Here is a 143,659-nt window from a genome sequence, read left to right as displayed (position 1 = left end):
CAATGAGGACTAGAATGCTTGTTTGCTTAAGCCTTGACACTTTGCACTGTGTTTCCAAAAAGTACTGGTCCAGATTGCATAGCTGGCAGACACAACTGCAAGGCATTCTACTGAATCACTAAAATAAGGTAATTTTAAAAAACAACTGTAGGAGGCTTAGTGTGACTCAGGGAGAGAATGTATAGTTGCTGTTATTACCAGTGTTAAGTGTTCATTAGGAATAAAGTTAAGACAAGACTATTTCGTAAAACAAACATACCAAAATGATTTTTTTTCCTGTGCCTTGGGAGGTGTCACAAATCCATGTGGTCTAGACCCATAGGTGATCAGGGGGTGCATGTATTAACAAGTGGATCTTTGTATTTGGCTCCCCTGCATGCTCTTATTAGATTCCGTAAGTCTTTCAGCCAGCTCTATGTCCCAGAGCTCTGTGGGAGATTTGCTGGCTTTATGAAGCACTGCCTAATCTATAGATCTCAGCAGAGCTTTCCTGCTGACAAATGGACAATAATTTCTCACTTAGAGGCTGGTGATGCTGAAATTGTGAGAGGTGTGTGTGTGTGAAGCTTTTGGGCTGCTGGAATAGCTCAATTGGTAGAACACGAGACTCTTAATCTCAGGGTTATGGGTTTACTAAAGACTCTGTTTCACGTTGATGTCAAATAAGCCCCACCAACTCAGTGGACAACAGCAGTCCTTCAGCAACTGAGCTGAGACATAAGGGTTTGGGTGGTCCCTGGGATTCAGGGCATTGTAAATTAACAGAAGGCCCTTGAACCTGGCTCAGGAGTCGATGGGCAGCCAGTGCAGCTGTTTTCATGATGGTGTCCCATGTTCTCAGCTAGATGCCCCCTCCAGCAGTCTGACTGCCACCTTCTGCATCAGCTGGACCTTCCAAACCAGGCCCAAGGGCAGCTCCACATAGAGCCCCTTGCAGTAATCCAGCATCAAGGTTACCAACTCATGGACTGCAATGGTCAGGTTACCCTTGTCCAGGAATGGCCACAGCTTCACTTCTCCACCATTTCCTCAGCAGTTTGCAATTAAACACACACACACACACACACACACACACACACACACACACATTGCAGTTGATTTCTCCTGATAGACCTGTTTGTGCCCCATTTTGCCTTATCCACATTTTTGCAAAGCAATTTCTTCTAATATAATGTAGTACTGTACATGTTATTTTCACTATTTTTTGCGTGCATATTATGCTGGCATCTGTGTTTTTGTACACATGACTTGGCCAGAGAATTGCATTGCAAAATTCGGATAAGGGGTGAATTCTGAAGGGTGGCGTCTGTTTCAGTTTGCAAGCTGTTTCAGAAAGTGTTAATTAGGTAGGTTTGTCTTTGAATGCAAACTGAATCAAATCTTTCTTATCTGATATACAGGGTTCTGGACCAGATGGGCTCTTCTGAGGCTCTTATTAATATCTCCCCCACCCCTACCAGAGATAAATACATCTCTGTAGGCTGCTGGTATCTGAGATGCTCAAAACCACAGCTCAAAGTCTCTGGGTTTCTTCCGAGAAGCTCTTAATTTCAGTCCCAGAGCACCTGACCCAGCTCTTCCCAAGATGGTTAATTAAGCTCTCTGCAACTTTCATTCTTGGCCTGGATCCTTGTAAACAACTGCAACACCCGTTTCAACAGGGGATGTCTCTGAACGCCATCCGTTAGTATAGCTTTTCTGCTGTTCTGTTCTGTTCTGGCTGGAACGGTTTAACATTCGCAACTGTTCTATCTGTCTTTAGAACTGTGATATACCGGTAACTGTGTGACCTGTCCTGGAACCTTAATGGGTGAAGGATGGTGGGAGGAAATCTTACAAATACAACAAATGAAATAAATATCCCGTTGGTACACTGTGCTGTACTGAACATAGTTGTGCTGGAGATACTTCTCCGATTTATTTCCTGCAGACCTAAAATGAGGAGAGGCCAATGGGACAAGGTCATAGTTCATTGGTAGAGCACCTGCTTTGCATGCAGAAGGTCCCAGGTTCAATCCCTAGCATCTTCAGGTAGGGCTGGAAAAAATGCACCCTGAATGAAAGAAACCCTGGAGCTGCCAGTCAGTGTAGACAATACAGGGCTGGATGGACCAAGGGTCTGACTCAGCATGAGGCAGCTTCCGATGTCTTTCTCTTCCTAGATTTACAAACTGCATATCTGAAGCATGTCAATAGATGTAAGTAAACCTTGGCTCTGATTTAAATGGATCAAATCAGGGAGGGGGGAAAGCATTTGGATCATTTTCAGACATGTCTCCTGCCCCTCATTGAAGGAATAGGTATGTAAGGTGGCAGAGAGCAGAGGGTGGGAATATTTGGAGTTACTGCTTTGGTCAGCTTTTCAAAGTTCTCAGATTTTTATTGAAAATTGATGTTTTGCAGCTTTCTGCCCCAAGACAGATTTATCTCTTCTCTCCCCAGCTCCCACTCGAATCTGGAGCTACTGGAATGTAGAAAGTGTCTTCTAAAAAGTTCAATTTCCTTTCTATGAACCACCAAAAACTGTGAAAACTAGTTAAGTGTTTGTGGTGATTGGTGTAAGTGCATGAGTTGTGACCGACTCTGGGGTTGTGGTGCTCATCTCACTTTACTGGCCATGGGAGCCGGCGTACAGCTTCCGGGCCATGTGACCAGCATGACTAAACCGCTTCTGGTGAAACCAGAGCAGCGCACGGAAACGCCGTTTACCTTCCCGCCGGAGCGGTACCTATTTATCTACTTGCACTTTGACGTGCTTTCGAACTGCCAGGTTGGCAGGAGCTGGGACCGAGCAACGGGAGCTCACCCTGTCACGGGGATTCGAATCGCCGACCTTCTGATCAGCAAGCCCAAGAGGCTCAGTGGTTTAACCCATAGCACCACCCGCGTCCCCATGTATGTAGTATGTATGTATATATAAAAAAAAATATTATATGAACCAGTTGACAGTGGAGCAGACTTTGAAGGCAATGAACTCTACTTTATTTGTGGGGGTTGAACTAGATGACTTAGGGTTTCCTTCCGAGTCTCTCTTTCTAAACGTGCATACACAGAAGTGATGTCATCAGTGTGGCATGGGAAAAAAGAGTGCTAAGGCTGCATAGATACTATACACCTAAAGCACACCAGTTCCCCCAAAGAATCCTGGGAGCTGGGATGGTAGGGGTAAACAGCTGTTCCTAGGATCCTATTTCCAGCGGGGCTTATGAATCATCATCAGTCTTCCTTGAGAACCAGGGTCCCTCTGGAGGTATTTGTTGGCTCTCTTCCAAAGACGGTGTGGGTGGAATCTTGGTCATCCTTATATTAAGTGCAGTGCATATTTCATTCCATATTAATTAACATAGTAATTTGATTTCACCCGATTTGGGGGATGGGTGAGAAGAGATGGTCCAAAGCTCTGATACATTCTGGCTTTGTTGAATAGGATTTCGTGTGTGTATGTCCACAGATACCTTTGGGGTTTCAAATTGCTCCTGCATAGGTTTGGGTGACTTCCACGTCAAAAGCATAGAAAAAGAATGTATAAGATGCTGTAATTGGGCAGAGTACTGATTTTAATGTCAAAATGCAGTACTTGCCAACCTGACACCCTCCTGATGCTTTGGGCTACGATTCCCATCAGCCCCAGCCTGCACACCTGGCACTCTTCAGATGTTATGAACTACAGTTCCCAGGCTGGAGATTGATGGGGCAGAGGTTGACAAAGTCTGTTCTAATATTACTGCTGCTGCTTAATTATTTTTATTATTTTAAATTGTGATAGTTTGTATTTAGTTTTTAACTCTGGTATTTGTATGTTGTTACAAATGTGTTTAATTTATAATTGTTGCAACATTGCAAGAAAGTATTTCCCTTCCCTGAAATGTGTTTAAACAAATGGTAAATACGCCCACAAAAATAACTTGCCTGCAATGTATTTATTTACCACTTGCCTGCTGTGAGCTGGAGCAGGAACGGATGGAGAGATACATTTGAATATTGGGTACCAAGGAAGGGGTGATGTGACTCATCCTTCCTCTGCCGGTGTCTTCACTCACTTGCATGTACGTTTCTGGCAGCGGATGGCTACCAGGCCAGTGCTTAAATGCAAGGCTGCTGTTATAGAAAAATAGGCTCCTATGTTCTTGGCATTCAGGGTGCAGCAGGAGAAAGGACAGATGTGTTTAAGCAGGAGAAGAGATGGAGGATAAGGCTGTTCCACCTTCACTGTCAGAGGCAGTATGCTGCTGACTGCCAGTTGCTGGGAATTATGTTTGGGGAGAGTTGCAGTTGTTCTCAGGTGTTGCTTGTGGACTTCCCTTTGAGGCATCAGGTTGGTCATTGTAAGAACAGGATGCAAGGCTAGGTGAGCCTCTTGCCTGATCCAGCAGGCCCTTCTTATATTCTTTTTCTTATATTCTGATTCCTCTGTCCTTCATCTATCCATTCAGATGCAGGGATGAGCACTAACTTTAAAAGGGGATTTGATAAATTCATGAAGAGTAAGGCTATCAGTTGTTAGCAACCCTGATGGCCGTTCTCTCCCTTGGAGGCAGTAACGCTTCTGAATACCAACTGCTGGGAACTGCAGGAGGGGAAAGGGCTCTTGCATTCATCACCTGCTCGAGAACTTTCTGGAGAAACCCAGTTGGCCAGAGTGAGAGCAGGCTGCTGGGTGATGCTGGGCCTTTGGCCTGATTCAACAGGGCTCTTCCTATATTCCCAGGAGAGCTTTGAGGGTGGCAGAGTTGGAGGAGTAAAGGTCACCAGCCAAGGTGTTGGAACAGATCATGGTGGAGAATTCTCCCCTCCCTCCAGTTAGGTTGAATTGGCTAGTAACCCACTCCCCGCAATGCCCACCCTGTGCATTTGCTTCCCTTGCTCTTCTAGCATGCGGCATGGCTCACTTGCTTGAGCCATTGAGAAGGATTTCCTCTCCATGAACTTGCTTCTGAGATGAGCCTGTGGTGTGTTTTATATCCCATCTTGCTTTCAAATTGCTTGTGGTGCTTCTAGAGTGGCTTCTGTGGCCCTCCCTCTCCTTCTCCCATCCCCACAACAAAACTGTGAAGTAGCTTAGGGTCTGGGATGTGGGTTAAACCACTAAGCCTAGGACTTGCAGATCAGAAGGTTGGCAGTTCGAATCCCTGCTCCCGTTGCTCGGTCCCTGCTCCTGCCAACCTAGCAGTTCAAAAGCATGTCAAAGTGCAAGTAGATAAATAGGTACCGCTCTGGCGGGAAGGTAAACGGTGTTTCCGTGCGCTGCTCTGGTTCGGCAGAAGCGGCTTAGTCATGCTGGCCACATGATCCGGAAGCTGTACGCCGGCTCCCTCGACCAGTAAAGCAAGAGGAGCGCCGCAACCCCAGAGTCAGCCACGACTGGACCTAATGGTCAGGGGTCCCTTTACCTTTACCTAGCTTAGGGTCAGATAGACCACAACTGGCCCAAAGGTCCTCTTTCATGACCAAGTGGGGATTTGAATCCTGGTCCTCCAAGTCCTACCCCAACAACTCCACTCTGATTCTCTCCTTGGGCAGTGAGTTCCTTGTGTGAGGATTTCTCAGATGCAGAAGCTTACGTTTTCCTATTTGTTTGCCGCGGTAGTAGCAAACAATTCCTTCTCATGGCTTATTCGCTGGTCTACGGGCAGCATCGGACTCTCACACCCATTTTTTGGCTCCTATATGTTTGGGGTTTTTACTTGCTTGTAACAGGGAATGCCACATGCAGGCAAACTCTGGATTGCAGAAGGTTAACCGCATGTCTGAAATCCACCCCACCCGCGTCATTACATGCCCTCTGTGGCTTCTGGTCTTTGCTTTGAGCTGCTGTGCTTTCAGGCGTGCAGAGCCAGCACTCAGTAACGAACCTGCCTCCCGCTTGCTGCGTTATAACTGCATTGGTTGCATCGGAATCTCGGCTCTTTGGGTGCCTCTTTAGTCGCCTTTTGCACACCTGCTCCATCCAAATTGTTCTTTCCTTAACTTCACTGCCTTAGCCGCTTCCTTAAAGTGCGGCAGTGAGGAATCTCGGAGCTGAAGGGCGGGCGTCGCTTGAGTGTCCCCCCCTCTGCTGCAGAGACGGGGCTGCTGTGTAGTCTTTCTGGAAGTCTGAATAGAGAGATGCTCCGCAAAGCAGAAGCCACTTTTGCCCAAGTCACGGCTCTGGCGTAATCAAGAGCTGGGAAAGAAGCGCTGTCTTCTGCATGATTTCCACCCACATTGCTTTAGAGACGCAACCGCGGTCGGTACTGACACCACCAGCAGCCCCGGAGGTCAATGGGACAAATTGCAAAGGGCGAATAAAGGACACAGAGGTCGAACGGGTGTCAAAAAGGGCTGGGGGCGGGAGAAAAGTGCACAAAATTTAATCAGGCTAATTAATTTAATCGAATTAGCCACATTTGTCACTATTGTTAATTTCTGTGAACAGAAGTTGGATTACCACTCTTGCATCATTGCCTTACTTGCCTGCATTGGAGATGAGTGGCTTACCTGTACACAGCATATGGGAAATAAATAAAAAAGCTGAAAGGAAGCTAAGTGTATGAGCATGTACAGAGTGCACATCCCTTGTCCAATACAGCAGTGTTCTCATATCCTGATGCTTTCTTGCTTTTAAAAAAGTGTGTAGCTGCAGAGCTGTTTTGCTTCCTTGTTTTTTAAAAAAATAATTTAATGCATCCTAGTAATGTGGTTGACAATTAATAAATGCATTTATTTATGTATTGATATATCTGGACTTTATTTCATTTGCATTCCTAAGAATTTCTGGGTTTGGGGTTGATACACAATTTTATAAGCTCTTTAAGAGATCAATTAAAATCAGATGTCATCAAAGTCCTGCTTTAGAATACTTCAATCTATCTACCAAGCTCTGATAGGTTTCTGACTATTCTTAATGTTTCTGGCTGTTTAATTATTTATTATTTTTATTGCATTTACATCCCACCTTTTCCTCCAAGATGTTCAAGGTGGTGTACATGATTTCCCCTACCGAATTCCTACAACAACCCTGTGAGGTAGGTTAGGAAATTCCCAGCCTCCCTGCCATATGACCTTCAGCTTATTCATGTTTTTATTTGATTTATCTTGCTCTCGGAATGGGTTCCAGCACTGGATTTGTGTGTTCTTGTGTTAAAATGTCATACGGGCAACAGCCACTCTCTACACATCCTAGAAACTTTGATGACATATCAAAAATGATCTGGATGGCACTTTTAATTTTTTTATCTGTTTTTTTTAAAAATTGCATTTATATTACACTTTCCCCCCAAGGGAAGGCAGTGCATGTGATTCTCCCCATCCTTTTTAACTTCATAATAATACTGTTAGGCTGAGAGAGACAGTAACAGTCCCAAGTTCATCCATTGATTTGAAACCCTGGGCTGGGTCTAGACACATCATAGAAGCGTTTCAGTTACGCATTGTAAATTTAAACAGGGAAAAACGAGACTCCGCAGCGCCACCTGGTGGCACAGTGTTATATTGCAAATACTGTACAACACATATAAATTGCTTTTTCTTTGCCAATTTAGCCGAGTCCCTGGTTTCCTGGGTTCTAGTCCCTGTGTGCTATCACTGTATAAAAAGGTTTTGTGCAGAGAGCATGTGCCAGTACTTCCAGGTAGAAGTTGAGTGAATCACTGCTGGCTACGTCACAAGTTTTCGTTTTTGTTTTGCAACATGTACGTGATGTTGCCATCCCGCACTTCTAAAAATGTTTTCATCCAGATTTCTCCTTGCTGCAGAAAATCCAATATGCAAAAATAACCAATTATCATGACACAGCTGCTGCGGGTGTGGAAGCACGTTAGTGCATTTTTGCAAGCTGGAAGGGAGTGTTGTCACATGCGTGGTGACATTTCAGTGGTGGTCACGATTGCTTTCATGGTTGCCAGAGAATTCCAACAAAAACAGAAAAGGAAGTGGGAATCACTACAGGTCTACTTGTTCATCTATGGTTAGGAACAGAAGTCAGTTAAACAAATGCAATCAGTAGACACAGATCTCACTATCCGAACACAATTCATGATCAGAAAAATGTTTGTTAGGGGAGCATTCACATAGCAAGTTGAGAATTCTCATTGATTCCTATGGCAAAACTTCTAATGTGTTTCGGGCCATGTTAGCTTGTAACTAACAATTTCTTTATTTCTACTTTGTTTTGCCAATCAGGGCAGTCAGCATTGGTCTAGATGGGCTCTAGTGAACTGAGTCTGCATAAGCAGCTTCACACATTTAAGTCTGGGACTTGCCGATCAGAAGGTCAGTGGTTCGAATCCCCACGATGGGGTGAACTCCCATTGCTTGGTCCCTGCTCCTGCCAACCTAGCAGTTTGAAAGCACCTCAAAGTGCAAGTAGATAAATAGGTACTGCTCTGACGGGAAGGTAAACAGCATTTCAGTGTGCTGCTCTGGTTCGCTCCCTCGGCCAATAAAGCGAGATGAGCACCACAACCCCAGAGTCGGTCATGACTGGACCTAATGGTCAGGGGTCCCTTTACCTAATGCTCTTCTCAGTGCAGTCTGCCAGGGGTCTTCCCTGACATCTTTTCAGCACCACTTGACCTCCCCACCCCTGGCTTTCAATTAGACTGAAATGATTTTGTCATTAGTGTGCTGCCAAAGGTTTCCATGGCTGTTATAGGGGGTTGCTTTGGTTTGTGTGTGGCTGTACAAGCACACATTGACCGTACATTTACCCCCCCCCCCAAAAAAAAGAATACCGGGAACTGTTTTCTACAGTTACAGGGCTACAATTCCCAGAGCCCATAAACTACAGTTCCCAAGATTCTTCTTTTGAGTAAGGGATAATATGCTTTAAACGTGATTTAAATGTACACAGCCTTGGTTTTCAGTTGTGTTGTCAGTCACATGTAGACCTTCGGGGAGCTCACCACTAACAAGTCTAATAAGTAAGAAGAAGGACATAAGAAGACCCTGCAGGATCAGGCCAGTGCCCCATTTAGTCCAGCATCCTATTCTCACTTGCAGTATGTGTGTTCATGTGTGCTAGGTTCCATCCCTTAGCCCTGGCTGAGCCAGTTGTTGTTTAATGTTGCTAGAGAGGGGCATTATCGCTTATGCAAGAAAGATCAGGATGCAACCCTGTGACATGGACAAAGGAGAACCATTTGCATTTTTTATTTTTATTTCTGCAAAGCTCTGGGTTTGCAAAATGCCAGTTAATGTTTTGAAATCACTGTATCTCCAAAGAACGTCACCCAGACAAAAGCCTCTTCTCTGAGCACAGCCTGGTTGGTGATGGTGAAGGACTTTGTTGGGCTGGACGCCAAGTTCTCAGGCTGTCTCTGTTTTTCTCCCTCTCTTGCTTTACTTTGTCTGTTAATGGAGCTGCTGGCCAGTGTGCCTACCTGCAGGGACCAAGCACGTTTAGCAAGGGAGTCAAAACAAATCTGAGCGAGAGCTCGAGAGGACAGGCATATGACTAGAAAGCCGTCTCATCAGTTAGGGTGGACGAACCATCAATTTCACTTTCCGCTTCTCACTTTCCTAATTGTTAGCATCACATTTCAGTATCAACTAGCAATTAATTTTTGTTTTTAATTCTCATGGGACTCTTTCTCTCCCCAGCAACATTATTTGGAGCAAAATTCTAACACAGTGGTACCTTGGTTTTAGAACAGCTTAGTTTATGAACAACTTGGAGTAAGAATGCTGCAAACCCGGAAGTAGGTGTTCTGGTTTGTGAATTTGCCTTGGAATAAGAACATGTTCCACTTCCTGTTGAGTGTGTTCCATTTGTAAATTGAGTCCCCCACTGTTCCCTGTTGAGTCTGCCGGCTGCTGAGTCCCGAGCATCCACACAACACAGAGGTGATATTTGGAGCTTTAGTTTTTGCTATCTTTTTGCATTTTTGTTTGTGTGGCTTTTTCGGTTTTTGACTGTGACTTATTCTTCGTTTTGTGGGACTGATTGTGACTTTGTTATTGTGACTGTGTGGAACCCAGTTCAGCTACTGATTGATTGATTGTGTGACTGCAGAAATGGAGCCCAGCTCTGAAAAACAAACAACAACTATCATCAGTGCACATAAGAAAAATAATAATTTTAATTTTTATCATCTACAATACTGTCTTATTTATTTTATAGTACACTTCACTGATTATTGCTTTCATTTTATGGATCAGTGGTCTCATTAAATAGTAATATTCAAGTTAAATTGATGCTTTAGGGTTTTTTAAAGTCTGGACTGGATTAATCCATTTTGCATTACTTTCTATGGGAAAGCATGCCTTGCTTTTGGAACGATTTGGTTTTGGAATAGACTTCCGGAACAGATTATGTTTGGGAACCAAGGTACCACTGGAGATCTGTACAAAACTAGACCAACAAATGCAAAACTCTTACTATCAAATATGCAATGGTCATTGATGTCCTTAATGATGCTGTCCCCATAGTTTACAAAACAATGTACTAAGAATATGGAGTCAAAATTCTCACTATTTTATTATTCTGTGATATCTGATTATGGCCTTCCAGGTTATTATTTTTAATTTATCAGTTGATAAGTTGTGGAAGGCATATACCCATTTCTATATGCAGTTTTGCCTAATATACCCATTTTTGCACGCATGTCACTAATACAATGCATTTTGGGGTATATTATTTTTGCATACAGAATCCATTTTTATCCATATTCTCACCTAATGTGCCTTTTTGGCTGGAGAACAGTATTCCTAAATTCAGAGAAGTGTTGGTTTGCATATTGTTTTGAGCAGTACAGTATTAGAACAGTTTGCAAATGCAAACCAATTTTCTTTCACCATCCTTGCCTTCTGGTTACCTTAGGGAGAAACCCATTTTGCTGCAACATTATGGAGGAAGTCCATACTTTCGTTGCAAAGCTCCTCAAACCTTCTTGGTTTAAGAAAAACAACAACTGAGGAGCCCAGTTCTGAAAAACAAGGATAGCAGAACTGGGTGTTCTCACACTATTTGCAAAAAAACACAACCTGCCAGGAAAACCACACTCCAGAAAGCTAAATAGAGCCACCAAGCAAATAGGAAGTAGGAGTTAAGTGACCAAGTGAGCCTTCCTTTCATCTCCATAGCAGTTGAAACTGACCATTATCTAGTTCATGTCAACTCCTTAACCGCTTGGCTGCAAAATGTCCCAGGTTCAGTTCCTGGAATCTCCAGATATGGCTGAGGACATGGGTGTAGCCAGGATTTTTGTTAAGGGGGGTAGGCCTTTTGTTTACAGGGACAGAACCTCAGTTTGCTATGTATTTTTATGTATTTTATGATTTTAATCATTGATTTTTAAAATATTGATTTATTCAAATCATCAATTTCAAAAACCATCATTCAAATCCTCGATTTCAAAAAATCATAATCAAAACCATCAATTTCAAAATACAGTGGTACCTCGGGTTACAGACACTTCAGGTGACAGACGCTTCAGGTTACAGACTCCACTAACCCAGAAATAGTACATCAGGTTAAGAACTTTGCTTCAGGGTAAGAACAGAAATTGGGCGGCGGCGGCGGCACAGCAGCAGCGGGAGGCCCCATTATCTAAAATGGTACCTCAGGTTAAGAACAGTTTCAGGTTAAGAACGGACCTCCAGAACGAATTAAGTTCTTAACCCAAGGTACCTCTGTAATCATGTTGGAAACCACTGATTTCAAAACAATCATGATTCAAAAACACTGATTCTAGAATCAGCATGATTTCACTGATTTCAAAATAAGTGATTTAAATAATTGATTTCAAAATAACGATGATTTAAAATGATTGATTTCTTTTTAAAAAAAATTATTAAAAAACCCCTTTGGCTATGCTCACGACTAGGAGAGATTCCCTCACTGAAACCCTAGGGAGCTGCTATCAAGGCATATGGGTCAGTTGTCTTACACAGTAAAAGGCATCCACCTAGGGGCCCTTGAGCCTTCGGCAAACTGCTGTATTGCCATCCTCCCCACCTCACCCCACCCCAAAAATCTGACACAGTTGAGATTGCTTGTACAGGAAGATGCCTCCTCATGGCTGGCCGGGATGCCTGCACTGGTCTCTGCCTGGAAGCTGCTCCAAGGACCACTTTGTTCCCACTCTTGCAGCAGATCTCAGCAGAGTCCTTCCAGGTGTTGTGGGAGGGTGCCAATGCCTGATAGGTGAATTTTGCATGCCTGGTGAACCCCTAGGTACACCTATGCAGCCACCTGTGTTCATGAAAAGCATCTGTAGCTCAGTGGTTAGAACATCTGCCTCACATGTGGAAGGCCCAGGTGCATTGGACGAGTGGTCTGACTCTGTACAGGGAAGCTTCCTGTTGTCCTATCTAATCCATCCCATTATTCAGAACATTGAGGACTAGAATCTTTCTTTGTTTCATAGCTTCCTGGTAGAGCACATGCTTTACAAACAAAAAGTCCTCAGCGTGACTGGGAAAGACGCCTGGGGAGCTGCTGCCAGCCAGTGTAGGCAGTATTGAGCTGGGTGGGCGAATTGTCTGTATGCTGCTTCCTAATGCAACTGCGGAAGGTCCCAGATAAAAATGCGTCACTAGTTTAAAATGTTGTGGGTGAGAGGTAGTGTGAAAAAGCAGCAGCTAGTCAGAGGAGAGACTACAGGGCTACCTGGATGAACGGCCTGACCTGATACAAGGCAGGTTTCTTATTCTTTATCACCAGTTCGGAGCACTAAGTACACAGTCTCTCAGTGGACCAGTCCATCTGATTCATCTACATGTTGTCTGTAGAGACTGTGGAAGCATTTTGAAATCCTAAGTGCTGACATTCACATTGTTTTGTGCACATTACTTGCCTGGAGACCTGCATTGCAAAATGAAGAGAAGGACAAAATTCCGAAGGATGGTTTTGCTTCAGTATGCTTATGGTTTTGGAAAGTGTACTTTAAGTAGGTTCTCCTTCAAATGCAAACTGAATCAGATTTCTCCTTTAAATCTTAGTTCAGCAAGAGCCCTAAATCCGCTTTATTTGCAGCACTTGGGTTTTCCAGTATGTGATTGAATCCCACCTGCAAAATAGTGACACCCTGGATGTGCCCTCCAACTGCCTCAGCTGGATTTCCATCTCTGTCACCGTCCTTTGGGTTATGACTGGAAAAGGTGCAAGCTTTTAGCTGGTGGAATTTTCCAGTGGGAAACGACTCTCTTTTTCTTCCCCTGGGCTGTGAAAGAGCCTCTACATAGTCCTTCGAGAGATGGCGCAGCACACTCCTGCAGTCAAGCATGCTTGAAAAGGACAGAACAAAAGGTGCCCTTGAGCATAGATGGTTCAGCGCAGTGCTGTGGCAAAGAGGCAGCATCTTCTCCTTGATGCGTTCAGTGATGGTGGCAGGGAAGGATCAAGTTGGTTCCCTGGATTGCCCTTACCAAATCTATCTGTTTTGGTTTGAAGCCTGGAAGTGACATCCCTCTGATCCACATCCACACCCTGCACCTAACCTGCCTCACAGGGTTGTTGTGAGGATAAAATCAGGAGGAGGAGAACTATGTAGCCAACTTCAGCTCCTTGAGGTGGGATGTAAATATAATGAATAGCATTTTTGTACCACGCTAAGAGTCATGGAGAATCCTGAAAACTGTACTGGTGACCTCTACAGTTGCAAGCCCAACTTAACAAACCACAGTTCCCAGGACTCTCTGTATGTTAAAGTGATATAAGAATGCTTGACCTCTCTATATCACCAGACTACAACTTGCATCATCCCTGACCATGGACCATTCTGGCTGGGGCCGATAGTATTCATAGCCCAGCAATTTCCAGAGGGCACTCTGTTGGCGTCCCCTGCTTTATATTTTCTCGGTACAGGTTTTGGGGCACTGTCCTGGATGACACAATTGTGATTGTGTGGCAGAGTGGATGACTCATTTTTCTAAGAGGCTGCAGTTTTGGAATAGCTAGGGACTAATCTCTCTCTCAATTTCTCTGTCATTTCCCACTCCCTCTCTCTCACACTTTGGGTGATCTGCAGCTAATTGACAGAGGTGCTTTGCCCATCACATCAACGAACCTCATCTTGCACTTACACCCCCGCCCATTAATGCAGAATGCAAGAATTAAGTCCCCTGATGTTGGACTACAACTCCCACAACCAGGGATGATGGGATGTTGTAGTCCAACAACATCTAGAGACCCAAGGTTGAGAAAGGCTTATTTGAATCCAAATGAAAGCAGGAGAGTCTGATTTCCTGACATTGCTGCTTGTTCATTTTTATCTAAAAGCAGCTGTGGGTTGTGACAGAGAGAGCAGTCTCTAACTGGAACAGAGGTACTGGGAGGAGAATAAATTAACCTTTCTGCCTGTGTGGTTTCCACAGTCCGCCTATCCCCCACCTCTAAGTTGCTTTTTTGCCACCCTCTCACCTCCAGCAGAAAACATACAGGTATATTCCTCCATTGTTAGAATAATGACAGCTTTGAGGTGTGTGAGTCAAAGAGTGAGTGGTTTCTCTTTGTGGGTTGTGGGTGGGGATTTCCCTCATTTTAGTTTGCTTTGCTAACACACTCTCTCTCTCTCTCTCTCTCTCTCTCTCTCTCTCTCTCTCTCTCTCTCTCTCTCTCTCTCATTTTCCCTCTTTCTCTCCACCATTTTGTGCTTCTGCACACCTGACAATTTGAAGAGCGGCGAGGGCTTTTGGAGATTATCTCTCTCAGAACCATCCGGAAGGCCAGAATGGTTCAGGTAGGAGGATGTGTTGATTTTTATGTTATACTCATGTTTAAAATTATTTATAGGTTACTTGAGGCAGATTACGTGGCATAAAAACACATTTTCCAAAAGAGCCCTGTTGAGGTTGTTTGTGTGGGTGTGGTATTGTTCAAAATATTTAATTTAATTTATTTATTTCAATCAATTTATAAGCTGCTTGATTGTAAACAAAAACAAAACCTCAAAGCAATTTACAAAAAGGATAAAACAATAAAATGATCAGTAAATAAATAGTGGTTTTTGTTTTTTGCATGACTTGCTGCGAAACTTTGTGGTGTCTGGTTATGGAAGGATATGCAAAAAGAAACCTGCATTTTTAAAATTTATGCAATGTGATATACAAGGCTGGTGTGTGTGTGTGTGCTGCCATTATGCAGGAGTGCAGAAAAGGTTGGTGTGGTGTTGGATTAAGAATTCAGCTGCCTGAGAATCTTGGCTTTAATTTCATTTATTAAAGGTTTTAGTCCTCGTGAGTTTCTGCACTGCATTCATGAAAAGGAAAATTCCCAAACTAGAAGGAAAATTTCCAAACTAGATTACTAGTGGTGATAATGATCATATGTTTGAAAGTGGGCAGGTAATATGTTCTGAAATTTCAGAAGGAAGATTCAGAAGATGTTTCCATTGTCAGGACATGGGGCTTTACTATCTTATGAACATCAGAAATGCCCTGCTGGAAATGTCTGAACTCAAAGTCAGAACAGCTGTCCATCTTCAGATCCTGGACTCCAAATTTCTTTTCACACTGGAGAAGAAGAAAGCTGGCATCTTTAACTCAGGTTCTCATATGCTCCTTTCCTTCCAGATCACCTGCTTGCTGAATCCTATGTTGGGCAGGAGGACTCCCCAGATATGCACCAGGGAGCCCAGAACAAGCGCCGCCTTTCTCTCATTTCTGACGGCAAATTCGAACGCAGTTTCTCAGAGGAGCGTGGCGAGAAGCTGGCTGGCGAGGGGCCCAAACCACGGGTCTACACTATCTCCGGGGAGAGGCCTATGCTCTCCCAGCACCAGAGTGAGAGCATGGAGCTGGTGGTCATCAAAGGGGCTGAGGCTGAGGAGGAAGAGGAGGAAGACTGCTCCCAGGGCCAGCCTCTCCAGAATGCGGTCAGCTCCCACAACATTGGGAGGCACTGCAAAGGGAGCTGGGCAAGCAGCCGCCAGGTCTCCAAGGAGTGCCCCGGCTGCACCCACCTGGCTGCTCCTTCCCAGCACGCTTTCGACATAGAGCATCCTCACCCCCACCCCCACCACCCCCATCACCACCACCACCACCACCAGGCCGGCGAGACTGGCTGGCGCCGGAAAAAGCTGGAGAGAATGTATAGCATTGACCGTGTGTCAGGTTAGTAACGGAATAAAAGAAACCATTATAGCTCGAATGAAAGGCCTGTGCTCTTGTCTCCAGCAGTGGGTAGCCTGATTTCCCTGGAAAAAATTGTGGGTGGGGTGACACCCAGCTCCTGTAGCCAGTGTGGTGTAGTGGTTAAGAGCAGTGGACTCGTAATCTGGTGAACCGGGTTCGCTTCCCCACTCCTCCACATGCAGCTGCTGGGTGACCTTGGGCCAGTCACACTTCTCTGACGTCTCTCAATCTCACTCACCTCACAGGGTGTTTGTTGTGGGGGAGGAAGGGAAAGGAGAATGTTAGCCGCTTTGAGACTCCTTCGGGTAGTGATAAAGCAGGATATCAAATCCAAACTCTTCTTATTCCTTGCAGCTAGCAATTGGAGGGTGAGGCAGTTTCTGCAAGTGGAGGTTCCACTTATCATTTACACTGCTGCTCCACTTACTTTTGGCTCTTGCTCCACCCACCACAGGCATGTGGCCCCCAGAAGGTTTGCTAGGAAAGGAAATGTGGCCCTCGGTCTGAAAAAGGTTCCCCGGCCCTGCCATCTAGGATTTAGCTCCATGCCCAGTTAGATGTTGTGATCTGCATTATGGTTGGATGGCAGACAACTCTCTGGTTTTGTTTATTAAATGATAAAGTAATGTACAATTCATGAAACTTCTGTGGCGGGTAACTTAGTAAAGGAAGGGTACTGGTGGAACAAATAGCATGTTTGCCCCCTTTCCCCAGGGGTCATTTGAGGTCAAAGTGCCTGTTACAGAGTTTTAATTAATTTTGGATTCTGAAGCTCTGTAGTCAAAGGATAAGAACATAAGGAAAGACTGGCTGCTAGAATAGGTTAGTGGGGCATCTATCATCTTGTTCTCCCAGTATCCAGATGCACATTATGGAAAGCCCCAAACAGGAGCTGAGTCCAATAGCACTCTCCCACTTGTGAACCCAAGGAACTGGTATTCAGAGACATACTGACTCCTTTAGTGGAAGGAGAACATAGTCATTGTGGCTAGTATCAGGTTCATATGGGGAGATCTTTCAGGTATCCTGGGCTCAAGCTATAGAGCCAGCATTGCTGATAACCATTGATAGATCTGTCTTTCTCCATGGAGCTGTCTAATCTGCTTTGAAAGCTTAATGAGGCTGGAGTCCATCACCATCTTTCCGTTTCCCTGCTGTCTGAAGTGTTTTCTTTCGTCTGTCTTACTTAATTTCATCAGATGATCTGCTCTTCCTTTCATCCCATGATAACTCTGGTGAGGGAAAAACATATCTCTTTATGCTTTGTCCACACCATACGTAGCGAACTTCAATCATGTTCCCTCTCTTCCCAGGACTGAATGCTCATTGCTGTGACTGTTTACCTCTCTTGCAGATGATGTCCCCATCAGAACTTGGTTTCCCAAAGAGAACCTCTTCACTTTTCAAACAGCTACAACAACTATGCAAGCGTAAGTTAGAAAACTGGTTGGCTGGGCATGGAGGAGAGCATGTGAAATGTCTGCATGCTCATTCACTTAATCAGCCATTCTTCTGGGTTCACATAGCATTGTTATAACAGAGACATCAAGCTGCCTTATCTGAGCCAAGCCACTGATCCATCACATTCAGTATTGTCTACAATAACCCACAGCGGCTCCCTAGGCTTTCGGAAGCGGAGCCTCTCTCCTAGCCTTACCACGGGATTGAACCTGGGAATCTTCTGCATGCAAAGTATATGCTCTGCTGCTGCAATTCATTTAAGAGAGAGAGCAAGGTTCTAGTCCTCATGTTTCTGAATGCAGGGCTGAATTAAACAGGAACACTGGAAGCCTTCCCTTCATGCTTGCTCAACACAGCTTCTTTTGCATGAAATATATTGCCCTTCTTTCTCTCAGTGGCTTCATCTCCACATACATGTTTATATGTGCACATTTTTGCCCTCTTTGGAAATGGCCACAGCTACAGCTTTAGTAGAGTCCCATGAGCATGACTTTATGCTAAATTCACACATTTAAACTGCCTCATCTTATTAAGTTACGGAGGCAGAGTAGGGACGTGAGCCTTTGCCTCAGTGATGGTGGAGCCACAGTTTTGGAAGGTCACACATCGAAAATGTTTTGGTTTTTTTATTTATAATCATTTGGTGTCAGGTTAAAAACACACGCACACACATGGAGCTGCCGTCTATCTGCAGAGCATGACAATACATTACATTTTTATGTATATAGGAATATATGTATACACCCACCCACCAACCAACCAACCCACACCTTGCTACTGCAGAAAAGTTCAGCTTGTATTTCTTCACTAATATAAATTTTCTCTCACTCTTTCTCTCTGCCTCCCCTCTGCTTTTCGTGGGACCATCAGCATCTCGTAAGTACAGCTGCTACCACCCCACAAATTTGTAGCCCCATTTTGGCCCATGTTTGTTGGCATCTTTGGGTAAAACCCCCACATTTTCCCAGTATCTTGTCCATATTTGGATGCACAAAAAGGTGACAAGGGCCTTCCAGCCTTCCACCTATTTTTCTCTGAATATGATGTCGTTCCCAGGGTCTTGGCAGTGGAAGACTCAATCATCAAAGATTAAACCCAGCCAGCAAGCATCTAGCAGCTTGCATATTCATCCAACCCTCCTCTCTGTTTTCTCCTTTGTTCTTTTTATGATTTTGTTTTTATGCCTGTGATCCGTTCTAGGAGACTGGGGATGGAGAGAATCCCTGGCCATGCATCCTTGTAACCTCTTGGTTAGGGAGATGGGGAACCTTTGGCCCAGTTCCCATCAAGCCACACCTGGAGGGTCACAGGTTCCTCTTCCCTCTTCTAGGTTATTTGTAATGCAGATGGGAAGAATGGGCAGCGGGGGCGCAGGGTGCTGAGGCATGGCAAATGACAAGAGAGAAGTCGCCTTACTTAAAATACTCAGCAAACTGAATTTTTGTGCCCCCCCCTTCCCAAGAAAGGCCTCTGCCTCGGACATTTCATTGTTAAGGTCCAATTTTTCAGTGTCATTTCTGAAGCTTTCTTCTCTTTTTTCCTCTAGGGGTTAGGAGGTAAACATTTAATTAATGCTCGTTCCTTCTCTGAATGCTGTTCTCACAGTAGGCAGTGCAAAACCTTCCTTTACTGATATTATGGGTTACATGGTAGGGGGAACATAACTAGAAGGAGTTAGCCCATGATAGGGGTGTGCAAAATGTTAGCCTGCCACCAATTTATCTGTTCTGGACATAGTCCTTTTTTTCCAGGCTCTTACGATATGCCACCTCCTGATCTATTCTCCTCCCCCCCAAAAAACTCAGTGTGTGACATACACTCAACATTCCTCCTGACCTATTTTGCCCCTCCCAAAAAAACACCAGTGCATGGTATACACTCAACATCTCTTCCTAATCTATCTCCAAGCGCAAAACAGTGTATGATACACTCAACATCCCTATTTGCTCCTTCAGCCTCTCTCCCAACTTGTTTGTAGTTCATTTTGTGGCTTGCGTCTCCTTCCTCTTCCTCAAGAGGTTTGCCTCTTGATTGGGAGTCTGCGCTCTCCCTTGTCCTGTGTTGCTGTCCCCCCTCAATGTCGTCTCCCAGTTTCGAAGCTGTTCTAGTTTGGTTTTAATGCCTTAAAACTGGTTTCCCAGGGCATTCAGGGGCTACGCGGAGAGGAAGAGGCGGAAGCGGGAGAATGATTCTGCGGCTCTGATCCAGAGGTACGAGGGCGACTCCTCCTCGCACGAGTTCAATCCTTGCCTTGTTGCATGGGCCACCTGCAAGGGGCATCGGCATTGCTTTTGTAAAAAATAAATGCTGGCAGCGAGATGTTTCAGATGCTGGTACAGAGAACCGAAGAAGCTGATGGCAGTCAATTGGGCAGGTTCTTTGTTCTTAACAGGGCACAGTCCCTCTGAAAGCAAACTTGGCAAGAGCTTGAAGGCCAAATATTTACTAATGTGGTTCGGTTCCATCGTGCGGGACTCGTCACTGATTTTCTGTCCTCCCAGCAAATAGAGATAACTAAACACAGGGTGGGGACCTTTTTCAGCCCAAGGGCCACATTACCTTTGGGGAAAACCTCCTTAGGATCACATTCCACTGGTGAACAGGTCCAAGGCAAAAGTAGGCAAGACAACAAATGCAAATTTTACTTTGTACAAGAGCCTAGTTTCTACTCACACCACCTCTCTATCATCCACCCAGGCAAGCAAAAAGCAAGATCAGAATTCAAGGCAGGGCCAGCCCACCCATGAGGCAAGATGAGATGACTGCCTCATGTGGCAGGATCCACAGGAGCAGCAGAGCTGGCCTCCAAGGAATCATTGCCTGTTGCCACAATGGTAGCAACAATAACTGTAGCACACTCCTCTGAGGCCAGGTCAGCCTCCTCCTTGGCAGTCTCTCTCACTCCCCCCCATAGCACCCTCTTGGCAAATTGGAGGCCTTGCTAGTCTCCTTCCACCCTTGTTCCTGATGTAGATCTTTCCACCCCTCTAGATCTTCACCCACCTCTTCTTCACTGGCTGTGGGGAGGCACCATGTTGTAGTTCGCCTCAGGTGCCAAAGTGTCTTGGGCCGGCCCTGATTCAAGGACACATTCCAACCACACATAAACATGCAAGGAGGGCACAGAGCAGGGTCAGTGAGGGGTGTTGTCTAGGGAGAGTCCCAAGGCTTGGAAGGCCACGTTTGGCTCTCACTCCTGAGGTTAGAATCAGAACTTTGCACTGAAAGAGGGAAGGCAACCCTTCCCAAATAGGCCCACACAAAGAGGGCTAAATGTTTTGTTTTAGGGTAGAGTTCAAAGTCCTTTGCATACATTAACTCCACAATTGTTACAATAACCTACTAAGGCAGATAGTTGTTATTTTACCCCCCCAGTCCTGCAGACTGGAAGACTGAGGCTGAGTGAGCATGAGACATACTGTGGCTGAGGTAAGATTTGGAGAGGGGGATGTTCCAGTTCACACTTGTGATCTCTAGCCCTTCTCTAAAAGGAGGGGAACCACATATACTCCTAGGCTTTGCCAAGTTTGCTTTTGCTGGGTGAAGTGGAGAAATGGTGAAGAAGGAAAAGTTGGAGGGAATCAACCTTTGCAAGAGATGTCTCGTTAAGAAGGCTGTTGTGTTCTACAGTTCCATCTTGGAAAAGTTGGGACGCCTCCCAGAGAAGTGGTTGTACTCTGGACTTGAGCCAACCTGAGATGCGAATCTCCCTGCTTTGTTTTTCTGGTTGCGGGAGAAGGTGGCTGAGTGCATGTTGCTGCGTGGGGCTTTTTTCCAGCAGGTTCGTCTGCCGTCTGGCACCCTCTCCTGGAGCTTCGCAAGGGCAGACCTTGTAGGCGGTTGAATGTGGTTCCCATCTTGGGTTGATGCCGCCAGCTTCCCAGGCTGGCCTGGTCTTTCCTGCTGCCTCATCTTGGCAAGATCCTGCGCTGCAGTCCTAAGCAACCCCCCTCTCCTCCATCCCTGATCCTTTTGCTTAGAAACTGTTGCACGTTTGAGGGGAATAAATGCTTTTCTCCCACCCCCTTTGGTGCTAGGCTGGCCTGCTCACTCTCCTTGGCTCAGAAGGAGAAGCTTGGTGCCAGCAAATTTTGGTCTCTTGATGTGGTGCCCAGTCTGGCAGGGCGAGGGACTCATTTCAAGCTGCTTTTTTTGGTAATCAAACACTGGCTTTTTGCTGCAGCAAGGTGGGGGGTGGGACTTGCTTGAGGCTGGCTGAGGAACTGGGTGTGGTGGTGACTTATTCTCTTGAGAACTTGTGGGGCAGGGGAGGAAAGCTCTTCATGCTACTAGTCCACAAGAGGACAGGATCCTGTGCCAAAAGACACCATCGTCACAGCAGGAGAAAGGAAGGGAAACAAGCTACTAGTGAAGTGGAGGGGGTGGCTTTCATTTTTTCATTCTTTGGGGCATTTTGAGAGGTGAAGCGTAGTGCTTTGATTGCAGTGATGTCCCCTTGCCCAGTTTCTGTGGTCTCTGGGGCAGTGGCGTAGCGTGGGTTGTCAGCACCCGGGGCAAGGCAAGTAATTTGCACCCCCTAACCTGTGGATTTGCGCCCCCTAACCCTAACCCCCAGAAGTTGCGCCCAGTGCGACCGGCCCCCCCTGCACCCCCCACGCTACGCCACTGCTCTGGGGGCAGAAATGGCTTCCAGTATGGCTGCCTTACACTACAGTGTTAAAGAACACTGGGGGTGGGGGTGGGGGAAGAGATTAAATGTGTGTGGCTCTGTCAATGGAGGGGAGATTTTTAGGGGGAAGGCGCAACACCCTCCTCTCTATGGAGGGTGGATGAGTGGAGAGGAAAAGAGACACAGACAGCCTCCCCCCGCACCATGTTCTCTTGGTCCTTGCGTTGTGCCCTGTTTTTGTCCATGGCGGGACATTGCCTTGCCTTGAGGGTTTTGGCGGCAGCTCATAGCTCCCCATTGGTCTGAGGGCTCCACCCCTGGCCTAATGTGTGTGTTCCGTGCCTCCTGCTGGGTCCAGCAATGGGCCTGTGAGTGTCTCCATGGCAACCAGGCCTAGTGTGGATGGAGTCAGTGGTTGGGCTTTGTGTGATCTTGGAAGATGAGGTTCTGTTCTCTTTCATACAAACACACACGGAATCCTTTCTGTGACTGAAATCCGTTCTTTGTGCTTAGGTTGCTAAATACTCCCACCCACTCACCCCTTGTATATAGTGAAAGAATTTCTGCACTATTATAGAGTGATTAATTGACTGGAGGAACTTTTATCTAACTTCATGGGAGGGCAGAATGGAGCCTGGGCTGTGTTTGTGGCTGGCTGGCTGGTTGACTGGCTAGCTGGGGTGAATTCAATGCCACCCCTACCCCCCTCCTCACTCACTCTGTTCAGTTTGTTTTAGAGCCAAAATGCAGCTTTTTCACATAACTGCACCATTCAACGATTTGCTTTGCCATTTGGCGTTGTAAATACAATCTCTTTTGAAATCTAAATTTGTTTTAAAAACTCCTGTCTCACCCATCTGCCTTAAAGGCCAGGGTGTGGGTTACAGCAATAAATACATTTTTAAAAATAATAATACTAAAGATTATCAAAGAAATAAGAGCAGAATTTGCCAAGGCCAAAGAAGTGCTAGACTAGGTTTCTTTTTACGCTCTTGGTTTTAAAATAAAATTTGCGGGGGAATGGAAAAAGAAATAAGAATATTTAAAATCAACAATACAGCAAAATAGGGCCATCTGTAAGTCTACCGCAATCCATTTTGAAAAACCTGATGGAAAAGGCAGGTTTTCAGCTGGTTCCTAAAAACAATGCTGATATAAATCAGATGTTACACAATGGGGTGGCTGTTACTGAGAAGGCCATGTAGGTCACAGACACTGCTCCCCCCAATTTCTCCTAAGGTTTGAACTACCAGATGTGCCTCCTGAGTAGATCTCAAGTTATGGACTGAATGACATGGGGAAAGACTCTACCTTGTATGGCCATCCCACAAATGAATTAGGGCTTCATGCTTCAGGGCTGAAATGTTGAATTGGGGTCAGTAGTTAATTGGCGATTAATAATAAACCAGTCTTGTAATGGTCCTTAAATGTCAGACCCAGCAACATTCATAGCCACATTCACAGAATACATCTAAAGCACTGTGATATCAATTTAAACTGCCATGGCTTTCCCAGAAGAATCCTGGAACCTGTAGTTTGTTAAGGGGAGTGAGAGTTGCATTCCCCTCTGACAGCTACAGTTCCCAGAGTTCCCTGGGGAGAAGGATTGGTTGTTAAGCCACTCTGAGAATTTTAGCCCTCTGAGGGGAATGGGGGGCAGACTTCTAGGGACATTCAGCTGCATTAACAAACTACAGTCCCCAGAATATTCTCATTCTCTCTCTCTCTCTCTCTCTCTATATATATATATATATATTCTCTTTTTATATATATTTTTTATATATAAAAAGAATTCTCTTTATATATATATATACACACACAATTTTATTGATTTTTAACATATTAGTTCCAACAGTCATACAGCAGTCATACAACATATCTTCACATCTTATACAATATTTTTGACTTCTGTCAACACCTCTGATGATTTTCCGTTCTTTACCACTTTTTCTACATTTCTTAATTTCCTATTACATTTAATTATCCTTAACTAATAATTCTTTTTGTAGTCTTTCTTGTAACATTTCAAATAAACCACGTTACAAAACGTCTTGTAGTCCTACTAGCGTAATCTGTTCATCACAATTACTTTTCAAATAGTTCATATATTTACTCCATCCCCAGAATTCTTTTGGGGGAAGTCATGACTATTTAAATTGGTATCATGCTGGTATAAAATATATGTTGTGAATGTAGTCTTTCATGGCTGCAATTTACATTAGCTACAATTTCTGGACTGTTGCTCTTTCATCTTCCTCATTCAGTTCTATGTACTTTTGAAGGAAGAAAATGCTAACCAGCCCCACTACCACATCACTAAGAGTCCAATTAATATGTGTGTACGACACTCAGAGACTTAGCGGGTGCCAAGAGAAGACATCCAGGGTGCTAAGGGCACCGTATTGTTGGCCTCCTGCATTTTAGATTCTGCATTGAGCAATGGATTTGTATTTGGATTACGTGGCCTTCAAGATGTCCTTCCGAGTTCTATGAAAATGAAAGAAATTCTAAGCATGGTTTGTCCAATAATATTTGCCCACTTTAATTTTAGCTCTAAGCTGTTGGGCCCCTTCTGAGTTTGCAGATCTGTGGTTGTTTGCTAATAGGCAAAGGCAAAATTATTGTTTCTCCTTCCAGAAGGAAAACAAGCTCTTAATTATACATGCCTTGCTGGATCAAACAGAAGGTCCACCTGTCTGCAATGGTGGGGTGTGAAAGCACCAGTTAGCCCCCTGTTGGAGCCCCTGGATCTGGGGCTCAAAGATATGGATGTGCCTCTACTACCTTTGGAGAAATGCCTGTTAATTCTGTTCAGCATTCCGTAGAAAATAACTTCATAGATGTTTCCTATTTTGGATTTTCAGAGGCTCTTTGAAAATAAACTGGCCTTGCATAGATTTATGCCCTTCATTTATACAGATTTACTTGGTAGTGGTGGAGGCTGGTTCATTTGGGCAAAGGGGACACTGCACCACCAACATCAGTCCATCCCCAGCCAACGCCCTCCTGCCTGACTTCTTACTTCCAACCAGTCCTGGTTGTAAGCTCTGCCTCTCAGTGTCCTCCTCTGTAGTCCCAATGTTGACCTTGTAGAAGTAAGCAGGGAGTAAAATGTGGGAGGATTGGGGGGACATCAGAAGTAATGGCTGTGCCTGCCATTGGTCTGGCGCCATCTACTGTTGGACTTCCTGCCTTCCACCCTTCTGGTCCCAATGGGCTCTAGCCTCCTCTGTCTGGTGGAGTTCCACATTTCTAATGCCTGATAACAGGTAACTTCTGTGCCTGATTTATTTTGCTTTTGTTTATTTCATGAACTATTTATATTTATGTGTCTTGTTTTCTGACCATTCTGGTATTCCATGCCCACAGTAGCAATGTGCTATTGGCTACAGCCCAAGGCACCATGGGCGTAGCCAAGGGGGAGTAGGGGGAAGTTGCCCCCACCAAATCAAGCAAATCAATAAAAATACTTAGCTGAGGTTCAGCACCCCCCACACCCCCGCCTCACCATAAATCCTGGCTATGCCCATGCAAACTACTTTGATGTCCAAAGCAGAAAATTCAAAATGGGGCTTTATCCTTAGTGGTTTTAAAAATGCTGTTGGGGGCAAGTGCCTGGCAGTGTGTGACAAACAGGGCTAACTCTGATTGGGGTGCCAAAAATATATTCTCTCTCTCCCTACCCACAATACATAGTGCGTACATTTCAGTCTCAATTACAGTGCAGGCTATGAAAATTCTTCCTTCTCTCCCTGGACTTTGAAGAAGACCCTGCATTTTTGAAGCTGTGGTAAATGCCACAGGAGATGTACTCCCATGACAGACTTCAGATTTATTTTTCTAGGTCATATCCCTTATGGGCATTTTAGTCCCTGAGAGAGAAAATCCAAATCCTCTTCTCTTCCTTCCCAAGGTGGTAACAACCTAATAATAACTCCCTGTAATAGCAAACTTTGTGGTAAGGGCCGGCAGAAATTTGAATCGGGGCCCACTGAGAAACAAGGAGTTACGTATCAGCATTCTCAAGGGAATGCATTTACCCCTCCGCAATTACAAGAAACTTTTTTAAAAAACCTAAGAGGGCAAAAAAAGAGGGGGTTCTTTTGGGAGGAAGGATGAGATATAAATCTAAAAAATAAATTAAGAAACAAAACACATGATTGGCATCTGTTGAAAGTTGTGTGTTGGGAGTGAGGTGGGTGTGCATAAAATGGGGATGGGGTGGGTGGAGAACGACCTTCTTCAGCTGCTTATAGCTGTGTTCCCAAACTTTTCCCCTCACAGACCACTTGAAGATTGCTTAGGGTCTCACCAAATCCATTAGGTTGCATACACACCGTACATTTAAAGCATATGCCTTTCCCCCAAAGAATTCTGGGACCTGGAGTTTGTTAAGGGTGCTGGGGGGCTTGTTGCTCTGTGAGGGTTGAACTACAGCACCCAGGATTCTTTGAGAGAAGCCATGTGCTTTAAGTGCATGGCATGTATGCTATATGATTTTTAAAATTTTATTTTTACAGACATGCCGCTGATCACCTGAATGAAGCCCATGGACCACTCTTGGTCCATAAATCACAGTTTGGAAACTCTGGTTTATAGTATTGGAGAAGGGTATGTCTGACTGGCTGGAACCTAAACAAGAGCACACCTCTGTTTGGCTGCAAGGGTAAACTGCAAGCTTTTTGCTGCAGACCCGACTTGTACATTCAAATAATTTACAGTTGGCTGCCCTTCAGTGGTACTCCCAAATCTCCTGCCTGAGGTGAGCATCCTCTCCCTGCAAGCTAAAATTGCGTCTCTGGGCTTCTTTATGCCATTACTGAGCCAGATTCACAACACTCATTTAAAGTAGTATTGTTATAACACTCATGGCTTCCCCAAATAACCTTGAGAACTGTCATTTGTGAAAAGATGCTGAGACTTGTTAGGAGAGGACTACAATACCCAGAGTTCCCTGGGAAGAGGGATTGAATCATAGATCATAGAACTGTAGTTGGAAGGGACCTCGAAAGTCATCGTCCAACCCACTGCATTGCAGGAATCTCAGCTAAAGCATTCATGACAGATGGCCATCCAACGTCTGCTTAGAAAACTCCAAGGAAGGAGAGTCCACACCACTTTCCAAGGGAGTCTGTTTCACTGTTAAAGTGCGTTCAGTTTTGTGGAAAACGATCCAAAGAGTAACCATGATGGTTTTGGGAGGGCATTTCAGAGCCACATGAAAGGCCACGCACTTTACTTTCTCCAAATGACAAGAGCTCCAAATCCTTCTGCCAGTAAGGCTTAAAGCATCTTACAGGGGATGATTTTCAGTAGAAAAGCCCCACATGGGTTAAGGGCTCAGAAACCCTTCTCTCCTGCATTACTGTTATTCCTTTTCAAATTTCAGCCTTGGCATTTGCATGGAATAAGCATTAAGAACCATCCCAGAAATTATAATTGTGGAACAGTGTTCTGCCAGCAAAGGAATTCAGAGCAGGTTTTCCCTTAGTTAGCAAACACTTCTGCACTGGATTCCTAAAGATAGACGTAGCAATGGCAACCCCCAAGGGGCAACTGTGAATGTAAGCATGCTGGGGCAAGTTGTGGCCAAATGGTGCACTTTCAACTTACCCGCCACTTGACATCCCTGCAAGATACATGCAGATTTTGGTCCCAGGATGTTAGCTCACATGTTCTCATGAACAGTTGCTGCTCCAGATGTGATTTGTTTGTGTTTCGATGAGCATTTGTGCAGGATCCTGAGCAGCTTCAAAAGTATTTTATTTTTAAAATAATGGTTCTGTTTTGCAAATTGCAGCGCCCTAAAAAACAAAACAGCTACTGATTCCTTCTGTGTTACTGCTACAGTGTATACTTGTGGTGATAAATGTTGAAATCAGATAAACAATGAGTAAAACAGCTATCTGATATCACCCCTTCCAAACTCTGCATGGGTCATTGAGAATATGAATTCTCAAGAGAAGTATTTACAAAAGTTAGGAACAGAAACCGTATTGTATCAAATTGATTAGGGCCACATTCACACCACAGATTTAAAAGCTATTATGAATTCTTCCAATGAATTCTGGGAGTTGTAGTTTGCTAAGGGTGCTGAGAGTTCTTAGGAGATCCTTCTTCCCCCCTCATGGAGCTCACTAGGAAGAGGGATTGACTGTTAAACCACTGTGGGAATTGTAGCTCTGGAAGGGAAACTGGGATCTTCTAATAACTCTCAGCACCCTTAACAAAGTACAGCTCCCAGAATTGTTTGGAGGGAAACCATGACTGTTTAAAGTGGTATCATAGTACTTTAGATGTGTGGTGTGAACATGGCCTAGATGTAGTTTGCTCTCTTGCATTCCGTTTATCATGCATCAATTTTTCCATGAGCGCATAACGCCAAACATGCTTCTGCCAATATGCAATTAAAACACTAGAAGATGTATTCCAGCCTCCAGCTATGGTTGATTTAGCTACGTCAATAGGAAGTTAATAAGATATTCGGGGAGCTGTTTAGTGCAAAGATTCCTTGCTTATTTTCCTGTGGCTGATCTCCACTCCACACAAAAAACACACCTCCAAATCTCTTTCTATATACAGCTTGATGTATTTACCACCATGGTACCTTCTGGGAAATGGCCCACATCACGGTCATCTTGGCTCCTCAGTATTGACCACCTTCTCTTTGTTTTGCTTCTTCCAGAAACTTCAGGAAGCATCTGCGGATGGTGGGGAGCCGCCGCATGAAGGCGCAGAGTGAGTGAGGGGATGGAGGTGGTGCAGGGTGTGCTGTGTTGAATCACGTCCTGGAGCCCTAGATCTCCCAGACTGGGGAAGCAGAGGGGAATCTGTGGCCTTCCAGATGCTGTTGGACTCACAACTCCCTGCAAGCCAGCAGGGCCCAACGGTCAAGGGTGTTGGGAGTTGCTAGCTTAGCAAAACCTGGAGGGCCATAGAAGTTCCCTGCCCCTGCCCGAGAGAGATGCTCTTGCCTTGCTTCACTTTCCCTCCCTGTGCCTCGCTTTCTCATCCAGACCGATCCATGAATGTAGCCTTCCTTTTTTTCTTGTTCACCTGATCTAGCTGTTACAGAGTGTGCCTAAAGAGCATGAGATTGTGAGCCAGGGCGGTGTGGTGGTTTTTTCTTTTGGCTGGTCGTATAGAAAGCTGTGATAATTTAGTCCCTTATTGCCATTATTTAATTTTTTTAGCCTTTGCCGAGCGCCGAGAGAGGAGCTTCAGCCGGTCCTGGAGCGACCCCACTCCCATTAAGCCCGAAAACCTCAATGATTCCCGAGAAAGTACGTTCCTTTTTTGTGTCCTCGATGAACCTCCCCTCCCGTTCCTTACCTTCCAAAACCCAAAGTCAAATTGGTTTGGCATGGGCTTAGTCACTGGGTTGTCCATGTGAACAATTCCAACTAACCCTTAGGTTTCCCCAGAGTCCTGTTCTGTCTGATTTGCTGTGGGGATTAAACTGTGATGATGCTGTCTTAGGGTGTTTAAATTTGCTGGTCTGTGCGTGAGTTGCAGAGGGTGGCCTCTCACAACAGCTAGAATGGAGGTGAGAGAGTGTCTGTCTGTCTGAGCTTCCTTGAAAGCAGGTTCTGCTTGGGGACAGGTAAAGGGTCCCAGGTTCAGGCCCCAGCTCCTCCTATTCAGAATCATGAGAACTGAAGAATAATGATTCAGTGACAGTGTGTCTGCATTCAGAAGGTCCGAAGGCCCCCAGCAACTCTAGGTTGGGTTGATACAAACATTCTTCCTCTAATCCTGGATAGCCACTGCCAATCAGTGTAGAGAATATTAAGCTACGTAGGCAGACCAATGGTCTGATGTGTTGTAAGGCAGGCAGCTATGCTCTTATTTGGTAAGGGCTGTAGCTCAGGGGCAGAGGTACCTCGTTCAATCTCTGGCAACTCCAGGTAGGGAACCCGGCAGAGGGTCTTCTCGGTAGTGGCGCCCGCCCTGTGGAATGCCCTCCCATTAGATGTCAAGGAAATAAACATCTATCTGACTTTTAGAAGACATCTGAAGGCAGCCCTGTTTAGGGAAGTTTTTTAATATTTGATGTTTTGTCGTGTTTTTAATATTCTGTTGGAAACTGCCCAGAGTGGCTGGGGGAACGCAGCCAGATGGGCAGGGTATAAATAATAAAATTATTATGATTGTTGTTGTTATTGTTATTAATATTATTAGGGCTTGTAATGTCCCCTGATAGGAAATCCTGGAAAGCAGCTGCCAGTCGGTGTAGACAGTAATGAGCTAGACGGCCCAATAGAACAGACAGTTTCTATGAGGCCAAGGTTACCTGCACAACCTGCTTGCATTTTCTTCCCACCTGAGAGTTGAAAAGAGGCTGGAGCTAGATAGGACACAAAAAACATGCAGCCTTGCCTCTTGTTCTTTGTTCTTTATTTATTAACCCATCCTCCATCTGGGAACCTTTGATTGTACAGTTGTACAGACAATCCACATTTTACGCTGGGGCTACAGAGCTCACATCAACCCATTCTGACACCACTCCACCCCTTTTCATGACATCTTTATGGTGCTTTGGGGCTACTTCCAGGTTTGGTGCCATGATGTGCAATCACACATCATGCAGATGCACCTAAGCTGGGAATTGGCTGTAGTTCATCAGCAACTCCCATCATCCTCCCATTCAGTGATGGCCATGATGACGGGAGCTGATGGCACGCAAAGCCCAACAACCTCTGGAGGACCAAAGGCTCCCCAGCCCTGGTATATAGAGATAGCAAGAGGTATCACACATAATATAAGCAAGCCACACAATAAAATTATAATACCGCAAAACTTTGCATCAGAGTAAATAGAGACAGCTAAGTACAGTATCAATGGCAGCAGAGTAAAACCTTTTTAGATGCTCAAGTGGTTCTTTCACTCCTCAATTAATTTCCACAAGTACAAGGTAGGTGAGCTGGCCCAGGGTCACCTAGTGAGCTTCATGCTTGAGTGTGGGATTTGAACCCTGGTCTCCCAGGTCTTAGTCTGACACTCTAACCACTACATCACACTAGCTCTCATTGTGATGATAGCAGTGCCAGTCAGAGTGACAAGGGGAGACCATTCCACCAATGAACCTCTGTGGTATCACGACTTTATTCATTTATAAGATTTCTTACCTGCCTTTCATCCTATGGTCCTAGAATGGCTTGCAATTTTAATACATAGGTATAAAAACAGATCAAAAGAGTTAATAGTGATTTTAAAGAAGTTTGAAACATTCCAACTGGAACAGAACAGTATAAATTCAACTCAAGATTATGGGTTCCTTAAAGCAAAGGAATCTTAGTTGTCAAAGACCAGAGCAAAGAGGTTCATCTTCAGCAAATGGCGAAAACTCTGTGACAAAGGTTATAATACTTTTATTACTTAATAAATTTATATCCTGCCCAGAAGCCCAGGGCAGCAAACAGGTTTAAAGATGAAAACAAAGCAAAACAAAACACATTCTGATTAAAGCATTCTAAAGACAATTACACCTAAAACATTCTAGAAGCAAATAGAATTAAAAACATACTTCCATCCAGTGATCTTGAAGATACCAGGAACAGTATTCTTCAGCCACCAAACACCTGTGTAGACAGGAATGTTTCAAATCACTCCTGAAAGTTAATAATGCTGGAGACAGATGCCCTTTTCTAAGGGAGGACATTCCACAAAGGGGAAACCACCACTGAAAAGGTCTATTCATGTGTCGGTGTCAACCGGTCAAGTCCAAGATGATGGACACCTCTGTATGGAGAGGGATTTCCACCACAAGGGAGCTTCCACAGAGAAAGCTCTCACCCATGCCGTCATTCCACATGCTTCTGAGGAGCCCCCTCTAAAGATTAACCCTGCTGTAAGCCCCCTAGGAAGTCCTTGGTATTAGGCAATGTGGCAAAGAAGCAAACTAAGTGAGACAGGAAGATAAGCATCCTTGAATTGGGTTCAAAGGGGAATGCTCAGCCAACATAACTCTTTCAGAATCTGCATCCTAAAGGCAGCAACCAGCCTCTGATGTTTTGGTCTCCCCTTTTTTCAGTTTCGACGGCAGGCATCTTCCGGGCTTCATCTTTGATCATCTGTTGGGGCATCTTAATTGCTGGTCTGATCATGTGAGGAAGGAGGCCAATGTGCATGTGGGCCCCTTCTTAACCAGGACACTTTAGAACATTGTATGTGTGTGTTCATGTGCATAAGGACCCCTCTGCAATGCTTCTCCCTCTGTATCTCACAGGCCATGAGCTCCAGGATTCCTGCTGTGCACTTGACAAGGGCGTTGACTTGAACTGGGAGGCAGAGAAAGAGCTTGAGGCTGCAGCCTGCAGCGGGGAAGACTTCATCCCACCCAAGATCATGGTGAGCAATACCCAAAAAGCAGTTCTGCCAAGGGCAGAAGTGGGGAGCGCTCATCAGTACAAGGGCTACATCCCATCACAGGAAAACTTTGGGGGTACACATGCCAGCAGTTCAAGAGGCAAAAGTGGGCAGAGCAATGGAGGAAAAAAATCATTTTTGTACAGTAGGTTGGTTGCTAGACACACTCAGACATGCTCCCCCTCTCTGTCCTCCAGGCAGGCAGGAGGCATGATCTCAGCTAGGGAAAAGCCTTATTCAAGGATACAGCAAAGCAGAGCCAATGAGGGGTATGAACTGGGGAGACAAGTGGTTGTGGGGTTGTCCTGTAGAATAAAGAATTAACCAGTTCAGGCCTCCATATATGGGATGTGGCCCTTGTCCACTTGCCCCTGCCACTCCCCACCTCCCTGCTGTGCCCATTTTAATTGTCTCTCCTTCTTTCTTTCTCCTTCAATTTTTCCAGCTCATTTCCTCCAAGGTGCCCAAAGCTGAGTATGTTCCGACGATCATCCGCCGGGATGACCAGTCCATTATCCCCATCCTCTATGTAAGTCATAGCACAAGACGACAATGGTCCATTTCAACTTAGTAATTTTCTGAAGTGGCATCACTTTGCTAAGTGCCAGAAAGCGTATATTGAGGAATATACTAACCCCAAGGGAGGTTAGTCTGGTCAGAAAGGTCTTTGGAACCTAAGGAGCAGGCAATGCTGATCACTGGGCTGCTGTCAGGGCAAACCATGACAAATTGCTGGTTCCAAATGTGTTCTGATGTATTTTAACCATTGTTTTCAATTAGTTTGGTTGTGTTGCTTTGCATTTTATAATGTTGCATTTAAATGTTGTAAGCTGCGTTGAATTCCAACTTGGGAGAAAGGCGGGTTATAAATCCATCAAGTAATAATAATAATAATAATAATAATAATAATAATAATAATAATAATATCTCTTTTAGGGAGATTCCCAGTAAAGCTAAACCAATCATCTGCACTATATGCTGATTCTATTATTATAACATTTTATCACGCTGTTCTATGTTATTTGAATCTCCATGCTGTTGGCTGTTTCTGAGTTCTATTTTGGGTGGAGAGTGGGATAGAAGTATCTCAAATCCATAAATAAATTGTAGGCAGAAAATTGGTGGAAGATCACATTAAACGTGGGCATTGACTGATAGTTTATGGGAGAACTTGGCCAGTACAGTGGTTGTTTTCCTTCTCTTCCTGGGTTATTCCCATGTGACAGAGGTTGGAAACGTTAGCTGTAAAGAAGAGTCTGTGCTGTTATTAATAAATAAATAATATTCCACCAGTGGCATGTTACAGCATAATAATAATAATAATAATAATAATAATAATAATAATAATAATAATAATAGCAGGGCATGCTCAAAAATCAACTCTTTTTTGGCTCTATACCAGAGGTAGCTTAAATAGTAGTAGTAGTAGTAGTAGTAGTAGTAGTAATTTTATTATTTGTATCCCACTCATCTGACTAGCCACTTGGATGGTTTTAAAAGAGGATTGGATAAATTCATGGAAGAAAATGCCATCAATGGCTGCTAGCTACAAGAGCTTCTGAATACTAGTTGCTGGAAATCAGAGGAAGGGAGAGCGCTGCTGTGCTCAGGTCCTACTTATGGGTTTCTGGTTAGCCACTGTGGGATCAGAATGCTGCACCAGACGGGCCATTGGCCTGATCCAGCAGGCCCCTTCTTATGTTCCAACTCGTTTAAAAAGTTAGTATCACTTTTTTCTGCCTAGCACAATGCGCTTTGTGCCTTTCTGATGGATTAAAATGTGGTGTGTTTTTAAAATAAAAAAGCATTGCCTCTCTGTTTGTTTGCTTCCAGGATCACGAGCATGCCACCTTTGATGATATTTTGGGTACGTGAGTGTTTGGTAATTAAGCTGAATTGAACGGGACTGGGACTGGTGGGTGATATTGTGCCCTGAGACAAATGGCTGGCACCTTGGCTTCACTGTTGGTTCTGAATGCAAGACAAAGGTTTCTTCACACTCCACGGGCTCCAAAGGAAGCTCATCTCTAGAGAAAAGGGGAAGGGCAGGGGTGCCTTTTGCTGGCCTCCTTCTAATCTTCTTAGGCCTGATGGACAGCAATCCCCTTCAGCCCCAGTCAGCACAGAGGGTTTTAAAAGAGGAGTAGACAATCAACCAACTTCTCTGTTGTGGCCAATGACCAATACAGTGGTACCTCTGGTTACGAATGCTTCTGGTTACGAATGCTTCAGGATACGAGCTCCGCTAACCCGGAAGTAGCTGTTCCTGGTTGCGAACTTTGCCCCAGGATGTGAACGGAAATTGCACGCCAGAGGCGCATGCACAACGGGAGGCCCCATTAGCAAAAGCACGCCTCAGGATAAGAATGGTTTCAGCTTAAGAATGGAACGAATTAAGTTTGTAACCAGAGGTACCACTGTATTCAGAAAGAAACTTTTTACATGCATATATAAAGTAATGCAAAGCAAAATAGAAAACCATAGCAGTCAAATTACTAGTAAATGCATTGTGTTATAAAATGCTGGGTGCAAAAAAAATAAAATAAAAATGAAATTATAAGTTTGTTAAAATTAATTCCTGGCAAGTTTTACATGCAGGAAAACATTAGCCTCGAAGAGGTGAATGGATATGTTCTGATCTGGAAGCATAAGATGCATCTGATCATCCTGGCAATTTCTGTAAAAAGAGTTCGGTAAAAAAATCTTAGGTATAGCATGATAAAAAGAACTCCGCATAAGAACTCAAGTTATCAATTTTACCTCTACAGATTTGCAGGGGTATTTATGCTGACATTTCTTTAACCTCCCCTCCAGACCTGCTGACGGAAAAACATTTAAATGCACCACAGAAAATGCTTTACTTCACACAGCACATAGTTAAACTATGGAACTCACTGCCACAGGAAGCAGTGATGTATTTAAAAGAGAACTGGACAGATTCATGGAGAAGAAGGCTATCAGTGGCCATTAGCCATGATGGCTTTGCTTTGCCTCCACTGCCAGAGGCAGCAACTATTCAGAATACCTGTTGCTGGAACTTACAGGAGGGTAGAATGCTGCTCTTGTGCTTACGTCCTGCTTTTGGGCTTTCCAGTGGGGCATCTGGTTGGCCGCTGTGGGAACAGGAAGCTGGACTAGATGGGCCATTGGCCTGATCCAGTAGGACTGCCCTTAAGTTCTTATGGACCAGCCCTTTGATTCCACCATGATGGTGATATCTGCACCTTGGTCAAAGCCTTTCCCCGCATGCTGTACATGTCTCATATACCCTTCTCTTCCCTCCCTGTCACCCCACCTGCCCCCTCCCTTTCTTCCATAGAGGAAATTGAGAAGAAGCTGAACATCTACCGGAAGGGCTGCAAAATCTGGAAGATGCTGATTTTTTGTCAGGTATATAAATGCCCCCTGGTCGTTAATTTCTTTCCCAAATCTTGGATTCACTTACCACTGCCTCCTTCACATCTTTCCCCCAGCCCTTCTCCCTAATGGCTTGTTCTCAAGAAGCTGGACTAAAGAAGTCCTTTCAGCCCGAGGGCCAGATTTCCTTCTGGGCAGCCTTCTGAGGGCCACATGACCGTGGTAGGCTGGGCCAGTAGCAAATGTGGGTGGAGCAATGAATCACAATTTTGCCTTTGTACAGTAGGCTAGTTTTCTACAAAGACTAACACACACACACACACACACACACACACACACACACACCTTTCTGTCCTCCCTCAGGGCAGGCAAAAGGCCTGAACAGAGTTCAAGGACACATTGCAGCCAGGCAAACACACTCAGGGGAGGGGGCAGTGAGGGGTGTGGCCTGGAGAGAGTTCTGAGGGCCAGATGGGGCAGGTGGAGGGCTGCATTCATCCCCCTGGGCTTGAGCTCCCCCATCCCATCATAAACTCCTCTCTCTGCTTCACCCTCCCAATTTTTGAGAGATGCTAAACTGCACAGCACCATCTTCCAGGTCTGTTCCCTCCCCTTGGCAACCACCAACAGCAGATTTTTTTCCTGGAGTCTCCATTTTTGTTGGTGCTGATTCGTGAAGGAGGTTGGAAAGTCTATACTTAACCCCCACCGGGCTGCCACCTCCAAAGGCCTAGAAAATGTGTCATGTTTCTTAAGCACTCTGGCTTAATCAGGACCTGCTATTCTCATTATTATCTTCTAAATGTCAATGCCCTTGTTTGTGTGTTGCCTGGTCCACCTCCTTATCCTTTTTCAATTGTACGTTGTTGAAATTTCCAAAACAAAGCAGAGTACACAAAGGGCCTGGAGTTTTCACATTTCCACCCCATCAGACACACGCCCAATACCTGTGGGCGTTCTCTTGTTCAGCAATACCTTCTTTTCTGGGCATATTTGGAGTTTTATTGGTCCGCATTCACACAGTACATTTAAAGCACAAGGATGCCACTTTGAACAGTCATGGCTTTCCACAAAGGATTCTGGGAGCTAAAGTTAATTAAGTGTGCTGAGTTAGGAGACCCCTTGCTTCCCTCACAGAGCTTCTGTTCCTGAAGTGGTTTTACAATCAGCCCCTCTTCCTGGGGAATGTCAACTTTTCCACTGAATTTTTTTGCAATATAGAGATCAGTTAAAGTGTAATCAGTGAAGGCTGTAACATGAGGTGCGCTTTCAAGTAAGTGAACCCTGCTGAACTCAAGCGGGGCTTATTTCTGCGTAAACATTAGCAGGATTTCAGTGTTAAATCACTGGAAAGCAAGGCTGTTAAGAATGATAGTTGACTAATTGTATGGTTTTTTTAATTGATTAATTTGCATGTTCAAACAAAAGTTCTAAAGCAACAGACACACTTCCTTCGCCTTTTGAGGATGCAAGCAGCAGCTTAGTAGAGGACTCATAGGCGCCGACTCCATGGGGCCTGAGGGGGCCCGAGCCCCCTCAAAAATTTGTTTGGGGGGGCTCTGCCCCCCCAATAATTTAAGAAAATTATTTTTTATTTTCCTTGTTTGACGATAGTTACCTTTTAAAATACATTCAGTAATGAGTTAAAACAAAGCCACTCCCGATCTAGAGAGGGGGTGGGGTTGCGGGCTCTCGACCCATCAACAATCTCGCGGGGCTGGCGCGAGAAGCGGGGATTCCCCCTAGCTCATTAATATTCACCGCCCACGGCGGCAGCCAATTGGCTGCCGCAAAGGGCGGGCCCTCACAGGTTCACTTAAGGTTGGGGCAGCCCGGGGCTCGCCCCTTTCGTTCCCCCAGCAGCAGCGGTTTGGAGGTCTTGGGCCCCCCCAATATTTTTTATAAGTCGGTATGGGCCCCCGCCCCCCCAATATTTTTTATAAGTCGGCGCCCCTGGTAGAGGTGTTTTCTCTTATGTGAGAGAGCAGGGGAAGCCTCTTCTAAGACCGCATTTGCACCATGCCGTTAAAGCTCTTTGATACCACTTCCAACTGTCATCACTCCCCCCCCCCGAAAGAATTTTGGGAGCCCTAGTTTGTCCAGGGTGCTGGGAGTTGTTAGGAAACTCCAATTTCCTTCACAGAGCTACAATTCTCAGAGTGGTTTAACAATCAGTGCTTCCCAGAGACCTCTGGCAATCGCAGCTCTGTGAAGAGAACAGGGGGTCTCCTATTCAGCTTTTAGTAGGGTGGGGGGGTAGGATTTGTCCTTTGTAATCCACTGAAAGATGAACACTTTTAATAATTAATGGTTCTTTTATTTATTTGTTTGATGCATGTTAAGTTTTGCATTACGTATGTTTTTATAATGGTAGCTCACTTTGAGATGTTTTTGTTGTAAGCAGCAAATAAATGTAATGAATAATAAGTGCCTCCCGTTAAGTGAAGCTGGCCAAATAATAAAGGAAAAGCAGTAACTGCAATAGCTCTACTGCAGCACGCACAGGCTCTTTTCTCCAGACTCTGCCTCTTTTCCCCCTGCAGGGCGGTCCAGGCCACTTGTACCTTCTGAAGAATAAAGTTGCCACCTTTGCAAAAGTGGAGAAGGAGGAAGACATGATCTAGTGAGTGAGAGGATGCTGGACTTTTTGCTTGTTTCTCATTTGGGAGCCACAGCTATGTGTATCCTGCATGTATGGAACTTTGGACTAAAGTTTCAACATCTCAGCATTCACTGTGAACTATACTGAGACCAGCTGGTATAGGGCAGTATATAAATTCTAATAATAACAACAATATAGTTTCCAGTTCTTAGGACTGCAGAAAATTGCCTGTCCATTTTGGCTGTCCGAAATCTCTACATGTGCACAGCACTTGTGCAGGGTTTTGTATAGAATTTGGAATCTGGAGAAGCTTCCAGATTGTTGTTGATTGGGAGAAAGCAAGCTTTCATGACCTCCAATAGAACTCTCCCCTCCTGAGTAGCAAAATAGAATTGTAGAGCTGGAAGGGAATCCGAGGATCACCTAGAACAACCTGCTGCAGCGCATGAAACAGCATAAAATAAATAAGCAAATACATTCATGTTTGTGGGATTTATGTATCGATCGCTGCATTCACATCTCTCTGGTGCAAAATCTGGGATGTGTTGCCCCAGAATCAATCAGCCTTGGCTGACTGTCTTACATGGTTTTTGTCCTACCCTTCAAACACATTTATTTATTTAAAATCATTCTACCCCACTCTTCTCCATAGAAGATGATCCCAGAGCGAGCTACAGATTGATTGCCCATAAAATAAAACTCATTGCCAATAAAAATACATAGCCAACAAAAAAAACACCAAGTAACACATCAATACTAAAATCATAACAGCACGGCTGAGCAAACCTCAAAGCAGCAAGCATAGAGGCCAGTGAATCACTCACAGGCCCAAGTGAATAATTAAGCCTTTATTTATTGGTGCTGAAAGAGCAGGCATCAATCAGTTCTGGGAGGGGAGCACTTGGGAGACAACAGTAGCTCAGTGAGCTTTGTAGAGGTTTGAACCCAGGTGGCTTAGCCAGTGGTGGAGCTTCATGCTCCTGCACCAGAGGCAGAGAGCAGGTGGGAGCGTGGTGCGCTGCCCACAGGGGTGTGGTGCGTATCCTGGGGGTGTGGCACCCAGTGGGGGGCAGCCGTGATGGCACCCCACCAGGATCATGATGCCGGGGGCGGTACGCCCCCCCGCTCCCCTCTTCCTCCACCAATGGGCTTAGCTTGACAATCTAATCACTGCACCACACTACCTCTCTGTTATATGCCAAAGCTTGATGTTACCTGGGGGTTGGGGTACGGGAAGGTTAGCATCAATCTCTGCTGCTTGGGGCTGTTGGGAGTTGTAGTCCAAAGTGCCTGGAGGATGCCAGCTGGCCAAAGGCTGGCGCAACTAGTAGCTAAAGACTTCAGCAGACCAGGCACCAGTGAATGATCTGCAAAAGTGGACATGGGAGGGAAACAACTGTTTGCATTCAGAGGTGAAACAGTGGGTTAAAACAGGGTTCCCAAATTCCACTGGGTGGGCAGTGGAATTACTAAGAGGCAAGGGGTTGGAAGGGCAATGCTGATGGTGAAAATGACAATCAAAGTTTGAAAAGCTGGTGTCACTGGATCAAGTTCATCAATTTTGTTGAATTAATTAAACTAGATAGTTTTCATTGGATTTTGAATAAACGTGCAATTAATTGCTGCTTTTTAGGATTTTGTTGTTGTTGTTGTTATTATCTTCCTGAGTGGGTTGTGAATCACTGGGATAAGGCATGGGTGGGGAAACGTTTTTGATCCAGTGAGCCAGATATTGATATCCTGCCACCCCAGCAGACCAGCTTTGACCACTCAGCTGTTGATCATCTGACATCACTCTGGTGCCAGGTGGGTGGTCCTTGGCACCTGTCAATAGAGTTGACCCACTGGGGGAGGCAGGGGAAATACCACACATAGTGGGACTGACCTCCCCACCATTCCTGCTTTGCATGAACATTATTGAAAGAGGGACCACATATAACTGTCCCAAACCAACATAAGTACAAATCATTGTGAAAACACCATAAAAAAGGAGGGCTCCCAAAACAGACTGCCCACACATGTTTTTGGTCAGAGAATTGTCCAGTCCTCTGCAATGCAGGAATCTCAGCTAAACCTCCAAGGAAGGAAAGTCCACAACCTCCCAAGGAAGGTTTCAGTCTGTTTTGTGTTGGTGGTGGGTGTCTCTGAGCCCGGGCATGGTGGGGGCCTGCACTTCACGCATTAGGCAACCAGCCAGCCAGGAAAGGTCATGTGGCAATTGACAGGACCCCTCTGTGATTAACGGGTTCTTCCATCTTCTCCCCCCCAGTTTCTGGAAGCGGCTGGGCCACCTGATGAGCAAGCTGAACCCGGAGCCAAATGTCATTCACATAATGGGGTGCTACGTGCTTGGGAACCACAACGGAGAGAAGGTGAGGCCTGCTGCCTTGTTCCCCAGAGCGGCTCCAGGTGGCTCCAGCGCAGCGTTGGGGAACCTGTTTCAACCTCTGAGGGCCATGTTTCACTGTGATAAACCCACAAGCCAGTGGTGGGCGGGACCCAAGGAAAAAGTGGGTGGGGCAATGGATGTGATTTGTACCTCTGCACAGTAAGCCACATCCCAGCTATGCAAATCAGTTACTACATGTGCACACACATGCACAGCCCCTATTCCATCCTCCCTTCAAAGCAAGCAAGAAGCATGATGATAAGTAAACAACAGTTTACATCCCAGATAGGCAAAAGTTTCCATGGAGCGTGCAGGCCAGTGGGGAGTGGGCATGTCCAGGGAGAGTTCCAAGAGCCAGATAGAGAGCCCTAGAGGGCCGCTCTAGCAGTTCTGGTCCAGCTCTGTCCTCTGTGCTGTTCTTTTCTGGAGATAACTTCTCAAAGTCTTCCTGTCTCTGATATCACAGTAGTGAAACATACTGGGTAGTGGGGAAGAGCCATGACTCAATTGCAGAGCATCTGCTTTGCATGCAGAAGGTCCTAGGTTCAATCTCCAATGGCATCTTTTGGTAGTGCTAGGAAACGCCTTAAACCCTGCTGACAGTCAGTGTAGACCATTCTGGGCTAGATGGGCTGGTGGCCTGGCTTAGTATAAGGCAGATTCCTGTGCTCCACCAGCCATGGGCCCTGGCAAGAAGCTGTGCAATTGGCAGCTGCCCAAGGCTGCCAACTGCAAAGTGACCCTCGCCAGAAATCAGTGATTGTGAAGCTCCTTTGCCTTTCAGCTGTTCCAAAATCTGAAGAATCTGATGAACCCCTGTCGGGTTACTTTTGAATCTCCTCTCGAACTCTCTGCTCAAGGTAGGTTGCTCTGTTGCTTGGTGTGGGGGCTGATTCCAGAGTCCTCTGGGAAGGGGGGCTTATCGTTGAACTTTTCTGGGAATTGTAGCTCATTGAAGACAAATAGGGAATCTCCCTAACAGTTCTCAGCACCTTTAACAAACTACAGTTCCCAGGATTCTTTGGGGGAAAACCATAACTGTTTAAAGTGGCATAGCAGAACTACAAATGTTTAGTTTGCAGATAGGGCCATTAAATGTGGACTCCAAGGGGTTACACCAACATAGTTTCCATAGACGTTGACCTAACCTTGCTACGTAGTGTTGACTCGGCCCTCTCTGTGTTGTGTTTCCAGGGAAGCAAATGATCGAGACTTACTTCGATTTCCGCCTTTACCGCCTCTGGAAGACCCGCCAGCACTCCAAGCTTTTGGATTACGATGACATCTTGTGAGCCAAGCGAGCGGTGGCTGAGAGTGGGTTGGTTTTATTGGAGTCCCAAGTGTCGTGCAGAGGGAAAGAGAGAGACCTTTTCGCAGGCACAGGGGAGGCCTTAGACACCCCGTCTGGGGTGGTAGTTTGTGCTGCAGAGCAAAACAGGAGTGTTGTCGGAACGTCAGGAGACTTGGAGCGTGCAGCCTGCTTACCTGGAGTGCAGTGTCTGATGGAGGGAGCGCTGTTGGAACAGGACAGGATAGGAATATCCTCGTGGAACTGAGCTGATTTTTTGATCACGAAGGGCCAAACTCCATTGCAGGTCCTTTTTAAACAGACATTCCAAGCTCAGGTTTTCTTAACTACAAAAACTCAACTGATCATCTTTTATTCCCCCGCCCCCTTCTTCTTGTGCTACCAGAATGGGGGAAGCATCGCCTGTGTGCAATGCCTTGTGGTTTCATGTGCGGATGTTGCCTCTTCTTTCACAGGCAAAGGAACACCATGCTCAACCCTGCGTGCTTTTGAGATGTGAGGTCCGAAATGGTCCAAAATGGATTAAAGGAAGTTCAGGCTTTAAAATCTTGTCCATTTTAATAGGATATATATACATATATATGTATATGTGTTTGTGTGTGTGTGTATACACACACATGCACGCACACACTTTTTTATATGAATAGAGGGAATATTTAATTAGCTAATGCTGTAAACACACATCAGTAACTAATAGATGAGATATTTTTGGTCTGCTTGAAAATATATTTGAAATAGGAATATATCTTCTGTAGACATATATATATATATGTAATCACCAGCAGGATGGTTTTCTCACATGCTTTTTTCCTGCAGACCTGCATGTCTGCTGTTACTTGGTTTCCAGGTTAGCTGTGGAGGGACACTTTTCAACTGTGGGCTCTCTTAAGAGGGTCAAGGTGTCCTTTCAAGCAAATTTCTGATTTGCAGCTTGGCAAAATGTTCTTTTGCCAGCCGTTTTTTTTTTTTCCTTTAGATATACAACAACATGGCCAAGAAGGATCTTGGTCTGTTTCCGCAAGTAGATATATTGCAAACTAGAAATGAATAGCCATCTTTCGAAAGACTCTCTCTTGCTGCACTTAACCTAGTTGTTTGGGTTTTTTCTCTCTCTGAAAGATGGCTGCTGTATAAGGAATCGGGGAAATGTCTGCTAGAACAGCTTAGTTACAGAGCGAATGTCATCTGCTTGTGTATGGTTCAGAATTTCAACATAGGGATATGGTGTCCCTTTCTCTCCCCCCCCCTTCTTTTGCACAGAGAAGGGAATTTGCTGGTAGCAAACTGGCTCTTACCACATACTGGGCTTGTCTATTATCTGTGATTGATCGTAGTTTGGATGATCCAGACCTGTGCTTATTTACCTTTTGGAAGAAGTGCTGTGACATAGCTACGTTTTAGGTTTTTTGTGGTCCTCCTACCTGTTCAGGTGATATGAATACCTGAGGAACCTGCACTTTGTGACAAAGGTGTAGTCTCCCTGGTTATTTTGGGTGGAATTTCCTGGTCTTTCTTCTTCCCATGAAGCGAAGTACTTTGGAAGCACTCAGCTGACCTCCCCTGTTTTTCTTAGTTTCTAAGAAGATTGTGAAGTGAAAACAAGTATATATGCACTATAAATCTTTCTTGTGGTAAAATGAAAACCCCACTTTAACAAGTCCACCACCCCATGTTCTCCATTGTTGTGATGGTCTCCATGCACCCTTGCTATCTGTACCATTGCCAGGGCAGATGACAGAACCGCAACCCTCATTGTCTGCCCATATTAATGCTACAAAAGCTGTTCTGAGAAGCGGCGTTAACGAGAGCATCCCAGGTAGCAAGAGAGTGATGCTGTAAAATCCACACTGTTCAAATGGCAATGGGTGTTTTAGATTTTGGGATTTTCCTGTTTCAATCATAAAGAAATTTTTTAATATGTTTCTTTAAAAAAAAACACCTGAAGGTTTTTTTTTGTTTTTGTTTTTGTAAATCTGTACAGCAACTGTATTCTACAACCTGTCATTTTATCTGTCAATGGCAATCCTTCGTTGAGAACCACACACAGGAGAACATAAATTTCAATACTGCGCTGGGGGGGAAAGATCCAAGTGGGGGAATTTGTGGATATGTGTGTGTGTGTGTGTGTGTGTGCGCCCCCCCCCAAAACCTAATCATGAAAAGATCTGAAGCTGAAGCGGAAAAGTAGTTGGAAATAACTATTCAAGAACAAAAGTTAGACAGTTTAGGAAAAACATTAACTCAAGACTGTTTAACCCACCCAGTTGGCTCATTGCTGTTTGTTATGCAAAGCAGGGGACAAGGCTTTGATTCTATTTTTTGCTTTTCACAGACACTGTTGAGCAAATACTTAATTAAGCAAAGGACTATTTTTTCTTTAAAAGGGGTGAGGGGGTGGGGAGTGGGAAAGTTTGACCATCTTAGCTGTGCCACTAGGGGGCAACCAAACACTTCTTCCCTAGCACAAAGCCTCTGCGTAGAGGTGAGGGTAGTGACAGCAGTTTGGTGGGATGGGGACCGCTTCATACATGATGCTTTTCACACACAGGAAATCTCAGCGTGAGAGAAAGCTGAGTGCAGAACCTGCATTGTGCTGTATGTTGCAGATCAGGCAGCCAGCATGGCATCTGCCTGGTCCATAAACTTTTTTTTGGCACAAGGAAATCACACTGCATCACAGGGGAACAGAATAAAGGTCTGTCAGATCCAGTAGTCAGTCTCCCAGCAACCACCCCTTGAATGACCCTGTAGAGAAGCTCGTAAGCAGGGTGTACAATGGAGGTGGCAGCCACTGCAACTTCACCTCTAGTATCCAAATATCTATGGTAGACTGCTTGCAAACATGGAGGCTCTCTTTTTAGTCCTCGTGGCTGATAACCACTGATAGGCTTGGCCTCCATAAATCTGTCTAGGGCAGGGTGGTCCATGTGGGCTGCAAGGGCACTTTGACACAGAACTCACAGGCCACACACACTGCCCTTGTCATACAGAGCGGCGAGGAAGCCAAAATTTGACACACAACACCCTTAGCATTTTCACTGCCTTCCCAAAGATGGCTAACTGGGGGTCCTAGAGCTGGGAAAGCACTTACTAGGCTTTGGGAAGGAGGCAGGAGAACTCTAGTACCCTGTCAGAGTAGTCATACTTCCTACCCAAAGCCAGGTGGGCTTTGGGAAGGCAGCAGAGGACTGGCGGGGGGGGGGGCATCGAATGTTGCCATTTGCCACCCAGAAAGGCAGACCACACATTGGATCCTGGTCCAGCAGCGGAACAAGTCAATCAGGGGCGGGACGAGCTGGGGCAGGACACTCCATGGGGCCTCAGAGAAGTCGGGGGGTGGGGAGGCAGCGGGCAGACCGTTTGGGGCAGAGTGGAGCCTGCAGGCACCCAAGCCACTGCATCACTCCCAGGAGAGATGTGTGGCTTGGGCGCGCTGCAGACCCCACGGTGAGTGCTGCCCAGTATTTTGTCACCCCCCTCTGGTGATACCCAGGGCAGCCTGCCCCCACTGCAGCCCCGTTCCTTTGCCCCTGCCCTGGTCTAGTTCCTTTAAAAAAAATTAAGCCCTGCCTTCTAGCTGTTTCCAGTTTCATGTGACAGTTGTATGTTCTGATTTCCCAGATCTTAATGTAGGGGAGAGTTGTGAGCGTGTAACAGTCCTTAGAGATGCCTGCTCTCTCTCTCTCTCTCTCTCTCTCTCTCTCTCTCTCTCTCTCTCTGTGTGTGTGTGTGTGTTGTAGAGTTATGCCATTGGAAGGGTCTCGTCAGAACCAATGCTTTTCTTTGAGAACCACCCAGGAGAGGGATGCATTGATATCCCTCCCTGAGTACCTTGTTCTATCCATGAACCTCTACTCTTATTTGCGGTAAGAAAGTGTTTCCTTATGTTGTAACCAGATCTACCTCCCTGTAGTTCAAAGCCATCGGCTCATCATTTTCTTGGAGGATGTGGTGAACAGACACTCCTCATTTCCGCCAGTCTCTTACATAGCCCTACTTTTAACACTTTGTCCCTTCAAACGTGCTCACCAACTTCAAGCTTTCCTTGATCCAGTTTGCCTTCTACAAAAGATCCTCTTGCAATCTTTCGGTCAGCATATCCTTCCTGAAGTCTATGAATTTGGGGCCAAATTCAGTATTCCTCTCCCCAGAAATTCTTCCTACTGGCACTCTTTTTTTAGCCCTCCTTTTGGCCACTGCACACTGGAAGCCTTTTGTTAAAAAGGATGGGAGCAGGGTTCTAGCCCTCGAGGATGGGATGGTGAGGCTGCAACTTCTCAGGCAGTGGTAGAGGTGGTAGAGGTGGTTTTTCAGGCCGTGTGGCCTCATTGCATAGCTTTTGTTCCCCTTTGTGTGCAGTGAAAACAGGATGCTGTAAAATACAAACACTGAGAAACAGTACATCATCCACATGGTTTTCAAAATTCAGCTTTCCTTGAGCAGAATACAATGTCACCTCTTTGCAGAACTGATTTTTATTTAATGAATGTAAAGTTCAAAAACAAGTCTATTGATTGATGGTGTGAGAAGCCACAACAGCACCATTTAAACACTCCCATGTTTACAGGACTATTTGCCATGAACCCTGAATTGAAAATAGCAAACAGCCTTATGCTGTGTCAGACCATAGATCCATCCAGCTCAGTATTGTCTATGCCAGTCTTTCTCAACCTTGGGTCCCCAGAGGCTGTTGGACTACAACTTCCATCTACACTGGCCCTGTTAACTAGGGATGGTGGGAGTTGTAGTCCAACAACTTCTGGGGACCTCAGGTTGAAAAAAGCTATACTGACTGGCAGTGGCTCTCTAGGGTTTCAGACAGAGTCTTTCCCAGCTCTGTCTTGGAGAAGCTGGGGATTGAATTTGGAACCTTTTGCATGCAAGGCAGATAGTCTAGGACTGAGCTACCACCCTTTCCCAAAAGCATGGTCCTGCCCATGCATCTTTTTCAGATGCACCACTGCCTGATCTAAGATCCCTTTCAGTACTTGTTACTCATTTAAATATAATCTTTACAGAACGTAAAATGCCTGCAAATCTTCAATCATTTGATGCAAAGAACTAATTCTTTTTGCTTTAGAATAAATACTTAGTGCCCCACACTATGCATTTGAATATTTCATGAAAGACATTCCCTTTAGTGAAAAGAGAAGCAAGGCAAATCAGACGGTCTCTGAGAAGTCAGGTCTTTATCTGCCTCCTTCCACTTTGCACAATAAAGTGGCATTGGTGGACTTCCTTGTGCAGGGAATGCTATGGAAATATGAGAGCTCATATAAGGAGAAGCTGTTACTAGGTAGGGTATTTTCCTATTTTAAAAGTCATGCTTTCTCTTGTGATGCAGTTTCAGCACCACCACCCCGCATGACATGAATCTGGTACAGCCACCATAATTCTTGTGGGTTTTTAGTACCAGCAGTAGTCAGTTTGGAGCACCATGTGGACATAGGGCTGATGGGGATACCTCCTGTCATCTTCTGGGAGGACTTTGGTAAATCTACAGTAGCCCCATTCACTGCAGTGCTCCTGGGCACTCTCTGAAATTCCCTCTTAGCAAGGCAAAACAAAATTTTATCTTGCACAACTGCCTCTTAATGCAAACCAAGCAAAATCAGAATGTTCTGGGAAACAGATTGGTGTCCAACCATTGCTTCCCACTTCTTTGCTCCTGCAAAATATATATATATAAGTAACACCCCAGCCTAAGTCAGACCACTGGTCTGCCTAATTCTGAATGCCCTCAGTTTCCCAAGTTTCTCAAGCAGTTTCCTAGTTCTACTTCTGAAAATGCCAGGAACTGAATTTGGGATCTTCGGCATGGGAAGGTGTTTTCCTCACTGAGCTATAACAAATTACCATTCAATACAGTCAACTGCATTCTTCCCAATGCCCCATTGTGTTTCTGCGCTTCAGTTCTGGAAGTCCCCAAGCAGAAGGTGGCCTCAATGTGGACACAATTCTGTTTGGACACCATGTACCTCAGTTTTTGAGCTTCTGGCATGGAAAAATTGTGTATGGCAAGCAGTGCACTGCATTCTAAAGCCATGAACCTCTGAATTTTGTCCCAAACCTAATCCTTTTTTTAAAAAAATAATCAAATGAAATAACTGATTAGCTGACATGGTGGCATTTTATCCTCACTTCATTGCTCATTACAATTGGCAATTTGTACTGTTCACTGAAGACCAGGACTGTACTGGGGTTGCATTAGAACTTACCTATTCCAGTATACAGCAATAACACATCAGGTGGGTCTCCTGTGACAATAACCCCATTCTTTCTGGCCCTTGGTCTTCTCCAAGGAAGTCCATTTTGTGAGCTCCATGCCATGTCTTACCATCTTGATCTCCAGGATCATTCTCTCTGTTGAGCATAAATAGCATCCTGGCTCCAATGTAGCTATGAGCCTCAAGCATTGGACAGGGGAAATATTATATTTGGCCAGATTCCTAGACTTTTGGATGGGCATGTACCAAATTCTGTGGTTACTGTTAGCTTGTTTTGCAGCCTTGCCATTTTTTTGGTGCAAAAAGGGATGATTGCGTTGGTCTGAGCATCTATAGTGCTCTCCACAGTGGGCTTTAGAATGGACCTGGGATAGAAAAAAGATGCTATATGTCAAGGGCATTTCACCAATATGACAGTTAGCTAAATGTCTTCACAATGTCCCGATTTGGAGGGTAACTAGAAAGTTGGATTGATGCAAACTAGTAGCACTGATAGACATGGTCTTATCACGAAGGACACTGTGTGGTGAATAGATTCCGTTTTTGTTTTTGTTTTTCACAAACAAGTGGATAGTATTACCTGTCCTGCATAATCTGAAGGAGATATTTGTTGACTGGGGGAGGCATACAGAAGACATTCAGTGTGGTGTAGTGCTCAACACTGCAGGTAATGACCAGGGAGTCCCTCATTCAAATTCTCACTTGGCTATGAAACTTATTGAATAACCTTGGGCCAGTCACTATATCTCAGCCTAACCTACCTCACAGGGTTGTTGTGAGGATAAAATTTTGTGTTTAAGGGCAGAAGAACCTTGGGTGCTGCTCTGAGTTTTGTTTTTAGAAAGGGCCATATAAAAATGTAACATAAATACAGAAGAGGAAAGCAAGCTCTAGCTTCTTGTCTCTAATTCCCCCAGTGAGAGAGATATTTGGAACATCACAGATGAAGCTCCTGAAACTGGAAAGCTTTTGAGTGTTGGAACTGGGCTGCTTTTTAGTTTTCTGTTATGCTTTTGGTAAAAGACACAGGCTGTGATACATTTAAAGGACAGAGAACGAACTCTGCATTTAGGAATTGCTATTTTCAACACATCTGCTTCCATTGCAGAAGAAACTTGCCTCCTCTGCAGTGGGAGATGCTAAAACAGAAGTGCAAGGGTAGACAACAGGGTGCCCTCCTTTTCTTGTTTGACCACAACACCCATCAGTCCCTCCCATCATGGCCTGTGGTCAGGATGGTGAGAGCTGCCTCCCATAGCATTATGTGCAGTTCTCTCTGTAGCAGCCGCCGACCTCAGGAGTATAGGGTGAGGTATGTGAGCATAAGAATTATCTTGTTGGTTCCCACCAAGGCCAATGGGTTGTATCCAATGTAGCGCTGAATTAAAATCACTTAGCAGTATACTTGTCTCTGCTACTGAAATGTTTTGCACCAATGTAACATAGTTGTGCAAGAGGCGTAAGTAGGTTGCTCACCTCTCCACTACAGCCTTGGCGCTAGCAGGCAGCGAATGTTGGATACAACTGGAGCTTTGCTTTCAGTCCCTGGCTCCATCTGATTTATCACTGTTGGAAAGAAGAGGCTGGGACCCTGGTGTGATCCAGCAACACAGTTCTTAGTTCCTAAACCTCCTTCATTGTCCTTAAGTAGTTTTAAGGCTGGCCTTGTTGGTTCATCACCGTGCAGGTGGTCTTTCGCCTCCCGCCTCTTCAAGCTGGGCTTCTCATCTCCTGTCTCACTCACCTGTATTCAATTATCATTTCCGAAATAAATGAAAGTTTATAGGTTTTCAGATGTGATTTAATAAAAAGAACCTTTGGGGATGACTGACATTTGGTGTCCTTTGTTCTTTTCACTACACACACCTTGTTTGCTATGCACCTTGCTTATCAAACACCCTCTGCATTGTCCCCATTATACAGGAATTTAGGAGACTCATGTTTTCATTATACGGAACACAATTTACTTATTTGGAACATACAGAGTCAGTGTAGTGGTAAGAATGTTAGACTGGGACCTGGAAGACCAGGGTTCAGATTCCCCACTGGGTGACCATGAGCCAATCCCTGTCTCTCAGCCTAACCTACCCCACAGGGTTGTTGTGAGGATAAAATGGGAAGGAGGAGAACCCTAGGTAACAACTTGAGCCCTTTGAAGAAAAAGTGGGCTATAAGCATTAGATTTTAATGAAAAAGCTATGTTGGTCAACTTTTCAATCTGTTAAAGCAACTCACAGGAGGATAGTATGATGATATAATTTGCAAGTGCGGACCTATGTTTTGGTTTTGTTGAGAGCAAAGCATCTTCAAGTCCATGTTGAAGCATCTTTCTGGGCATTATGTGTTTCCAGGATCCAAACTGGTTCTGCCTACCTGAGCATGCTATTGGGTGTTTCTAGACAGGAGGGCTTCCTGTTTGGCCTGGGACTTTGCAGGCACAGCAATAGTCTTCCTGGCAAGGGTTACCAACACGGTCCCTCTGAAATTGTTGGACTCCAGCTGCCATCAGTCCCAGCTGACCAATGGTGAGGAATGATGAGTCATCCAGCAACAGCAGGAGGCCATCATATTAGCGACCCCTTCTCTAGTGTATTTGTTTGCTTCTGACTTCATTGTTCCTGCCTTCTAGCATCCCTCAGTTGCCTACAGCTTAGCCCTCGTAGACATGCATCCATTCACATGGCAGCCATTTATATATCAGTCTTAAACACACCATTCACGTGCACCTTTTTTCTGTGGCTTTCTCTCTCCTCACCCTAGGAAGACCCCACTGCCTTAGGACTTGTAGAGTATCTCTAAAAACAGCAACACAGGTGCAGCCGCAATGTTAGCGGATATTCCATTGTATTCCAATGTTCGAGTCAGTGACCCTGGAGCCCTAGAACTAGCAAGGCTCCAAACATGACCGCTTGTGTTTACTTCCACCCCACCCCCTTTATTTTATCAAGCTTCTCTTATCAGGAAGGGACTGTAAATTGGCAGAACTTCTCGTTTCCTGTAAAGTGACACATTTACATGTCTTTAAGCCAACATGCCTTAATCTGATACTTCATTTATTGTTATACTTTGTGCCTAAAATAGAATCCAAAGTTGGCTTTGCCTTAGTGATCTAGATACAGACTAGATTCCAGCCTGTTGACAATGCTGAAAAGCTTACATGTGGCTTACTGAAACTGGGTTGACCTTAGCAAAGGCGTGGCTTCACCGACCCAGTGGTTGCTTCCATCTGTGAGCTTGGTTTCAGAGGGCCAAGCAGAAGAGGATGAAGGGAATCCCTTTTGCTGACCTGAATCTGGAATGTTAAGTGGCTTCGAGTTGAAGTGGACCTCCTGCTCTTCACCCTACAGTAGGCTTAGCTGCCAGATGTTGTCTTCCAGTGGTGTCTCTTGACGAAGCATAAAGAACCATTGGAACACAACAACACAATAGTAATTTGCAGATTTATCAAAGAAAGTGAAAGCAGGGGTTATTAAAGAAATAAAATTGAACGTTATAAAATAGAGAAATTTTAAAAAAGTGAATAATACTAATACTGTAGTATCAAAACACACACCATCAATTCACACTATGGATGCAGTAACCATTAGTACATTCAGTTTAAGAGAAACAGACACGTTAATATAAGCCCACATTCATACCACAATCATACCGTGATGCCGCTTTAAATAGTCCCAACAAATTCAGGAAGCTGCAGCTTGCTAGGTGTGCTGAGAGTTATTACCACACACACACACACACACACACACACACCCTGTTCACCTCACAGAGCTGCATTTCCCAGAATTCCCTGTGAGGAGGGATTGATTGTTAAACCACTCTGAGAATTGTAGCTCTGGAAGGGAAACTGGAGTCTTCTCACAACTCTCAGCACCCTTAACACAGTACAGCTCCCAGGATGCCTTGTGGGAAGCCATGAATGCTTAAAGTAGTATCATAGTGCTCAGTTTGAGCAGTGTAAATATGGCCCCGATGTCCAAATAGGTGTCCACATGAAACTCAAGTTGATAAGAGATAAGTTCAAATGTGGCCAGGGCTGTGACAATTCTGACAATTCTGTAGCAGATGCTGGTTATTTATTTTTCCAGGCTCACAAGTGTGTATGAGTTTCTTAGCAACCATAAGGGCTAACAAAGTCCTCTTTTTTTGCCCTGCCATTTAATCTCCATAGTACTGGGATATAATTTTTAATGTACATATGTGAGGATTAATAATTTTGCCAATAGCTACATAATGGATGTGGATAACTACATTGTCTGCCTCAACACATCAGCTGCTTCAGCGAGGCATTACAGCATAAAGAATCCAAGTTTATGCAGTGGTAGAGAGTTGGTGGCCACACCAGATACTGTGAATTAAAACAGAAGTGCTCCCCGCCCCGCCACCCCAAATACTGCTCAGGGTGGAGTCCCACAGGAGGTAGATGATGTGAAATTGTCTCATTTGGGGGGGGGTGGAGTTGATAGAGGATTCAATGGACAGTAGATATTGGACACAATATCAAAATCTCAGCCTTGCAGAAGCTATGAAACAGAACGATATTTTTTTTTGCTTGCTACCAGATGAAGGAGAATATATTAAAGATGGTGTATAAGTGGTACCCGACACTAACAAAAGAGTGATGGTTAGATAAACTGACCAGAGTTCGCAGAATTAGTGAACATGACCGCTAAAATAAGGGATTGTGATGAAGGGAGGACAAGGGCTGAGTGGGAATATTTAAAAAGAAATGATATTACAACTGATCTGCAAGTAGGAGTAACCTTTTGAACAACAGTAAGATAAAACTGAGGAATTGGTAGAATTAAAATAAGGTGAAGAAAATAATGGAAATGCAACAAACCAAGACTTTCTTAGAATGCCACTGAAGATTAGGTTGGGAAGTCTGAAAAAAATAGTGTAAGATAAAATGAGTAAGGCACACTGTAAAAACCAAAAATGCATAAATAAAAATAAAAAATACACAGTGGGGGGAAAATGAAAGGATACTCTGAGTTAGGGATGGAAGGACAAATTGGTTTCTGTTAAATTCAAACTGACCTAATTTGCACTTCCTGAAACTAAATGCTGACTGAAAGGCAGCTATCCTTGAAATTTCTCACTTTGCCAGATTCTACAATGTGGCTATCCAGCCCCAAAATGTGCACAGTAACACACATTAGGGGCAGTGGGGCATATGAATGCATAGGTGGGTGAGAATCACATGCAAAAATGTGTTATACCAGGAAAAGTCACTTGGAAAAATGCATATATATTAGGAGATAGGGTCATTAAGATGCCGATGAATTTTCATGAGGATTTGAAAAAGGCAGTGTGTGTGATGCAGAATTGTGGCAAACAAGACATATTCATCCACCTGAGGGTATTCTGAGGGTGCTCCATGAGGGGATAATGGTGCTTCCCCATGGGGCATCTGGTTGGCCACAGTAAGAACAAGATACTAGACCAGATGAGCCACTGGCTCCTCTTACATTGTTAGCAAGCACAGGTGAAATGTGGAAGGGTCATAGCCCAGCGGTGGAGGATATGCACCTTGCCTGCAGAAGGTCCTGTGTTGAATCCCCAGCATCTCCTGGTAGGGGTGGGAGAGACTCCCTGCCTGAAACTCTGGAGAGCTGCTGCCGGTCAGTGAAGACAACACTGTGCTAGATGGTCTTATTCAGTATAAAGCCGTTCTTAAATTGTCAGTTCATAATCGCAGGACATGTGTTAATCACCCTCCACAAGCCAATGTTACATGCACTCTTAAAAACAAATGCGTAACACAGACACCTTTTGAAGGCAAAAGCAGGAAGAGGAAACTGGTAAAAAAAATGCACAGAATGAATAGGAAGTATCAGGGAGGGGGAGTGCATTGGTTTCTGCTCCCTACCCTCTTATCATACATCTTTCAGCGTCTTTATGTAAATCCAGTGGAGCGATTTGAATTGCCAGGTGGCCAAGTTGAAAAAGAGGCATCCCAGAATGCTGTTGGCTGGGCCTACGTGTCATTGCTACCGTCTCAAGCTAAGCTCGCCTTACAGAAAAGGCTTTTGTGCCTGCTTAGAGGCATTGTTGTCCGGCCACACTCCAGACACTCCCAACTAAGAATTTATTATCATGCCACCTCACTGTACCTACAAATCTTGGTCTTTTGAAAAGGGTTGTCTTGTGGCTCAGATGATGAGTCTTGGACCTAGGCCATGGGATGAGTCTTCTGAGAGCTGCCATATTTTATCAGGTTACAACCCACACAGAAACTAATTTTTGCTGAAAGCAGACCCACTGAAATTTGACCCATTGTAGCAGTTTTTGTTCTTTTAGTAAAAACAAAATGAAGCGCTGGTACTCATCTACTGAAAAAAGTGCTGTGGGTGCCAGCACAAAATGGCTGCCATGGGCTGCATAGAAAGAGGTGGCAGTGAGTAGTGTCACAAAAAAAGCTCTGCATCCAAGTTAGTCACATCAATTCCAGTGGGTTTACTCTAAGTAGGACTAACACTGGATACAGCCCTCCAAGTTGCCACCAGCTAAATTCTACTCAGAGTGAACCACAGACTTGTTTAATTTAATGGACCTAGTCCTCTTATTACAATTATTAGGGTTGTCTCCAGCTAAATTGTACTTAGAATTGATCTTGTTGAATTTAATAGATGTAGTCATAGTAATAATAATAAAAATAATAATATAATTTAAATATTTTGTGTAAACTGCTTAGAGTTTTTGTCACAATCAAATAGCAAAAAAATGTTAACTACATAATTGTTGTTGTTGTTATATAACACAGGGTAGCCACTTGACAGTGGAAAACATCAAAGCTTGCAGGACATCAGTTGAATTGACATGAAAGTACATACTTGGGGCTGGTGGATAATAAAACCAGCTTGCTGATATATCCTTGAAGAACATGGGTGCCTTTTGCTAAAAAAAACAAAACACCAAGCATCTTTTCTGTTTTAAGACAAAATATATTTTTAAACTATTTTATTTTCTTCATCCGCCAGACTAAGAAGGGTTGCTACAGTCCCTAACTAAAAAGGAAATGTGCCAAGCAATAGTTTGCTCACACCCCTGTGTGTTATGGTTAATTAAGGGGTTAATTAATGTTGCCTCAGTGACTGTAAAGGCAGGAACTCTGCCTCCATGAGCTAACGAGTGATAAATGAGGACACCTTGAACTAGTCTGGACCTTAATTACCTATGAGATGTCCTTCCCATGAGACCATCATATTATTGAAGCTCTGTGGAGTGTGCCTTCTCAAGGATGCTACTTTGCACTTTAAGTCTGAACAGGAGTAACAAAACCCCTGGTGTCCTTTGTAGTTCCCCTCCAAGTCTGACCAAGAATGGGCACTCCTGCTAGTAACTCACTTATTTAAAACACGGTCTTGAAGTCCTCCAAAGTGTGAGCCTTTTCCTCCATCAGAGATTGGGTACATGTTGTTTTACCTGTGCTAACTGCTCACATTTTCCCTTTCATCTGATTCCTGTAGTGTAAAGGCTTGAACCCTCAATAGAACTAGGTTGTTCCAAAGGACAGATCGGGGCCATAAAATACATGCTGGCATGGATGAATGGGCACTAGATTTCCCTATTTAAGAAAACATTCTTTGTGGGGGCTGGCTTTTTCTACTGCGTTGGTCAATATAACAGATGGGCAATTCTATAATCGCTTGCATTATACAATCTTTGTATACAGCGGTGATAGCATGCTGGTTTCTGGACCTTAACTGACCCAACCTACTTCCAGTACTGGGTAGAGTGAGATGGCACTTAGGTATGGGGTGAATAACAAAGCCCCCAGATAAAACAAGTTGTGTTTTTCTTAATAATCTAGTAAGGCAATGTTTAGCAATTTTTGAGAAATGTATATTAGAAATAATATAATTTTACCAGAACAGCAAATATTTTTTAAAAAACCCATCAGAGATAAATTCATCCAGTTACATCAGTTTTCAGTGTTCCAGCTCTCATACAGTTTGAACTATTTTTTTTATTTATTACAGTTCTTCAGTTCCAGCTATGCAAGTTTTCATCTTTCTGACTTTATGACTTGCATAATAATAATTTATTATTTATACCTCACCCATCCGGCTGGGTTTCCCCATACTAACTACCCTGTATTCTATCTTTTATCTTCACATATAAAATATTTTCATCCCCTCTAACCTTTTAGTCAAACAGGACAAACGTAGACTTCTGGTTAAATTTCTGTTTCTCCTTGATTGCCAGGTTGCTAAGATGGACTTTTGACCCTCCTGTGTAAAACTTCCTGAGCAAGGTATCCTCTTAAACTTTAACCTTCCTGTGAATTTTTGACCGTCATATGCCCAAGAATATTTTAAGCAAAAAGGAACCATTTTATAAGCCACGTTTTACAAACAAAAACCTAACAGAAAATGGTCTATACCTTCACAACACCCACAAACCTTCTCCCCCTCATCCATCTCTCTATTTTTGTGCAGGCACATTTTCACACACTTGTTTGGGAATTGTAGTGAAGGCGCAACGAAAGTCAGCATGTTGCCTAAGCAACCCTGGGATGCTCCTTTTCATTCTGTGTATGTAATGCCAAGAAGATTGGAACAGAAGTAACGAAGTCATGCATCTGGGGCTTGGATGCTCAACTTGGCCAGGAGGATCCAATCAACAAGAACCAGAGTATACCTAAACAAGTTCTAAACACAAACACAAAACAAAGAATCCACTCAATGAACAAGGAGAGTCTGAAGTGGCTTAGTAAGCAATCCCTTTTATTAGGGAACTCTGAGAATTGTAGCTATGGGAGGGGAATAGAATATATCTCTTAACAACTCTCAGCTCACATCACAAATTACAGCTCCCCGAATTCTTTGGAAGAAATCATAACTCGGCATGGAAATATCTGCCAATTTAAATTCTCTGTTTTTCGTTTTTCCATTCTTCAGTTCTCTGGATTCAACAACATTTTAGTGTGATTTTCTCACAATAAACACGTTTTTATATGCAGATTTGATGAATATACACATTATTTGCAACACAATGTTCACTAACAGTACATTTTTGTATGTTATTTTCTGTGCTTTTTTCTAGTAAAATAGCACTAAACCAACACCATGTTGTTACAGTAAGTGACACACTTTTAACAACAACAAAAAGAGGTGCCAGTACTGCGTATCCTTGAGTAGCACTGGTTTAGGGAAGTTTTTAATGTTTGAGGTTCTATTGTGTTTTTAATATTCTGTTGAGAGCTGCCCAGAGTGGCTAGGGGCCCAGCCAGATTAGTGGGGTATAAAGAATTATTATTATTATTATTAATAATAATAATAATAATATAATAATAATAATAATAATATAATAATAATAATAATAATAATAATAATAATAATAATAATAATAATAATAATGTTATTTCTCTAACACCTTCATTTTTATGCACACTTACCACTAATGTATGCATTTCTGTGAACATTAGTTGGAGAATTTCACTGCAAAGCTCAGGTAACTATGAAGTTTGAAGGATAGCTGTGTTTCAGAAGGTATGAATGTGATAGATTTGGCTTTAAGTGAGCACTGGATCAAATTTCTCATCCATGCCTAGCCATGACTGTCAAAGCAGAGTAAGAGTGCTTTAAATGTCTGATACAGAAGTGGCCATAGAGGGATGAGTTGGCTCAAGCAGCCTGGTGGTGATTGAGTGGTATATGATGGGGGTGGCAGCCCCTCCTCTAAATGCCCCCTGAGCCCTCACCTGTTGATTTCAAGTGTGGTGAGGATACATTCAGATTTGGGGAATATTGGGCTAGTTTCCCTGAATATAATACTGGTGCTTCTGTCCTATTTTCTAACATTCCTTTCACGCTGTAGCACATTTTGTCTTACAGAACCATGGCTTTTCGACTGATATGCTGGCATTTTAAGCTATATTTCATCCACACCTTTGTGACACATCAATGAGCATCACTGGAGAATGCTGCAACGCCCCACACATTTTCTGCACAGAGGTGCTTCCATTCCCCCAGGATGTTCCCACTGAAGTGGGAGAAAAGAATTACATTACATGCTGGTATGCCACCCGAATCTTCGTTATTTTATTCCTGCAATTTTCTGGGTTGAGGCAGCTGCAACTGGATCCCCCCCCCCCCCCGGAATCAAATGGCACAGAAAAGAGTGTTAAGCATGTACTGTATTCTGTTAACATGTTATTTATCTTATTATTTATTTATTAAATTTGTATAAAGATCTCAGGGTGGTTCACAGCACAAAAATAAAAACTAAAAACACAGAATACATCATAAAAACAAGAACGAAAACAAAACAATACCCCCCCACACACAAAAAAACCCATTTAAAAGGTCACACAATGATAGTCAGCCAAAGGCCTGGTTGAAGAATAATGTTTCCAAAAGTGATTTTTACATCATGGGAAAGCTCATATACAATCTATCCTACTAGATAGATGCTATTCTCGCCGAAGAGCAAGAAGGATTTAGGCAAGGCAGATCTACTCTAGATCATTGCTTTGTCCTAGCTCATCTCATTAAGGGGTTCTTTAATTCCTCCTCACTTTCTGCCATCAAAGTTGTGTCATCTGCATATCTGAGGTTGTTGATATTCTTACGGCAAACTTAATTCTGGCTTGGGATCCATCCATTCCAGCCTTTTGCATGATGAATTCTGCGTATAATAAGCAGGGAGACAATATACAGCCTTGTCTTACTCCTTTCCCAATTTACCTCTGAATGAGGGTGAAAGAGGAGAGCACAAAATATGGTCTGAAGCTCAACATCAAAAAAACGAAGATCATGGCCATTGGTCCCATTACTTCCTGACAAATAGAAGGGGAAGAAATGGAGGCAGTGAGAGATTTTACTTTCTTGGGCTCCATGATCACTGCAGATGATGACAGCAGTCACGAAATTAAAAGATGCCTGCTTCTTGGGAGAAAAGCAATGACAAACCTAGACAGCATCTTAAAAAGCAGAGACATCACCTTGCCAACAAAGGTCTGTATAGTTAAAGCCATGCTTTTCCCAGTAGTGATGTATGGAAGTGAGAGCTGGACCTTAAGGAAGGCTGATTGCCAAAGAATTGATGCTTTTGAATTATGGTGCTAGAGGAGACTCTTGGGAGTCCCATGGACTGCAAGAAGATCAAACCTATCCATTCTTAAGGAAATCAGCCCTGAGTGCTCACTGGAAGGACAGATCCTGAAGCTGAGGCTCCAATACTTTGGCCACCTCATGAGAAGAGAGGACTCCCTGGAAAAGACCCTCATGTTGGGAAAGATGGAGGGCACAAAGAGAAGGGGACGACAGAGGACAAGATGGTTGGACAGTGTTCTTCAAGTTACCAACATGAGTTTGACCAAACTGCGGGAGGCAGTGGAAGACAGGAGTGCCTGGCGTGCTCTGGTCCATGGGGTCACGAAGAGTCGGACACGACTAAATGACTAAACAACAACAACAACAGCAAGCACATTTCATAGATAAGTATGCTAAGAAACCACATGATGTGATCTATGCAGCTTTCATTGACTTGAAAACTGCATTTGACTCAATCTCGCAAGTAAGACTATGGGTGAAGCGGAACTCAACCATAGGCAAAAGATTACTGTACCTGATTAAATGCTTATACAAAGATACTGTGCTGAAAGTGCGCCACTCCACAAATGGTCAACTTACAGGATTTGTACCAGCTACAAAGGGAGTTAAGCAAGGGTGTATCCTAGCACTGTTCAACTTATATATAAATGACATTGTCCAGTGCCTAACATCTCCAGGGTATCATGCCCCACTGGCCAGAAAACCCATCTCAATTCTACTATCTGCAGATGAAGCGATTCTCCTATCTCATACAAAAGTAGGCCTAAAAAGACTGATCAGAGCATTTTCAGGGTATTGCCAGAGAGAACAGCTGGCCGTGAATTACAAGAAAACCAAAGTCATGGTCTTCTCAAGAAACTTTAGAGCCCATAGATGGCATATGGACAACCATCCAATCAAACAGGTCAAAGTTTTCAAATATCTTGGCCTTATTTTCCAGTCCACAAGGTCATGGGGAGCACACCAGAAATGTGCAAAAGAAAAAGCACCCCAAAGTACCAAAATTCTGACACGCTTTTTCCACACAAAAGGTTGCAAACATATAACCTCAGTTCTGGAAGTGTTCCAAACTAAACCCCTAGCACAGCTATTATATGGGGCTCAGATTTGGACTGGCACTCAACTGGCCTAAACTCAAATCTCTCTGGTCTAATACCCCTAGTGCAACAAGACTGTCACAAGAGTGCCTGGTCTAAAACTGTCAATCAAAAACTTCTCTCTTGTGGTTTATCCCCACAGCCTAAATGATATCGATCGTCAGAACAACTTGGCCACAATGAGGAAATTTTGCCCATGGTATGACCATTTTCCATCCTCCCACTTTGATTCTCTGGCTCCCTATCTAGCAATTTAAAAAATACAGACGTGCCTTTACCCTCACAAGACTGAATGTACTGCCCTTGGCTGTGCTTGAGGGATGATTCCAACAGATTCCATACGAAAAACGCTTATGTCCCTGTGGAGATGGCAGCACCGAATCAGTGGCGCATGCCCTCCTAGCTTGCACTCTTTACAAAGACCTGAGGAACGAGATTATCGCCCCTTTTTTACTGTCCCTCCCGGGTTGCCCAACCACTGCCACAGTGTCTTTACTCCTGGCAGATCAAGAGGAGCAGATGACAGCAAAGGTTGCAAGGTTTCTAGCTGGGGCAATCAGAATAAGGTCCACTATTTGACTGCTCATTCAGGACTCTAAACTGTGTTTTATATAATCGACTTTTTATTTTGTTCTGTGTATATTGCAATGTTCTTTTGTAGCTATGGCTGATGGCTGATGCAAATAAAGTTTCATTCATTCATTCATTCAAAATGGAAATTAAGAGTTACAGAAACACTGGGGAAATGCAATAAACTGCCATGTGAGTGCAGCCTAAGATTCAACTGTAAGTCTGTCTTCCTGACACTGACTGGCAGCAGTTCCTCTGGGTTAAATTATTATGAATATGGTTATGATTATGATTGTAATTATAATTATAATTATACATTATTAATACTGCGCCCATCTGGCTGGGTTTCCCCAGACATACTGGGCGGATTCCAACAAAAGATTAAAAATACATTAAAACATCAGTCATTAAAAAGTTCCCTAAACAGGGCTGCCTTTAGATGTCTTCTAAACGTCAGATACTTGTTAATTTCTTTGACATCTGATGGGAGGGCGTTCCACAGGGCGTGCACCACTACCAAGAAGACCCTCTGCCTGGTTCCCTGTAACTTCGTTTCTCGCAGTGAGGGAACTGCCAGAAACCCCAGTGTCCGGGCTGAACGGTGGGGGCGGGGACGCTTCTTCAGGTATACTGGGCCGAGGCTGTTTAGGGCTTTCGAGGTGACCCCCAACACTTTGAATTGTGCTCGGAAACGTACTAGGAGCCAATGTAGGTCTTTCAGGACCGGTGTTATACGGTCTTGGCAGCCACTCCCTGTCACCAGTATAGCTACCACATTCTGGATTAGTTGTAGTTTCCGGGTCACCTTCAAAGGTATCCCTACATACAGTGCATTGCAGTGGTCCAAGCGGGAGATAACCAGAACATGCACCACTCTGGCGAGACAGTCCACGGGCAGGGAAGGTCTCAGCCTGCGCACCAGATGGAGCTGGTAGCTGCCCTGGACACAGAATTGACCTGTGCCTCCATGGACAACTGTGAGTCCAAAATGACTCCCAGACTGTGCACCTGCTCCTTCAGGGGCACAGTTGCCCCATTCAGGACCAGGGAGTCCTCCACACCCGGCTGCCCTCTGTGCACCCAAACAGTACTTCTGTCTTGTCAGGATTCAACCTCAATCTGTTAGCCACCATCCATCCTCCAACCGCCTCAAGACACTCACACAGGACCTTCACTGCCCTCACTGGTTCCAATTTAAAAGAGAGGTAGAGCTGGGCATCATCCGCATATTAATGAACACCCAGTCCAACTCCTCTGATTATCTCTCCCAGCGGCCTCATGTAGATGTTAAAAAGCATGGGGGAGAGGACGGAACCCTGAGGCACCCCACAAGTGAGAGCCCAGGGGTCTGAACACTCATCCCCCCCCCACTTTCTGGACACGGCCCAGGATGAAGGAACGGAACCACAGTATAACAGTGCCCCCAGCTCCTCTAGATGGTCCAGAAGGATGTTATGGTCGATGGTATCAAAGGCTGCTGAGAGATCCAACAGAACTAGGAAACAGCTCTCACCTTTGTCCCTAGCCCACCAGAGATCATTGCCCAGCGCGACCAAGGCACTTTCAGTCCCATGATGAGGTATCAATCCCAACTGGAAGGGATCCAAATGGTCCTCATCCTCCAGATGTGCTTGGAGTTGTTCAGAAACCACCTGCTCAATCACCTTGCCCAAGAATGGAAGATTTGAGACTGGGCGATAGTTGGCCATATTGGCTGGGTCTAAACATGTTTTTTTAAGAAGCGGTTTGATGATAATGACCTCCTCTTTCAGCGGGTCTGGGAAGGCTCCCTCACAGAGCCCATTGGCCTGCAGAATCCTGCAGAGTCCATCGCCCAGCCCTTCCCAGCTCGCTTTTATTAGCCAGGATGGGCAAGGATCAAGGAGACAGGGGGTTGGTTTCACTCGTCCAAGCAGCCTGTCCACATCCTTGGAGGTAACAGATTGGAATTGATTCCATGCAACTCAACTAGACCGGACTCCAGCACTCTCCTGCCCCTGCCCTGCTCCCACGGTAGAGTCTACCTCTTTCCAAATCTGAACGACTTTATTTGCAAAAAACTTTGCAAAATCATTGCAAGAGATCTTGGGGTCTTTACCAGGCCCGAATGCCAAAGGTGGTTCCATTAAATTGCAAACCACCTGAAAGAGTCTCCTGCTGCTATTTTCTGCAGATGCAATAGAGGCAGTGAAGAAAGTCCTTTTCGCTGTCGCTATCGCCACTTGGTAGGCTAGATGTTGAGCTCTAACCCGTGTCTGGTTCAATTCAAAATGAGTTTTCTGCCACCGGTGGAATTATAATTATAATTATAATTATAATTGTTATTACAGACAGGGCTCCTTCCCACCCTACCTGATGATGCCTGGTATTTGAATCCAAATCTTCTGGCACAATAAGGCATGTGAGCTTAGCTATGGGCCTCCTTACCTAGGGAAAAAGGCTGACTTTGTCTGTCACTGGAGCCCTCCCTCCCTCCCTCTCTCCCTCCCTCCCGGTTTGGCACAGGTGACTGCTCACCTGCCATACTTAGAAACAGGAAAAGAAAACACCATCTCCTTGACCCTCAATTGTGCATGCATCAAGGAAATTCTTGCTTGACATGCTCCACTAGGGAAATCGCCTTGCCAAGGCCCCGGCTTGTAAACAAAACCTGTGGGCAGGATGTGCCAAAGAGGTGTTGCTCAACTGGGTGTCCACGACACAGAAATGGGCAGGCAAAGCAGAGTCCCAGTTCCAATGACAGGGAGGGAGGGAGGCGGAGGCGGAGGAGGGCATGATTGGCTGCATCAATATCTACAAGAAGGCAACCTTTGTACAGTGGCACATCCACCTGAATAAGCTTTGTTTGGTGGCGACAGGATCAGACGGTTCGCTAGCTGCATTCCTGCTCGGGGTCATCCAGCTTGCCTCTTCTGCCCCCTGGAGGTAAGTGGAGCGGGGCCCCCTCTTACCACACACGCACCAAAGGCAGGTATGGGGAAAGTGGGTAGCAAAATAAGTTTTCTCTTTCTCTCTCTTAATCATTACTAAAATCAGGAGCCCCATCCAGGAGGTTCAGAACAGCTGTAAGAAAGGACTGCCGCTCCCAGTTATCTTGCGGAACATGCTGCCACAAGAGGCTTGTTCACACATCATACTCAGCTCAGCTACAAACTTGTCTCTAGACATTTGCAAGTGTTTGTGTGGAACAGTGTGTGCCCCCTTGATTTGTACAGCTCAGCTGTTTGCGTACAGATTGTACACATGTTGGATGTTATTGGAAGACCTCTAAGGTGTGGCTGTGGCGATGGTAGCCCCTAGGTTTTAGTGATGTGAAAAGAAGTTTGGGTTATGATCAGAGTTCTGTCCATGACTACTAGTCATGATGGGGAAATGGAACTTCCATGTTCAGGGGCAGTGTATTTCTGTGCATTCAAGAGTGCCAGTTGCTGGGCAGCAATATTAAGATGTGGCTGTTGCTCAGCAGCCAGCAATTGGTTGGCTGCTGTGTTGGGGAGCTCTTTTTATATGAATGTGTGTGTGTGTGTGTGTGTGTGTGTGTGTGTGTATGCGCATTAATGGAGGATTGACTATTGGCCAAGCATGCTGCCTGTTAGTTCCCTCGTAATATCAACATGGCTGCTATCCAGGACAGTTATAGAGCATCTAGGTTCAGGAGCAGTCTATCTTCAAATGCCAATTAGATGGGAAGCAATGGTGGGAGCAGGCAGTTGCTTTCATGCCCTGCCTGTAGGATCCTTGCGGGTCGTTATGGGAAATGGGAAGCAGATATTTCATGGGATCTGGGTCTGATCCAGCATGGTTCTTTTACTTTCATTCATACAAAGTGGTGCTCTGTTTGTTTGTTTGTTTGTTTGTTTGTTTTATTGATTAAATGTTGATACGTAATCTGAACTTTTCATAAAAGTGAATCAAGTCAACAAAATCATAATCAGTAAAAAGCAAAATAAAACATAATAAAAAACCCCCAGTAAAACAACAGTAAATACCAGTAGGTTAAAAGAAAGTTTCATCCTGCGGATGAAGTGTATAGTTTTTAGAAGATGTCTGCCAAACCTCTGCTGGCAGGGAGTTCCCCAGGGCAGAGCCTGCCACACTAAAGGCTTGCTCCTAGTGAAGACCAACCTCAGAGATGTGGGGCACCACTGGAAGTGCCCCATTAAGAGGTTCTCAGCAACTGAGATGGCGCGTAAGGGATCAGATAATCCTGAAGGTACCCTGGGCTCAGGCTGTTTAGGACTTTGTGGATTAACACAAGTACAGTGGTACCCTGGGTTACAGACGCTTCAGGTTACAGACACTTCATATTACAGACTCCACTAACTCCACTAACCCAGAATAATAATAATAATTTATTATTTGTACCCCGCCCATCTGGCTGGGCTTCCCCATCCACTCTGGGCGGCTTCCATAGAAACCAAAAATACACTAAAATATCATACATTAAAAACTTCCCTGAACAGGGCTGCCTTAAGATGTCTTCTGAATGTCAGGTGGTTGTTTATCGCTTTGACATCTGATGGGAGGGCGTTCCACAGGGCGGGCGCCACTACCGAAAAGGCCCTCTGCCTGGTTCTCTGTAGCTTTGCTTCTCGCAATGAGGGAACCACCAGAAGGCCCTCGGCGCTGGACCTCAGCGTCCGGGCAGAACGATGGGGGTGGAGACGCTCCTTCTGGTATACTGGGCCGAGACCCAGAAATAGTACCTCGGGTTAAGAACTTTGCTTCAGGATGAGAACAGAAATCGCACAGCGGCAGCGCAGTACCTCAGGTTAAGAACAGTTTCAGGTTAAGAACGGACCTCCAGAACGAATTAAGTTCTTAACCTGAGGTACCACTGTACCTTGAACCTGGTATGGTAGCAAAATGGCAATCATTGTAGTTTTCTTCCTGCTCTGATTTGCAGAAAATGACTTGTGTCTTGGCTCCACTGTAGGCTGAGATAATGGCAGCATTCCTTGTCAAAATGATGGTACACCTGCCATGTGTCCCCAGGCAAAGCATTTATTTAGTGCATTTGCAGCCTGCTCTAGAGGAGAAAACAAACTCTGGCACCAATTCTTAAACTGATTGCCACAGCCACCAATGGCAGTTTCATTTATTTAACAACTACTGCTACTACTACTTTATTATTTCTATCTCGCCCATCTGGCTGTGTTTCCCCAGCCACTCTGGGCGGCTTTCAACAGAACATTAAAAACAGAATAAAACTTAAAACATTAAAAACTTCCCAAAACAGGCTGCCTTCAGATGTCTTCTAAAAGTCAGATAGTTGTTTATTTCTTTGTCATTTGAAGGGAGAGCCTTCCACAGGGTGGGTGCCACCATCAAGAAGGCCCTCTGCCTGGTTCCCTGTAACCTCGCTTCTTGCAGTGAGGGAACCGCCAGAAGGCCCTCGGAGATGGACTTCAGTGTCTGGGCTGAATGATAGAGGTGGAAACGCTCCTTCAGGTAAACTAGGCCAATGCCGTTTAGGGCTTTCAAGGTGAGCAACGACACTTTGAATTGTGCTCAGAAGTGTACTGGGAGCCAATGCAGGTCTTTCAGGACCGGTGCTATATGGTCTCAGAGGCCGCTCCCAGTCACCAGTCTTGCTGCCGCATTCTGGATTAGTTGCAGTTTTACAACTACAAATTGCACAAATGTTTTGTGCAGCCGTGCCTAATCTTGCCCTGAATGAATGAATCTTTATTTGTGTCAGCCATCGGCCATAGCAATAAAACAACAATACGATATACAAAGAATAGAAATAAAAAGTCGATTATATAAAATACATTTTAGGATTTTGCATTAAATAGTGAAACAGTGGATCTTATTCTGATTGCCCCAGCTAAAAACCTTGCAACCTTTGCTGTCACCTGCTCCTCTTGATCTGCCAAGATAAAGGACACTGTGGCAGTGGTTGGGGGACCCAGAAAGGACAATAAAAGGGGGTGATTATCTTGCCCTTTTCTACAATTTTTTTTATTAGTGTGTGTTTTTCTTTTTGTAAATCTACCAAAGTATAAAATAAAATTGGGATTAAGGTTTTTTTTAAGGATGGTTTTTTTAAGGATGGTGGAAGGTGTGTGTGCTGTGTGCCGTTGGTGAAGTGGTGGTCTTCTTCTTCTGATAGGACATGCTGGGGGGTGGGGGTGGAATGGGGGTTTGAGGAGGGTTAGCTGAAAATGTCCCTATTTTCACCTGAGGAATGTTGGAGGGAACGTTAGACTGGCTTCCTCTTTGTTATCCTTCCACAGGTAGGCTAAAGCCTTCCTGTCCAGACAGACCTTTGGAAATTTAAGGAGCAGGTGACACTGACCACTGACTGGGCTGTGGTCCAGACAAGCAGGATTTTAGTAACTGGTTCCAAATGTGTTCTGATGTATTTCAATTATTGTTTTTAACTAGTCTGTTTTTATGACTCTATATTTTACAACTGAAGTTTTTTAATGCTGTGAGCCACCTTGAATCCCAATTTGGGAGTAAGGTGGGATAGAAATGAATGAAAGAAAGAAAGAAAGAAAGAAAGAAAGAAAGAAAGAAAGAAAGAAAGAGTGGGGAAATTTCCTGAGGGCCAGACAAAGAGGTATGGAGGGCCGTATTTGGTTCTCAGGTCTGAGGGATACAGCAAAAATCCCACACATGTATCAGCAACACATTTGCCTCCCCAACGTAATAAGAGTATAGCAATGCTCTACCCATCTCTTAAAGCTCCATCATTTTAACAGTTTCATAGAAAAGAGAATTCTGGCCAGGGCAGGTTCTCTAGTTTCTGCAGCACTGAGAGGTGATAAACCCTATCTGTAAAGTTCCCTCATCCACAAACAGCGAACGGTTCCGCACCTCATATTCCAGACAACTATTCTGCTTATGTTTCCTCTCCTTGCTACTATTTCCCATGATCTTTTTTGTTTATACGATGTTTTATTCTGATTTGGTTTCATCAATTGTTTGTAGCTATAAAGAGAAAGCAAGATACATGTTTATTATAATAATGATTTTAAAAGTGATTTCCAAATAAGTCATGTACAGAGGAAGTAAAAAAAATAGACGGGCTTAAGTGTGACTAACATCTGGATATGATTATGTTGATACAGTACAAATAAATCATTATTTGGATAAGATTATGTTGACATACAGTACAAATAAGTCATATACAGAGCAGACCCATGGAAATCAAAGGGAAAGTATGACTCACATTGCCAATTACATAATTATTATCATCATTATAGGAGCTCTGTCCTCCTTCAGGTGTATTCCTGCCAATCATTTTCTCTACATAAAATTAAAATGGTGAGTGATACCATGGAATGAACCAGCTTAGGTCCAGGGTCTACTTAGGAAGCTGTCATGATGACAGCTAGGTAGACTATTGATCTACCTAGCTCAGTATTGTCTACTCTGATTGGCAGCGGCTCTCCAGGGTTTCAGGCGGGGAGTTTTTCCCAGCAGTACATAGGTAGGACTTTAACTTGGGACTTCCTGCATGCAAGGCAAATGCTCTACCACTGAGCAACGACACTTCCCTACTTGTGTGGTACACCTCCCAGTTGACTACCAATTACAGACCAGGCCCATGGCTTAGTTGAGCATAAGATTCTTAACTTCAGAGTTTCAGAATCGTGGGTTTGAGCCCCATGTTGGAGGAAAAGATTCCTGCATTGCAGGGAGTTGAAGTAATGACCCCCGTGGTCCCTTCCAACTCTTAAGATTCTATGACTTTCTATGACTGAGTGACTCTGTGGTTGATATAAGATTAATAATAATAATAATAATAATAATAATTTATTTATACCCCACCCTTCCCGGTTCAAAAACAACAAATTTAAAACACAATTGTAAAAGCAGCATAAAATACAGTATAAAAACATGAATAACAATAAAATTCAAAGTTCAGAAATCACTTTGGGGAAAATCCATATAATAAGCATTCAATAGTCACCAGGGCTAGCTGGCTGAATTAGTCCTACTTGGGCCACCGAGGAGGCCAGGGGAGAATTAGCTGTGGGGTCTCAGAGTGGGTAATCCTCATAAAAGGGGAGGGAGAGGGAAGAGAAGGGAAATATAAGATCAGGCTGAGTTCAAATTAAAGGCCAGGCGGAATAGCTCTGTCTTACAGGCCCGGCAAAAGGAGGTTAAATCCTGAAGGGCCCTAGTCTCATGGGACAGCATTCCACCAGGTCGGAGCCATCACTGAAAAGGCCCTGGCCCTGGTGGAGGATAGTCTGACTTCCTAAGGGCCCGGGACCTCTAAACTATGGTTATTCATGGACCTTAAGGTCCTCTGCAGGGCATACCAGGAGAAGCGGTCCCATAGATATGAGGGCCCTGCGCCACAAAGGACTTTAAAGGTCCATGAATTTAGGCTGCAATCCTGTACACACTTACGCAGGAGCAATGGAGACTAGTCCATTAGTGCAAATATGGCACAGTCTCACTGACTTCAGTCTGCCCTCAGCCACTTCCCCCATTCCTGCCTTCCTACTTACAACCAGTCTAGGAGATGGCCCAAGCTGTCAGCTTACTTCCTCTCCTTAGTCTCAGTGTTGCCTTTAACTCTGCAGGGAAGTGCATGGGGATAAAACTTACCTGGTTCTGCCTCTCAGCAGCTATGGTGCCACCCTCTGTTTAGCTCCCTGCCTTCTGCCCTACCAGTCCCAATGAGCACCAGTCAACACAGCCTGAAAATAACTTGCATTAAACTCAGTGGGGCTGCACTGTTAAACTTGCGGCTTCTTCAGATTTCATTTGTAATCGCTAAGGCTACCATACACCATGCATTTAACACACACACACACACACACACACACACACACACACAGAAAGAGAGAGAGAGAGAGAGAGAGAGAGAGAGAGAGAGAGAGAGAGAGAGAGAGAGAGAGAGAATATCATAGGAACTGTTGCTTGTCAAGGTCTCTCTCTCTCTCTCTCTTTGCCTCTCCAGCAGTGCAATGGCAGATTCAGAAATGCAGGGTCCCTTCATGGTAATCACCAAAGCCTTCTACGATTACCAGGAACAACCTTAAAACTTTACTCTGCTTATATTAGAACCGGATGTTTAATCCAGCTCTTGCAGAACACCAGCCAGCAGTCTCAATCAAAAACAGTGATAGGCTGATCAGAGAGGAGATAAGCATTCTTTCTATTAAAGTCCTTTACAAGGTTGGAGATCAGTGCAAGTAAAAGAAAACGGGGGGGGGGGAGGAGAGAACCAGTGCTTTTAAAAGTGAATTATTATACATAGCATATATGGGTGCTGCTTTGCATATCGTTCCGGAAACAATATTGTCCACCAAAGCCAGCCTCCTTTCAAAATGCAGAATATCACCTCTGTAGGAGGACAGATAATATTACATGTTATGCACAGGAGTCAGCAGCTTGATGAGTTTCAGATGTTTTTTTCTTGTCAGTCTGTTACTAAAAGCACACCGGCTTCTAAGGCCACGTTCATACATTTAAAGCACCACTATACCACTTGAAATAGTCTAAGTTCCCTCAAAGAATTTGGGAGCTCTGGTTTGTTCCCTTCCCAGAGCTACAATTCCCAGAGTTCCTGTGAAGAGATACTGACTGTTAAACCACTCTGAGAATTGTAGCTCTGGGAGGGTAATAGGATGTCTCCTGACATCTCTGAGCAGCTCTCCAGGGTTTCAGGCCTGTCCCACCTGTTACTGGATGTGCTGGGGATTGAACCTGCAGCCTTTTGCCTGCAAAGGAGATACTCTACCACTGAAGATTCCACCCCTCGTGGTAAAGATCTGGATGGATGACAGTGCTTGCGGAATAAGGTTCCAGTCCTCATGGTTCTGAATAAAGGACTGGCATGAATAGAAAGCTGCCTTGTACCAAGCAAGACCATTGGTCCATCTAGCACAGTATTGTCTACACTGGCTGGCAGTGGCTCTCCTGGCTCTTTTCCCAGTCCTACCTGGAGATGCTGCTGGGGATTGAACCTGGGACCTTCTGCATGCAAAGCAGGTGCTCAACCCCACTGAGCTGTCCCTTCCTCAGCATTAGGCTATTACTCATATCACAGGTGATTTAAGTATATGTGAGTGTGGTTTCAGAGTAATTTTTTTATCCCTACCGCCCCATGTACCTTCAGCCTTCCTCCCTACACACACACACACACACACACACAGAGAGAGAGAGAGAGAGAGTCCTATATTTTCTTGCTTTCCATGTCTGCCACTGAAGCAAGTTGGATTTTTCCATATACCTTTGTTTCAAGTGAAATGACGCAAAAACGCACTGCACCTAACCTTTCGAAAGCGAGACTTGAGACTTATCGCACGATCCATCTTCATTAAATAATAATAATAAAAGTAGTGACAGACCTCAGCTGACAACATGACTGTGTGCATTAGACATTTAAAGTGTTTTTTAAAATTTCCTGCTCTCGCAGGAGAACAACCTGCCAGGCCGCTGTAAACTTGTTCAAACAGCAATGTTCTTGTGCTGTAAGAGATGTCAACGCCACTATTTTAAAGGGCATAGGAGGCTGTTGCAGCCCAGATGTTATCTTGCAAACTCCCCTGACTGAACCCTGAGCCCCAGTTAAAGGGGATGTCATGCGTACCATACCCTTAACTGGAAGGGCAGGATACCAAAGGATGACCAATTCATTTATCATAAATTTATTTACATTATTACATGTGGTATTACAGTATTTATGTTTACTTGTGGGATTAACTTACCCCATACATGCCAACTTGACAACTTCACTCTCAGGAATCAGCACTGGTACAAGTGCCATGCAATATTTGTTCCACACTTGAAAGAAATTGAAATTTTAGCTTGGGGGCACCTACACTTTGGAACTCCCTGCCTATTGACATCAGGCAAGTGCCTTCCACATCTATTTAAAACATTTTTGTTTAGTCAAGCCTATCCAGACATGTAGATGTGACTTGTTTTGTTTTGTTTTTAGCAAGGGTTGATTTTAATCATCTTTTGAATATTTTGAATACCTGGTTTTTATCAGTAATTTCAATGTTTTCTTTTATATAATTGTAAACTGCATAGGGGTTCTTGTTTTTCTGGACACCACAGTTTAAGAAAGATATTGACAAGCTGGAGGTTTAGGATCAGAGTTTTCCTTTTCCTATATGGGCTACCTTCCATCTGCCCCTCACTTCCCTCTACAGCACATGCAGAAACCACCTTCTTGACCATTGGGCCCACTATTGGTCCCATCTGCTCAACCCGCCGGAGCCTGTCTTTGCATTCAGGGAAGTCCCTAACTCACCAAGGGTTTGAGACCCATCAGCTACCTTCACCGGGTTTAGCTGGCCAGTTGAAGCCATTCCCGGGTTGTGGCCACTGTCACATGCTGACAACTTCTAGGAGTCACACATGAGAGCTAGGTGCTGAGTCGGGGCCAAAGGAGGACAAACTACCCCAGAAGGAACATGATGTGTCTGTCACCCACAGAGGTACTACCTCTCCCCTAACATTCCATACACTCCATTGTTAGATATAATATAATTAATAGAATATTGGGTGCGGGTGGCGCTGTGGTCTAAACCACTGAGCCTCTTGGGCTTGCCGATCAGAAGGTCGGCAGTCCGAATCCCCACGACGGGGTGAGCTCCTGTTGCTCGGTCCCAGCTCCTGCCAACCTAGCAGTTCAAAAGCATGCCAGTGTAAGTAGAAAAATAGGTACCGCTCTGGCGGGAAAGTAAACGGCATTTCCAGGCGCTCTGGTTTCTGTCATGGTGTTCAGTTGTGCCAAAAGCAGTTTAGTCGTGCTGGCTACATGACCTGGAAAGCTGTCTGTGGACAAACGTCGGCTCCCTCAGCCTGAAAACAAGATGAGTGCTGCAACCCCATAGTCACCTTTGACTGGACTTGACCATCCAGCGGTCCATTACCTTTTACTTAAATGAATAAAATAGAATAGAAATATGTGATGTGGGGCTTCTCCAAATAGCCCATTCATTCAGAATTAATCCCAATTTCCTTACACAAAGTTTATGTGATGGTTAGACTAGGTCTGGCTTTTATTGAGTATTTGTCCGGCTTTGTTTGTGGGGAAGTTACATGACAATGAGCATTCATTCTGAGTTTATCTTGATCTGCTTACAGATTATTTACTTGTCTTCCCATTAGTCATTTGTTCATCCCACACTTTCCAATGTGTTTTTCTGTCACTTTCTAAAACATAAAAAGTCATTGAAAAAAACTGAAAACATAGGAAGCTGCTTTATACTGAGTCAGACCCATTGGTTGTTCTAGTTCAGTATTGTCTGCACTGGCTGGCAGTGGCTCTCCAGGGATTCAGGCAAGAGAACATTCCTGGCCCTGCCTGGAGATGCCATTGGGGATTGAACCTGGGACCTTCTGCATGCAAAGCAGGTTCTCTGCCCCTTCCTCACAGGACTCAGTCACCAGGCTCCCTCAGCATTCTCTTTGCCAATCTTCCCAGGGCATGTTAGAATAGGTGTACAGGGCCCCTGGTCTGCTGGCTTAATTAGTGTGCCTCCACCCCAGCCATTTCAACCCAGCCACATCAAGTGTTGGGCATGTAAGGATGCAGCCAACCCAAAAGGGTTTTTTCAGGAAGTAACAATCAGCTGGCCAGTGGCACATGCAAAGCCCTGTGCACCCAGATACACAACTCCGAAAGACCCAGCAATCAGCTGATTTCAAACCCTGCAAGAGGGGATGATGTCATTGTGATACCAGGTGATTGACAAGTGGCCAGCACCACCCCCTGTCAGACTTCACCCGCCATGGGTGGGGGAGGTAACAACCCGCTGGCTATCCAGATCTACCTCACCACACTTGGTTTACACAGACCAATGGGAAGGCAGCATATTTCATGATGGGCAGGTGTGGCTGGTATCAAATCCTTCAGGTGCTCCTCCATCCACATCCTGCCCCTCCTGCCCACGACTGGCTCTTTGGAATGTGCTGGTGCTGTTTGCCAAGGTTTTATTTCTGGGCAGAAGCCCAAGGCCTTGTTGAACATATGGGTGGATCCCTTTGTTGATCCTGTTTTTGTGAGCTTATTTATTGGCAGTGGATTTATCTAAGGCCTGTTATATATAGTTTCTTTGAAAGGGAATGTTAGACAAGCTATGCCAGCTGTCAAATGGGTGACGGGCAAGGAAGCTGCTGAATCAGACCCATTAGGCCATGGGTCGGCAAACTAAGGTCCGCGGGCCGGATCAGGCCCAATGGCCTTTTGGATCTGGCCCATGGACGGTCCAAGAATCCAGGCAGTTGGCATAGCGCGCGTGATGGTTTTTGCAACTCAACCAGGCTTGGGGGGTCAAAAGAGAGGCAGGCGGCTGCTTGAGGCAAGCCCCTTCTCCGCCTGTCATGCGTACGCAGCAATCTTTTCTTCCGGGGTGGGGAAGAGGGAAAAGGAGCCACAGTTTGGATTTCCACAATGGAACTGCTGGTGACTGACCTCAGGAAGGGCAGTTGCGGGAGGTGCCTTGGGAACGACGCCCGCCAGTGTCTGTGGCGGTGGTGCTTCCCACCGGAGGAAGCAGGGAGCGCGTGGGCGGCTGCACTCCAAATCCGTTCTGCGCTCTGCTGGGGAGGCTGCTTGTTAGCTACACTGTGCGAGCCATCGAAAGGTAAATAGCTGCTGCTGCCTCGTCTTCCCTCACACAGGAAAAAGAACGTTTTGGCTTGAGTGGCGTTGGTCTGACTTAGTGTGGCCGACGGCTTTTCCCTTCACCCACGTATACGCACACGCTCTCCAGGGCTGACAGGAATGGCGTGCTTACCTCAGCCTCCCACCCCGCCTTACAAGAGAAATAATAACTGTCAACGTGTAAAACGCAAAGGAAGCAGCGTGGGTGTATGAGGGAACATCCCCTCCCAAATTACATTTTGGCAACATTGGAGTTTGTCCCAATAAGGGTTTTTGCCAAAAATGTGGGTCATAATCATGGCAATAAATAGTCCAGCCCCCCACAAAGTCTGAGGGACAGTGGACCGGCCCCCTGCTGAAAAAGTTTGCTGACCCCTGCATTAGGTGATCTAGCTCAGTACTGCCCACACTAACTGGCAGCAGCTGTCCAGGGTTTCATGGAACTGTGTGAGAGTTGTTAGGGGACCCCCTCACAGAAATATAGTTCCCAAAGGTCCCTGGGAAGAGGGATTGACTGTTAAACGACATCCAGAATTGTAAAAGAACAATTCGCACCCTTTACAAACTACAGCTCCCAGGACTCTTTGTGGAAAGCCATGTCTGTTTAAAGTGGCATGATACTGCTTTGATTGTACAGTGCACGTGTGGCCTCAGTTGCTTCACTAACTTTAGGTGGCTTGGAAAGAAATGGATGGAGGAGAGAAGAGCCATCAGCCATAGTAGTTGAAAGGAACCTCCAGGCAAGGGACAGGCAATTATCATACAATGAGGTCCTTTGTGAGATTACAGTGTCTTAATCTTTTTAAAAAGAAAAGAAACACTTATGATATGTGAACTGCCAAATTCTACTTTTCAAGCAAGGTTAAGCCAGGAAATAAAACGCAGGCAGAGAATACCTTTCAGAAATTGGCAAGGTCTGATCGGGGAGGTGGGTTAAGGTAAGGTTACCAGGTTCTTTCCCAGTGAATCCAGGAACACTTTTCAACTTCAATGGATTTTGTCAGGGGACTGATTTGTAAATCTGGGGACTGTCGCTGTGAAACGGGGACGTCTGGTAACCTTAGGTTAAGGTGCTCATTTGTTGCATGTTATGGAGGAATGTCCTCTATTTGACAGCGTCCTCTATTTCTCTATTTAACAAGGCATCCCATACAAGTCAACAACTTTAGGCAGGGATGCCAGCCATTCAGTTCCCAACTAGTTGAAATTCACAAGAGGGGCATAAAGCCAACATTCTGTCTATAGTTCTATGCTCCCACCACCCGATAGAATATAGAGGTAGAGGTAGATTGCATTTGAACATAGATGCTCCATTCTTAACTTTCATGACTAGTAGGAGTCCTGTTGGATCAAATCAATAGCTTATCTAGTGCAGAATCCTGAATCTCCCAGTGGCCAGCCAAATGCCCCAGGGAATTCCACAAAGAGGGCTTGAAATTCAAAAAGTATTGATTGATTTTAATATTATCAACTTCTGTTCCGTCCCCTGCTGTTTAACGGAATTTGGAGGAAACCTGAAAAAGGCACGGTAGTTATTTCCTTGAAGAGAGGATTGGCGTAACCTGCCAAGCCCCCCCCCCCCAATATTTATCTTGCCACAACATATAGTAGACTTCAGGTTCGTTCTCAGCTAAGCCACACAGCAAACTCTGGTGTAGCCACCAAGACTAACACATTAACCTTCCTTTTCAAAGCCAAAAAGGTGCTCACCATGTCTCTCTATGTTCTATCTTAGGGTTGCCATATTTCAAAAAGTGAAAATCTGGACACAAAGAAATTGTTTTTGACCCACTTTTAAGAAAATTCACCAAAATCTACATTTCCGACATGGGTTGCCATACGTCTGGGTTTTCCTGGACATTTGAGGGATTTCTGCCTGGACACGACTGCCAAATCCCAGGAATCACCAGGAAATTCTGGGCGTATGGCAACCTTATATCTACTGGTGAAGGCATTGCAACTCTGGATAACAGTTCCTGGGAATCACCAGTGAGGGAGAGTTGCTCTAGCGCTCACTTCCTGCTTGCGGCCTCCCCATGGACATCTGTTTGACCACTGTGGGAACAGGACTGGATGGGCCTTTGTCCTAATCTTGCAGGGCTCTTATTATTGCTTCTGAGGAAAAGTGCTGATTCACATGCTGCTTGGTAAACAAAGAGCTGGTGTGGTATGAGCTGAGTAATCACTTGTTCAAATGTCACTCCCACCATAGATGCATTAAATTACCTTTAGAAAGCACTTATATGGCCTCAGACAACTCACTCCATTCTCAGTCACAGCTACCTGCCAGTGCTTTCTAGATTCCTGCTGCTGCTGCTGCAGCATCAGCAGCACTTACGGAGTTAAAAGAAAAAGAAAAACCAATTGCACCTGTTTATCTACCGTGTGGCCTTGGGAGCTTTCTTTTCCATTCGGATATCTTTAGTGATCCATGTAATTGATTCTGGCACAAAGTCAAGCAGCAGTCAGACGTGTCGGCCAGAGATTCACACACCCATACCCACACATACCAGGGCTTTTTTTTCCTGGTTTCAAAATTTTCAATAGTGAAAGAATTGGGGGAATCGTCATTTAGAAGCAAAGTGCAAATGTGGAAGTCATCAACTGCATCCCCCAGGATCCTGGGCTCAGTTACAACATAAGAATTTCCCCAGAATTTGCATTTGTTACCGATGCCCCAACTGTACCTGCCATTGGGCAGGTAACTCACTTGGGAGTGATCTGCAGAAGGTTGGATTAGGTGACCCTTTAGGTCCCTTCCAACGCTACAGTTTTATGATTCTGTGATTCGTGTTTGCCTCCAGCCATACAGAAATGCATTGCCCTGGTATACAGTGGTACCTCAGGTTACAGACGCTTCAGGTTACAGACACCGCTAACCCAGAAATAGTACCTCGGATTAAGATGAGAACAGAAATCGCGCAGCAGCAGCGCGGCGGCAGCAGCGGGAGGCCCCATTAGCTAAAATGGTACCTCAGGTTAAGAACAGTTTCAGGTTAAGAACGAACCTCCAGAACGAATTAAGTTCTTAACCCAAGGTACCACTGTAATGCATTTACTGTATCAAGCTTTCAAAATATGTACGTCTGCACCCCCATCATTCTGCCCGGACGCTGAGGTCCAGCGCTGAGGGCCTTCTGGCGGTTCCCTCATTGCGAGAAGCAAAGCTACAGGGAATCAGGCAGAGGGCCTTCTTGGTAGTGGTGCCTGCCCTGTGAAATGCCCTCCCATCAGATGTCAAAGAGATAAACAACTACCTGAGATTCAGAAGGCAGCCCAGTTCAGGGAAGTTTTTAACATGTGACATCTTAGTGTATTTTTGGTCTTTGTAGAAGCCGCCCAGAGTGGTTGGGGAAACCAGCCAGATGGGCGGGGTACAAATAATAAATTATATTATTATTATTATTAATTATTATTATTATTATTATTATTATTATTATTATTATTATTTACGTGGAAATGGAAATAAATCCACAAAAGTTCCTATCCCCACCCACCTGCAAAAATAAAAACCCAGACTATTTCTCCATATGCCCTTTAGTCATTCATTCACTCATTTAATCTTGACTTAAAAGTGGCTATTCAGGACTGGTAATAAGCTTACATTCTAAAAGTCATAGAGGGGAGGGGGAAGGGGGTAGCAAACTCAGGGACCAGTTCAGTTGCCCAGATATCCCTGTGACAGAAGGTGATTATGGTAGGGTTGCCATATTCGCAAAAGTGAAAATCCGGACAAAGTTGTTGTTAGATTGTTAAATCTTTGGGATTTTTACAGCATTTTTCTTAAGAAATTGCTCTAATTGCCATATATCCAGGTTTTCCCCAGACATCTTGCTAATTCGATGAAAATCTGCCCGGATGCCATTTTGACACCCTGATTCCCAGACATGTCCAGGAAAACCCAGATGTATGGCAGCCCTAGATGATGGACTCTCCCTTTTGGAGCTTGGTTGGTTGGTCTCTGTCAGGGATGATAAAATGTCAAGATTCGTGTACCAAGAAGGGAGCTGGATTAGAGGACTTCCCAGATCCCTCCCAACTCATGAGTCTATGATTCTATTATCTTGATGGATGGACAGGAAATTCTTCATGTTTTTATATATTTAGCTATGGGCAACAGATGGAGCAACTGGTACCTCCCAGCGGCCCTGGTGATTCTGAGCATGTTCTCCCTAACAGCCCTGCTCCTCATTGTGGTGGGAAACCACAATGTCACACTGCCTCCAGACAATAAGGTGAGTGTGCAGCCATACCTGATACCATGGACCTTTCTTTGAGGCAAATCCACTGAGTCAGTTGTTTAAGAAATAAATGTCTTCCTATTATATAGGTGTGGGGAACCTCAGGCTTCTCCATTTGGCCTCCAGGACTCTCCCCAGGCCATACACCCCTCTCCAGTCACACCCCTCATTGGGCTCTTTGAACATTTCTGCCTGGCTGGAACATGTCCCCTTGAACTCTGGTTATAACTCTTCTTTGTGGGTGTAAGCTAGCCCACTGTACAAAGTGAAGAGAAACATTCATTGCTCCACCTACTTGTTGCTGCTCACCACTGGCATGTGGCGCCCAGGGAGTTACCCAGAAAGAAATTTGGCCCTCCGGCCAAGGAAGTTCCCCCACTTCTATCTTAAACCCTGATGAGAGTTCAGTGGTTTGTTTGTTTTGCATTCTAACTTAGCAGCTCAGGTTTTGCACCACCTGACTCTTTCATTCTAAATGTCTCCCCCTCCAGTACGGGCTGGTGTTTGATGCGGGCTCATCCCACACCTCGCTGTTCGTCTACCAGTGGCCAATGGACAAAGAGAACAACACAGGCGTGGTCAGCCAAACCTTCTCCTGTCATGTCAATGGTCAGCTTCTCCTAGTTACATAAAAACATGGGAGGGGAATCTGAGGAAGGTGGGAGAGGGATCCAAAAGGTCTGAAATATCAGCTGTATTCAACTCCCAGTGACCAATACCACATTGATTATGGAATATTGAATACAGTTGACTCTCAGCTTACGTGGGGGTTATGTTCTGTACTGCATAAATACAAAACTGTATAAAGACAAAATACTCTCTCTGCACCTCCGAATACCCTCCCAAGGTGAGTGTAATGGTGGCTGGGATTGCTGACCTTCCCCCTCCCATACAGCACCTGTCCCCTTTTTATTTATTTGTAAAATAAAAATTAAAAATTTGGCCAAGCGCGTAAAGCTGACTTTGCGCAAATTAAATGTGCCTAAGTTGTGAGTCGAGTGTATATGGGTCACAGAGAGAGAGGGGAGAGAGAAAGAAGGCATGTTAGAGAGGGGGGAGAAGCGATGTCACTCAGAGAGGGGGCATCAGAAAGGGGGTATGAGAAAGAGAGATGGGTGTCAGAGAGCGCTGGGGTGTCACAGAAAATAGAGGAGGTGTCGTGGGTGGGTAGGTGGGTGAAAGAGGGAGAGTAGGGATAATGGGGAATCAGTTCAGTTTGCAATTAAAAGGGAACTTAACCTAATTCGCATTTTCCAAAACAATAAAAAACTGTTTAAAGTGCTGCCACAGTGCTTTTAATGTGTGGTGTGAATGTGGTCTAGATCAGTGTGTTTCAACCTTTTTTGGGCAAAGGCACACTTGTTTCATGAAAAAAATCACGAGGCACACCACCATTAGAAAATGTTAAAAAATTTAACTCTGTGCCTATATTGACTATATATAAAGTAATTCTCTTGAATAGGAATCAAATAAACACAAAGTATTTTATAATTACTTTATTATGAAATAGTAAGAAAACAGAAATATGAAAAATTATAAAATACTTTATTTTTGAATCTTTCGAATTTTTCAATTTTTCCTACGGCACACCAGGCAACATTCTTTTCAACCAGAACAGTGGTTGAAAAACGCTGGTCTAGATTAAGCAAAATTACCTACAATTGCAGGGATATTAGGATAAATTTGCACTAAAAGCCTTAATGGTGACTTTAAAAAATAAGCTGAAGATCTGGATATATGGGAAACTGAAATTAAGACGGGAAGAAGTAATATGTGGACAGATTTGCCCATCTCTATGTTTTTTTTGTGTTTCAGGGAGCGGGATATCAAGTTATGCCAAAAACCCTCCGCAGGCAGGTGCCTCCCTCAAGGAATGCCTGGATGCTGCTATGACCGTGATCCCCCCGGAAAGGCAGCAGGAGACGCCAGCTTATCTGGGAGCCACAGCCGGCATGAGACTGTTGAGGTACAAAGACAAAGAGCCAGGGTTTACAGAGTGAGGTGAAACCAGTCAAGGTAGCAAAACAGCTGCCCAAATATAATAATAATAATAAAGGATCTCAAATTAGGAGTCTCAATTTTGAGTTGCTTTTTTTTTAAAGGAGCAAGTGTCTTGAAAGTATAGGCTTGAAAGAGCAGCAGTTCTAAGGGTACAAGGCGTGGCTTAGGTCCAAGCTATCTGAAAAGCTCCATTCCATCATAGGAACTTGGCTGAGAGCTCAGATATTTAGGGGAGGCCCCTCCCACAGTCTCACCACCCTCACAGGCATGCTTGTTAGGGACGTGGGAGAGGGCCTACTTGGTGGCTGCTCCCGGACTCTGGAACTCCCATCCCCCCAAAAACCCTAGACTGGCCCCCTCTCTGGTGTCATTCTGCCAGCAGATGATGACCTTCTTGTTCCAACAGGCTTGGGAGAACTGATTGCGTTTAAGGAAAGGACTTATGTCGTGCTGTTTATATTGTAACTATCTACATGTTTTTAATCTCTCTCTCCCCACCTCCTCTCTAAGTTTTAATCCTATCATTGTTTAATTGTTTTTAATTATTGTTCCCCCCCCCCCTATGTTTATAGTAATTCTTATTTTTATATGTAAGCTCCCTTCAGTGCTATCAGAGGGGAAGGTGGGGTACAAATAAATATATTGTTGTACATCACCCCAATACCTCAGCAGTGTGAGATTCCAGGGTTTCCAGTTGGCTTACTCAAGGTTAATGTTTCATTTCTGGAAAATAAAGCACAGCAGAGGCTGTGGTGTCTTGATGATATATGGTTTATTTACACACAAATACAAACTGGGCCTACAATGGAGGGATTCATCATATCAGCGCTGCCAGAGGAACTTGCTTCTCCCACAGGTACAGCCATGACACCAGCCATTGTGCTCTGCCTCTGGCAGTTCTATGTCACATAACTCCTAACTCTAAGCTCTGTGCTTTATTTGTAGGCAGTGGCCGAATCATTTGCCACCTCACACCTTTCCTTTGATCCTGTGCTGTCCTAATGGTCCATTACCTCAGGCTATCATCTCATGGGAAGCCCCAGCTTGGCTTAATGAGCTTTTTAAGCACATGCTGATTCCTGAGTCTATAGAAATATCTCCTGCACAGCTTAATAATACACAAGGTCAGGGAGACTATAAGTTTCTAGCGCACAACCTAATACACATGGGTCTGACTATTTCGACACTCCAAGCATTGATTAAATTCTGCCACATGCTCAGTCCAGAGAACATAGTGGTCTAGCATCCACAAATTCATAACACTATAGTAGTAGTATCCAATGTGAGTCCTACGCAGAGTAGAACCATTCACATTAAAGAGCCTATGTTAGGCCCCATCTACACTATTCATTCAAAGCTATATCATACTATGTTAAACAGTCATAGGGACTGTAGTTTGTTCAGGGTGCTGAGCAGTCTATTCAAAGGTAGAGTGTCCCTAGCTCTGGATGTTCCTTTCAGCCACCGTGAATAGCTCTTCTGTCCTCCATCAATTTCTTGCAATGTTGTCATCAATCCATCTAAAGTTAGTAGAGCAACTCAGGATCCAGCTTCACTGCACATTTAAAGCATACGACATGTGGAGACACATGACTGTTTAATGTGTCTCCAAAAGAAGTGTAGTTTGTTCAGGATGCTAAGAGTTGCTAGGAGACCCCCTCCCCCCCCTCAGAGCTACAATTCACCAAGTGGTTTTTTTACAATCAACCCCTCTTCCCAGGGAACTCTGGGACATGACTAATTTCAATGGTCCTACATTACATTGGCTGCAACCTTTCATTTTCAATCTTCTAGTTTCTACACTACTCAGTTTTATTTGGATATACAGATGTACTTTTTAAAAAAATCTAGCTTTAAGTAAATTCTGTTGAATGTTGTTTGCATTTTTTATAAAACACATTGAGATTGATTGATTGATTGATTGATTGATTACTATATTAAGCAGTATATTTTTTTAAAGTACACACACACACACACACACACACACACACACACACTACTTAATTTGAAAAGTTGTTTGCCTGTCGGTACTCTGTGCATTTGGACAACTCTTAAGATAGTGTAACCAAATTTTGGACGATGGTTCCTGAGATCAGTGAATGAGCACTTCTGCATTTGATTACAATTGGACACAATTTTGCTTCAAGATGGCAGACTGAACCTTTCAAAACCACACCAGTATTTGGGTTTCTTAGAATACCTGAGCAATGCTGGGTACAAAGCTGCCAGTAAATAAATAAAACAAAAGAACCCCAAACTCCAAATTAGCCTCATGCTTCCAAATTCACAGTTCTTCTTGGCAAATTACCCTACAGAATGGAGAATGAGTCTGCATCAAAACAAGTTCTGGAAGAAGTTGGCAAGACTATCAAGCAGTATCCTGTGAGTTTCCGAGGCGCTCAGATCATCAGTGGAGAGGACGAAGGTGCTTACGGCTGGATCACCATCAACTATCTGTTGGACTCCTTCACCAAGGTGGGGCTGATTCTACAAGACTATGAACAGGTTTAGGATGCATAGATCAGGCATATTGTTCCAGGGCTAGAACAAGAATAAGCTAGATATTTCTGGAGTACAGCTGCCATCTTCCCTGGCCATGCTGGTTGGTTCTGATAGGAACCCAATAAGGATAAGCTATGTTGTGAACTCCAAATACTGTTGTGCTCTCCAATCATTCCTGACCATTGGCTATGTTGGCTGGGGCTGGTGGAAATCCAACAACATCTGGAGGTCACTATTTTGGCTACTTGTGGGCTAGACGCTGGAGCATCTAATTAGAACTAGGAAGAGCTGGGTTTGAACCCTTCCTCAGCTCATGAAGCTGATCTTGGGCCAGTCACACACTCTCACATAAGCTTACAGGGTTATATTAAGGATAAAAGGATTTGCACTAGCTCAAGCTCCCTTTAGCTAGGGTGGGACACAAATATAATTCTTTATCATCATGATGCTGGCTTGAAAGATCCTATTCCACCATGAGCTACTACATTCTCTGTGCCTGCCACGGCTACTGTTGCTTAAATATTGCTTCTGGCCCTGCCCATTTCTCTAAGTCGGTGGTTTCCAACCAGTGTGCCGTGGCACCCTGGGTGCCCTGAATGATGATCAGGGGTGGCGTGGGCAACCCTAGCCTCTGTCCCTCTTTCTTTCCCTCTCGTGTCTCTGCCTCCCAGAGGCTTGCACAGCTGCTTATTGCAGCAGCCCTGTCTTTAAGCTCCGCAGGCAAGGGTGCGGGACAGAACAGAGACGAGGGATGGCAGCAGCTGCTGCCCAGAGGACTCCCAAGGAGATGGGAGAGGAGGCTAAGGGAACACTCTACAAGGGAGGGTGTTCGAAAAGGGGTGAGAGGTTGCCAGCTCTACAGGCAAGGGGTGACATACTTGGGCTCTTGAGCCCCACAGGGGTGTTGCAGAAAGAATGTGGTTGGTCAAGGGAGCCGTGGACTCAAAAAAGTTGAAAACCTCTGCTCTAAGGAGCCAATAACAGTTGAGTAGTGGGACATTGTCAAGATGGCAGATATCCACCAGCTGATTAAAGGGGAACATCCAGCCATTTGATGTGGGCCAATTTAAGAATGCAAGCCCTGGTGGATCAGATCAAAGGCCTGCCTCTCGTATGGGGACTCTGTAGGCCCTCCAGATGTTGCTGGAGTTCCAATCCCATCAACCCCAGACTTTTGTGCTGAGGGTTTCTGGGGTATGTATAGTAAACTAATCAGGTATGTTTGTTTTGAAAGGTCTTTAAGAGCTTACCCTTGTCTAGTCAAAAGACCATAGTTAATAAACTCCAGTTAAACCACTGGACCCGGTTCTCACGTAATGCTAAACCATGGTTTATCAAACTATGGTTGTTAAATCATGGTTCAACATTGTGTCTGAACAAGGCCATAGAGCATTAGGAAACGCTAACCAGAATAAATGCAGAGGTGGGAAGATTGTTTTTTCAAAAGTGGGAAGGAGCTCAGTCCTAAAATCAGGTAGATCTCTAAATGATCTTCCCCTTGCCAGGCCCCACAAGTGCTAACCTGTTGTGGTATCTCTGCAGTATTCTGCTAAAGACAGAGAATGGATTCACCCCACTTCAACCAATATATTGGGCGCATTGGATCTCGGAGGGGCATCGACCCAGATTAGTTTTGTTCCAGCTGGCAAGATCACTGATCCAAACGAAGCCGCTCACTTCCGACTCTATGGGTTTGATTACACCATCTATACCCACAGCTACCTGTGCTATGGTCAGAACCAAGCCCTCCAGCACCTGACCCGGATTATAATCGTAAGTCACCCGTTGCCATTCAGAAGCTAGCCCTGGGCAGAGAGACTTGGCCGGTGGTGAGAGGTGTTAACTGAAAGGGACAGGAATATCATCTAGGAATATCATCTACAAACCCCTTGACATCTCCTGAGATTCTTGGCAGACCACTTAATGATTTTTCTACCTGTTGTACCCATTGAAATGTGCTGTATGACTTTTAACGGTATTTTTATTGCTACTTTTATTTCTTACATATTTTATTTTATTGTATTACAGTTTGTTGCATTGGATTAAAATCGAACTAAAATAAGCAATAAAAATACACTTTAAATCAGTATTAATATTGAACATGAATGTGCGACAGACCACCTGAACAATGCTCACAGACCACAGTTTGCAAATCCCTGATCTGGGCTACAATAAAACAAAAATAGGGATCAAACCTTAAAGAATTTCATGCACAGTGTGGTTTTTAGATGTTCTTAAAGAAACTTAAAAAGCAGGCACCTTCATTGTATGTACTCTTTTCAGTGCCTTATAAAACCATACTTATTTAGGCAAGCCTATCCAGACTTTTTTGGGACGCGGGTGGCGCTATAACCACAGAGCCTAAGACTTGCCGATCAGAAGGTCAGCGGTTCGAATCCCCGCGATGGGGTGAACTCCCGTTGCTCAGTCCCTGCTCCTGCCAACCTAGCAGTTCGAAAGCACGTCAAAGTGCAAGTAGATAAATAGGTACCGCTCTGGCGGGAAGGTAAACGGCGTTTCCGTGTGCTGCTCTGGTTCGCCAGAAGTGGCTTAGTCATGCTGGCCACATGACCTGGAAGCTGTATGCCGGCTCCCTCGGCCAATAAAGCGAGATGAGCGCCGCAACCCCAGAGTCGGTCACAACTGGACCTAATGGTCAGGGGTCCCTTTACCTTTACCCAGATTTTTAGAATGTTGGCTTGTGTTTAATCTGGTTTTAATTTATCATTGATTCATTGATTTAATTCTGTTTACATTTTAAGCTGGGGGGAGTGGTAATTGTAAAGATTTTTATTTTTATTATTATTAAAAAATCAAAAAATGATAAATCGTTTTTAAATTGTACCCCCCCCCCAATAATTATATTCTTTGATTTGCTTTGTAAGGTTTTATGAAGCTATTAAAAATAATTTCGGATAACAAATGCAAATGAAAAGGTATAATTAACAGGTTGTAGGTAAACTTAAGGTTTATCCCAACTCTAATTGTCTTGTTTGCAGGAGTAGGATTGATTTGTTTTCAACCACATTAGCCTCATCTGTGCTACACGCTTAAAACAGTATCATACCACTTTAAAAACTCATGGTTTCCCCAGAAGATCCTGGGATGTGTGCTTTACTAAGGGTCTGAGAGATGTTAGGAGATCCCCTATTCCCCTCTTAGATATACCATTCCCAGAGTTCCCTCTTCGATTGCTAAACCACTCTGGGAAATGTAACTCCATGAATGGGAAATAGGGATCATTCCATTCCTCCAGGAAGTAATGATGGCAACTATTAAGTTGTGGGTGAACATATAAGACGACACAGCGATTCTTCAAACAGCTCTTGTTTATTCACAGGCCAGGACAGAACTGAACTGAAGTGTTCAGTCAGCCTGCTTATATAGAGCTCCAGTACAACATAACTGTAACAATTTTCTAAAACTATCCAATCACTGAACGTCACTTTCGATCCCTTATTTGCATAACTATCTACAGTATCCCTCTGCTGGCCCAGGGTGAGAACTTCAGTACATAACACCCGCCAACTTCAATGACTTCCGAAGAGGATTAGACCAATCCATAGAGGAGGATAAGGCTATATGTTCCACTTCCACTGTATGCCTCTGAATGTCATTTGCTAGGAATTGCACAGCACTATTGAGCTCAGGTCTTTGGGCTTCCCATTGGTGCATCTGGTTGTCCACTGTGAGAGCAGGATTCTGGACTCGTGCCATTGGCCCAATCCTGCAAGCCTCTCCTTATGTTCTTATGAAGGTACATCTGGACTACGGTTTCACTCTGTGGTTCTTGCCTCCAGGATTCAAGCTCATTAGATCGGGTCGATCACCCTTGCTACCCAGAAGGCTACATTTCATCCTTTACAACTGCGTCTGTCTATAGCAGTCCATGTGCCAAGCAATCAAAGCCACCTCCAGCCTCGAAGAACTTTACTCTGGTGGGCACAGGCAATGCCACCCTTTGCCGGGAAACCTTCAAGAGTATTTTCAACTTCTCAAAAAACTGCAAATATAATGACTCCTGTGGTTTCAATGGGGTCTACCAGCCTAAGGTCAACGGGAAATTTCTGGTACGAGAGCACGCTAATTCATGCTAAAAAGTTGGGAATAGGGATGTTCCTCTGTGTGTCTGTGTTTGTAATAGTCCAAATGCATATAGGCGTAGCCAGGGGGGCAGCTGCCCCCCCAATAAAGTAAATAAATAAAAATACTTAAGTTAAAGTAGAAATTGTGAGATTTTTCTGAATGCTTTGGGTCAAAAGAAAGTAATTTAAAACAGCTGATGCATTTCATTCCAAATCTGCTAGAAAGAGCCAGATAGAGGATGCTGACAGGTGGGTGTCCTGCCCCCCCATAACACAAATCCTGTCTACAGCCTTGCAAATGCAATGTATCAGTTGAATAATACTGGGATGTTTATTACTTTTGTTTATTGTTTGTTTATTCCACCGAAACATAGTTTTGATTTCTTTTTTTGTTATCTCTTTTTCTGCCTTGTAAATGAATTTCATTACTGATTTATCATCTGATTTTATTTTGTTGCAAACTTTATTCAAGGACCTCATCCTTCGGTTTATTAGCTAAAGTAAAAAATAAAGTAGAAAACTGCTTTATATTGAGTCAGATTACTGGTCCATCTATCTTGCTGGACTGACCGGGAGAGGAACTCCAGGGTTTCAAACAGGGTTCTCTCCAGCTCTACCTGGAGATGCCATCAGGGATTGAACCAGGGACCTTCTGCATGCAAAGCAGATGCTCTGCTATTGAGTGATGGCCTTTCTGCTGAAAAATAAACTAAGATCCTAGTTCTCATGGTTCTGAATAATGGGCTGAATTAAATAAGAACATAGGTCCATCTAGTTCTCTCCTAGCCCTACCTGGAGATGCTGAGGAATGAATATGGGACCTTTTGCATGCAAAGCAGATGCTCTCCCACTGGTCTACACCCTTCCCCAGGCTTCTATAGCCATTGTTGGTTTGATGTCCTTCACTCACCTGTTCATGTTTTATTTTAAATTTCAGGCTTTTTCTGCCTATTACTATACCTTCAATTTCCTGAACTTGACTGAAACTCAGCCACTGGCCACTGTTGAAGATACTATCAAGACGTTCTGTGCCAGGAAATGGGAGGAAGTAGGTATCCTATCATCCTGGTGTGGTTTGGAAGGTCACAGGAGACTTGTTGACCAATCTGTAAAATGAACATATATTTAGGAATATATCGGTTGAGGCACTCCAGTTTGGTAGCCCAAATTCTGAGGCTTGCACACCAGATCTCTTGGGCAGAGTTGATGAAGGACCTTTTTTCTGCCTGAGGACCACATTCTCTTCTGGGCAACCAGACAGGGGGCCACATATCATTGATGGGTGGGGCCAGAGGTACAAGTGGGCATGGTTAGAGAGGCAAAGATGGGCAGAGCAGCCCATGAGAATTTTCCCTTTCGTACAATAGCCTCTTTCTGTACACATCCCTATCTATCCTCCATCAAGCAAGAGGCATGATCAGAATTCAAATGACACAGCCCAGCCCAGCCCAGCCCAAACACTCAAGGAGGGTGCAAAGCAGAGTTGCTGAGATGTGTAGCCTGGGGGAAGCAAGTTTTGCTGGAGAGGAGCCAGTGTGGTGTAGTGGTTAAGAGCGGTAGACTCGGAATCTTGTGAACCGGGTTCACTTCCTCGCTCCTCCACATGCAGCTACTGGGGCTAGTCACGCTTCTCTCAAGTCTCTCAGCCCCACTCACCTCACAGAGTGTTTGTTGAGGGGGAGGAAGGGAAAGGAGAATGTTAGCCGCTTTGAGACTCCTTCAGGTAGTGATAAAGCGGGATATCAAAATCAAACTCTTCTTCTTCTTCTTCACCTGGCAAGAGGCCTGAGGGCCAAATACAGAGATTTGAAGGGCTGGATTTAGCCCCTGTACCTGAGGTTCTCCACCTTTTCTCTAGGAAGACAGCCAACAGCCTTCAGATGCTACCAAAGCCCTAGACTCAGTTCCTTGGGTCTGTTCTCAGCCTGTTCCAAAGTTGTCGACAATGCTTTTTACCTACACAGAAAGGTGTTTTAGGAGGAATACAGTTCGACACCTGCCAAAATCTTTTGTACTATGCAACCATGAAGAACAAACTGTAGCCCATGATCCCTTATCCCAGATGAGGCCTTGTTTGAGGTACTGCCACTGGGGGCCGCCCAGTTGGCATTGACCTATGCTCATCCTTAAAGGTGCCACAAGACCCAAAGCTGTCTTTGCTGAAACACAGCTGCCCTTCTGGAAAGTCCTGAAGGTTCACACAACTGGACCCTTCAGTCACCTTAATCCAGACATGGGAAACACTGTCACCCTCCAGATGTTGCTGAACTAGAATTCTCACCAACCCCCAGACAGCACAGCTCATGGTCAAAGGTGGTGGAAGTTATAGTCCAATGACATCTGGAGGGCCACAGGTTTCCCATCCCTGCCCTCAAATGATTTCAGGTAGTTGCGCTGAGTTGCTGCTGGTCAGAGTAGCCAATGTGGTGCCCTCTAGATATGGTCAGACTCCAACTTGCATCAAATCAGGCAGTATAACCAATGGTCAGGAAATTAACACTCTCCTACCTCAGCTGCTCTTGAAATGTTGTGTCTCTCTCTCTCTCCCTGTCTTTCCTCAGTTGAAATCCAGTTACTCTAGCGAGAAGGAGGACCATCTGAAAAACTACTGCGCTAGTGCCAACTACATCCTTACTCTCTTGCTGGACGGTTACGGCTTTCGAACGGACACCTGGAACAACATTGCCTTCCGGATGCGGGTGAGGGCAGAGCTGGAGGTCATGTCAGTATATATGGTTTAGGTCCAAGGTATCTGAACCAGCCCAGGTTTTGAAGGGACTGAGGTTGTCCTTACCCCTTCTGTCTCTGCCCTTTTCACTTCCCCACCCCCCACATAAGCCATTCCTTTCTCCTCCTTGCCAATGGTCTGAAAAAAATCACTTTCACAAGGGCTTTTGTAGGCGAAAATAGATATAGATTACCTGTCTGGGATAGTTAACAAAATACTTAGCTGGAACTCTAGATCCAAAGCACAGGACTAAACACTTTCTCCAGCATGAGAGATCCCCCAGCAACAGAGTTTAATATTTTTTCCAATTTTTTAAATTGATTTTCCAAAATTTTTAAACAAACAAACATACATACATACATACATCTTAACTGTACTTAATCCAATCTTAGTAACATTGATAAGTGACTTCCTCAAATCCCCCTGACTGAATTTCAGTATATATCATTGTAACAGTTTTCCAAAACAAGTTTCTCATAAAATTTACTTAATCACTTAACATCTTTCATTTCATCTTTACTTTAAACATATTATTCTATAACTTTACATATTTAAATCCTAAGCCTATCTGTTATTTGCAAGTATTTCTATTTAAATTATCTTAGCATATTTAACTAAATAGTCTTTGAATTTCATCCATTCCTCCTGGTACTCCTCCTCCTTCTGGTCGCAGAATCTTCCGGTCAGGTCGGCTAGCTCCGAATAGTCCATCATCTTCATCTGCCATTCCTACACTGTTGGCACTTCTTGTGTTTTCCAGTTCTTAGCTAATAAAATTCTAGCTGCAATTGTGGCATACAAAAACAACCTAACATCTTTTGGGGGCAATTCCAAACCTGTTATTCCAAGAAGAAAGGCCTCTGGTTTCTTAATAAATGTATATTTCAACATTTTTTTCAATTAATTATAAATCTTCTCCCAGAAGTCTTCCACCTTAGGGCAGGTCCACTACATATGATAAAAGGTACCCTCTTTTTCTTTATGTTTCCAGCATAGATTATCACTATTATGGTATATCTTTGTCCAGCAACAGAGTTTAAAAGTCACAAAAGCAAGCAGCAGTGTAGTGTGAAGATACAGGCTGTTGAAACCATTTTAATATCCCATTTAGTCCACTTTCAGAACTTCCGTGTTTCTATTGCTCTTAGCCACAGACCACACACTTTAGTGAGTTTTGAAATGGTTTACTTACAAAGTTCCAAAAGTCAGGTTCATGCATTTACCTATATAGCAGCAAGTAAACACGGGTAGAAATCTTGGGATACAAAATATAGTGAAATAGCCCTAAGTACTGGAGCACCAGGTTCTCTCCCAGCCCAGGAGATGCTGGGGATTGAACCTGGGACCTTCTACATGCCAAGCAAATGCTCTTCCTATGACAAGGAAGCTCACCTCTGCCTGAAATGCCAGCTTTGTGTTGGCTCATAGCAAGGCTATTAGCATTAAGTGGGGGGCACTGTGTTTGCCTTCCTTTGTGACTGTACCCTTTCTCTCTCTTGCAGGCTGCCAACTCGGAAATTGGCTGGACTCTGGGCTACATGCTGAACCTCACCAATATGATCCCCGCAGAAGCCCCCCGACAGCTGAGAGGGCACGAGGAAGGGGTGTGGGCAGCCAGCATTTTCTTCATTGCCGCTGTGCTGGCAATCTGTATTGCCCTGCTGGTCATGTATTTACTGCGCTGAGAGAAAGGGGCGGCATTTTGGACTGTTCACCTCCCTGCAGCCTCTGTGTGGGTTAGGGTGGGGCAGTCAGCACCAGCCCCTCAGCGGACCCACAAGCAAGCAAACGCTAAACAGATTGGCAGGCGCCACCAAGCCAGACCAGCTTCAACTCTCTAAGACCCAATGGGACAAACATACACTACTTGCCCAACTAACACTGATTATGCCTTTTATTTTCAGAAGTACATGCAGTATATAATTTATTGTACCGCACTCCCCCCTCCCCAGCAATATATTAGCTATGTAAACCATAAAGTCCCTGGTTCAAAACTTATCTCTTCCGTGAGCTGTTGCAAAGGCCAGAGGCAAGCTGCTTTCTTTCTCATCCCCCCCCCAAAAAAACCAGGGTGATGATAAAACTGTTCTGTGTTGCAGTAGTCTCCTAAGACTCACTGGAGGTAGGGCTTTGACCCTCCCCCCTCGAAAGCACTCTAGCAATATTATTAATGAAAATTAATTGTAATGGGAATGAATTTGCAAGTACTAGTAATATTGTTTCTCATCCGCTGTTTACTGGACCAGTAGTTCACTGGTGCCAACCTGCAACTGGCAAGTGCAGATGCCTGCCTTGGTGGGCAAGAGAGCGGGACTTCAAGGCTGCTTATCAGGTCTTCAGATTGATCTTGGCACCAAGGTGAGAGACCAGTTTAAAGCAGATGATAGATTCTCAGGCAAAGGAATTGCAGGGTGCCAGGAGTCAGTCGGACAGGAGCTACAGTGGTCTCATTCAGGCCTGGAAGAGGAACTGCCTGGGATGGGATCCCCAAAGATTTTAGCCACGGACGAAAATGGGGGCTAGAAACACCATACAAATACTGTAAATACTTGGAGGAGTTGATTCTATGGGGCTGGTTCTCATCTCTCTGTTGTGGACAGCTAGTTACATTCTTTTTTTCTTTTGCACCAAAATATTTTTGTGGGTGAAAGGATCTCTCTCAACCCCACCAGGAACAAACTTTCCACAAGACTTAAGGCACGTGCAGGCTGTCTTCATTTTCCAGTTGGGATTCCATCACATACCAGCAAAATTCAAATTTGAAATGAAATTGAGTATGAAGTACTTGGGCAACAAAAAGAGACCTGGACTTTTTGTGGCAAGAAATGAATGAGATGGGAAAATGCGTGGGATAGCACTTACATGACCCGACACCATAGAAATTCCCTGCAAACAAATTGGAATGAGTGTGCAATAAACAGTTGGACACTGTATGACCTCCCTGCGAACTCTGCACAAACAAATCAGGACAAATGTTCAATAGACAGGTCATCAGGAACTGACCTCACAGTGCTCGCTAGAAAACTTTATAATTCTTTTTATTGCACATTTCTCAAATAAAAACTTTGCTAGGTGTTTACTGTGGACTTATGAAACCAGGAATTATCTGCAGTGCTCTGTTTTCATTGAAGGATTTGGTAATGAAGACCAAATTTGGCTTTCAAAGAAACTTATCTTTCATGAAGGAAGCTTGCACTAGTCCTCCTGGGTGTATGAAACCAAGGATTACCCAGCAGCACTTTTCCTTTTAGTGCAGGATTTGGTATTGAAGGCAGGGTTTGGCTTCCATGCTTGGCTGGGGATGGCGGGAGTTGTAGTCCAAAAGAGCTGAGGGCGCCAGGTTGGGGAAAGCCTGCCTTACAGGCTTAGGTGGCTGTAAAAAAGGGGAGGAGACAAGTTCAGGGAGCTAGATCCATAGCATACATTTGAAGCACGCCTAGTGCATATTTAAAGGTTATAACCTCTCACAAAGAATCCTGGGAACTATAGCTAGTTAAAGATGCTGTGAATTGTAGCTTTGTAAGGGGGAAACCATAGCTTCCAGGATTCTTGTGGGGTGTGGGGGGGTCATTACTTCAAACGTGCACTGGATGTGCTTTAAATGTATGTTGTGAACCTGACCTTAGTCATGAGGTAGGGACACAGGTGGCACTGTGGTCTAAACCACTGAGCCACTTGGGCTTGCCGATCGGAAGGTTGGTGGTTCAAATGCCCACGACAGGGTGAGCTCCCATTGCTCTGTCCCAGCTCCTGCCCACCTAGCAGTTCAAAAGCATGTCAAAGTGCAAGTAGATAAATAGGTACCACTCTGGCGGGAAGGTAAACGCCGTTTCCGTGCGCTCTGGCACTCGTCACATTCCTCCGTGTGCCAGTAGCGGTTTTGTCATGCTGACCACATGACCCAGAAAACTGTCTGTGGACAAACGCTGGCTCCCTTGGCCTGAAAGCGAGATGAGCGCCACAACCCCATAGCCACCTTTGACTGGACTTAACCATCCAGGGGTCCTTTCTTTACCTTTTACCTTTTAGTCATGAGGTCTAAATTCACATTCAGCAGATCACTGAATCACAGTTGCTGGGGAAAGCTGCCCTTGGGGAATGGTTGTTGCCTTCCAGCGCTGCACATATAGCTTTGGTCTGATCCTGCAGGGCTCTTCTGTTAGCAGACCTTGCAGCTTGGAATTGGAGTGGAACAATCATTTCCAATTTCTGGAATTCAAAGGCTTTATTCATGCAGAAACTGTTTACAGAATGAGTGGAGATAGAAGGAGAGAAATAGCATATATCTTGTCTCAAAAAGTTAGGACAGAGCAACAAACAAAATAGCTCTGTTTTAGGGGTGGCATCAAGGATGACAAAGCAAAGACGATAAGCAAGTGCTGGCAAGATTGCTAGACCAACAGTGCCCTCTGGTGGTTTAAAGTAATTCATGCATTAACTACAAACTCAAGAGAAGGAAATATATTTGCTTTTCACCAACACTCCGATCCAATTAACTTTATTGTACTAGCCATTGGCCATGACAAATGTGAATCAAAAATAAATATAAGCAAAAGGGATGCTGCGCCACAAATAATAGTCTCTATTTAGATCTCTGAGTTCCCCTTACATTTCACTGCTATATTGTCCAGGGTATTTTTTCTGATCTTTTCAGTCACCAAAGCAAAAAGGGTGACTTTATGAGTCACTGAAATGTTTCCATTACTAAGAAGCTAACACTTCACCAACACTTAGATGCATTTTCAGCATGTCTGAAGGGCAACACAGCACCTAATGGCAAGGGAAGGGTCGATTGTAGCATCTGTGATTGAATGGGTGGGTGAGCTAAGGGACAAGCCCCCTTTTTTCTGCTCTAGGAGCAGGTGTCAACAGCACTCTCGCACAGCAAAGCATTTTGGGAAAATGCCAGTGGTTCCATTGCAGCGTCCTTCCAGCCACTCCTCGTTCACTGTGAAAACACAACCAAGGTGAAAGCAGGTGGGTTTATGGCCAAAGGCACAGATCAAGAGAAGGGGATGAGGAAGGTGTCTCTGGTGCCTTTTAATCTGGAAGGGGGGAACATTTTTCAGGGACTATCAAACATCCATCTCTGCCCTGCCTACCTTCAGAGAGGATCTCCAGCTTGTCACCTTCTTTGAAAGACAGGTCCTCCTGGCCCTGAGCAGTGTAGGGGTGACACGCAGTCATGTGGTAGAGTACTGGCCTGCTCGTGGTATCCCTTTGGGCCTTCAGAACAAACACAAATGGGACCATGCACTGGAATCAGAGGGTTGGTAAGGAATCCCAAGAGTCATCTAGTCAAACCCCCTACCAATGCAGGCAATCCACTACTGCAGCACCTGTAATAGGTGGCCAGCCATCTTCTAACAAAAGACAGCCTACCCACTTCCAAGGAATTTCGCTTCCACCATACAACAGCTTTTACTGTCAGAATGAGGTTGTAGAGGGAGATTGAGTAAAACAATTAACTCTACCGCTTCAGGTTGTAGGATACCATTTCTGAATATTAATATTATTAATAAAAATAATATCTCACTAAAAATTGAAAACAGCAAGGCAGGACTGGTGTGCTAGCCTCCTGTTTGCAGGGAAATTTGTTGTTGTTGTCCAGTCTTTAAGCTAGATAACCCAACACCAATCAACACGTACCTGGCACCAGATGGTCAGCTGACCACCTTCCATGCTTTGCCAGATGTTCCTCAGTTCTTCATCACTGCTAACAGGGATCAGCTCATCACTACCTGAAATCTTGTACCTGAAAAGGGTCAGTGATGCAATCATGCACAGGTACATAGGAAGCTGTTAAGGCAAGAGTGGCATGGACACACCATACATTTAAAGCTATTGGCTTTTCCCAAAGAACCCTAATACATATGCATTTTTGTAAACATTGTTGGATTGGAGAACTGCACCACAAAATTAGGAGAAGTGCAAATTTCAAAGGATAGTTGTGTATAGGTTTGAAGATTGTGTTGGAAAGCCGCAGATCAGATAGATTCGGCTTTCATCCCTACCTGGTGCCAGTTCATGTTTATCTCAGAGCCTACCTCACTGACATCCGTGTAGCCTGCTGGCAGCATTCTTCCTGTAGCAGGTTCCTAAAGTCAGCCAGGGATGGGGCAGGACTCATTTTCACCTTGACAGAGTAGGAAGTGTGAATCTTCAGCAGGATGAACCCATTGGTGATGTCACCAGCCTCCACAGAAGAGGATAAGTCCTGCTCAATAGATGGAAAGGTACGGCTGAGCAAAGGGACCATCTGAAACAGTGTGTGTGTGTGTGTGTGTGACGTGCGCGTGTGTGTAGTATAAATAAAAATATAACAACTCCCCTTCCTGACACCCCAAACAGTATTTTCGGGTGCAGACTGCATTTCGTGGAAGCACAATATAGTCTACAAATAGGATTAAGAAGCTTCTATTTTAACTTGGTATTCAGTCTCCTGTAACAGTATTTTTCCCTTCACAGTGCTCATTGTTTATTTACCACCTACAATCAAAATAAATGACTCTGTTATTTAGATCCGCATCTCATTTTTCTTAATTTATCTAACTTTTCTCCAGTTAATCCTGTTTTCCCTTGCAAAGACCATACCATTTGAAATGTAGTTGGCAGGGGTGGCCCATCCCGTTTTGCCACCTGAAGTGAAACAGGAATTGCTGCCCCACCACCACCATATACCCCACTTCCACCACCGCTGCACCCCAGTTTTTGCCAAACTCCTCAAAGCATTGCAACTCAGCTTCTCCGCCCTGGGGCAGTGAGGATGAGTGTATCCAAATACTGTGCATCCAAACACCTCCCTCTTGACGATGGAAGTGGTGGGAAGAGGACCGACCGCCTCTTGTGCTGAGGTGGGTGTTTCACCCCTCCGCATGGATGGGCCAGCTCAGTTAATTGGAACCATTCTGCCAGATTCCTGCCTATTTATAAAACCAATAAACAAACACCAGTCTGCCAAAAACATGTCCGCCTTTCTTTGACCTCTCATTGCTTGGATTTTGCGAGACAATCTTTCCAGGACAGCTAGCTGGCAAACTTTACAATGCCAATATTATAGATTCATAAAACTTACAGTTCTTCTGAAGCAGATTTTAGGGCTGTTCATGATGAAATATCTAAAGCCCTTTTGCAACTACATTATATTACGTTACGTCACATTATTGCCATGGCAAATACAGAGTCTCACCTCCAGGGATGTATTTTGACCAGCAATGTTCATGTCTGCCCTGTCGTCATCTTCCTTGGCTGATGCTGCAAAACAAGCTTCACCCACTTACTAATAAAGCTGCATACGCTTTATATTTTATTTTTATTTTAGTTAATATTTATTTAATGTTTAGATTTTAAAATTTATACCCCGCTCTTCACCATATGGCTCTCTTAAAGTGGCTTACAATAACAAAATGCACATCATGCAATTTAAAGAATCTCCCCTCAAGAAAACAAAAATCTACGAACTGTAGTTTATTAAGGGTCTGGGAGCTCTAGCTCTGGGAGGTGTAAACTATAGTTCCCAGGAATCTTTGAGGAGGAGATGTGTTTCAAATTCTGGGTGTGTTAACAGCCTAATTCCATTAGTTAAACCCCGCCTTTATCATATTACTTTTATACTCCACCTTTCAGCCATGGTTCTTCCCCCTCCCCATTTTGCCCTCACAACCCCGCTGGATAGATTGGGCTGCAAGACAGGGAGTGGAGTTACTGGCCCAAGGTCACCCGGTGAACTTTGTGGCTGAGTGGGGATTTGAACCCTGAGCTCCCAAGTCCTAGTCAGACACTCTAACCAATATGCAACAATGGAGAAAGGAAGCAAACTGGTTCCTTCTCCCTCTATCTCCTTTGCTGTAGGCTCTGTAGCTCTGCACACCCACTGGGAGAAATGAGAGGATATAAAGGGTCCCTCCAGACAACTGACAAATCCCCTTCTTGTGGCTGACCTGATTTCTGAATATTTTGCCTCTCGCAGGGCAGGGTGGGGGGTTCTTTTCCAGGTGGTGGGGGAATCCCACTGCTGCCTTTCTGCAAGAAGTGAGAAGCTTCGAGATATGCCAAATCCCTTGTACGCACAAGCACAAAAGGTTGCTACTCTCATTGGCTTGGGGTGGGAACAAAAGTAGATGATAACAAGAGGAGCAAAGCAAGGGGTGCTAAAGTTCAGGAATACCTAATGCAGGGTTGCCAACTTTTCCAGCCAGCCTCTGTAGCTGTGCCATTTAAGAGCAGCTTCCTTTGCATCTCTGAGGTGGTTAATATATTGATCTACGCACTGCAATAAGTTTTCTGCACATCAGCAAATATTGTATTCAACAGTGCAAGCACTGGCCACTTTCAGGTCAGCTGGCCACCTTTATGGCTGTGAGAGAGAGGCAGGCTGATGTGGCAATCAGGGAGGTATAGGTGGTTTAGGGCAGGAAGTGCTTCTAGAGAGAAGGCAGGGGAAAGAAGTTGGCAACTGCTGTCTGTGCCAGGAGCCCGTGAGCATCCCACATACTTCCCTTTCTTTCCCCCCTTCACCTGGGGCTGGGGACCATGAAAGCCGATGCCACAATCTTCCTCAAAAGCGGAAGAGATGACCTGTGAATGGAAGGAGGGTGGTATAAAATGAGCATTACTTTATTTATCATTTTCAATTTTATACATTTCACTGATTTCACTATCATTTTGACATTTCAAAACATGACCTCCTTCCCCCTCTTTCTGCTGTTCCTTAAATTTATTTTTAATATTTTCTGCATATCCAAATTAACTTCATTTGCTCATTTATTCCTCTATTTTAAATATATACTCTTATAAAACTGCAGGTTATTACAATAATCCTGCCAATGCTCTTATCTGTTTACAGTTTATCTGTAAATATTCAATAAATCATTTCTATGTTTTTATAAAAAGTTTGTTATCTTGATTTCTTATTTTTCCAGTAAGTTTTGCCATTTCTGCATATTCCATAAGTTTTGTATCCATTCTTCTTTTGCTGGGTCTTCTTCTTCTTTCCATTTTGGGTCAAGTAACGTTCTTGCCACTGTAGTTGCCTGCGTGAATAAATTTCCATACAGCTTGGGTACTTCTGACCCTAAAATGAGCATTACAAGCCAGAGGAGTGCAGTGTCAACTACTGGCTGTTATCTGGGATCCTGAGAACAAATACATGTTAATGGGCCTTCTCTTGGAAGCCTCTCATTTATGGAAAACTCTTGCTGAGGGAGGAGTTCCTGGCTCCAACCTTGTCATTGATTTGGCACTATTTTTGATTTCCCAGGCATTGGGGCAATGCCTATTATTTGCTATTGTACTGTTAAATTTGTGTTTCACAATGCTTACGTGACTTTATTGTATGTTATTTGCTGTAAAGCAAAGTATTCATTTAACAAACCTTAACAACAACAATTTTCTCTCTCCTGGCTTGGCTCATCCATCTATCTCTCTATCTCTGTCTGTCTGACTTGACTGTCTGTCTATCATCAGCATAAGGGGCACCAGCTGAATGCAAGAATGGTTTGGAGTAAGGCAGACCTGGCTGTGGGTCGTGAAGGCCACTCCCTGCAAGCCCCTTTCCACCTGGCCTAGGGGGCGGGGCCCACACTCACTAGCCCTACTGAAGAGGCTCCTCATGAGGCCAGAGGAACATCGCCCGGCTATTGTTTTATTGTTTTCTTGATTTAATTTGCTGTAAACCGCTTTGATTTTTTTTATTAAAAATATAAAGCGGTATAGAAATTTAAAAATAAAAATAAATAAATAAATGCCCTGCAGTTTGTGCAGCCGTAGGTGGCCATGCCAATCCTAGCATGAGGAATGACAGGCAGGCACAGGCAAGCTATTTAACAGAGGGGAGAGCAAGCCACTGTATGAAGTGACTACCCCCTCCCTTCTTTAACAGGGCATAGAGCAAGAGAAGAGGGGCTTGGGGCAAGTAGAATGAGCAAGGGTGGGAGCCCCTAGCAAATCCCTCTACAAAAAGTGCCGAAACAATTTACAGCCAATGCAGTCAAAACATAGACAAGCATGTTTAAAAAAAATACTCAAAATGCAAACATCCAATAATTGATGATGGCCAAAAGTCCAAATTGATGATGGCCAGAAGTCCAAAAAAGAAAGGGTGCTTTTGCCTGTTGCAAAACAATGGCAAAATTGGTGCCAGATGGGACAATTTTGTAAACAGGGAACCATCCCAACAAGCTTTATTTCTACATGTAAGGTTGTTGGGGAAGGGGAGTTGTACAGGAGAACATTCCAGCATGTGAGCCCCACTCCTCTCCTTTACCAAAGTAGTTCAGCCCATAAGCATGCTGATTCCCTTTGGGGAAAACTAGCCCCATCACAGCAGAAGAACATCACCCCTTTTATCTGCGGAGTCAGAGGTTCTACCTTGGCCTGGCCCAGGAAGTCTTTTTCTTCTAGCTCTTCCACGTCCTTCTTTGGGGGCTTGAAGATCTCCCCCTGAGGGACACTCCGGGGTTCCAAGAAGAGATGTTCCTAGGACAGGGCAGGTTTAGGGTAGACTATTCACAACAGGGTCATCTTGTCTTGGATATACACATTTACCTGAAGCTGCAGAAAGGAAGTTCATCTTGTCTAGGCTCCTGCCTTGCAGAGGAAAATCATCTGTGCCAGAGAACAGTTTTCTCTTTCATGGGTGGGGAACCTCAGGCCCAGGGGCCATATGTGGCCCTCCAAGCGTCTCCACCTGGCCCTTGAAACTCCCCAAATGCCACACCCCTCGCTGGCCTCTCTGCACCTCCCTTGAGTGTTTTTCCTTGGCTGGAATGTGTCCTTGAACTCCAGCAGTGCCTCTAGCTTGTCTGGATGGAGAGGTGTGAGTGGGCAATAAAAAGGGCATCTGGAGACGTACTGTGTGAGTGTCGGCCTCTGCTAAGCAACCTCTTCCTTGGAAGGTGGATCTACACTTCCAGGAAAAACCAACTTCCTCAGGTTAATGCAGCAAATCATACCTGCACTTGCTTCAGAGCACTATCAAGGTGGTGGATTTGACCCTTTGGGGTCTCTCTAGCAGCCTCCTTCAGTGTTTGCTGAGCATCCTGCCACTGTCCAAGATGGCAGTGAGCCGCAGCAGTGTTGTACGCCACCTGCAGACCACACAAGAAATAACATTTCTGCTGGATGCAAGCCTCAGACATTACACTGGGTTCTTCAGCAGGAAGGAAAGCCCTCAATTACCAACTTTGTAAGACCTCTAAATAGTAAACTCTTATCATTACACAGGTTTCATGGCAGAGAATCGTAGGGTTGGATCCAGTGCTAATCTTTCTCAGAGCAGACCAGTCAGATACCTCTTGTTGGAAGACCACAAGAAAGATCTAATTTCAACCAAACTTTCCCTATACATGATCCCGATACATGAGTTCAGTGGCACCCTGTCTCTGACAGTGGAAGTGGAACATAGCCATTGTGGCTAGTAGCCACTGGTAGCCTTATCCTCTTCTTTTAATTTGTCTAATCCTCTTCTAAAACCATCCAAGCTGGCCACCAGCACTACTTCCTGTGGGAGTCCCCCTTTCCAGAGTGGTTTAGCAATCAATCGCTCTTCATGGGGATCTCTGAGAATTGTAACTCTGTGTGGGGAATGTGTATTGGGGGGGGGGTGTTAGAAGTCTCGGCATCCTGAACAAACTACACTTCCCAGGATCCTTTTGGCTAATCCCTGACAGTTCAAAGTGGTATGCTACTGCTTTCCAGAATGGGAAGTCCATGTCCCAGGGGATTCTGGGGGTACATGTGCACGTTTATTTGTACCGTTCAGCTTCTATGTACACAGGTACACAGACTGTTTGGGCAAGCTGTGAAGGGAAGGGTAGAGGAAGTATGAGAGGATAGGCTATGAAAGGGGGGTGAGGTTGAGGAAGTGTAAAGGGAGGGGGTTGGCCAAGTGTAGAGGAAGGGGGGTTGGCAAAGGGGTTGGTGAGCAGAGCAAGGAGGGGCAGCAGTCCCTAGTTATGTCTATCATGGATTGTTTTGCTGAGTCATCATCGTATAATGCTCTTAACATCACCTTACCTCCCAGGCACACAACACAAACTTCAGACCCAGCTGCTTATAATCAATGCAGGGGTTCTTCCTGAGGTGCAGCAGGGCAAGCCTGAAATCATTCAGGGCTTCTTCATATCTGGCAGGGGGAGAAAACAACAACGTCTGTGTTTAGGAAAGTAAAAATACCGAGATCAGGAAAAGAATTGTACTGTTATTGCTGTTAGATATATCCTTTTTAAAAATAATTTTTATTGAATGATTTTATGTTACAAAAAACAATACAACCATACTACCACTAAATATAATTGAGAAATAAAAATTTCATACATCAATATTTAGTTTGTTATTTGTTATTTACCGTCTTATTTCCTCCCAAACATTCCATACATAAACACACATATTTACAGACACACACCCCACAATGATAAAAATGAAAGTAAATATTTTCCCCCATTTTATCTTACAAAACCTTTTCTTCAACTTTGACTTCCTGCCAAGTCCCTTTGCATATATTTTATCTTACAACTGAATGTACACAAAACAATAAACCTTTCTATATAAATTTTCCAATACATTCTGAAAACATAATAAATCCTTAATTGTTGTCCACCTGTTGCTGTTAGATATATCCTAGCTGTGAGGAGCCCCCGTGGGGTCTGAGGACCCTCCAGACCTCCCCCTTTGGCCAACATCCCCATAACCACATGCACACCTACCCCACCCCTGATGACATATGTGCACAAAACAGGGCCAGATTTAAAGAAGCTGTCCAGGTTTCTGATTTGATTCTGGAATGTCCCACTTTTCCTTAGGACGTCCCAACATTTCATCAGAGAAATGTTAGCGCATATGGTGTGCAACCCTCAAGCCAAGGAGATAAGTAACTATACATCCTTTAGAAGACATCTGAAGGCAGCTCTGTATAGGGAAATTATTTTAATGTTTTATTATTATTTTTATATATGTTGTAAGCTGCCCAGAGTGGCTGGATGGAGCAACCCAGTCCAATGGGTGGAGCATAAATCATAAAGGTAGTAGCAGTAGTAGCAGTAGTATGGAATCGGACATCCCTGTTTTCATTGGAGAAATGCTGGAGGGCATGGGATTGAACTCCACTTTCCGGTTTACAGAATCCACAGGATCTCTGTTTCCTCTCCACATTTAACAAACCCCCTAGTGTAATTTATTAGAAATTCAACAGATGAACATTTTTCTGGCATGGAGCGAAGCTGGAGGTAGCTGAGTTCGCTCCACCATTCCACTGCTGTTAAAAGGTGGAGGGGCTCCACTAAGAAGAAGGTGGTAACTTGACATCAGTTTCTGCCCCACATATGCTGCATAGCTTGGCTGGTTGTTTGCCTTCCTTTCCCCTGCTTGTGCGCTGGATTCATTCTGGCTCCTATAATATTTGTGTGAGCTCAATTATTGTACCCTTTGACAACGAAACAGCAGACACTCACCTCTCCAGCAACAGGTAAGCATATCCTCTCTGGAAGAAACCCACAGCTAAGCAATTGTCTTTGGAAATAGATCGGTCAAATGCCTGGAGGCAGAAAAATAACATTAAGGTTGCCAGATTTCTTTTTTTACTCCTGTGCTTTTTAACAGCAGGAGAAATTCAACAGGAAATGCTTTTTCCTGGCACAGAGATGAAACAATGAGAAAAGGCATCACTTGTTTGCTTTTACTGGGTGTCAGGCTGTTTAGAGGCAGAGAAATAAAACCGGCCATAAAAAGTTGACAGCTTTTTCTCAGCAGGGCAAAATGCATTTTGAGCATGTTGTTTGATTTGGTTTGATATAAGGAGAATTCCCTGGATGTCTAGATCCAGATTTGGGGCAAGTACTCTTTGGTGAGAGAGCACATGCAGTGATTTAAAATCTCAAAACATGCAGCAAAGTAAAGTGTGGAAATGCAGGATGTCAGACGTTTAAAATATCCCCTTCTAAGTTGATACAAAAGCTGCCCACTTTCCTTAGCATATACAATATGTTTGGTAAGATAAATATGATTTACTTACAAAACTATTCAAAGATCAGATTCATGTGCTTTTCCATACAGCAGCAAGTAAAGCCAGGCAGCAAAACTTAGGTTAGTTGTAAAAAGGTAAATGTTTCTAAATCATTTGCATAGAAACACAGAGATGGCTTGCTAAAGCCATACTGTAGAAGCTTGGAGCATTCAGCTTAGGCACCCTTACTGGAAGAGTTAACATGGTGAGAGGAAATGGTGGAATGTAGAGTGAATGGTGGAGTGTGGTAGCCCTTCCTCCCAGCCTGAGGGGGGTGTGACCTAGTTAAGTCATTTAGGACAGCTTACTCTATGTTTTTAACTCCTTCATGCATTAATTATAGTTAAGCACGTTGGTTATATTAGGTGAGATATTTCCCACAGAGAAATGGTCTGCAGCTCAATGACTTTGAACCCACTTGCTTTGCACATGGATGGGACTGGGTTCAAAACTGACCCCTGATATCTCCAGTGAAAAAGTGGGGGGTGGGGAGATCCCAAGTAGCAATAGCGAAGGAAAAGTCATATTTTTGACCAAGACCCCAGAAAGCTGCTGCCAATCAGAGTAGGCGACACTGGTCTAGATGGGCAGATATTCTGACCTGCTGGCATAACACAGCTTCCTATGCAGGAACCAGGTATGAACTAGCTCAGCCCACCTTCCCAAGCTTGGTGATTCCGAGACAGAAATGCAATGTCTCTTCCGGAATTTGTTACCTTAAGCTATTGCTGCACTGAGAGGCTAATTCTGTTTTTGCTTGCAAAGTAGGTCAGGAATTCTTCCAGGGATAAAGCATTAAGGAAGGAACTTGCAAAGTCATTGTTTCTTCTGTAAAAAGGTACTCCATTGAGGCTTAACTAAGGTTGGACAAATCGATCAATTTCAGTTTCTAATCTTTCCAACCTTTAGTTCAGTTTGCCAAATTTCTGGATCAGTTTGCAGATTTTATTTTTTTAATGTTCTCATGAAAATTGGGCAGCTTTGTACACATTTCTGCCAACATGCACCTCTCTCTCTCTCTCTCTTTTTTTGCAAGTGATGTCCCCTAATATTTTTAATGTTATTTTCACTAATATTTTCATTGTGTGTTCTTATGGCTGGAGAATCACAAAATTTGGTGCAAATATTTGTGTGTGTGAATTAGTTATCTTTGCATTAAAATGAAAACTGAACCAAATTTCTTTCCATCCCTAGGCTCAGCCATACCAGAACACTTTTTCTGTTTTGGGCTTCTTGCATTCTGCCTCACCAGTCCCAATGGGCACCAGCTAGTTCTGAAATCTGAGGCATGTTGCTGACTCATTCGTTCTGGGAATTGCTAAATTTGTTCAACAGTTGCTTCCTGCTGTGGTAACCTGGTTCTCCAGGAAGTGCTGAATATGAAAATCCTTTGTCCTCCCTACAACACTTTTTTACCTGCATTGATTTACTTTATGTGAGCCACTTCACATGTTACATTCCTTACGTGCACAGTTTAAATACTTCTTTCCTCCCACAAGTGTATACCTATTTATTTATATTTTTTTAGTGTCATAGTGCAACCCTTATTTATTTAACAACATTTGCAGCAGACCACTTATTTGATTTTTTAAAAAATCACATGCCTCTAAGCCAGGGGTTGGCAAACTAAAGTCCGCAGGCTGGATCAGCTCCACCTGGGTCATAAATCTGGCCCGTGCCCCACGCCACAAAGCCAGAACCTGCCGCGAAGCTGAGACTCCCAGCGACAGCAGCAGGAGGAAGAGGCCGAGCAGCGGCGGCTCTGCCACTTAATTGCTGTGCCTGGTTTACCTCAGCACGGCGCAGGGACGTCTCTGCCAATCAAATGCTGCGCCTAGTTTACCTCAGTGGCGTTTGATTGGCAGAAACATCCCCACGCCGCGCTGAGGTAAACCAGGTGTGGCGTCTGATTGGCAGAGCTGCCGCCACTTGGCCCCTTCCTCCCATCACAAGGAGGTAAGACAGCGCCCACCACCGGCTCTGGCTCCTCCCGCCTCGCCACCTCCAGACAGTGGACCAGCCCGCTACTAGAAAAAATTGCTGACCCCCTGCTCTAAGTGGATTACAATGGGCAATCTAAAATTGTCATTTAAAAATACCAGTTAAGTGAAGCATGGAAAACTAGTTAACATACATTTTAAAAATATAATAAAATTAGCAGCCGTAAAGCCGTTATGCATAATAAAAACACATGTAAAAATTGGTTGTTAAAAAGACATGCCTGGGTTGCAGAAGTAAACAAAACAAAAAAGTACAGTGGTACCTTGGTTTACGAACTTAATCCGTTTTGGAAGTCCGTTATTAAACCAAAACAGTTCTTAAACCGAGGTGTGCTTTCCCTAATGAGGCCTCCCACCGCTGGTGCCCTTCCACCATTCAGATTCTGTTCTTAGACTGAGGTAAAGTTCGCAAACCGGGACACTACTTCCGGTTTTGTGGAATTCGTTAACCGAATTTTTCTTTAACCAGACTGTTCTTAAACCGAGGTACCACTGTATTTAACAATTGTTGAAAACAATATAGTGAAGGCTTAATCTACCTCACAGGGTTGTTGTAAGGATAAAATGGCAAGGGGGGCTGCCACCTTGAACTCACTGGAGGAAAGTTGGGATATGAATGTAATAAATAAGCAGATAAAATATAAGTATCATCAATACATATGAATACAGGCAGGTCTGGCTCTGGGTTTGAGAGGCCCAGGAGCAAAGTGTGCTCTAGTGGGCTATACACGGATGATTTTCTTGGTGGTGTCAGTATTGGTGGCTAAAGGACTGCCATCTTCATTTCCCACAATGCTCTGGAGCACCCAATCTACTGCCACCCCATGACGTTGTGGGGAATTAAAACAGAGGTAGACCAGCCTTTTTCAACTTGGTGACTTCAGGATGCTTTGGACTACAACTCCAATCAGCGCAGACAGTTCTGAGTTGTGTGTATGCTCCATGGAAAACCTGAGTTTGAATCTGTCATATGTGAAATGGTCTTAAGACCTACCTCCAGAGCTTGCTCCAGGTCTCCCCTTGCAAGATGCAGGCAGCCAATGTTGAAGCTGATCTTTGAAGGAGGGTTTTCAATGCTGCAGAAGATGCGTAAGGCAGATTCCCAGCTGCCCTTCTCTAGAGCTAAAACTCCTTTGTTCCAATGCCTGACCAGGTTACTGTAAGCCATTGTCCTTCCAGTATGAGAGGAAGCAATCTTATTTGGAAGGCCTGGCTCTTTAGAGCTCGCTCAGACTATGTGCTGTTTGGCTTTGCTTCCAGAGACAAGCAGACCAGGAAGTTGAGCATCTCTCTCTCTCTCTTTTGGTCCTAACTAACCTTTATTGCTCAAACAGGGAAATGCAGGCAGAGGAGGAGCCACTCTGGCAGCAGGTCAGTTTACAGACAAAGTCTTTTCTGTGCAGAGCCTGGGCAAACAACAAACCCTCTGTCCCAACTTTTTTATCATTAGGTGCACTGTCTCTTTTTCCTTATCACAATGTCCAGGTCTGTAGTAAGAACTGGAATTTATGAAGTAATATTAAAGGAGAACCTTTGACCAGGTGTAAAGTGCCTTCATCTCCACGGACTGCAACCTTTACTGCCCTTGAGCATTTAGAAGAAATGCAGATTTTCTGTGTCCCTTCTCCACCCACCCTGTCCCCATTTTCATTCCCAAATCCTGTTGAATAAATGGGATTAAGATCAGGAGTTACAGTAATTACAGACTGCTGTGAGCTGTTCCGCCTATATCGATGACCAGTGAAATGTGGCTCATGCTAGCTGCTCCAATCTATAACTAATCAACTGCATTTTGCACTAACTGGAGCTTCCATGCCATCTTCAAGGGCAGCCCCAGGTAGAGCACGTTACAGTAGTCCAGAGCATGAATTACAGTACTATGGCCAATCTAAGAATGGCCATATGTGGCAAACCAGCCCATAGCTGGTCAAAGGCACTCTGCACCAGCAAATAATAATAATAATAATAATAATAATAATAATAATAATAATAAAAAATTTTCTTTATACCCCACCCTCCCCAGCCAAGGCCGGGCTCAGGGTAGCTAACAACCAGTAATAAAAACAAGTTGAATGAATACAACTTAAAAACAAGATTATAATACAACATTAAAACATTAAAATGCAGCCTCTTCATAGGAGGAGAAAGGAAAAAGAAAGGGGGGAGGGAATCAAATTGACTCCAAGCCAAAGGCCAGGCGAAACAATTCTGTCTTACAGGCCCTGCGGAAAGAAATCAGATGCTGCAGGGCCTTTGAGCCTCTGGTGACAAAGCTGGATCTAGGACATGGGTGGGGAACGTTTTTCAGCCCGATGGCTGCATTCTTAATAGGGTCCTTAATGGGGTATAGACCTTGTCAGGTGCCAAATGATGCCAACTTCTAGTCCCTTCTTTCTCGTCCCTGGGGTGTCACTTGTCCCTCTTATTGGCCTTTGTTGTTGTTGTTTAGTCGTTCAGTCGTGTCCGACTCTTCGTGACCCCATGGCCTTCTTAATTTTTTTTTGTGAGAATTGGGCACTTAGATAAAGAATGAACCTATATTCATCTTTGATATGTTGGGAACTATAAAGAATGACTGTTTATTTATTTAATTTATATATTGCCCTTCCTCTGAAAGGGTTCTATATCTATGAAGAAAGACCCTGGTGAGACCCCAGTGCACCAGTCTCAGAGGGGCCGCCTGATGCATCTTTGTAAGATTCTCTGCTCTTCTGCCTCCTTCTGCTCAGCATCTATCAGAGACAGTCATTCTGCCTCATCTCTGCATCATGTTGGGTGTGAATGGAGCATTCAGTCACTGCAGATACCAGGATGCAGCAGAAATTTGAGGAATGCTGGGAAAAGTTAAGGAAAGGGAATGCCTTGTCCCAGATGAGCCTCCCTGTACTCTGAGATCATCTGACAAAGGGATTTTGTTCTAATTACCTTCATGTCTAAAAATGTACATTGTTAAGTCTCACTTTTCTCCAGGGCCTCAAAAAGGCACTTCAGCAGAAATTTTTGCAGTGCCGAAACACACTAAAGTATGATAAATGAAGGCTGAAATGTGATGTACACTTATTTGACAGTAAGCCCCACTGAACTCAAGCGGGACTTGCTTCTGAGTAAGCATGTGTAGGATTGCACTGTAAAGTCACTGGAATGCAAAGTGTTAAAGAAATTGTTCTATGGGTTTTTGGTTGATTGATTTGTATGCAGTAGTTCAAATAAGAGAATACAGCTCTCCTAACAACTCTCAGTGGAAGACAGGAGTGCCTGGCGTGCTTCGTGTCCAACTCACGAAGAGTTGGACACGACTAAACGACTAAACAACAACAACTCTCAGCTCCCTTAACATCATCATCATCATCATCATCATCATCACCATCATCATATTAACAAACTACAACTCCCTGAATTCTCTGGGGGAAGCCATGAGCATTTAGAGTGGAATTGTAGTGCTTTAAATGTGGGGTGTGAATGTCACCTAAGATGGCCCTAACCACCCATTGGAACAGCATGGTGCTTATCTGTGTCACAGCAGACATCATGGCAAAAGCTTTCCGTCCTGGGTGAGAGGAAGAATGACTCTTCTATGATAGCCTCAGTCACGCATTGGTACTGCACCCTGATATGGGTACATATCACAAGCAGGTATCACAGGAAAAGTGTTGCCTCCTGTGTGAGAGAGAACAGGGAATGCCTTCTCTAAGATAGCGCTAGGCCACCTGTTGGCTTGGATGATGATGTGTCTATGCATCAGCCCACGTGAGAGAAGAGGCAATCCCTCGTGTTTGAGAAACTGGGTGATGCCTCTTCCAAGATGGCATCTGCTGAGGGTAGCCAAAAGAAACAAGGGCAAAGTTAGCATAAAAAATGGCATATGCCAATTTATATAGATGTCAGTTTAGAATTATAATGAAGGAGGTTTGATTAGATTTGCCTGAGATCATTTCCAACAATTTTATGATTCTTGGATGCCTTCAAACAGAAGACAGACCTTTCAGGTTTTATACACAGTTGCATTAATAATACTGTTTTCTTTCTTTCTTTCTTTCTTTCTTTCTTTCTTTCTTTCTTTCTTTCTTTCTTTCTTTGCAACTTTCTAATTAGTCTGGACACAATTTTTGTCGATGAAATGTTTTAAATTCATTAATTTGACTGATTAACCAATTAAATGTTTGTGGGCTCTCTCAAAAACCAGCTCAATGCATTTGGTATTGCAATCCCATTGGGAATCACGGGAAATTAATCTCACAAATTGCAGAAACAGGGAGAGAAAAGAAACCAACAGAATTTATTGGTCATTTGTCAATGTAAAAAAACAAAATGAAACAAACAAGACAAAAACAAGCCTCCATGGCAAAGGTGTGTGATTGCAAAGGAGATGCTGGTTAAATTCATATATATTATATTATGTACACATCTGAATGCCATTTCTAAATACAATATGTACACAGTCATACAACAGCCGAAACAAACAACATAAATCTGAGCTTGGTTAGCAAAAAATAAGGCAGCAGTGGGGAGAGAGAGAGAGAGGCCTTGTTTGAGGGAACTATATGTGCTCTGGGACAAAATGGCTGATATATCCACAGTTTCGAACTTCAAGTAACACGGGAAGAAGGTGTCCCAATTCAGGCTGCCCTCAAAAGATGAGGCAAAAGGTGCTCTCTCAACAAAATCCTTCATTCCTATCTTCTGTCGCTGGGTTGTGCACTAGAAAAGCCTGGCTGCACCCTGCCTTGGTCATTTGCTGGGTCATTTGCAACATTTAACCTAGCAATTGACTCCTAAAATGGCCAGAGGACCATAGGATCAAAAGGAAGAACATCCTGGCCTGTTCCTACAGCCTACAGTTGTAGAACAGATGACATTCCAGATGTTGCACTGCAACACCCATCAGTCCTTAGACAGCACAACCAGTGGTCAGGAACAACGGATGTTGTAGTCCAGCAACACCTGGAGGACCAGAGGTTCCTCATCCCTGGAGAAATCAGCCAGTGAGGCTTCCCTTACCATCTCCTATGCATGTCACAGCAGAACAGGCTGCTGTTCAAGGCAGAGGAGAAAGGGGACCCTACCTGTTTCTCACATGGCCAGGGATTTAAGATAGCCACTGGTGATACCCCCAAAATGTATGGCAAAGTTCTCTCCAGTGCCAAAGCTCCTTTGCCATACATTTTTGGTGGAAGAGCACCCGGTTGGAGTCTCTAAGGCTTCATGTTCAATCCAGTTCACATCTCCAGTTCTCAGTGCTGGGAAAGATTTCCTTAACACCACTGCCCAGCCACTGTAGACATACTAGGCTAGAGCAGGGATGGGGAACCTATTGTCATCCATATGTTATTGGACTTGAACTTGCATCAGCCGGCATAGCTAAAAATCAGGGATGATGGGTGTTATAGTCCAGCAGCTTCTGGAGGGCATCCCTCCCCCGTCCCCAAGCTAGAGAGAGCCCTGTGGTCAGGCCTACTATAAGGTAGTTCCTTTATAGCTGTTAGTTTTGTCATTTCCATGACAACTGGGGTAAAAAAACAGGACTTCTGACCCAAACTAGTATTTTACATGGTAAAACAAGTCCAGCGGGATCCAATGACTAGAAACCAGATGGTTGTCATTCTGACTGTAGGAAAGCCATTAAAAATCCTCCCTATAAAATGGAAATTCATATGGCTACTTCATATGGCTGTTGTGACAACCGCTGTAGGGAGCGGGAAGCACAGAGGACAATAATAATACCACATTGGGAAGGGGAGTGGCACAACTCGTGAATTTTCCATGTGAACATCTCACTTAACATCAAGCGGGTGATGGCATGGGCACCCATAGCATGCCATGGAATGTTTGCTAACATTTCTAACTTCAGAGGGGAAGGCTCAGTCATGGAATGTTGAAAATCAATACACTTGCTGCTAGGAAAGTGGTTTGGGGGTTTTCTGGTGCAGAGGGGAATTTCACACCAGAGTTAGGGAGAAAAGCAGCTGTGTAGTGCTGGGGAGGAATCTAGGGAGGTGAGACGCTTGAGAACGGCTGAAAGCCCGATTTTTAGCAGTAGGGGGAGCTAAAAGATGGGGAGGAACAACATCACACATAGGAGTGAAATGAGAAAAAAATTGGCTGAAATTTCACATTCAGAATGATGAGACAAACAAAAATATTTGGTCTCCAGTTTAACACACCAAGATAAAAAGTCAAGCCTGAGAAGCACTGAAATTGCTTCAGAGGCTCTAAGAGCCATGTCCAGAGGAGCAGATGCAAAAACAGCAAAGAATCTTGTGGCACTTTAAAGACTAACATAAGCATAAACCTTTGTAGACTACAGACCACATGTTCATCAGTTGCATGAAGGTGTCATCCTGAGTTTTAAGCACATTTCACACACAGTTTGGGAGGCGTGGGGATTGTAAAAAGTGAGGTCGGAGGGAAATGAAAAAGTACAGACAGTGATAATCATGTTCTTAACAGTAGCAATTCACTAAACAGTTCTTGACAACACAGAAATCCTGGCATTGGCAAGCACAAATAATGTGCTAAAGATCCTTTTGTCCAATATTTCAAGCACTGGATGACGTGAGCTATAGTCCACAAAAGCTTATGCCATATAAAGACTCTTTATTGTTCTAAGATTTAGGACAGGGTGGAGCTGGAGGGTGGTGTTATAGGGCAGGAGGGGCCACCAAAAGCAATGAAGCAATGAAGATAAGCCACTGCTGCTTAGGAAGGACAGGTTCCCATAGTCAAATCTGGTTGGCCATTGTGTGAGTTCCAGTAAGGATCACTATGGGCAAACCCATTTACTTGCATTCAATATGTGCATGACCGAACATATGTGCATCGGCCCAAACCCAGAAGTAACCTAAAAAGTCACAAGAAGGGGCGGAATGGGGCATTTGCAGGCTTTTTCAGTGGTGTTTCAATTATAAGCGATTTCACGGATGCACATAGTGCCTCGGAACGTAACCCTCGCGTAAATGGGAGGTTGCCTGTGCTTATAATATGTCATCAACAACCCAGACTGCAGTCATTTCCAAAAACCTCTTTGCTACTTAACAATTATATATCTGATGCTCAGGTTATCTGAATTCCAGTTATCCCCAAATTTCTGGCTCCCTGAATATACTGCTGCAGGTTCCTAATAATCTTCTTTTCCCAGGGGGTGAGGGCTTTTCGAAAGCTGCTTCTTCAACCCCCACCCACCCCTTTCCTTTTGTATTGAAAACCATTTGGTGCCCCTGACCACCCCAAAAAGTGAGAGGTTACACAACCCCTTTCCGTTGGAGATTAGTTGTCTCTCCCCCCCCCCCCATGATTAAGCCCCAGGTTTCACTTTTAATTCCCTTTTGGTGCCTTAATAAAGTTGTATCTGGATACAGAGGGAGGTTTCATTTACAGCATACATTTAAAACACATTTAAAACACATGACTTCCCCCCCAAATAATCCTGGGAACTGCAGTTGGTCAAGGAATGGCAACCCTGTAAGGGCTAAACTACAATTCCCAGGATTCATTCAAAGGAAGTCAAGTGATTTAAATGTGCTTCAGTTGTATGGTGTGGATGCGACCAGATATCTATGTCAGTCCGTTTTGGCAACAAGTTCATTAGCACACAAGGCATCAGCATCATCATGACAGTAGTAACAGTGTCCACTATTTCCCCCTAAAAGATCTTCCACCACAAAAAAGACCTCTATTTACCAAAGAGCCCTCAGTGACCTTCCTTTGACCATTAACATTCTTTTGCTCCTTTTTAAAACAATTTTAAAAATCCAGTGTGTAAGAATTCACACACGTACACCCTCCCTGCAAATATGCAGTCACAACAACCTCCCTCAAACCCCTGAAAATGAAGCTGTGCAACTCTTTGCTATTGTTCTGGTCACAAATGGCTGCCCTCCTGTTCCTTGTAGGATTCCTTCAGGGAGAACAACACACCAACATGGCTTCCAGGAAGAGTGAACACACCCTTGAAGAACTGAGCTTTCTTGACAGGTGGAATAAACCCCAACTGTGTTTTGAATATAGCAGTTGCTGGGAATCACGAGTGCGGAAAGCGCTGTTGTGCTCAGGTCCCGCTTCCACCACGCTTCCCACTGGGGCATCTGGTTGGCCGTTGTGAGGATACTGGATTAATGGGCCACCTGGCCTGGCCAACCAACAGGACTCTTCTTATAGTCTTCAAAGAGAGTGTTTTTTTGCCACTTTTGTGAGGAGAAGAGGAGGATGGGCTGATACAAATACCCTCTCCAGGAAGGAAGGCCCATGAGAAGATGTTTCCTCAGCCCAGAGAGTCTCTTGGCCATGGCTGAGGGAGGCAGCAGCTGCCATGGCTGCCTCCTTGGAGCAGAGGTCCTAGAAAGTGGATTTTGACTAAGGCAGTGAAGCCCCCTCAAGAGCAGCCGTATTTCTTTGGTCATGGCAAACGCCCATGCAAACTCTGTGGTACAATACGCAGTAGAAAGGGCACGTCACACCCAGTTCCAAAGGAATCCCAAGAGATAACCACCCCAGCTGTCGCCTCAGTTTTCTGTTGAAATCCACCTGGTTTCAAACAATGTGGCAAGGGGGTACAACCAAAATGCTAGAATGTTTTAGGCCAAGAAGAGGCAGGTGGGTATCTCGACTGTGTCCCTCAGGTGCTTTTTGCAGGTCAAATGCTACCGTCCATTTGCTCCACCAGAAACAGGTGGATGGCCTCGAATGCTGGGCGATCTTTGATGTCACGGCTCCAGCATTTCATCATCAAGGAGAACAGAGGGTTGGGGCACAGGGGCGGCTGAGTCAGATAGACCTGTGTGAGCAGGAAAAGAAGAGTGAGGGTGGCGAGGGATTTTGGAACCACAGATTTCTGTGCTGTGCTGAAGATGCTACCCATCTAGTTACTCTTTAATGGACTGTTGCTGTTTTACTGGTTTAAATTTGTATAAATATATCTCTATCCTACATAAATAAATGTAGAACTCATAGGCTTTGGCTTGGAGCTCTTCCTCCAGTGAGCAGCAGCTGGCTGTGATTCTGAAGTAACAGGAAGAGGTAATAGTATCCAGAACCAATCACAGCATCACACATAGGAAGAGGAAATAATGATTTCCTCGCCTCTTAAGCAACCCAACCTCTGGCTGTGGAGCCCATCCTCCAGAGTGGATCAGAAGCCAATAAAAGAAGTGAAAGAGGTGGCACACAGGAGAAGAGGAGACACTGATTTCCCCCCTCTGATCTCAGAGCCATTCCTCCAGGGAATAGCTCTTGGATGTGATTAAAAACTGAGGAAGTGAGAGAAGAAGGTACCAAGCAAGGCTCACACACCACCACCAGCACATACAAGAGGAGAAGAAACCAGCTTCCCACCCTCTTCAGCCCAGCATGTAAAGCACCAGCATCAAAAGGATGTGCAGGTTCCCACCATGCAGAACATCTGTTTTGGGTACCTGTCGACCTTGGTCTCGGAAGAACTCCCCCGTGTTCTCAATGACCTGCTCATCAGAGAGCCAGCTGTAAGGCTGCTCCTTGCACAGTGTGAACATCTCCCATAATGTCACACCAAAAGCCCAGACGTCGCTGGCCGTGGTGAACTTGCCCTATGAGGAAAGAGAAGAAGGCCACAGTGTCAGAAGACCATGGCAGTGTGCACATCCCTCTCCACCACTAAGAATCCTGGGAACTGTAGTTTACCCCTCACAGAGCTACAGTTCTCAGCACCCTTAACAAAATATAGTTCCTAGGATTCTTCTGGAGAGAAAATGTGCTTTACATCTACGGTGTGTGCACAGCCTATATCAAGACTGAGCTACTTTTGGCCCTTGGTTGGGAGTTGTCACTGCCACAAACCCTAAACCTAGGCAACAAAGTCACACCATAAATAGCATTAGTGTACAGATCCCCCATCAGTCACTAGCTTTCCTCAAGACCTCCCTGCTGCAGATTTGATGCATCTAATCAAGAGATTTAGATGCAGTTTAGCAGCCATTACCTCTCCCTAGGACTGCCAGGGAATTGTTGTTCAGGTGGGGCCTCCCGCTAGTGATCTCCAATAGATAATTCTCAACTACACTACAAATCCCAGGATCCTCTGAGGGAGCAAAACAGTTGCAGTCGTATATAACAAAGTTAAGTTCATAGGGCAGCAGACATGAGGCGAAAACCTTCAAAGCAGGGCTGGTAAAGGGTGTGGGCAGGGGAGAATTCCAAGGGCCAGACAGAGAGGCTTGGAGGGCCATGTTCACCCCCTATGCCTGAAGCTCCTCCCCAATCCTGTCTTAAATACATTTGCAACAACAGCAGAGAGATATTGTGCCTCTTACCAGCAGAATGCTTTCCCAGGCCATCCAGCGGATTGGCAGCACAGCCCGGCCCTGGATCCGGTAGTAGTCGCCACTGTACAGGTTCCTGCTCATGCCAAAATCGGCAATCTTAATGGTGTAATTGTTCCCAACCAAGCAGTTGCGTGTGGCCAAGTCCCGGTGCACAAAGTTCAGGGAGGCCAAGTACTTCATGCCAGAGGCAATTTGGGTAGCCATGAGCAGGAGGTGGAGGCAACTGAGAAATGAAGAGAAAGGCGAGATAATCAAGGGAGGTTCTTTTAGAATCCCACCAAACCTCTGCCATATCTGCAGGTCAAGAAGGGCAAATCTGTCAATTTCAGTTTCTCTCTTTTCTCATCATAAATTCAGTTCTCCACACCTACAAATATAGGTGTGGAATACTGTATATATATATATATATATTTGCTTTCGTATATATATATATACGAAATATATATATATATATTCCTTGTGAAAATTATTTGGCATTTTAATGCCAATTTCTCCCAATATGCATGATTTTTGGTATGCAATTTTGCCCATGCACTCTGTATTTTTGTTGAAAGGTGCCCAGAGTGGCTATGCAAGGTATGAGAAATATATTATTATTATTATTATTATTATTATTATTATTATTATTATTATTATTATTAAATTCCATGTATGATCTTTTAAGTAATACATGCATTTATCTGCACACTTGGGTAAAATGCATTTTTGTACCCATCAGTTGGCTGTGGGGTTGCACTGCAAAATCTGGAGGAACTCAAATCTCCCCAAAGTTGGCTGTGTTTCAGTTCCTGCGTTGTTTTAGAGTGAGCATTTTGCAGGCTTACCTTGAAATGTGAACGGAATTGAATTTCTCTCCTATCTGTAGCCACGAGGGCTACATCCAGCCTCCACCTCCATAGTTAGCACTGTGTGGTGGGGAAGGATGTGCAGTTGCCACTAAATACCAGTAGCTGGGCTTCCCACAGGCATTTTGTTGGCTACAGTGGGCTTCATTCTGTCTAATGGCAGGGTTGACTCTATTGGCCATGATTGCTATATGCAGCCTCCACATCTGGAATCAGTATGCCACAAAACACCACTAGCTATTTCCCTTATAGCTTGCTTGTGGGCTTCCCAAAGGCCAATTTGGCCACTGTGGGCAGCAGCATGGTGGCCTAGTCAGGCCACTGGTCTGGCCCAGCAGGAACAGCACAAGGGGGGGCTACCCGCTCTTCTCTCCCCCCGGCCCACTGCCCCTTCCCCTCCATCACCTAACGCAGGGAATGTTGTTGGAGAGTGTGAAGGTGCTTCTGCTCTGGCGCTGCAGCAGGAACTGGTGGAGATCCCCGTTCTCCATGTACTCAGTGATCATGCACAGCGGATCGTCCCTCACACACACACCCAGCAGGCGGATGATGTTTGGGTCCTTCAGCCGGGACATGATCTTGATCTCCTTCAGGAAATCGTTCCTTGGAACAAGGAAAGGACACGTAAAGAGAGTAAGCCGGTCACATCTTAAGTCAATTTATCAATGCGTTTTAGCCAGTCAAGAGACTGCTCAATGACATGATGTGCAGGGGTGGGGAACCTCAGGTCCAGGGGCTAAATGCAGCCCTGCAGGCCTGCCTGGCCCTTGAATTCACAGAGGCCACACCCCTTCACTCTGAGCCCTCGGAACTCTCCATAGGTGGGTTTGCACCAAAATTATTCACAACAGCAACAGACTAATTGTCACCTGTACAATTGTCTCACAGTAATGTTCCACAAAAACTGCAAACAACAGCTAAAAATACACACAAAAGTACATTTGAAACAAAACTAAAACCACACAAAAGGTAAACAGCTTTGGATTTTTTTGTAAAACACTTTGCTTTGAGCTTTTTTACAATCAAGAGGTGTATAAATTTTTATGAAACAAAAGATAGATACAATGGCAAAGACCTGTTTGTCAATCTGGGAAAGTGTGTCAGAACAAATATCTCTTATTTTCAGAGGTGGGTGGTGGGTGGGATGTAACTAAGTACACAAGTTCTGGGAGCAGGTTGCTCAGCTGAAAGGACCACCTCTCCCCATATAAACCAACCCAGGCTCTGTGTTCATCATCTGAGGCGCTTCTTCTTGTGCATCCTCCAAAAGCAGTCCAGAGTTAGGCAACACAAGAACGGGCCTTCTCATCAGCAGCTCCCTGTTTGTGGAATGCTCTCCCCAGGGAAGTTCATCTGGTGCCTTCATTATACATCTTTAGGCACCAGGGGTAAACATTCCTCTTTAGGCCTTTGGCTGATTAATATTCTACAGCCTTTTTAATGTGTTTGTGGGAGTTACTGTTTTTTGTTGTTCTTGTTGTAACTATTTATTTGTGCTTTTACCTTGCTTTCTTATCCTGTGGACCACCCTGAAATCTTATGAGGGGCCGCATATAAGTCCAATAAACTATTAATTAATTAATTAATTAAAATAAATATGAGCTTATTTGGCAACATTCATGATTATTTTATATGTTTGGTACAAATAAGAACTGTGGGGTCTCTTTTACACCACTCATTCTTTTTAATGCTTTCCATGATTTTTATTTTATTATCCTGTGATTTATTCTTCCTGCTTTTATGACTGCTTTTATTATTGCTTTTAGGGTTAGGGTTAGGGTTTTTTCTTTGTTGGAATAATTTTAAATACATATATATTCAATTGTTTCTGGAAAGTGCAGTTGGTGGGTCCCTGTTGTTTCTCAACAGGAATTACGTTCCCACAGAATAGGGGCAGCCACACTAGAACCACTGCTCAGAGTTACTGCAGAGCAGGCTTCTGAGATCTTTGGAACTTGCAGCAGCAGTAACAAGTGAATGGATTTCTCCCAAACCCCCATCCCTCATGAGAGCAGACTCCCTCTGGAATTGGCACCACAGCTTGTGCTCACCTGGCTGTCTTGGTGACATTGGCTCTCAGCATCTTTACAGCTACCAGAACTGCCTGGCTGGAGGCTTCTGAGGAAGCACGACCCAAGAATTCCAGGAGACCATCAGCTTCACACAGGTGGACCTTCATGGGAGAGGACAAAACCAATTTTAGAGTACCGTAATTGTCAAGCAGAGATGGAGAGAAGTAGACTCCTCTCAATGCCCTATCCATACCGTCCATTTTACCCACAAGCATGTTAGGTGCATATGAGAGCAGGAAGCTAATTAACCCTCTTGCAATCTACCTGAAGAATAATTCTTAGACTATTTGGAGATAATGGCAAAGGCTAAATCTAGCTAGGAGGGCCCAGGGTGCAAAAGAGTCCAGTAGTTGTTCACAGTTGTTTTGTCAGCTATTTTTCCAGACCCTGTTCCTTAATCACCATTGCTCCAATGTGTGTGCTCTACGGATATAAGGAGGCAGAGATTTCCAGAGTTTGTCGCTGTCAGCACTGTTTCTGTTCCACTACGGTTCAGCTTCTGCTAAATCCTATGTTACTTGTCATGCAATTCACAAAGGTCAAAATAAACGCAATTCATTTCAATGCATTTCAGTGAAAGAGGGGCATCAAAAGCATTGCAGAAAGTAATGCAATTATTTCTGTAGTGTGTTTGTGGATTAAAAAACAACGATGATAGCGGATATTGCTTGTGTCCCCTTGAGTGATTTCTGTTCCTGACCTCAGACGACTATGTGCAATGTGGCAAATTCTATTCAGCATTATTGTTTCCAGGGGAGTTCTCTGACAACCCTCATGTATGCTGCACTAATTCGGCACACATGCAACCCAAATTCTGCACCAAGAAAAGCTGGACCCCCCCCCCCCCGTGGTTATTCTGCTAGTGATAAGGAGTTAGGGACAGGGATCATAGCTTCACCCCAACCATTGGGCATGAGATTCAGCTACCCTTCTGTCTGGCTGCGATGATTTCTCTCTCACCCTCATAAGGACTAGAAAGCTGCTCTCTTTCAAGAAGAGCTGGCATTTGCAAGAAGAATGATCTCTGAGCCGGCTATAATCCTCAGGGTTCTTTTTCTGCTCTTTGGGGAAATGCAGCTTGCACAGCCTTGTCAATTGGCAGCCCTCAAGCCAAATGGTGCCAGCTTTTCTCATCCCTGGTTTTAAGTATATCTGGAAAAAGGAATAAACACACACCTCCCCAAACTGCCCTTCTCCCAGCTTTTCCTTGAGCCGCAGCTGCTGCCTTGGGAACTCAGCCACCGTGATGTCCTTCTTGGTCAACGAGTCCACTGTGATGGCTGGCACAGCATATGTGTTGTTTCCTGTGACGCCCTGCAGGCTAACAATGTCCGTCTCTGCATAGTGGGGGACGTTGTTCTGGAATCCCTGGTGAGGGGTGCACTTGGTGATGTCTGGCTCGGCATAGTCACCGCTACATGCTAGAACAACAAAAAGAGGGGTTGGCAGATGAAGATGTTGGACTTTTTGGAGCTGGCCGACCTTACTGGAAGAATCCGCGATCAGAAAGAGGAACATCAAGAAGACTGGAAGAAATTTAAGGAATATTTAGCTAGATATCATAATATAACATAAGTTGAAATACTTGCAAGTAATAAATTGGCCTAGGATTAAAGCACGTTGAATTGTATAATACTATGGATTGAGAATATTATGAAAAGGAGGAAAGATAGCAATTTGAACAAGTTAATTTTATTAGAAAGTGGATATTGGGAAACTGCTATAATGAGATTTATTGAAATTCAGTTGGGGGGATTTGAGGAAGTCACTTAACAATGGAAATTAAATTGTATTTCTAAAAGTTAAGTGTTTTGCATGTTTGTTTGTTTGTTCTTTTCAATACTGTAATGTTTTTTTCTTTTCTGTGTGTTATATCTGTTATAAACTTGGAAAACCAATAAATTTTTTTGGGGAAAAAACAACAACAAAAAGGGGGGAGAGTTCCCTTGACCAAAACCCCACCACCACCACATCATGTTTGGTAGTCTGTTTTGTTAAATTCATTTGCGGGTATTTCTATCTCACTTTTCAGCTAGTAAAGCTCTCCGCCTTTGGACAGTGATGCTGCAGACAGTTTAGGGCAAGGTTTCCCAAATTCCAGCTGTTTTTTGACTACAATCCCCATCATCTCTGACCATTGGTCCTGGTAGCTAGGGATGATGAGAGTTGTAGTCCAAAAGCAACTGGATACCCTGGTCTATGGTCTCTGCTACATCGCTCACGGCCTGCAGGAGCAAGTCTAACTGGGACAATGTATTGTCCACGTACAGGAAGAAATCAATTGCCCTCTTCCTTAGATGGGCCACTACAGTTATCAGTGCCTTCAAGAACTTTCCTGGGCTTTAGGGCCAATCCCTGATCCAAAACACAGAATCTGTGATGGCTGGGTGGACTAGTATGCGAGAGTAGGCCTCGGTCCGGTACAGGGAAGCAATGAGGTCCCTAGGCTTGAGACCCTTTGGACAGGTCTTCAAGGTCTCCACCCTGAATTTATTTTGGGTCGGATACCCTCTTGAGCATGGGGAGGCAAACTAAGGCCCGGGGGCTAGATCCTGCCCAATCGCCTTCTAAATCCAGCATGTGCCCTTTAATCAAAAAAGGCATCTCTGGGTTATTTGTGGGGCCTGCCTGGTGTTTTTACATGAGTAGAATGTGTGCTTTTATTTAAAATGAATCTCTGGGTTATTTGTGGGGCATAGGAATTCGTTCATTCCCCCCGCCAAAAAAATGCTCCGGCCCCCCACAAGGTCTGATGGACAGTGGACCGGCCCCCTGCTGAAAAAGCTTGCTGACCCCTGCTCTTGAGGTCCAGGTTGGCCCTCCATACTCCTGATTTCTTTCAGACCATAAGGAGAATAGGGTAGTGGCCAGATCCCCGCTGATCTCCAGCAAATGCTGGATTGCCTGAAGCATCAAGAAATGCAGGGATGCTCTGCTCCTGAAAAAAGCCCTTTCCACCTTGTTCAAGCCCTTTTCCAAGGCTCCTGCCACCACCGCCACAGAACATCCAAGGCTGTAGGCCCGAAAAAGGCTGACAAAATGGAAACCAGGAGGAAGGAAAATTGAGATCTATGAAGCTGGGAGAGAGTGAAAACTCAGTAGGAGTAGCATAAGGGAGCAGAAAGAGAGCTAGGAACAAATGAATGAAGGAAGAACAAAGAACGAAATGAAGGAAGAACAAAGAACGAAATCCTTTCCAAGATGACGTTCCCGCCTCTTTTCTTTAGTCTTGCTTAGAGCACCCGGCAGTCGACCTGCCGTGGAGATGTCAGGAAATGAAACTGGAGATGGGGTTGTATCTAAAAGATTTTGCTTCCAGCCAATGGAGAGATGGGCAGAGACAACCCTCCCCATACAGGAGGAGGTATCTTTGTCTGCCAGAGCCGGCGCACATAAGTATATGCTTCACCCTACCTATTGCTAGAGCCAGCCATAGTTCAGAGTCCACACAGTCCAATCTGTCTGCTCTGAAATGCATTGCTGCCACTGCAGGTGGTCCTACCTGAGTCCTCAGCACTTTGGGAGAGCTCAGGCAGTTTCTGAAGGAGAATGATGGGCTGGTGATATTCCAGGTCCAGTGGGAAGACCCTCTCATAGGTGGGGTTAGTCTGGTGGATCTGTGTTTGGCCATTGACAATTCTGGAGCTGTAAAAGGACAGCCGTACAGTGGCATCTTCTTCCAGGATCCGCCGAGGAGCCTAAGGGCAGAGAGGAGAAAGCTGGTGAACCCTCTACATCAGGCATGTCCAACTCCCAGGAGACTGCGATCTACTCCCACTATAAAAAACTGGCAGTGATCTACCCATTGGATTGACCAAAGTTGTTGAGTTTTTTGGAGGGGAGGATTGATCAGAGCTGTTGAGCTTTTTTGGGAGAGGAACCCTCATGACTGCATGATCATCCTTGAAAGTGTACAGTCAATACCTGATGATATTTCAGAAGCAAAGGGGTATGTATCCTTGTACTCTTTTGTTTGCTACCTTATCCTTGTACTTAAGGAGTGTGTGAGCCTATCAGCCAAAAGTCTGCCCTTCTGAATAGTCTATTTGGTCAACTGGTTAATAATAATAATAATAATAATAATAATAATAATAATAATAATAATAATATTTTATTCGTATCCCGCCCTCCCCAGCCAAGGCTGGGCTCACAGCAGCTAACATCACAAAAATGCTCTTTGATGGCTCAGGACTGACTGGTATTCTCTTGGTTGTGAAGAGAACATAAGAAGAGCCCTAAAGAATCAGACTAAGACCCATCCTGGTGTCCTGTTTCCCACTGTGGCAAATCAAACACCACTGGTAAACCCACAAAAGCAGGGCTTGAATGCAAAAGCCCTTTCCCATTGTTGCTCACTAGTGGATGATGTTCACAGGTTGACTTCCTCATGCTCAAAACTAGAGACCTCCTTTCCTCCTCCATAATTGTGTCTAACACCCTTTGAAAGCCATCCAGATGCTCACACTGCATCTCTACGACAGTGAATCCTGCACAGAATCATAGAATTGGAAGGGACCCCAAGGGTCATCTAGCCCAACCCTCTGCAATGCAGGATTCTCAACTAGACCATACATGACAGAAGGCCATCCAAGCTCTGCTTAAAAGCCTCCAAAGAAGGAAACAGAAGTCATTCCTTTCATCTGTCCTGAACTGCCCACACAGGGTGATCCAGTTCCCCACCCTGATCCAAGTTCTAGAACACTCAGTGTGGGAGATGCTCATGTGATTCCTCAGTTCCCCAAGCAGGAAGGGTCACAGCTATTTGAATGAAAAAGGTCCCAGGTTCAATCCCTGGGATCTCCAGGTAGGTCTGGGATAGGGTCCTTGTCTGAAATCCTGGAGAACTGCTGACAGTTAATCTAGGCAGGCACCTTTCAGGTGGGTACCATTACGTTATAAGAGAACAAGGAGGTGTTCATGGTGAGTTCCAAAACTTCTTTTTCTAGAAAAATAGCACTGAGTGTAGGCATTATTGAGCTAGATGGACCAATAGTCTGGACTCAGCATAAGGTATCTTCCTACGTTCCTATGAATACCTATGCAATCAATCAATGGGGTTGGCTCCTCTCCTTCCTGGAGGATGAGCTTGGGTTGCTAGGACAGCCTTGCATTTAAGCACTAGCCTGGTTACCACTGGTGAGAACTAATTCTACACTGGTGAGTGTGCTGGCTGGCGAAGGAGAAACAGAGCCCTCTGTCCCCCATTCTGATAGTTGAGGAAGCTTGTTTGCTGGCTGGTAACATTTGTGGGCTTATTTACAAGGCTGTGCTAGGACGTTTTCCCGCAGCCAGACAATCTACCATAGGACACAAGATACCGTCTCCAGCCGCATCTGGACGTGCTGCCTCCACAGGATAGCAGCAATGACGAAAAGCAGCAGCAGAATAATGGCCACAAGGCAGCTGACCAGATTGGAGGTGTTGGAGTCCTCTGCCTTCGGAGCCACCCAGGGACTCGTTGCAGCAGGTGGCGAGGTGGTCCCTGCAATGGCAAGGAGGTGGTCAATCAGTCAGTCAGTCAGTCCACTAATCAAATAATTGTACTTGTGGCAGATTCCACAGTGGTCCTTGAAAGGGCAGGCAGTAGCAGTAGATATAAGAATAATTAAATAGGCTGAATGCTAGTCTTACTCAGAGCAGACCCAACGAAATTAAGGGATCTAGGTTTTTATGTTTTAATTCGAATTGCTTTTAGAATGTTTTCAGCTGTAACTGCTTTCTGTTATTTTTGTTTGCAAGTTTTTCCAGAATATTTTAATCAGTTTTCGAAGGACTTTGCTTTTTTTTTTTATCCAAGAGCTGTTTAGGGGGAAGAGGGTATAAATGCAATAAATTCGCCACGACCATTATTTTCAATGGGTATACTCTGGATTAGGGCTAACTTTGAATAGTTATTTATTTATGTGACTTGCATTTTGATGCTTAGGATGCCTCAAGTCTGGACCATCAACACATCATTCCTCTTTATTAGTTGTTCCCAAATGCTTCCCCAATGTTATTAAATTATTGGTGTCTGGAGGGGCTCTCTTGAGCTATAGCACAAAAGACGTGGGGGGAATTACAGGATTTCAGCAGGAAGTTACAGGACATGTGCTGATTGAAAATGAAGCTGGATGTCTGCCCCAGGGAATGGTAATGAAATCAGTACAATGTATAAGTGTTCCAGTATAAAGAATGCACAAGTGATCATGAATGCAGAATAAAAAAGGACGCCTGGATACAGAAAAATATCTAAGTGGATCGCACAAAATGCTATCATAAAAGCACAAGCCAGAATGCAAATGGTTAAACAAAATCAATAGAATATTAAGCAAAATGTTGCAACAAAAATGCTGAGCAGTGTGATCAGAATAATAATAATAATAATAATAATAATAATAATAATAATAATAATAATAATTTATTTATACCCCGCCCTCCCCAGCCAAGACCGGGCTCAGGGTGGCTGAGTAAAAGTAAAGTAAGAGCCAGTGAAAGCAGTAGTTGTAGAACAAGCAACAATCTCGCCTACATAGCTTTTATTCCTTTAAATTGAAAAAGTCCCAGATGCTTTCAACTGGGGAAATGACCTTTGCCAACCTAGTTGCTGACGTTCCTAAATCCTTGGCAGGGACACCAACCCCTTTGGGTCCGAGCCCTTTTCAGCACCCTCAATATTATGGAGGTAGAGGCCACCCCCTCCCCAATATCCCACAGGCGCAGAGCACAGCATGGTGCAGTGCAGCTCAAGTGGCTGGCTCCTTCTCTCCCTCCTCCTCTTGCCGCAGAGGGGAAGGAGGGTTGATGCAGCCTCCTGCCAGTGGCGGTGTCAGGAGGAGGCAAAGGAGGAGCCACCAGCCGTTGAAACCATGCAGCCAAAGCGTTCAGCTCTGCCCCTGGCTCCACCGAATGTCCTCTGGCACCTCTGATCCATGGACATAGCAATCGGCCTTATACTTACACCAAGTCCCTTCTGTTGTGTTGAGTTCCTCCGACGGGAGTATCTCTGAGGTTGTGCTTGAGGCCAGAGTGACCATAATGGGGTCACTGGCATCCATATCTGCTGGAGAAGCAATGACAAGAAACACATTAGTCTGTCGCTCAGAGCCTGGCCATTTCACATTGCGGAGCCAGGTAGAGAGAACTTGGCCATCCAGATACTCAACTGGAGAACAGCAAGATCTCATTTTCGGTGGGGTTTATCCACAGGGTGGCCTTCCAGCTGTCATTGGACTCCAATTCCCAGCAGCCCCAGCAGCCTGCATGGTCAACCGTCAGGGATGAATGGAGCTGTACTCCAACAAAATCTAAACAACTACAGGTCTCCTATCCCTAGTGCCTCAGACTGGTCATACTGGCTAATGGCACTCCAGATCAGGCCGTCTTCGGTAGCCCTCTCCCTTTTTTTGGTCATGCATATTTTCAAGCATAAGGGCTAGATACTTCTTTAAATGAAAGCTTACATTATAAGAAAACTGAATTCTTCACACACCACCTATACCAGTGTGGTATAGAGGACAGCGTGTTAGAATAGACAAAAATTCATAACCTCCACTTAGCAATGAAGCTTTATGACATATAAGACAGCAGGTCTCTAGCCTGGGAAATTTCCAAGGCATAGTTTGACACAAAGAGAAGCAAAGATGAGGGAGGAGAGGGGTGGGAAGGCAGGGATTGACAGAGGAAGAATGGGGTTATTTCAATTACACCTATTTAAAACTTTGTTCTCTTGAGCCTGTCACTCTTATATCCCGCAGTCCAACCAACCTCACAGGGTTGTTGCGAAGATAAAGTGGGAGGGGGGATGGTACAAAAACCCAATAAATAATAAAATAGGGGCGCAGGTGTCTAAACCACTGAGCCTCTTGGGCTTCCCAATCAGAAGGTCGGCGGTTCGAATCCCTGCGACAGAGTGAGCTCCTGTTGCTCAGTCCCTGCTCCTGCCAACCTAGCAGTTCGAAATCATACCAGTGCAAGTAAATAGGTACCGCTGTGGCGGGAAGGTAAATGGCATTTCTGGCATGGTGTTCCATTGAGCCAGAAACGGTTTAGTCATGCTGGCCACATGACCCAGAAAGCTGTCTGTGGACAAACGCCAGCTCTCTCTGCCTGAAGCGAGATGAGCGCCACAACCCCATAGTTGCCTTTGACTGGACTTAACCGTCAAGGGGTCCTTTACCTTTTTTTTTACTCAATAAATAATATAATCATTAATAATTTGATGCTGTTGAGGCGCATCTGGAAGAAACACACTATATACTAGGCAAAATATTATCCTGCAGTTGCAAATGAAGCTATTCCCAAGGCTGCTCACCTGATTGGAAGGAAATTTCGCTGATCATCATCCAGGTGTCAGCAAAGTAGAAGTGGCAGAGTATGGCTTTCCCCACACGCTGACTGAGGGGGACGGTCACAAATCGTGCGCTGGGGTTCTTGTCGTCCAAGACGGTGTCCACTCCCACTGGGTCTGGCTCCCACTCAGCAATCAGCCGTGGCTTGAAGAAGCACTCCACCCTCTCAAAGATCTTCACTCCCTTGGAAAACATGTTGTTGCAATGGACCTGGAGTTGGAAACAGCAGTGGCCACGTTCAAGGACTCTTTTCTCCCTCAGAGGACCAGGAGGGTTATAAAATGGCTACCAATGCAGGAGGCATGCAACATGGCTGCCAAGGGCCCTACCTTCATGGAGGTTGGTTTTTTAAAACATAGTTATTACTTTTTCTGATGCAAAGTGAGTTATTAACATAACAGGCTTAAAACAGTTCAATAACTATAAATACTGGTAACCTTATTTATTTATTATTTATCTTAACTCTTTCTTTTTTCATATATATACAGTATATGGGTTACAGGGTTCTGAGGTGAAGATATAATCAAAAGGTCCACTAGTGTTAGGGTACATTGGGGGCAGAGAGCAGGCATTTTTCTTATTTCTATGTTTTCTCAAATGAGTTATTTATCTTTTGTCCCCTGACTGCCTTTAGTTTTTGTGTTAATTTCTCTAAAATAGCCAAGCCTTTCAGTACCACTGGCTGATAGGAACTTTCCATAGTGTCCATCAGTTCTGAGCTCAGGCAGCCAACAGTAAAAGACTCAGCAGCACTTTATGGATGAGATCTAAACTTCTGTCTAGAAACGTATTTAGCAACACCAACATCAAAGATGGATGTATCCATTGACCAGTAATCTCAGTTCCATACCTTCATGGATGTGAAGTTCCTTTGCCGATCGAACTGGAACTCCATCTCAACAGCACCGCTGCTGAAGCTGTCGTTCTTCCAGCCAACGTAGTCGTAGCCTGGCCACACGCGGTACTGGTGGCTCTTGGTGAAATCGTCCAAGCCCAGGACGCCATCTGTCAGCTGGCCCAACCCACCATGCAGGAGTCTGGCAAGAGAGCATTTGCAGTTACACGCCAGCAAGGAGCAACCCTAGACTGAGAGGTGCCATCTTCAAAGACATGCCAGGCCTTTCCACCGAATGATTAGCTTTCATTAAAGGGAGGGGATATGAGAGGGTTAAGAAGGCAGACAAAATACACTTAGAGGCAGTGCTTTTTTTCTAGGGGGTACTCAAGGATATGCAGTACCAGCACCTCTTTTGTTGTTGTTAAAAAGTGTAGCACTTACTGTAACGACTTCATGGTGAGTACCAGTACCTATTTTTCTAGGGGGGAAAGCACTGCTTAGAGGGAAGTGGTTGGATAAGGGCAAAGCTAAACGGGTTGTTAAATTGCATGCATAGACAATGAATGTGCGTTATCTTTTTTGCTATGCAAATAGCAGTTGGCGGGGAAAGAGGAATTTAACTCATTGGGCCTGCCAAGAGCTCCTTATTTAGTGTACATTCATGATGACTGATGCTCTCGATGGGCCTGTGAATGTTTCTTCATTTCCAACTGGTGCATGTCCTGCTACTTCCTGCTGAAATCCTGCCACTTTTCATACCACAAATGTTCAGGGTGGGGTGCCCCACTATTGTTGTGTCATAGCACTAGAGTGCCCCACCGGATGGCAATAATGAAGCAGTGCTGGGGAAGCATCATGGAACAACTCAAACAGCAGAATGATATGTGGACAGTCCCGTATAAATCCAGCACAAATACTCTATTAAACCATCAATGGCACACGGCAGAATACACCCACATTTAAGAATGAAAAACACTGCTCTGGAGGTGCCCTTTCTCTCCCTGTCATGCCCCTATCAGAAGCTCTGTTGGTGCAAACCAAGCGGAGTGTCTCTTGAAATGAAGCTTCAGAGAGAAGAGATTTCTGTTGAGACTGCCTGAGGCAGTGAGAGAAAGAGCTAACCTCTCTCCCCCCCACACCACCTCCCCGCTCACTCTCATTAGTCCTGGGGCTGCTTAAGATTTCCCTAGGGTGCCATTTACAGGACAACAAAATGTACTTTTTAACTGCATTCCCACCATTAACAGCACACCCAGTTTAGCCCTAAGATTTCCAGTGGCTGGACAGTGTGGCTGCAGCCTGACTCTTTTCCTCTCCCCTGTGACTAATAGAGGTCAAATAAGTTATGCAAAACATATATGCATATTTTCTCAATCTGTTATGCAGATTGCGAAATGCAGCTTCGTTGCGTCACACAATTTTTGTTGTCATAGTTTGAGTGTCCAACTATTTAATGCCTTTTCTGAGCACCCAAAAAATCCCAGGCACTGATCTCCTTCCATTGCCCAGTTTGGAAGGTGGCCTTCAGGCTGTAAAAGGTTCCCCATCCCTGTTTTAGAGAACTGAGGGAGAAAGGGATATTTCACCCACCCACACAGGGTGCTTCTTACCTGCGCTCCTGATAACCATCATAGGTTGAGTCGTTCAGGTAAACGATGGGGTGGCCGGGAGCTGCAATCATCTCCCCCTCAGGCATGCTATAGGATTCCAAACCATCTAGGAAAAGAGACAACTAGGGGTCAGTTGGAGGCTTTTGAGCCCTCTGCCTGCACAACCTACCTGAGCAAGACGAACAAGGGTCTTTTCCCCATCTCTTCTTGGCCACAGGTGGCCAAGGCAGAAAACAAACAGGCTTTCAAGCCAGGCAGCAAGAATGAGCCTTCTGGTGGCAGCTCAACTGATACCTGAGCAATGATTTGCTCAGTGTTGTGGATCTAGACCAGAGTCAGCAACTATATAGTGCGAGTTGGGACTCTGACCAGTGGTGCTGCTGAAGAAAGAACCCAGCAAGCATCTCCACCTCAACGTACCATATGGAGCAGCCTTCTTCAAGATGGTGCCCTCCAGATGTTTTGAGCAATAACCCCCATCATCCCTGACTGTTGGGGCTATTCTGGCCAGGGCTGATAGGGGTTATAGTCCAAAATATCTGGAGGAAACTGGGAGGAGGAAAGCTGATACAAAGAGTTACAAACACCAGGGTCCTACTACCAGAATTCCCTGGAGCCTTATCAGGGACTTGCTGAAGTTCAAGTCCTTACCAGACCAAACACAACCATAGAGTTCCACCCGCATGCAGACAGTCATGGGCTGCTCAGTCACTGGGATCACTCGGATGTAGCGGGCAATGACAGGCGGGCGAAGGTCTTTCAGGACAACGTCATATGTGTCAGTGTTGCCTTGAATCACCTGGATTGGAAAGAGGTCATGATAAGGCTATTGTGCAATCAGCATCTGATAAGCAGCAAACACTAGAGCACTGATGAAGAATCGCAGGCCAAGGGGTCAAATGCAGCCCTCTGGGGCCCTCTATCTGGCCCTAAGGACTCTAACCATGCCACACCCCTCACCAGCCCTACTTTGCTACCACACAGCCTGTTTATCAAGCATTCCCCCTGATTGGTTTGCAAGGGTAGATGACATTGGCTATTTAACGAGCATTCCACCTGATTTGTATGCAGGGAGATTAGATGATGGTTGCATCAAAACAAGGGTTATGCCTGAAGAGCCACTGCCAGTCAGTGTGGACAACGCTGAGCAAAATAGGCCAGTGCTCTCAGTATAAAGCAGTTTCCTATGCTTCAAAGTAAATACCTTGGCATCCGCTGTCAAATTTTCAACCAGAAACAGATCCAGAGATTGGTCTGAACTGAGCGCAACAAGGAGTTCAAGGGCTGAAGTTAAAGAGAGTTTGGAGGTCACATGGATAGGTGACCTAATAATTATTTTTAATGAGGTTTAGTAACTTTTGAAGATTTTCAAGGGCTCATCACTCTTCTTCAGAGATGTCCTGACCGCATCTCACCCACCTGTTTGTTCTGACGATCTTTCCAAGAGAGCCATCGCTCCCCGTTGCGGCTATAGTCAATCCGGTAGGCACGGGCAAACTCTTTCCCAGTTGCCCGGGCATGCCGACCTTGCGTCCCCACCAGTGTGATGAAGAAGAGTTTATGTAGGTCTATCTGGAGAAACTGCACATCTTCAGGTTGCAGGAGACCGGCTGGACACCATGCCCCATCACCCTCTTCTCTCAGCAACCTGAGAGATAGAGAGAGAAAAATAATGTCAGAGCTCAAAATTCAGGTATGAAAGTGGGAAGAACATGCAAGGCCAGCCTGAGCACAGAATTCATGTGTTCTATGTGGGGCTGCTCTTGAGATTGGTCTGGAAGCTGCAGCTAGTGCAACATGCCATGGCTTGAGTGCTCACTGGGGCAGGATATCACCACCATGCTCTACTATTGCTGGGGGGAAAATGCACTGGCTGCCAATTAGCTACCAAGTTATGTTCAAGATGTTGGTTCTGTTGTATAAAGCCCCATACAGCTTGGGACCAGAATATCTGAAAGATTGGTTCATCCATAATATACGTGATTGATCACTGTGCTCTGCATGAAATGCCTATGGATACCACCTTTCCAGGAGGTTGTTATGCACAATATAGGAACCTTTGGTATAACACCAACCTTTTGGAATTCCCTCCTGTTAAATATTATGGCAGGTATAATCTCTGTTGTCTCTCTGGCAGCTGCCGAATAGCTCCCTCTTTCAACAACAAGAGGTATTTCCCAGTCTGTACTGGATTTTTTCTTTTAGTTCTGCTTTGTTTTATAGCTTGCCCTGAAGCTATGCCCCACAGGTCATCCTGCTCACCGTGCATACTGAGGCCCCGTGGAGTCATACCACTGGCTGGAAGCAGTTATGTCCTCATCTCGGATGGTCCCTTCGTGCATCCCCAGAGGGTATCGGCATATCGCTGAGGGAAGAAGAAGAAGAAGAAGAAGAAGAAGAAGAAGAAGAAGAAGAAGAAGAAGAAGAAGAAGAAGAAGAGTAGTAGTAGTAGTAGTAGTAGTAGTAGTAGTAGTTTGGATTTGATATCCCGCTTTATCACTACCCTAAGGAGTCTCAAAGCGGCTAACATTCTCCTTTCCCTTCCTCCCCCACAACAAACACTCTTTAGAGGTGAGTGAGGCTGAGAGGCTTCAGAGAAGTATGACTAGCCCAGGGTCACCCAGCAGCTGCATATGGAGGAGCGGGGAAGCGAACCCAGTTCACCAGATTATGAGTCCACTTCTCTTAACCACTACACCACACTGGCTCTCAGGGAGGGAGGGGACGGGAGGCAAAATGGTCACATTAGCATAAAGGCAGAGAACTTTTAAGAAAGCAGAGATATGCCCGGTTATCACTCTACAGGATCCACTTTCATTTTATCACTGCTCAGGATTGGTTCATTGTGGGTGGGTGGGGGAATGGGCTCATGTTAACAATACTGGGAGTAGCACTGCTTTAATTGACCGCTTGCCACTGCCCTGGGCCCATTCTCCACATAACACCTTCTGAAGTTGCAGAGTCGCCAATAAATGCCTCCTTGGGTACTGCGAAGTCATGAGAGCACACAAACTGCCCTGCTAAATTGCCTTGTCAGAGGGGCTGCAGTTCAGGGGTGGGGAACCTTTTTTAGCCCAAGGGTCACATTCCCTCATGTGACACCTTCTGAGGGCAATGTGCCAGTGGCTGGAGCAACAGGTGTGGCTCCTAGCTCTGTACAGTAAAAGCCAGAGGTTTCTACATGCAGCCAACCCTGTACGCATCTCACAGACTGCTATCCATGCAAGCAAGAGTTATAACTGCAGTTCAAAAGCAGGCAAAAGCTCTTTGAGTAGAGAGCAGAGCAGGGTCTTCGAGGGATGGGGGTGGGAGCTTGGGAAGAGTCCCAAAGAGGGCCACTTTTGGGGCCCAAGCTTGAGGTTCCCCACTTCCCCTTGTGGCTGCAAGATTCCTGCCTTGATCAGTGGTCAGGCTAGATGGCCTCTGAGTTCCCTTCTAACTCATATAATTCCTTCAAACCAACCATCTGAAAGCCATTCACCAGAGCTCTCTCCACCAAACAAGATGGAAAGGATGCCAATCCTATGAAGGCCGCATTTGTCAGGCTCCCATCCCAAATCATGACCATAGCAACTTTTGCTTGAGAGCAAGGAGCATATCTTTATTCAAGCTGGTACAGGCTCCGTGACAAGCGCAAGGCTCCAAAGTCAAGATTCCAAGGTCTATGAGCAAGGCAAGGGGTTCATCATGGCCAAGCAAAATCTACAAAAGTGTCCCGACAAATGACACACCCCTCCCACCGAGCTTTTAAATATGAGGTGGGTGAGGTTGCTTATAGAATTCTCTTGCCATCCTAAGCCTGATGCACATGCACCCATGCATTCCACCTGGACAGATGTGTCTGATTCCCACCTAGGAAGGTACAAGACTGTGTCCTGCCCAAACCCTCCAGCTCCACTGCCCCCTCCTCCTATTCACCCCCTCCCTCTGGCTAGCCAAAGTCCCCCTCCTCTCCAATGAAGAAGAGTTTGGATTTGATATCCCACTTTATCACTACCGGAAAGAGTCTCAAAGCGGCTAATCTCCTTTCCCTTCCTCCCCCAGAACAAAGGCTCTTTGAGGCAAGTGGGCTGAGAGACTTGAGAGAAGTGTGACTGGCCCAAGGTCACCCAGCAGCTGCATGTGGAGGAGTGGAGACATGAACCCGGATCACCAGATTATGAGTCCACTTCTCTTAACCACTACACCACACTGGCTCTCAGACAGGCGGAGAAGAGAGACACCAGTTCTGCTTCTCCCTCTTTGACATCTAGAGGCACAAGGCAAGGTCCTCCCTCCCGCCTCAATCCCTGGGGGCCAGCCTTCCAGCCCTCCATCTGCTGCTCCTCCTTTGTCTTCTTCCGTCTGGGGCTGCCAAACCATGCCAGATCCTGACAGAGCTGAGGAGCCAGTGAAAACTCAATACTGATATTCTTCACCTATAGATAGTCCCTGGGTAACATCAATATATTCTTATGGCTTCCAGCGCCACTAATAGGCTGCTAACTCCCACCCAGCCCTACATTGCCACCCCAGAACTTCCTCTCACTCTCCTGTCCTGCATTGCCAAGACTGTCCATTTCTGGCACCACATTTTAAGAAGGATGCAGGAAAACGGGGTTCAGAGCTTTACCCCACAGTCAAATCTGGCCTGTGAAGCTAGATCCTGATAAGCATCTGCCCCATGGAGCCAAAAATGTTTCCCCACCCTTGTTGTCAACCAACCCTCTCATCTTTCCTGCCAAACCCTGCCCTCCTCGTTCATTCTCCTGTGTTTACTTTAGTTAATTGATTTGATTTCATTTATGAACCGCTTCCCTTAAATATCCCGAGGCAATGTCACCATAAAAACACCACTAAAAACAATTTGAAATAATCCCATATGGAAAAATAATTATATATGTGCAAACATTAAAAGTAATATATATATGAATGCAATTAAAAACTACAGTGGTACCTCTGGTTAAGAACTTAATTCGTTCCAGAGGTCCAGTTCTTAACCTGAAACTGTTCTTAACCTGAGGTACCACTTTAGCTAATGGAGCCTCCCGCTGCCACCGCACGATTTCTGTTCTCATCCTGAGGTAAAGTTCTTAACCCAAGGTACTTTCTGGGTTAGCAGAGTCTGTAACCTGAAGCGTCTGTAACCTGAAGCGTCTGTAACCCAAGGTACCACTGTATTCTGAATATAAATGCAGTTAAAAACAATTAATTAATGCAATATATTGATGCAATTTTAAAAACTTACATACAGTCATACCTCGGGTTGAATGTGCTTCAGGTTGAGCGCGTTCGGGTTGCACTCCGCAGCAACCCAGAAGTAACGGAGCGTGTTAAATCCGGGTTTCGCTGCTCGCGCATGCGCAGACGCTCAAAATGATGTCATGCGCATGCGTGGAAGTTGCAAAATGCGACCCGCACATAGGCAGATGCGCCGTCGTGTCTTACGTTCCATTCAGAATGTGAACGGGGCTCCGGAATGGATCCCGTTCGCATCCCGAGGTACCACTGTATGTAGTTGCAAATTTCAAAGTTAAAGGCATAGAACAGGCATACTAGCCTTGCCTTTATCTTAACTCCTCTTCTCCTTTTGTTACCTATATTCTGTCCACTGTCAAGTCAGGTCAGGTCACCTTTTACAAGAAACATAGCCAAACACAGTGCCTTTCAGAGGCTGTGGACTACAACTCCCAACAGGCTTGGCCCTCGCCCTTGCTGGCTGCTGGAGTCCAGTGTCATCTGGAGAGAATCATGCTGGCTACCACTCTTTTACAACATTGCAAAAATACAACCCTTCCTCTCTGTCCCCTTGGCAGAAACCAAAACAAGCCTGTCTACACTTTGTCACCTCTTACTTAGGCCAGTCTTCCCCAGCCTTGTATCCTACAAAGGTTTGGACTCAAGCTCTCATTAGCCCTTGCTAGCATAGCCGATGGTCAGGGATGATGGAGCTGCAGCCTGCCTGTTCCAGTGCCTGAACCTCCAATTGCCCCATGACCTGGCATGAGTCCGGCACTTGATCCCAGCTGCTGCCTAAGAAGGTAAGGAGAGTCTGCTGGATCAGGTGAACAGAACGGCCCATCTAGTCCAGCACCCAGCACTCACAGTGGCCAAACAGATTTCCCAATGGGAAGCCTGCAAGCAGGACCTGAGCACAAAAGCGCTCTCCCTTTTTGTGGTTTCTAGTCACTGGTATTCATTGATAGCTACAGGTGAAACTCGAAAAATTAGAATATCATAGAAAAGTTCCTTTATTTCAGTAATTCAACTTGAAAGGTGAAACTAATATATGAGATCGACTCATGACATGCAAAGCGAGATCTGCTTCTACTTCTCAGAGGTCCAATCTTGCTCGATTTGCAATCCTTGTTTTGCTGATTTCCTTGAATATTCTAATTTTCTGAGATGGTTAATTTGGTGTTTTCATCAGCTGTATGCCGTGATCATCGCAATGATAACAAATCAAGGCTTGACATATCTCGCTTTGCATGTCACGAGTCTCATATTAGTTTCACCTTTCAAGTTGGATTACGGAAATAAAGGAACTTTTCCACGATATTTTATTTTTTGAGTTTTACCTGTAGAACAAATAAAGGCTTGATATATCTTGCTTTGCATGTCATGAGTTTATCTCATATATTAGTTTCACCTTTGAAGTTGAATTAGTGAAAGAAAGGAACTTTTCTGCAATATTCTAATTTTTCGAGTTTCACCTGTACATCCTCCATGAATTTGTCCAATCCTATTTGAAAGCCATCAAAGTTGGTGGCCATCACAGCCTCCTGTGGGAGTGAGCTCCATTAAGTTAACTATGCACTGTATGAATTTATTTCTTTTATCTATCCCGAATCTTCCAGCATTCAGCTTCACTGAGTTCACACAAGTTGTAGTGTTTTGAGAGAGGGAGAAAAACTTTCCTCTATCCACTTTCTCCATATCATGCCCCATTGTATAAACTTCTATCACGTCACCTCTTACTCGTTTCCCCCCTCTAAATCAAAGTCCCAAATGCCGCAGTATCACCCCAATTTCTGTCTCATACAAGCTGTGCTACGGCCTCACATTTTGTTATAAAACACAGCAGCTAGCACTGAGGGTAGGATGGGAAAATAAATTAGGTTTGCACCAAGCGGCATAGCGACATAATCTGTATTTTCCAAAAGAAGATGGCAACTAAAACATAGCCATCCTTCAAAATTTGCACTCTTCTGAATTTTGCAGTGCAGTTCTCGTCAAATAATGTGTGCAAAAAATTCAGACGCCAGGGTGTAAGTGTGCATAGAAATGCATTCGATCCTGAAAATAATTGAGGGAAACTTCCTTGTAAATGTTTTCTAGGCCAAATTGCAATTTTAAAAATGGAGGAATTTGCACTAAGATGCTAATGAATTTTACTGAGGGCTTTTAAAAAACAGCAACCACAGACTGATGTGGAGAGCTGAAAGTTACAATGGATACTGAAATTGACAGACTGTTTTTCCCTGAGAGTCTCATGCAGGAACCCAGAAGTCCCTGGCTGTTGGGGTACAGAGATTGGGATGGCTCACCCAACAATTTAACAACACACCAAGAGCTTCCTACCAGGGTTGACTTCAGAGCTGGAGCAACAAGAGAGGCTGGCGAGCAGGAGGAGCGGCAAGCAGAGCATCCTTGGAGATGTGGGAGACGATGCCCACAGCCCGCGGGGTCAGTCGGGCGGTCCTCCCTGGCCGCCAGTCACTGCCATTCAGATCTCTGAGAAAAGGAAGAAAGACATGATTGGCTTGCAGCTAGATTTTCAGGCGATGTGTACCTATGGTGATACAAAAGCGGTGTCTAACCGTTTTTTGGGGGTTTTTTTGGTTCAAGATCTGCATTCACCCCTGGCCAACTCTTTAAGTAAATAGAGATTTATGGACCCAGGGCATGCAAGTTTACTATCTTATATGACAGGGATAATCATGCATGTAAATTGTATGCAAATTATCCAAGGGCTGCAAAGGCAAGAAAACATCATAGGGGTGGGCTAGCTGGCTATCATAGGTGCTGACCCTTGAGTGTTTCATTGGGCATGTTCGGACTTGCTATTTTGGGGTAGGATTCAGCCACATACTGGGAAATTCAGCTTATCTAATTATAATTGATTGGGAGGTCACTCCCCACCCCCACAAAAAACTTGACTTTTTGAGATAAGGAAGGTGAAGGGGAAATGTACTGGAATAGTAGGGAGACTCTTTGCTTTCACATGCCATAAGCTAATCTTCCTACAAGCAAAGCAGGATAAATGCTCATTAAATAGCCAGCTTAAGCTAATCTGTCCAGAAATAGATCCGGTTGATCAATAAAATAGGTGTCAGGAAGCACACATTCATAGAATACCTCCAGGGTGAATTTTTATTTAAAAATATTTCTTTTTTAAAAAAAAATTATTTATAAAATTTTCAAATTTAACAATAAATAATAAAGAAGAAAGAAAAAAACATTCCATTTGAATTATACATCCAAATCTAATCTTTCCACTTTCAGACTTCCTTCAGTCTATCTGGAAATTTTCATGTTTTCACAATTATTCACATTTCTTGCATCTATATTGTTTTGTTTTTTTAACCAAATTAATCTTAACAATTATTATAAAAAATTCTTTCCATTATTATCCCAGAGCTTCTTGAAAACCTACAAACGTTAATTGACCTTCACATATATTCTTAATATACTCTGTAAATTTATCCCAGTCCTCGGTAAATCTCTGGTCTCGCCAGTTCCGAATTCTGCCCGTTAGCTTGTCTAATTCTGCGTATTCCATCAACTTCATTCTCCATTCTTCTTTCATTGGGATTTCTTCCTGTTTCCATTTTTGTGCCACCATATTTAAAAATATTTCCAGGTTATAAGAACATAGGGAGCTGCCTTATACTGTACCATGTCAGACCATTCATCCGGTTAGCTCTATATTGTCTACACTGACTTGTAGCAGCCCTCCAGGGTAGGGTTTACTTATTTACTTATGTAGCTGAAGCCAAGATACATAAAACAAAACAAAATACATGACAGGCAATATAATTATTAAAACTGTGCATTCCGCCAAATAAAAATCTGCTGCACTGAAGAATTTAACATGCTTTCCACAAACACTTCTCTGAAATATTTAAATCTTTGAACAAGGCTGTTCTTAAGTCCTCATAAACATGTACAGACTCTCTCTTTCGGAGGAATACAGGAAGCTGCCTCATATTGAGGCAGGCCATTGATCCCCCTAGACAACAAGGCTCCAGAAGATTCCTACCCCAGTCTGTGCTGATTGCAAAAGTTGTGCTGGTTGGGGCTGGGTTTAGCAGCCCTAACTCCTTTCCACCCTTTTCAATGTAATGGGATTCCTTTGCATCCCTCCCATCGGTAATATACATTTGTCCCAAACCTCCTCACTTATGCCCAAGCACAGATAGGAAGGTGAAACCAGAAGCAGCCCAAATTGTCCAGACGGAGAGCTCATGAAAGTGTTAAGATCTCCTCGCCGGGGGCCCGGGGTGGATCTAGTTGCTAATTGCTAACAGCTGGCAAAATGTACATTAAAAAAAAAAATCCACCACAGCCATTGGATGAACAGAAACATTGGGAGCCCATCACAGAAAGAAAGAGGCGGGCTAGGAGAAGAGGAGACAGAACAGCTGCTTGAACCTTGAGTTGGCGGGAGGGGTGAGGGCAAAGGCACCCATTCTATGCTGGAGAGAAGCCACTCACTTATTCTTGTCTCATCTCTCATTCTGTTACATACGTGTGCACTGCCTCTTGTGTGCCCTTGCACATGCAAGGCTCCTGGTGCTCATGCTCTTGCAAACTCAAAACACTGCTACATGCGCACCACTCTTGATAGCACACAACACACCCCTCCTCCAAGTCCTCTGCAGGGAGCTGTTTCGAGGAGGAAGTGGGCCCCTCAGCATCTGCCCACCTCCTGCTCCTCTCTCAAAACCTTGGTGGAGTGACACACAAGCTCCTGCCCACTTCCCACAGCCTGGTGCGCCCTCCACAGACGAAAGGATGCTTGTTATTTGTTCTGCCTCATTCCATCCCTTTGCCCACATCTCTAGATTTCTCCCCAGTTTGGAATCGGCTGAGTTGGGCCCACACATTTCAGCTGCCAAGAGAGTGCTGGCTTTTTCAGCCAGAGGGCCACAATGCCTGCTGGATAACCACCCAGGGCTGTAAGCCGGTGGTGGGCAGGGCCAGAAACAAAAGTGGTTGGAGCAATACATGTAATGTACAACACGAGTTGGGCAGCTTCAAGTAGTGGCACCACCATGTGGGAAGTCAAGCACAGATGCAATACACCAGACAGGCCATTTCCGGGATTAAGGGCGGTCAAAGTGGAGGCAAGTATTTTCAGCTAGGCTAAAGGTACTCTATCATGGCAGAAGCTCCATGTTTGCCAGTTAAGAAATGGAGCAGAGGTAGCTTTTCAACTTGTAAGCCAAGGGTGAAGAAACTTCTTCAAACCAAATGGGGCATGGCATTCCCTTCTGCACAACTTTTCAGGGGCTTCATGCCACTGGTGGGTAGGGCCAGAGGCAAAAAGCAGGGACAATTAATGCAAAAAAAAAATCCCTTTGTACAGTAGACACGGTTCTACACACTCTCACACGCCTCTCCAAAACCTCAATTCAGGCAAGGAAGAAGCATGATCAGAGCTCAAGCACATATTCCAACTAGTCTATAACACTTGGCTTGGAGATAGTTCCTAGGGCCAGACAGAGAGACCTGGAGGGCCACAAGAGGACCCCAGCCCTCAGATTCCCCACCAATGTAGAGATGTGGGAGGAGGGGCATAAATGTGGATTAGAAATTAATTGGGCAAACAGAAATGATGGATTTATGACAGCATAGCCACCCATGTGTCATCCAGACCATTTCAAAAAGCAAGAAAGTGGATCATGCTCATCACTATCATCATGGCATGCACATGCTGCGTATTGATTCCCCAAACGTCACCAATGCTTCTGCGTGTCTTATGTTCAAAGGCCAGGGCCTGCTTTTGTTGCAAGAAAACATGGTACACTTTCACCAAGTAACACATTGCACATTGGCTCTCCTCACGTGAGAAGAGAACGTCATGTATTTCCTACTCTTGTTTGACTGAGAGAACGCTGCGCATCTCCTGAACACTCGAAGCACACCAGTTCCTGCCCTTCCGAAAATAAAAGAGCCTGATCCATCTTCCCCACACACAAAGTGAGGATGCCGACACCCCTTTCCCTCCTCCCGGGGGAAAGGCGAAGCATCTTTGCGCCCCTCCTGGCCTCTGCGTTGCCCACTCCTGCCTGCTGTGGCCAGGGCACCCAGCTGAGTCCCGTCCCTCCACAGCTGGGCCTCAGTGGCTCCAGGAAAAGAGGGCAAGCAGCCAACATTGTCTTGAGCCCGAACAAAAGAGAAAGCATGCAGGAGAATTTGCAAAGGGGGCTGACCAGAGTTGCAGAGAAGGGCCCTACCTGACAGGCCTAGCCTTTGTGCAGCTGCCTCCACCGCCATAGCAATCCCAGCCTTCCTACTGCCATGGATTCCGCTGCGCTGGGCTTCCCAGCATCTCTCCCAACACCACCCCGCTTCGCAAGCAACTTTTCCAGCAGTTTGGAGATCCGCTCAAACTTGTGGCTCAGACTCCTCCTCCTCTCTCCCTCCAGTCCTTCCACACACAGGCCCAGGAGACTTCCTTGCCTTTGTCACTACAGTTTCTATGGCAACACCCTGACGGAGGCCATGGAAAAGAGATTTCTGTATATGTGTGTTAAAAGAGGGAGAGAGGCGGGAAAGAAAAAGCTGCTGTCTCCTTTAGCCTCTGTCCCTCCTTCCTTCTCTCTCTTTGCCTCTCCCCACCTCCCACCCCCTTTCTCTTTTCCTCCAGCCCCCTTAGCTGGGAGCAGCCTCCATTGGTGGCGGGGCCAGGCTTCAGCCTGGAGTCAGGCCAAGCATTGCATGCACATGAAAAACCCACAACATTAAGGAAGGGTTTTCTCTCCCCCCCCCCCCCCCAGTAAAACAGGGGCTGTGTGGTGTGCACATGTTGGTGTGCTTCAAGGTTTTCTTCTCTCTCCCCACCCCCCTTTGACTCCCCTCACCCTCAGTTTATTTCCATATCCCTACAAAAAACTGGGAAGTCCCACACCAAGGCTGGAACCGGCCCAGAGCTGCTGCCGCCGCTCCTCCTCCAGGATCAAATCTCAGCTCGACAATGCCGAACTTTTGCCCTTTGCAAATGTTGTGGTTCGTCAAGAGGGTTTTGGCCTGAGGGTGTCCAAGGCATGCACAAGCAAAACGAGTATATCATGTAGGGCATCTTGGGGAAACGGCCACTGTCAGAGGGAAGGACGTTGGGCTGTGCAATGTCAGGATTAAAGGCAATATGTGGTTGTTCCCTTCCTCAATTAATCCCTGCAACAACCCTGTGCGGTAAGTTAGGCTGAGAGGCGGTGACTGTCATCCAGTGAACTTAATGGCTGAATGGTGGTTCAAACCCTGGCCTCCCATGTCCTAGTCTGACACTCTAACCACTACACCACACTAGCTCTCATATGATGCCCACTCTTTACTGAGCATCTATTCTGATTTGTTTGCAAGGATGTTGTTGCGTTACGTTACATTACATTACGTTATTGATCTCCCACCTTTTTCTCAAACTAGTGTGCAGGTTTCCCCCCTCCAACCGCATTTAATCCCCACCACAACCCTGTGAGTGAGTTCAAACTGAGAGGTAGTGACTGGCCCAAGGTTGTCCAAGTGGGGGTTTGAATCCTGGTCTCCTGGGTCCTAGTCCAACACTAACCATTTTACGCACTGGCTCATTGTTATAGGACAATGGGTGTTCATCCTGATTTTGATCCCATTGCCCTATACATATAAAGCAATATTGTGCTACTTTCATGATCATGGCTCCCCCTCTTGCCACCAAAGAATCCTGGGAAGTGTAGTTTGTTATGGGCCCTGAGAGTTGTTCCGAGACCCTTATTTCTCTTCCTAGAGCAGGGGTAGGCAACCTAAGGCCCGTGGGCCGGATGTGGCCCAATCACCTTCTAAATCAGGCCCACAGATGGTCCAGGAATTAGTGTTTTTACATGAGTAGAATGTGTCCTTTTATTTAAAATGCATCTCTGGGTTATTTGTGGGGCCTGCCTGGTGTTTTTACATGAGTAGAATGTGTCCTTTTATTTAAAATGCATCTCTGGGTTATTTGTGGGGCCTGCCTGGTGTTTTTACATGAGTAGAATGTGTCCTTTTATTTAAAATGCATCTCTGAGTTATTTGTGGGGCCTGCCTGGTGTTTTTACATGAGTAGAATGTGTGCTTTTATTTAAAATGCATCTCTGGGTTATTTGTGGAGCATAGGAATTTGTTCATCCCCCCCCAAAAAAAATAGTCCGGCCCACTGCATGGTCTGAGGGACGGTGGACCGGCC

General features: G+C 44.7%; 3 protein-coding genes and 1 long non-coding RNA gene across 6 annotated transcripts in view; 2 read left to right on the top strand and 2 right to left on the bottom strand.

The window, feature by feature from the left end:
- The window catches only part of NSMF (NMDA receptor synaptonuclear signaling and neuronal migration factor), a 47,776-nt gene extending 3,529 nt beyond the window's left edge, over positions 1-44,247 (top strand). The window contains exons 2-15 of one of the 3 annotated variants that reach the window (XM_081896500.1): positions 14,599-14,660; positions 15,493-16,032; positions 17,408-17,483; positions 28,830-28,882; positions 29,338-29,427; positions 32,373-32,494; positions 32,958-33,041; positions 34,346-34,379; positions 35,832-35,902; positions 38,413-38,492; positions 40,741-40,843; positions 41,645-41,720; positions 42,055-42,174; positions 42,625-44,247. In XM_081896500.1, the coding sequence (XP_081752626.1) occupies positions 14,599-14,660; positions 15,493-16,032; positions 17,408-17,483; positions 28,830-28,882; positions 29,338-29,427; positions 32,373-32,494; positions 32,958-33,041; positions 34,346-34,379; positions 35,832-35,902; positions 38,413-38,492; positions 40,741-40,843; positions 41,645-41,720; positions 42,055-42,152 (1,489 nt within the window). In that variant the 3' untranslated portion in view covers positions 42,153-42,174; positions 42,625-44,247. Of the gene's footprint in view, positions 1-14,598; positions 14,661-15,492; positions 16,033-17,407; positions 17,484-28,829; positions 28,883-29,337; positions 29,428-32,372; positions 32,495-32,957; positions 33,042-34,345; positions 34,380-35,831; positions 35,903-38,412; positions 38,493-40,740; positions 40,844-41,644; positions 41,721-42,054 lie in introns of all 3 variants that reach the window. The other 2 variants (XM_081896499.1, XM_081896501.1) reach the window with 2 other exon arrangements.
- Positions 44,248-45,717: 1,470 nt separating this feature from the next.
- LOC309361560 lies at positions 45,718-54,973 on the bottom strand. Its single transcript, XR_014164501.1, has 2 exons — positions 53,926-54,973; positions 45,718-51,781 (listed from the first exon to the last, which is right to left on the bottom strand). It is a non-coding gene; the product is annotated as an uncharacterized lncRNA (long non-coding RNA).
- An 8,946-nt stretch (positions 54,974-63,919) lies between these two features.
- ENTPD8 (ectonucleoside triphosphate diphosphohydrolase 8) lies at positions 63,920-93,348 on the top strand. Its single transcript, XM_081896512.1, has 10 exons — positions 63,920-64,048; positions 78,822-78,949; positions 79,447-79,564; positions 80,771-80,921; positions 83,272-83,431; positions 85,001-85,231; positions 87,259-87,528; positions 88,481-88,591; positions 90,105-90,242; positions 91,774-93,348. Exons 2-10 carry the CDS (start codon positions 78,824-78,826, stop codon positions 91,954-91,956), a joined length of 1,488 nt encoding a protein of 495 aa, XP_081752638.1. The 5' UTR covers positions 63,920-64,048; positions 78,822-78,823; the 3' UTR covers positions 91,957-93,348.
- A 1,129-nt stretch (positions 93,349-94,477) lies between these two features.
- Positions 94,478-142,065, bottom strand: LOC309361551 (discoidin domain-containing receptor 2-like). The gene is made up of 27 exons (XM_081896665.1): positions 141,699-142,065; positions 137,818-137,970; positions 132,520-132,622; positions 131,677-131,905; positions 130,909-131,056; positions 130,258-130,363; positions 128,660-128,846; positions 127,773-128,019; positions 126,420-126,521; positions 124,798-124,961; positions 122,982-123,177; positions 120,656-120,900; positions 119,459-119,580; positions 117,813-118,010; positions 116,551-116,785; positions 115,678-115,827; positions 103,720-103,802; positions 102,287-102,395; positions 101,224-101,358; positions 100,640-100,747; positions 98,789-98,848; positions 98,212-98,293; positions 97,461-97,525; positions 96,319-96,488; positions 95,921-96,026; positions 95,374-95,497; positions 94,478-95,219 (listed from the first exon to the last, which is right to left on the bottom strand). Exons 2-27 carry the CDS (start codon positions 137,882-137,884, stop codon positions 95,137-95,139), a joined length of 3,624 nt encoding a protein of 1,207 aa, XP_081752791.1. The 5' UTR covers positions 137,885-137,970; positions 141,699-142,065; the 3' UTR covers positions 94,478-95,136.
- Between the last annotated feature and the right edge of the window lie 1,594 nt (positions 142,066-143,659).

This window comes from Podarcis melisellensis (assembly GCF_964234715.1).
Source record: "Podarcis melisellensis genome assembly, chromosome: Z".
NCBI classification, from domain to species: Eukaryota; Metazoa; Chordata; class Lepidosauria; order Squamata; family Lacertidae; genus Podarcis; species Podarcis melisellensis.
The sequence above is the reverse complement of the archived record's forward strand: the minus strand, read 5'-3'. Positions and strand labels throughout refer to the sequence as shown.

Excerpts from the sequence above, each read along its gene's own strand:
- ENTPD8 (XM_081896512.1), top strand. The coding sequence starts at position 78,824 with ATGGGCAACAGATGGAGCAACTGGTACCTCCCAGCGGCCCTGGTGATT. Across the intron at positions 78,950-79,446 it reads CACTGCCTCCAGACAATAAG|TACGGGCTGGTGTTTGATGC; the intron begins GTGAGTGTGCAG and ends CTCCCCCTCCAG. Across the intron at positions 85,232-87,258 it reads ACCTGACCCGGATTATAATC|GATTCAAGCTCATTAGATCG; the intron begins GTAAGTCACCCG and ends TCTTGCCTCCAG.
- LOC309361551 (XM_081896665.1), bottom strand. The coding sequence starts at position 137,884 with ATGCTCTGCTTGCCGCTCCTCCTGCTCGCCAGCCTCTCTTGTTGCTCC. Across the intron at positions 120,901-122,981 it reads CCAAAGTGCTGAGGACTCAG|CATGTAGCGGTGACTATGCC; the intron begins GTAGGACCACCT and ends TTGTTGTTCTAG. Across the intron at positions 98,849-100,639 it reads ACTTCCTGGGCCAGGCCAAG|GTCATCTCTTCCGCTTTTGA; the intron begins GTAGAACCTCTG and ends TTCCATTCACAG.